The sequence below is a fragment of the Equus caballus genome, chromosome 5, assembly GCF_041296265.1.
Source record: "Equus caballus isolate H_3958 breed thoroughbred chromosome 5, TB-T2T, whole genome shotgun sequence".
Classification (NCBI taxonomy): domain Eukaryota; kingdom Metazoa; phylum Chordata; class Mammalia; order Perissodactyla; family Equidae; genus Equus; species Equus caballus.
In genome coordinates, this window is record NC_091688.1 from 19,346,198 (window position 1) to 19,490,376 (window position 144,179).

General features: G+C 39.8%; 2 long non-coding RNA genes across 5 annotated transcripts; both read left to right on the plus strand.

Moving 5' to 3' along the window:
* Positions 1 to 4,863: 4,863 nt before the first annotated feature.
* Positions 4,864 to 44,517, plus strand: LOC102149797 (uncharacterized). Of its 3 annotated transcripts, XR_011439053.1 has the most exons (7): positions 4,864 to 4,944; positions 15,786 to 16,036; positions 16,958 to 17,217; positions 19,244 to 19,370; positions 19,563 to 19,828; positions 41,775 to 41,908; positions 44,444 to 44,517. It is a non-coding gene; the product is annotated as an uncharacterized lncRNA (long non-coding RNA). The 3 variants fall into 3 exon arrangements; XR_011439051.1 differs by lacking the exon at positions 4,864 to 4,944 and having other exon boundaries at positions 13,212 to 16,036; XR_011439052.1 differs by lacking the exon at positions 4,864 to 4,944 and having other exon boundaries at positions 14,972 to 16,036; positions 16,958 to 17,819.
* Positions 44,518 to 59,521: 15,004 nt separating this feature from the next.
* On the plus strand, positions 59,522 to 84,705 carry LOC138924236 (uncharacterized). 2 transcript variants are annotated; one of them, XR_011439055.1, is made up of 6 exons: positions 62,030 to 63,890; positions 64,152 to 64,258; positions 64,610 to 64,783; positions 65,218 to 65,445; positions 78,047 to 80,135; positions 81,126 to 84,705. It is a non-coding gene; the product is annotated as an uncharacterized lncRNA (long non-coding RNA). The 2 variants fall into 2 exon arrangements; XR_011439054.1 differs by lacking the exon at positions 64,152 to 64,258 and having other exon boundaries at positions 59,522 to 63,890.
* The last annotated feature ends 59,474 nt before the right edge of the window (positions 84,706 to 144,179 follow it).

Genomic DNA, 144,179 nt, shown 5'->3' on the forward strand with positions numbered 1-144,179 from the left:
GTCTTATTCTTGGGCTATCATTTCCTTTGACTCCTCACGAACCACTACCCTTCAGTTAGTTAGTCCGGTTACATTTGCCATTAAAACAACCAAATACTGGCCTCATGGCTCTGTAAGGCAGTGTTTATGTCAGAAGATGTGAGGAGTCACTTGAAATCATTTATTTAAGAAAAAGAGATTAAAAGTTAATGAACAAGAAAGACCCCGAAAGGACATCCTTCATGTTCATGACTGTTTACCTTTTGTTCCTTCTTTAATTCTGCATATTTCTATTTTGAAATAAACTTCTAAGATTTTCTTAACATCGTCTTTTTTATTTTAACCCTTCTTCCCCCCTTTTTAACCTTTCTTCCCAATTCTAATCGACTGTTACTTTTATTTATGCCTTTGGATTGCAAAACTGAATTGGAATGTTTTCTTCTTTATTATTTGAATATTGCACTGTGCTTCTGTCTGTGTCTTATATTCTCCCTCTTATTTTTTATTATTTGTCTCAAATTCCTTGGATGCTTCAGGCCATTCAGTACTTTCACCCACCGTTCTTTCTTTTTGCTTTTTGAATTACCCCATGAGCCCTCACCACCCACTCCTTCTCCCTCCTCCATAGGCAGTTGTGTCAGGAGAGTGGAGTTTTTCATTACGGATTCAGCAGAATTCATAGGTGCTTGAGTGACAGCCTTCCTGCTGGGAGTCGGCCATCTTGTCCAGTTCTCATACTCCTAAGATGCGGGGTGAGGCCGTAATCTTTCTCATATTTTATTGATGGATACATTGAAGTGATAGAGATTAAACAACTTTCCCAGGAACAAACAATGAGTCAATGATACATGTTTTGCTGATTATCTATCCATTAGAAGTAGACCCATTGGCAACATTCTTCATCTATAAGAAACCTCAAACAAACATAACAAATACTCTTCTAAACACAAATGACAACTTTGTGAAGATCCCAATACGGGCTCTTGGGAGGGTCCCCTGTTTCTTTGCCCTCTAGTTCCCTGAAGCATCCTCTCTTTATCAACAGGCTCAGATGCTCAGCACAACGGCTCTCCATTTCATTCTCCCTTCTAAGCCGAGATCCTATGACCTACTTTCTCCTCCCCTTTCAAAAAGCAGATATTGCACATTAGAATTTCCCAAAGATTACTGAGCACTTAATTTGTTTCTACACACTTTGCTGAAGGTCTCTGTTATTATCTCTAGTTCACACATATTTAATAGCATACGTGTAAGGCCAGTCTCAAGAGATATAACCGTATCTCTTGGTTCTCCCTGTTCAACCTTTTAGAATCCATAGACTATGCCTTTCAGTCGATATGTTCCTAGTTTAGATGTCTTGACTTTCTGATGGTGAAATCAGTGACCCTGGTTATTTATGTGTGACAAGATGGGAGTGTTGTCCGAGGATTGGACAAGGCCTTCTCTCTTACCATCTCTGGATGGTTCATTGCAGGAAATTTTCTGTCCTTTAACCCCAGGAAGTGTCACAGACATTTCCCTTCTCTGTTCACAATGCTGGATCTATTTTTGCCCACATGGCAATGAAGTTGTTTTATAAGCTTAAAAATAGCCTCCTCCTTTTATTCCTATTCTTCTACTACTCCAGCCCTCTGCTTTTCTTAGTCTTTTAGCAAATTATTGTATTCACTGAAGGATATAGAAGTCCCACCATAGGGGGTGAGGAGGTAGGACTGCAAATTGGAAGCCCAGCTGCAAAATGGAGGGGATTGAGGATAATGCTTTACTCTAATTAAAAAAACACAATTTTTCAAGTTTTCGAAAGTAATTGGATGGCCACGCTTATTAATCATCATCATGTTACAAATAATAGTTAACAAAGTGCCCTGTGCTTTACATGTACTAAATCCTATAAGATATATTTAAGACGTCCTTGCATTTTTTTGCTACATTTCATAGGTGAGAAAACAGGTCAGAGAGTTTATACAGCTTGCCCAAGGCCACACAGCCAAAAAATGGTGCAGCAGTTTTCAAACCCAGGTCAGGATGAGACCCACGCTGGTGCTGAGCTGTTTCTCCACTGGAGTAACTCGGATGTGGTCTGAGATGTCCAGTGGGAAGAACTCGTTGCTATAAAATAAAACCATGTATAATAGGTACACAAAATCTGTGCAGTCTGATATCGTGTTGCACAATAAATGTAACTGGAAGCACACCAACAATGCTTGTTAGTATCACTTTTATGCAGTCAAATCAATATTGTTTTTAAAGATTTTACTTTTCCTTTTTCCCCACAAAGGTCCCCGGTACATAGTGGTGTATTTTTAGTTGTGGGTCCTTCTAGTTGTGGCATGTGGGATGCCACCTCAGCATGGCCTGATGAGCGGTGCCATCTGCGCCCAGGATTCGAACTGATGAAACCCTGGGCTGCCGAAGCAGAGTGTGCCAACCCAACCACTTGGCCATGGGGCCATCCCATCAAATCAATTTTTTACTGTTTCTTTCCTCATTTTGTTAGTTTTCAAATATCTCCAGTCACTGTTAGAGTGAACACTTTCTCTGGATGCCTAGAAGGCCATTTCTTGTCTCTCACACAATATGTGAGACAAAGTCAAAGGCTCTATGTTCGGGAGGTCCTGGCTGTTGCTAGCCAGTTCCTAGTTCATCCTTTCTAAGACCAAACTGTAAACAATCATCATCCCAATCCAAATATATTAGGTTTTTCATGCTACCAGATTTCCTGGCATTCCCTCTCTGGCATTTTCTAGTTCTGTGACCTTGGCTATATGCTTTCTAAACTTCAGTTTTCCCATCTATAAAATGGGTATAACAATAGCACTTAGTATGGTGATTAGGATTAAATGAGCTAAAGCTGAATATCCTTGATAAATTAAGTGCTCAGTAAATGTTAGCTGTTACTGTTAAGAATAGGATGCGAATCTCATATTCTTCTCTATTATACAGTGAAAGAATGCAAGAAATGACAATGAATTCTCTGAATTATGTAATATTAATTTAGATATTTTTCAGGGACAACATTTTTTCTATAAATCTTAATATAATAGAAAGTATCTATTCTGAATGGATCCTTCTGAATTAGGAGACTGAAAATATCAGCAAATGGCTTTCAGATAGATTCAATTCATTTTTTTCCCTTATTTTATTTTATTTTTATTTTTCCCAGTTTTATTGATGTACAATTGACAAATAAAATAGTATATATTTAAAGTATACAATATGATGATTTTTTATCTGTGTATTCACTTTATTGTGTTTTTTACAGCTTTATTGAGGTATAATTGACAAATAAAATTGTAAGATATTTAAAGTATACATGGCGATGATTTGATATACATATACATTGTGAAATGATTACCACAATCAGGTTAGTTAACGTACCGTCACCTTACATAGTTACTATTTTTTTGTGTGTGGTAAGAACATTTAAGAGTTACTCTCTCAGTAAATTTCATGTGTACATACAGTATGGTTAACTGTAGTCACCATGATGTCCATTAGATCCCCAGAATTCATTGATGTTGTAAGTGAAGGCTTATACCCTTTCATCAGCGTCTCCCCATTTCCTCCACCTCCCTGGGAACTAGCATTATACTCTCTGTTTCTATGAGTTCAACTTTTTAATTTTTTTAGATTTCACATATAAGTGAGATCACACAGTATTTGTCTTTCTCTGTCTGGCTTATTTCATTTAGCATAATGTCCTCTAGGTTCATCCATGTTGTCACAAATGGCAGGATTTCCTACCTTCTAATGGCTAAATAATATTGCATTGATAAATATGTATACGTATATCACATTTTCTTTAGCCATTCCTCTGTTAATGAACCCTTAGGTTATTTCCATATGTTGGCTGTTGTGAATGATGTTGCAATGAATATGAGAGTGCAGCTATCTTTTTGAGATCCTGATATCATTCCTTTGGATATACACCCAGAAGTGGGGTTGCTGGGTCATACGATAGTTCTATTTCAAATTTTTTGAGGAACCTCCATACTGTTTTCCACAATAGCTGTACCAATTTACATTCCCACCAAGAGTGTATCATTTGTGTGTGCACTAAGTATTTTCATGTAGATATAAGCGTATTTCAAACTCAATTTTTAAATCTGGTTAAGCACTGCTCTTTCTTCCCAGAGTTTAGGGTTAACATGAGGAGAAACCGTATTCTCTATTCTGGATAGTTTCTTTGGAAGTGTTTCCATGACCTGTTTTTGTGTCTCAGAAGCAGCCACGAAAGTTGTTGTCTACCCTCACAAACCAGCAGACGTCATCTCTCAGACTGTCTGTAAACAGGGACCTGGCGGACAATCTTGATGAACAGCTCAGCTCAAGTTATTTATGAGAAACATACAGGATGCTGTAGGAGGAACTTAAAACACAAGCCTTGGATGTCTAATGCAATCAGAAGGCTGTGTCATAAGCGGAAAGGGGAAATCTCTCTTCTAAACGGCACCAATTGTTTTAGTGTTCTTTTAATTTTACCATCTCAGAGACATCAAATCTATAAGTTCCACCAGTCTGATACCTGAAAACAGTTGCTATAGGGATATTTGTGTCTGGTTAAAAAAAAGAGTCCTTGAGATTAATCGGCAAGAGGACATAATTTATGATAAATTGTTGTTGAGATGTTTACTCAGAGTTGAATTGATTATCTAAAAGTTGTTTTTTTAAGAGAACATGGACAAAAGTATTCCATAAACTGTTTATTGTGCTTTTACAATAAACATATGAGGGACTTAGCCTTAAAGAAACAATTAAACTTATTCTGAATGGTCTTAAGGAGAGTGTGTAAGACTAACGGGAGAACAAAGCTAGCAGGGCAGAGGAAGGAACTGTCTAGTCATCAGAGATGTTTTAGGGGAACAGAGGGCTTTCTTGGGAACTAGTCAGTTTCCAGTCACTGGTGACGTTCAAGAGTGACTTGTGTGTCTACTTGTCATAGGAGTCATAGAGAACCTTGATGAGGTTAGTGATTTCTCACTCTTACTTTCTTATAAGTGTGTGGTGGAGTTTTCCAGAAGCTACATGATAAATAATTTCATAAGTGATTAAGTGCAGAAGTAGATATAAGAATCTAGCTATCTTCCATTAAAAAGATTTGTAGAAATGTAGAATGATGCTGTCCTTCTAACTAAATAATTTTTGTTTAGGAAAGTTGTTACTTTTCATAAAAGTTACTTATGTTAACTCATGCTGTATTTGTTAGTGTTATTTTTAGTGAATAATGCATAAATATTTTTATCACTTCCCAGTTTTAATTTCTAATAGGGTAAATATAAACAGTTATAATTCATATAAACACTAACTGAGATCCTCATATTTGTTATCTGTTCCAGAGTAACGAAACATCCCAAAACTTAGTGGCTTAAAAAGAACAAATATCTACTACCTCAGTTTCTGTTAGTCTGGAGTTCAGGAGCAGCTAAACTGGGGGATTCTGGGTCTCGTGAGGTTGCAGTCAAGGTCTTGACCACAGGTGCCATTACCTGAAGGCTTGACTGGGACTACAGAATGTGCTTCCAAGAGGGCTCACTCACTGGTTATGAGCAAGAAGCCTCCTTGTGTCCTTACAACATGACAGCTGGCTTCCTCCAGAATGAGTGACCCGAGAGAGAGAATAAAATGGAAGCCACAATGTCTTTTATGACCTCTCCTCAAAAGTCGCATTCTATCATTTTGCCACATTCTGTTCATTTCAAGTAATGTGAGTCGCTAAGTACAGCCCACCCTCAAGGGCAGGGGCATCAGGCGCCACCAAAAGGGTGGGAATACAAGAATTTGTGGGCATATTTTAAAAGCACAACAGTCCTCTTTAAGAACCATGAGACTGGATGATCTTAAAGGGTATTTTTACCCCCAAGTTTCCATGAAGAAGGGAAATGAGGTCAATGTTTGTGTCAGAAAAATATCCAAGGGACCCTCTTGAAAGGATTTCCCTCATTACCTACCTGGCAAATTTCCACCAATTCTTTAAAACTAAGTCCAGAAATCACTTCCTTTAGAAAATATCTAGGCCTCTTCCTCTGTACTACCTCTGTACCTGTGTATTCATCTTTTATGATGCTTTTCACACTGTATGGCAATTATTGTGTTTCTTATCCTCTCATCTTATTAGATGATGAGCTTTGGGTGTCAGGGATGTTATCTTCTTTCTCTGTTTCTCCAGTACCTAGCACTGTGTCATATGTACTCACCTTCAGGATCACATTTACTGCATCCATTTATTCTTTCACATTGTTCCGCCGTTAGTGTCATATACTGTGTTAAGCACTGGGACAAGATTCTTGCTCTCACGGTATATTGTAGTAGGAAGACAGACAATAAATAAGCAAACAACCAAGATCATTTCAGAAAGGGATCCATGCTATGGAGGAAATAAATGCAAATTGAATGATCTGGGTCGTACTGTGGAGTGGTAGCTGCTGTAGCTGGGTGGTCAAGGAACGCTCCTCTGAGGAGGTGACAATTGACTTAGACTTGATTGTTTTCAGGGACCTTTACTAAGCACTGTAAGTCTACCTGTCTAGCCCTCGCTGGCCCAGCCTGGTGTCTGGAAACTGAGACTGCACCTCCCCCCAAAGCACCAGCACGGGACAGAAGTAACAGAATTCTGGGTATAAAATCCAAGGTGCCATGTAAAAGCAAGAATCGGATCTGAGGTGAAGAATCTGTAGGGTCAGTGTGGCCAGAAAGAGCTCATCTGTCGCTTGCCTGTGGCCATGTCAACAGACAGAGAGTGAGACAGTAAGGTTGCTTGGGAAGAAACGTGAGCACAATTGAGGCTGGGAATTACCCAGTGTCACCTAGAGCCCACAGGAAGTAGTGGAGTTGGGCCTCCAACCCAGGCCGTGGGTTCAATACAATTACGTTATTGCTCCTCCACTAAACTCCAGGAACTTATTGGAGGGAGATGAAACATGCCTATTTTAAAGAATCAGAGAGCACAGGCAATGGGTGTCACTGCCCTGCATGTGGGACAAGGAAATGCAAAGCAAGGTGCCGATGAGTGTGGGAGTGGCAGAGCTCGTTTGGGCCTTTCATGCTTGCACTTGTCCTGGCTTCTTTCTCATCCCATCCCTTCAGGCCTAGTGTCCTTGTGCTCTTTTTTCCCTATCCAAACATGTTCTCAGGGAAAATCCCCCAATCCAGGAAACCTTCAGTTGGTGCATAACAAAGGCATGGTCCAGCTGTCTCTTAACAGCCGAGGTACTCTGTTCGGGAATCTAGTTGGGGAAAGATTCTGGAAGATTTTTCCTGACTTTGAAAATATTTTCACAATTGAATCTTAATACCCTAAAAACAAGCAATTACCAAACAAAAAAAAGCTCCCAAATCCTCAGATGTCGACTCCCCCGTGAAACCTTCTCTCCCTTTTGTTGCCTTAGAAATTTTGTATATACCTTCATGCAAGCCCTTATATTTTATGCAATTAATTGTTTATAGGTCTCTCTCTTTGGAGGACAGGGACTGCCCTTTATTCACTTTCGGTATATTTTACTTGGTTAGATGCTCAACAAAAGAAAAAGGAAAAAAGGAATCTAAAATGATGCACACTGAGATGCAAGGAGCGGGTGTCTCTTTGAGATATTGCCCCTTCCCCAGACAATATCAATGTACAAGAATAGGAGAGTGGTTAGGTGAACGATGGCATGGTGTATCTTTCTTACAAAGAATTTCTAATAAGGGAAATGCTGATGTTACAATATTAAGTAATAATATAACTGATTGAATTTAATGCAATATAGAATAATGCATAGGAGAAAGGTCTGGAAGGAAATGAACCAAAATGTTGAAATCATAATCTTTAATTGGTAGCATTATTGATGATTTTTATTTTCACCTCTCTAGTTTTCTGTATTGTCTGGAGTTTCTAGAATAAGCACGTATTAATATATTTCGGAGAAGTAAATTTGGTTTTCCCCAAAACATATCTCTCAGAAAAGAGGAAGTTGCCTTTCATTCTAGTCCTTCCAGAGTCCTTTGCATTATGGGATGCTCTCTCTGACTTTTTTTTTTTTAAGATTTAATTTTTCCTTTTTCTCCCCAAAGCCCCCCAGTACACAGTTGTGTATTTTTAGTTGTGGGTCCTTCTAGTTGTGGCACGTGGGATGCCGCCTCAGCGTGGCCTGATGAGTGGTGCCATGTCTGTGCCCAGGGTCTGAACTGGTGAAACCCTGGGCTGCTGAAGTGGAGCGCACGAACTCAACCACTCCGCCACGGGGCTGGCCCCTCTCTGACTATTTTTTGAACCACAAAGTACTATTTGGGAAGACACATTAGCTTGAAATGACCTCAAGAAATAATAAACTTTTAGGTGATTATGGAACTCTTCTAATTAAAAAAAAAAAGAGCAAGGAAATTTAACACAAATTTAATGAATTCTTTCCTTTGGATAAGATCCCCAAATTGTAGGCCTTAGATGTAACTGTAAGCCAGCTTTCTGAAGGCCCCTTTACAAAGCAATACTGTAAGCGGTTACACTGTGAAGGTTATGAATATGTACTTATAGGATGAATGAAACAAGCAGTTGTCTTAGTGTTTTCTGAATTGGTACTCGTGACTTGGGATAAAAGTTCGAATAGCAGCATCATAGTCAAAACAACAACAACAACAAGTCAGATGGAAGAGAAGATGATGTCTGGAAAACAGTCAGATGACTCAAAAGTGCCTCTAGTGACATGGAGGACATGCCACCAAAGACATACGGCAACTTTGAATCAAATAACTTCATGGATTGAAGAGTGGGAGAAATAAATATTTCTAAATTGAATGCTATTTTATGTAATGTGATTTTAAATATATATGCTTAGATTAATAAATTAAACATTGAAATTAGATACATAGCTATTTCATCTATATCCCTGAAGGCTTATATTCAAGTTGTTCGAAATCATTAAAATAAATTTTTTTTTCTCTTTGGGAACGTGACCTTATGTTAGGGTCACTTTCTATTCCTGAATACGTCTATAATAAGAGCAAAATCAAAATCACAAACTTCTTGTCCCTTCCAGGGATTCTTAAAATTTAATAGGCATTTAAGCTTTTATGTGAGTAATTGAACTTTAATGGTGAGATCCCAGGCATCAGCTGGTGGATGGGGAAGGTATTCAGGGAGGCAGCTGGGTCTCTGTGCCCTTAGAACCACACTGGGCAGGGCATCAACTTAGATCTGAGTGAGGCTGGCTTTGCAGGGGAGGTTTCCATCGGGGAAAATTTGGAGGCATGACTTTGGAGCTTAACATGGTGGACACGTTAAGAAGAAGAGAATAAAAAGGTATGTGTTCACTATCTCCTGCTGCATTACAAACCCCCCAAAACTGAAGGGCTTAAAACACCATCCATTTATTTGTTACTAGTCTTTGCCTTGGCAGTCGGGGCAGAGCTCAGCTAGGATAGCTAATCTCAACTCTGCATTTGTTTGCAGTTGCTGGTGGGCCCGCTGGTCATGGACAGCCTCGCTCACAGCTCACAGTTGGGGGCCTTGGTGAAGGATCCTGTGATGACTGGACTGCTGGGGCTCTTTCTCCACGTGGTCTCTCTCACCCTCACAGATGGGCTTGTTCACACGGCAGCAGTGTTCAAGAGGGTGACAGTGGAAGCTTCAGGGCTTCTGGAAGCCAAGGCTTGGAAGGCATAGGATGTCACTCCTGCCACATCTTATTGGTCAAAGCATGTCACAAAATCAGCCCATATTCAAGGCAGTGGGGAAATAGATTCCACTTTTTGATGGGAGTTGCGGTAAAGAATTTGTGGCCGTATTTAACTTGTCGTAGGGCGCTTCAAATGGGGAGAACAGGTTCTGGAAGGGAATAGAGAGAAGAAAATGTAAACTGTGCAGCAGGAATTTTGAGTTCAGCCTGATCACAATAGAGGAGGCCTGTTGGTGAGCAGCTCGAAATGACACAAGGCAGGCAGCGTGAGAGGCCCAAAGACTGTAAGCTTAGGACCAGGACTTTAATGTGAGGGTTGGCAAAGCTGAGTGCACGTGCCCCATCCACTGCCTCAAACGATTCCTTTTAATTCATCTTCATTATTGTTTTCACTTTTTAAAGAATTTTCACTTTGAGATCTTAGAAGTCTGAATTGTTAAAGTGTCATCTCCACAGATGGACTTTACCAAAGCCTTATGGACTTTCAGAAGACAAGAGAGCACAGAGACCATATAGGACAGTGGCTAAGCATCTAAGCTCCAGAGCCAGACAGACCTTCGTTCAAATCCTGTCTTCGTCACCTGGAAGCCATGTGACATTTGATTAGTCACTTAACCATTTTGAGCCTCAGTTTCCTCCAGTATCATCTGGAGTTAAATGGTACCTTCCTCACAGGATGGCCGTGAGGATTAGACACTGCACTTATGGATTTACCTTAGAGTCTTAAGCATTAAATCTATAAGTGCTCAATTAACGTCAGCTGTAATTATAGCCTTTGGATTTTCATTCTTCATCTGTAAAATGAGGTACTACTGTAGAAATTCTAGGGTCTTATTCTTAAAATAGCTAATAAAATTGGGCATCAAGAAAGTTGCAAATAGAAAGGGCTGTGCCTATTCCCAAGGATACTATTCTTTCTTGTGATCTGCATCCAAAGCCCTGTTTCAAAGCTAATTGCTTCTCTTCCCTGAAAGAAAACAGACCTCATGGCAAGCATATCTTTTTTTTTTTAAGATTTTATTTTTTTCCTTTTTCTCCCCAAAGCCCCCTAGTACATAGTTGCATATTCTTAGTTGTGAGTCCTTCCAGTTGTGGCATGTGGGATGCCGCCTCAGCGTGGCCTGATGAGCGGTACCATGTCTGCGCCCAGGATTCCAAATGGCGAAACCCCAGGCCCTGGCAGCAGAGTGCACAAACTTAACCACTCGGCCACGGGGCTGGCCCTGGCAAACGTATGTTACACAGAGGTGATGCTCTGAAGAATAAATGCATTTATTCTCTATTTGAATATATTATACAAGATGAATCAGACTGCTGGAGCCTGTTCACTTTTAACCACATATCTTTTCCTTGTTTAACAAATGTTTTAAATCTCCTACTGTGTTATAGACCTTACGCTAGATATTGAAGATATAATGACAAGCGAAATCAACATAGTTGCCCTCAGCAACTGCTTTTTATATGCTGCATTAAATAAAGCCTAATTAAAAAGAACATTATATATATATATATATATATATATATATGTTTTTTTCCTCCAGGGAATATTGACAAATAGATTGCTTAATTTTTTTGTCCTCAATCCTGGGTGACTATTCAAAATAACGTAGCAAAAGTAATTTAATCTGTTTTGAAAAAACAATTATTTTGATAGAAAACTCTAGAGCCAACCCTAAATCAGATGGTCCATCTGTCTGGCAAGTGGAGTGGAAACCACATTGGCTAATAGTGTAGGGCTTCCCTGAGTCCCTCACCCAGGGCAAGAGAAATTTTCCCAAGACTGGTTGGACCCCTCGTAGTTTTGGTGCCATAAGAACATCAGGTAAGAGAGACCTTTAACCACAGGTATAGTCTACAGAGACATTACTCTGTAGTAATCTGAGTAGAATTAATGACTCCCAGACGGTGTTATTTGAAACTGACTTATCCTAGGTTTGTTTTCATGTTTTTCATATCTCTACAAAAGACCCTATTGACTCAATAAATAGAAAGCATCATAGTCACATATAAGGAGACCCAGTTTAGGTTTTAGGGGACTTCAAACTCAAGCCAAGTGTCAATGAAACATAAAACATTTGGTAGATTATGGAACTAGGTTCAGCAGAAAAATATACCATGTTCAGGTTCAGTTCTGTGCCAGGAAAGTGGGTGATACCTAAATTAGGATGCCTCTTGACCCCAAACTGGAGGTCACAACCAGAGAAAAGTGCTCCACATCTTCCTGATTATTCCATTCAGAGCATCCAGATAAGGCACAAGAATGATCCTGCCCTCCCCGCCGTAGCCCACTATTGCTTAATCTTCTACAGCCCTACTTGGAAGCTTACATTCCCCACTCTTCATCTCTTTCTCTCACTCCCGATTCACCCCTGTAATTCTCCCTTCCACCATTTCGCAGGAGATGGTTGAATCGGTCTTTTTGCTTTATCTCATATGCTTTAATTATAATCCCCAAAGTAGGAAATGGAAAATATTGGCACACAACTCACCATCAGACCAAAAAAGCAGTGTTTCTTCAAATGCAGTGAATAGAGTAGCATGTAATCTATTGTCAATTAACTATGAATGTGCTCGTCCTGGCACTTTTAAAAAAGAATCCCTCAAGAAAACTGAGAAATACATTTTTAATGAAGCCACCTGTTCCTTCAGGCCTTGAGAACTTTAACAAGCATCGGTCCATGAAAATAGTTACTGTAAGCATGTATAATAAATTAAATATGAATTTTAAATTATTCATTGAATCTTCCTAAGGATTGAGATGCCACAGGGAAAATGAAAATGCAATGTTAATAAGCAATCAGTAGTGATTTTAGAAAGGAAGGGAAAAAAGAAGGGTCCCTCTAAATTTTGCCTTTGCTGAAGAAAGAGCTAAAGAGATAGCTTCAAATTAGTAGTACCAATTAACGTAAACTTGTAATGCAAGGCTATACTTCATTTTATGTATTGGTGCAATTTTATTGGTTTATATTGTTACATGTTTAATCGTGGACTGGACCTGGGGGAGGAAATAATAATACAAATGAGAGATGTTGTGTATCAGTTGCTTTGATTGGACTTTTTCATAAATTATCCCCAGTTGTAAAGGAAGCAACTGAAGACAGAGAGAGTAAATAACTTGGCCGTGGTCGTTGAGCTGGGATTTGAACACTGGCTTATGTGAGGCTAAAGCTTGTGTTTCCCCACCACGCTGTTCTAGCCAAACTTCATTGTCTCCTGAAGGCGGACTAATGAAGGGAAGTAGCGGAGGGCTCTGGAGTCAGAGTTCTTGGTTCAAATACCAGCTCTTCCTCCTATGAGCTCTGTGACCTTGGATAGTTTCTGCCTATATAAAATAGAGATAATAATGTGAGGGTTCAGTGGGATATGTATACAAAGCAATGAACCCAATGCCTGCTGTGCAGAAAGAGTTTGCTATGTGGTATAGTTATTGTTGTTGCTGTTATCATTATTGTTACTGAAAGTTAAAAAAAAAAGGAAAAGGAAATGATGGAGCTGCCTTAGATGGCAAATAGCTCTGAAGTAGTGTCATAGGTTCTTACTGGATCTGGGAGAACAGCAGATTACTCACTCTTTTGAGTTGTCAAGCCTGGGTGATCCCAGCCTGTTTCACTCATGGCCTGCTGACCAAAGTCCCTAATGCATCCGACTAAATGATAACCCCCATCCTGCACCTTCTGGTGACAATGCAGGAGATCTCTCAGCTTTCTTTGGGTAGTGTCACAGTAGGTTCACAGTCAATACATTTTTTTTCCTTGAGCTAAACTCAGTAGGGAAATCTCTGATAGCTTTCTTCTTCTTCTTCTTCTTTTTTTTTGCTGAGGAAGATTAGCCCTGAGTTAACATCTGTGCCAATCTTCCTCCACTTTACATGTGGGTCACCACCACAGCATGGCTTACAAGTGGTGTAGGTCCATGTCTGGGATCCAAACCCATGAACCTGGGCCACCAAAGTGGAGTATGCCAAACTTAACCACTATGCCACTGGGCTGGCCCCATGGTTTCTTCTTTTTGAAACATCTCTTTCACACTTTAGATTCTAGGACCTTTTCTCTTCCAAGAAAGCCAGGTTTGATGTTCCTAGCTACAACTGAAGAACAACAGCTTTACCCTTCTCTGGCTTTTGAAATTCCTTTCTGATGGGAGGATAGTGTGATGGGTTGAATTGCGTCCCTCTAAAATTCCTATGTTAAAGTCCTAACCCTCAGTACCTCAGAATGTGACTGTATTTGGGGACGGAGCCTTTAAAGAGATAATTAAGGTAAAATGAGGTGGTATGAGTGAACCCTAATGCAATATGACTGATGTCCTTATAAGAAGAGGAGATTAGGACAGAGGGACAAACATGTGAGGACATAGCAAGAAGAAGAGAGGTCTCAGAAGCAAACAAATCTACTGACACCTTGGTCTTGGACTTCCAGCCTCCAGAACTGTGAGAAAACTAATTTCTGTTGTTTAAGCACCCAGTCTGTGGAGTTTTGTAATGGCAGCCCTAGCAGACTCCTACATGTAGAATGGTCCTCAGATGGTCTTGAAACAGGAGATACTGTGCTCAAGGTGCTCTCTGGAGAAGGCTGAGTCAGAGAAAGAGCCCTCATTACTAAACCACTTAGGTTCTCAGGTTTGTAAGGGTCAGTAGAGGGACAAGAGCACTGGCAACTTTGAAGTCACCCTCTCTAGAGAGTCTTCCGTCTTAAATATCTTTCTCCAGAGGTCTGAAATGATGTCATCAGCAGTTCATATGGAGGTCTTGAAGCCTTTTTTTAGTGTTCAACATCTCATGGTAAAATAAGAATATACCAGATGACTGGGATGCCGTTGATAGACTGTGGATGCCGGACGTGGGTTTTGGGAAGGATTCCAGCAAAGGAGCAGTGAAGGAGAGGATGGAAAGGCAGAGATCATCAGGTCCTTCCCTCTCAGCTCTGCCCAGGGCCAGCCTCGAAACGCCTTGCACCGGGCTTACAGGAAGAAGGGTGGAGTTTTGCTTCTTCCTTGGTGGTGCCTCCTTCCCAAACGTGAGGCTCTCCATGGGCACAGGGCTGTGGTGATTGCTTCATGGTGCAATGGTTGAGACAGCTGTCCTTCAAGACCCTTCTTTTGGCCTTTTAGTTGCTGCAACATTTTGATCAGAAATTTCTGCTTTAAGTGTAAAGGATGTGGTGCAATTGGGGAAGGAAGTGTGGAGAACAATCAAAACAAAACACCCCGGCCATAGTTCAGTAAAATAGAACACATTCCTGCCCCCTGCCCTCCACCAGAGTGTTTAACTTTTCCTCTTTTTTTCTTAGCTCTGACGCTAGTGTGGTGTAGATTATAACTCTGGTATTTTTGTTGGTCATCATTTTCCTTGAACATGAATACAAAGAAGACTTCAACAGCAGTAGAGTAAACTGAGTAGCCTGTAGCAATGCTTTTGTATTTGAAGTCAGATTAAATTTGTCCTCCAAAAAGGTTTCTGCTCCTTCTCCCTCTCCCTCTGCTTCCTTCCCTGGACTGCTGCCCCCAGCACTGCAGCCTGTCCCCACACCTCCAGGATGTTAGCAGTTTTTAGGGAACAAGATTTGCTCCCTTCTTTTCATGAGATTGTTGAAGACTGAAAAAAACCCTTAAGACTCCTCAAAATGAATTTCTGACCAGTGGGGCAGATTTTATGAGGCAGGAGACCCTCCCACAGTTTCCAGTAGGTCAGTCTCTATAATGAATGAGAGTTCTGCATGTGAATGAAGTAGAGGATGCTGAGGGAAGAATCAGGATGATTCCATATGGACAAATGGAAATAGAGATAGACTCCTGGAAAAATAAGAAATAGGCATCACACTTTATTCTGGGTCAAATAGAATATTACATATTCTAGGAAAGAAATGATCTAGCTAATTATTTTTAAACCATTTCACTTACAAAGTTCCATTTTATCTGAGTGATAGTCATTTCTTTTTTTCTCTTTCTAAGTGTGGAAGCGGAATGTATATCAATGTATGGCCCCTAGCAGGAGAGTGGTCACATGGGAGGGTGTGAAAAATGCCTATTCTGGCTGCAGTGTGTGTGCTCGTGGGTGGGAGAGAAATAACCATTAACGATGTGGAGGAAAACAAATACCTTGACTAAATTTCGTGTCATTCTTTGTGATGTTGCAATTCTCTTTAAATAAATAACTAGAACACTTCCCAAAAGAAACCGAATGTACGTTGTGAAGGATAATTAAGACTGTAGATCAAACGCAAAAACGACACTTTGGAAGAAAATATTTTTAGAATCTGCACCACGCTCCTTTCAATCTCTGGCCCAAATGACAAAGATGATTTTGTAAATGCGTTCATGTGGGCCTAACAACTTGTTGGAAAGCCTGCCTGAGTTGGATGGATATAATAACAGAACTGCAAATTATACCCTTACACAAGAATACAAAGGTAAGTCTATCTTCAGGGGGATCTGGCCAAGGTGAGTCCATTGCATATTCTTATTTAGATAGTTTCCTCTGTAGCATGTCCTGGACACTATCATAAAGTAGATCAATACAGAGTAGATTGTGTTTTCTCGATAGAAACAACGTTAGAATTGAAATTTGAAACAAATAAGCTATTGATGTGGTCAATAGTATGTTATAAAAGCAAACACAAAGTATTCAAATAAGTAAGCATATTTTCTAAATCTTAATAAAATAGATGTAAATATAGCATACATATTGATTGCAGAAGAGATTATCATATAAAGATATACTTTTATTGTATCAAAAACTTACCTGCTAATGAGAATTAAACATTTTATTAAGAGCTGAATTTGTTACATAGAAATTGAGAAAGTCCCTTTTGGATGCCTTAGATCTCTTCAAAAATAACTACAAGCAATCTTCTGCAGAAAATGACTTTTTCCCTCTGCTTATTATACGCTCTATAGCAAGCAATAGCATTTAAATCATTCCAGTGACCTTAGCATGACCCTTCAGTGATACTCAAAACACACGTTGTCGGAAAGGTAGGCAGTTTCTTGTCTACCAAAAGGTTTTTCTTTTAAAAGTAAATGACAAAACTAATACATGCTCATGCATACAATTTAAAATATGCAAATAAGCGGAAAAAAGAAAAGTAACACCTCATAATTTTATATCTCAGCGATAATCATTGTTTCCTAATGTGTATCTTCACACTAAACATTGTAGCAACCAAATTTTTCCTATACCCATCAGCGAAAAAAAAAAGTCTCACTGAGTATTCATAGCATCATTTAAAATAGATGTATATTATTTTGTTCTATACAGCATACTTTATTTAACGAACCCCCATTTCTAGACATTTCAGTTGCTTTCATTGTTTTTTCCATTGTGCTTGTAGCAGCCACACCTGTGGCTTCATGGAGTATTTGCTTCGTTCGGGAAAGGGGGAGGAAGCTTGAGTCTGGTTTACAGATGTCTCTGCTGACACCAGTTGGACATGGACCACTGAGGTCCCAGCAGAGCCATATTCCCTGTGGTTGGAGGATAAGGGAGATCCTCCCAGTGGACAGCACTTTGAACAGTCCACCTTGTGGTCCATTTTGCCTGGAAGGAGAGAAGACCTGAGGACTGACAGCAAGGAGGTTTGGGAAGAGTCAGGTGGGTGATACTCTTGAACTAGGCTTCAGAATGTGTCCCTCATGAGTGCTGCCCAAGGAGCATCTACTCCAGAGGCGAGTCTCTGTAAAACAGTGGATATGGTGAGCTGCTCTGTGGATGTCCCTCAGCCTTCTCCCCAGCTACGCCAGTGCTTGCCTGATGTTTTGTGAACAAAGTAGGATTCAGGGCTGGAGGCTGTACATGCATTCAACAACAAAATGTCTTCTTACAAAGACTGGCTTGGTCATTGGCCCCTTTGAGTGCCAAGTTTTCTAAGCAATGCCCAATCCTGAACATTTCATATGGTACCACACCTCAAGTGAGGTGTGGACGGATTAGCCACCTGTTTGGACCCCTTCTGACCCAGCAGCACCAACTGTGGAATACTGAACTACCAGGACCTGGGTCACTTTTTGGAAACAATAGCAGGGCTCAGCGAATGGGGCAGCTTGGCTTTCTAGAAGGAGTTATTTGTTGTCCCGACTGATTCTGCTCCAGAGAACCATCCACAAAGCACTTGAGACTGTGAAGAATCCACGATAGGTTCCTCCACCATTCTCTAGGTCTTTTGAACTACGTGAACTGGTGATAACCTTTGACCGGTAGGACTAAGAGATGAGTGTTCACCATCATCTCCTATGGGTTTCTATTCATTCTCATCCGGGTCTACCTATGTGGGAACGACCATGTCTTGCTATAGAGCATTGAGTGGTGAATTGTAAAGGTGTTTTAGGCTATACATATGCTCTTCCTCAAAGAAGAGGCTTGGAGGGCAGAGAATCCAGTTGGTTCTATGGAAGACTTTGCTTATCTTTAATACGCCCTACACAATGCTGGTTCTTTTGCATAATATTAACTTGTTAATCCGGGGAATGATTACATAGTCTGTGCCTTAAAATTTTTTTTATTTATTAAATTTTTATTAAAATAGGTATGTCATAAAGTTTACCATTTTAACAATTTTTAAGTGTACAGTTCTGTGGCAGTAAGTCTGTGGCTTTTTGCCTCTAAACTTGAATCCACCTCTGTTTTCTATGGATACTCCATTCTCTCCAATGCCATGACCATATTTCCTGACTGCCAAGAGGCTATTAACTGTAAAACAAACCACTATATTAGTAGCAATATTTTATTAAAAAGGATATTTCTGGCATTTCCTTGGATGTCAGTTATAAACCATATTAATATTTCAGAAATATCAGGTAGAAAATGTGCATCAGAGAATTGAGGGAACATTTAGCTTCTCTGTGTCCTGTGGCAGTGTCAGGAATTAACAAAAACTAGTTCTGAAGGGAGAGTCACTTTCTGTATGATGTCCATGACGATCAAGCTGGAAACCTATAGCTTATTGGGCAGTCCCAGGAGCACCATGACACTGCCTGGACAGGAGACCTCTGAAATAAAATGTATGTTTAGGATTGTAGAGAATAACAGGGTGTCATGAGAACCTCAGAAAATAATTTTATTAAAGACTAAATCACCACCACCAAGGAAAAGGTTTTAATATTTACTGAGCATCTGCTATCTGCTGAGAAATTTACATACATTTCTCATTTTTACCTCAGTGCAATCTTGGGAGGTAGATACAGAGGAAAGTAGGTAGATTTTCAGAGGCAGATAAGCAGACTCAGAGTGTTTAAGTAATTGCCAAGATCGGATGCCTGGCAAGTAGTGAAGCTGGGGTTTGACACTTGGTCTGTGGACTCTACTGCCTGTGTCCTTCTCCATCACACCAGTTACCTACTGTGCTTCGGCCACGCCACACCATGATGGAAACAACTGAACTCCCTAGTCTCCTTCTAGCCTTGAAGTTTCAGTATGCTCTCCTTCTTCATGACACCCTCCTGGTCCCCATTGCCTATGGAATCTTGTGTTGGCTGATCACATACTACTTTGTGATGCGTTTCTATTTTTTAATCCATATTTAAAACTTTGTTATTTAGTATTTTAAATATTTATGTCCTTTCTCTTTAGTAGATGCTAAGTCCCGAGAGGGAACTGACTTTGATTGTTGTATCTCCCACAGCATTTTACAAATTGTTGATGCTCAATTACTATCTATTGACTCGATTTTAATGAGTGTTATGGAGATGTTTTCTGCTATAGTTGATCTGAAATAAAAGTCATAGTCAAGATCATTTGAAGGCTTTCAGGTATGGTTCATGGGACAATTCTTATGCCCACAATGTTGGAGATTCGGGGAGAGGGATGAGGGAATTAATGGGATTTTAAAATTTGAGAATAGTTTTTTCATTAAGAATTTCTCTAAAATATTTTCACTTCTTTGAATCTTTACTGTAAAAGTCCCCTTAGATTTCTGCTCTTTATATTTTGTTCTCAATCAGATTACAGCCCACCTCCATCAAGGAAACTTCGCTTACCATACAGACGACCTTACTGTTTATACGTCAGAGTCTTAACGTTTTTAACATTTCAGAAGACTAATACTGACCAATTTCCATGCGGAAATATCCAGCAAGATCAAACGGGGGTAGGAAAACAAAAGCTAATTTCATTCAGAAGATTCTGTCTTCTCTCAGCCTTGGTGGTTATTTCCTGCTTGAGTCACTTCCCCTGAGAGGGTGACACTGGACAGCAGCCTCGAGAGCCGGTGAGAATCGTCTCAATGAACAACAGAAGATATAAACAAACTTTCTTTCAGTTCATGGTAGTACTTATTTTGCACTGGAAACTCTGTGTAATTCAAACTACTATAATTCCCATTCTCATGCCAAATGTAATCCTGGAGGAGGCTATTGCTGGCATGAGGTCTGGAGTTTGTATTGCACCAAAGCCAGTAGCTTGTTTTTCCATCTGGGCTAGGAACAGAGCTTGCAAGATTTTTTTTTCTGAGTTACTCATTCTCTGGTAAATTCCAGTCTTGGGCTACTGTAGGACATAGGCAACGCATTGCCCCAAGAGTTGGAAGTGTAATACGGCCCTTGTTTAAAGGTGTTTTGCTACTGGAAGTACAATTAGTTCTACTGAGGTTTGTGTTGGCCACCTCAGGCTTGTGGGTTTGGTTCAAAGTTTTGATTTAGTTCTACAAGGTTTTATGGCTTGGCTACCTGAGGGACTGGCCCTCACACAACTCCTTCCTCCCAGCTGGGAGGATGTGCAGGAGTACTCGGCTAAAGATTTCCAGATTTTACTTTGGAATAGTCCTGATGGTGGCTTAAGTGTTCTTGGAGGGTGATCACATTTGGAACTCCTCTATCTGGTCTGACATGGCTCCAGTTGTTGGCTTCCCTGATGGGGAGATGTTTAAGTACTCCGTCTTAAGAATGCACTGAGTTTTTATTGCACTGAATTGGTATATGGGGTTTCTCTAAGTTTGGAGCCTGTATCAGTTTCCTATTGCTGCTGCAACAAATTCTACAAATGCAAAACAAGGCAAACTGATTTTCTTGCAGTTCTGGAAGTCAGAAGTCCAAAAGAAGTCTTAAAGAGCTAAAATCTAGGTATCGGTAGGGCTGGTTCCTTCTGAAGGCTGCAGGGGAGAATCCATTCCTCACCTCTTCCAATTTTGAGCACCCCGGCAGGCCTTGGAGGCCTCACTCCAATCTCTGCTTTCATGGTCACGCTACCTTCTCCTCTACTGTAGTCAAATTCACTCTGCCTCCCTCCTACAAGGACTCTCTGATTACATTTAGGGCCCACCTAGATAATCCAGGATAATCTCCCCATCTCAAGGTCCTTGATCACATGCACAAAGTGGCTTTTGCCTATAAGGTGATATTCACAAGTTCTGGAGATTAGAACATGGACATCTTGGAGGTCCATTATTCAGCCTACCACAGAACGTGATGTATCTGAATTTGAATCCATATTTATGTTTTCTACTTTCTTAGCCTTAGATTGCTCATGTCTAAATGATGATAATAATGCTTATCTCGCACAAGGTTGATGGAAGATTTTGAGGAGTAAAGTATGTAAAGCATCAAGGACCCAATAGGCATTCAATTAATGTTAGGTTCTTTTCCTGTCTCCTATCTGAAAACTTAAAGATTTCAGTTTGAAGGCAAGTGAGTCTTTGAGCTTTATAAATAGTGCAGTACAAATACAAACTACTAAAAATACTTCTGCCAAAGTGGTCATCACACAGACAAAATACTGGTTAATGTCAGTTAGGGGTCCAAGTCAGTAAGAAACTATAATGTAATGCAGCAGAGAATGTATTTTTGTGTTTAGAGATGTAGGTATTGTGATATGAGTGGAATTAGAAGTTTCCTAACTTAAATACGATATTGAGGATTTTCTGCTTTCAATATCTACTCTGATTTGTTTCAACAAATAAGACCACTGTGTGTTTGGGAGAAAGGGAGGGAGAGAGGGAGACATATCATTCTTCAAATGTAGAACGGTTTTTATTTAGTATGAAATAAATTAAAGCAATGATAATTTGTTTAACAAATACTAATTGAGCATCTCTGATGTATCAGACAGTGGCCAAGATGTTGACAACATAAAGATGAAAAGCCATGGTTCCTGCCTTTACATGGTTTATAATCTAATGGAGAGGCAGAAGATAAATATATAATTCCCCAAAATTAGAATAAGAGTTGTAATGGGTATAACGGAAACACTGGGGAAGAAGTACTTAAGTCTGCTGGGAGAATCGGGTAAGGTCGTGTTTAGGAGCGGTGGGCATTCTTGAGCCAACTCTTGAGGGAGGAGAAGGTGTTTTCCAGATGAGTATGGGGATAGGGCAATCTAGAAAGAGGAAGCTGTATCTGGAACTGTACGAAGGACCACAATATTGCATGCTCACAGAACCATGACTAGCTTAATGTGGTAGGAGCAGATAGGCATAGAAATTTATCTTGAGGAACAAATATCCCTGACATTGAATTCAAGGATGAATTCAGGTTGGTTTTGTATAAGGACCCCTCGATAACATAATGCCAAGTTCACTTATTCAACAAATGGGCAGCTACCATGCGCAGGAGAGAGTGCAAGGCTCTGGGCAGACGGAGTTCAGCGGACATTCTTGCCCTCCAAGCACTTCGAGTCTAGTGTAAGAGCTTATGTTGAATGTGTTCAAACTCTAGAAATGTGAAGAGTTTGCAGTTAAATGCAGTGGATATTTCTTGTGCTGAACCTTTATAAAAGTTGAGGGTCATGAAAATTGGAGTTAAAACAGAACTTAAAGCCCCCTTATTTTATTATCCAGCTGCAGTAGTGATGATTGGCTTTTCACCAAAGATTTGCACTCCCCTTCCATGGTGAAGGGTAATTACTGGGCAGCAGCTTCTTGGCAGTGGTCAAGGACGGCATTTCTCAATTCCCCTTACATTTCAGTGGGGACATATGACTAGCTCTCACTAATGGAATCTGGCACACATAACTTGTTGGCTGAGATGGTTAAGAAGTAGGAATCTTTTCCATCTTCTCCCTCTTCTCTCATCTTCTGGCTGGATTAAAAAAAGTGAGATATCACCTTACACCTGTCAGAAAGGCTATAATTAACAAGACAAAAAATAGCAAATGTTGGAGAGGATGTGGAGAAAAGGGAACCCTTAGATGCTGCTGGTGGGAATGCAAACTGGTGCAACCTCTATGGCTGTTTTCAGTATGGAGATTTTTCAAAAAACTAAAAATAGAAATACCATATGATCCAGCTATTCCACTACTGGGTATTTATCCAGAGAACATGATATCAACAATTCAAAGAGATTTATGCACCCCTGTGTTCACTGCAGCATTATTCACAATAGCCAAGATGTGGAAGCAACCCAGGTGCCCACCAACTGATGAATGGAGAAAGAAGATGTGGTATATATATACAATGGAATACTACTCAGAGAAGACAAAGTCACCCCATTTGCAACATAATGAATGGAACTTGAGGGCCTTATATTAAGCAAAATAAACCAGACCAAGAAAGACAAACACCATATGATTTCACTCATATGTGGAAGATAAACAGTGGGGTTGGATCTTCATCTTATTATGAATGACCAACGCTTTTATTTGACAAATCTAATTGTTAGACATATCTCCTTTTTATTGTGGTAGAATCTGATTAAAATCTTTTAGTTTTAGCTATTGATCTCTGGAGCAAGGCCAGGTAAGATAATATGTGTGGTTGTGGTGTGGAGAAGCTTCCTTATTATGGCATCGCAGAGGGAAGAGGCAAGTTCTGGAGGCCCAGTCAAGCTGGTAGGCATGTTACCTGGAAAGGAATGTAAGAAAACATCATGCAGAAGACAGTGTGATCAGAGGCAGAGACGGTGTTGGGAGAGGCTATCTAGAAGCTCAAGGTGAGCCTATAATGGTCAAGAAGACCCTCGTGTGATAAAGACCTTGAAGACTGAGAGTTCAACATGTAAGTCTAATAATGGAGATGAGGGGCCAGATATATCTTTTCAAGAGAGGTGATGGGGCGCTTCTTCAGAGTAGATGAGACAGGAGCAAGAGAAAATCATTTACCCCTCTCTTTATGTCCTTCATGAGTTTTATCTTCTCCAACCTAAGCAAACCTTTCTTTCCCTTGTTTTTCTTAGTCTACGGGCTTTATGCAATTCTTTTTACTTTCCTCTGGGTTCTTTTTAAGTTGTGTAGAATTAACTATAGTACTTCACATGTGGCCAGTTTATTGCAGAGCTCATACATGGGGTAGAGCGTTAGAAGGCTGGTCTTTGAAATGAAATAGATTGTGTTTGACTTCCTAGTTTGACTTACAAACTGGGTGATTTTGGGTAAAGTACTTCTCTGAGCTTCAATTTCTACATTTATAAAAGAAAATATCATGCTGTATCCTATGGTTATTGCTGTGTTAACAAACTACCCCAAAACTTAGTGATTTAAAACAATAACCATGTATTATTTCTCAGGAGACTAAGGGAGGGTTGGCTGATCTTGGCTGGACTCTGTTATGTATCTGGAGTCAGTAGGTTGGCTGGGAGCTGGTCCGATTTAGGAGGACGTCAGCTGTGATGACTTAAATGGTCTCTCATCTTCTAGCAGGCTGGTCTACAAGTGTTCATATGGGGACTAGCAGTGTACCAAGAGAGGGAGAGTGGAAGTACACAGGCCTGTGAGACCTGGATTCAGAACTCAAGCAAAGTTACTTCTGTTGCATTCTTTTGACCAAAGCAAATCCAGGCGCAATTCAAAGGGTAAAGATTCCGTCTCTTGATGGGGGAAGTAGGGGAGTTACAAGGTCACATTGCAATGGGAAGCCATTGAAGCCAATAATGCAGCCAATCTACCACAAATACCTACCTCCAAGAGGTGTGATCAAGAGTAAGTAAGAGATTATATAAAGTACTTAGCACCCCGTAGGCAATCAAAAAATTCTAGTTCTTTTTCCTTTCATTTTTCTCCCTTATTTTTTTCCTATTAATGAAAGCTGGAAGTGTATTCGTTTTCTTAGCTTCTACATTATTATTCTTGGACTTGAAAGAAATCCCAAACTAACTTTTTTATATGAATCTGTCTGTTCCATTCTATAATTATATAACATGTTATATTTTCTGGTCCTAACCGTAGAATTTAAAATATATCTTTAAATAAATTAAAATTTATTATGTGTATAATAATGGTCCATATGTTGTGCATAATAGAGAGGTGGTTAGGGACACCCACTCTGGAAACAGATTTCCCGGGCTTGAATCCCTGGGGCAAGTTACCTAATCTGTCCTTTGTAGAGAGAGAAAAATAATAGTACCTTGTATCATATGATTGTTATGAGAATCAAATGATTTAATGTTTTTGAAGCCCTTAGAATGACGCTTAGCACATAGGAAACTCTATATGAGTAGTTGGTAAACAAATGAGTCAATAAATAAACAAATCTCTTCCATCACCTTCAGGTTATCAGTTTACTGTATGATCACAACTTTACAACTCCAGACATTGTGGACTGATTTCAGCACTCTTTCCCCCCAAGCACATAGGAAACCTGTATAAATTGTTACTAAATAAATCAATGAATAAATAAATCCCTAACTTCAAGATATCGCAGCCATACACTGTGCCGTATGGAGGTAACCACTAGATGTTGTTGACTGATTTCAACACTCTTCTCCCAGAGCCTCGTGTGTCTTTAGAATTCCTCTCAACGCAGTACTCCACAGCTTTTACAAATCGTTCCAAGCAGATACTCAAGAAGCACACTATTTTTCCTACCCAGTCTCCTGGGCTGGTTCTGACCCTGCATTCCAACTTGGCGAGATACTTTTGGGTCTTGAATCTTTCGTTTTTTCTTCTACCCTTCAGCTTGAGGCCTCCATAAACTTGAAAATTGTGTCATCATCTTATTTTTGAGTAAAAATATTTAAGACAGACCACTAACCACACTCTGTTGCACTCCATGAGGAAACTCCTTCCATGGTGGCACAATTGTGTCTTAAATATCTTGAGCATTTGAATTGTCAACAAATTTATAATCCACACAGGTTTACTTTCACCATCTTATCCACCAAATGCTTTGCAGAAATCTACTTACACAGTGTCTATAGCATTTTTTAGAATCACCAACTGAGCAGTTCTATCTATAAAAGCAGTGAAGTTAGTTTGAAATCACTTTACTCATAGTAAAATATTTGCTACTAATTATTATTATATTACAGTCCAATTTTTTCACAAAACATGTTTACAGTTTTCCTGTAGACATTTATCAGTGAGTGGTCTATCTTTTATAGACTCTAACCAGTTATTCTTTTTCTCCGTGATTTTTTAATTGTTTGGAATATTTGGACAATATATATGTTTCCTTTAAAAATAGTTTCAAAATTGTATAGTTATATATATACATTGTAATAAATACAGATATATTAAAAAGCAAAACAAAATAAAAAATAATTACCTTATATATGCCTGTACACAATGGAATATTATTGAGCCGTAAAAAAGAAGGAAATCCTGCCCTTTGTGACAACATGGGTGGACCTTGAGGACATTATGCTAAGTGAAATAAATACGGCAGAGAAAGACAAATACCGTATGATCTCACTTACATATGGAATCTAAAAAAGTTGAACTCGTAGAAACTGCAGATTGGTGGTTGCTGGGGGCTGGAGGGTGGGGTAAATGAGGACATGTTGGTCAAAGGGTACAAACTTTCAGGTATAAATGAATAAGTTCTGGGGATCTAATGTGCAGCATGGTGACTATAGTTAATAATGTGGTCTTGTATCCTTGAAAGTAGCTAAGAGAGTGAATCTTAACTGTTCCCATCACACACACACAGAAGGGTAACTATGTGAGGTGATGGATGTGTTAACTAACCTTTTTGTGGTAATCATTTCACAATATATATGTGTATCAAATCATCACATTGTACACCTTAAACTTACACAGTGTTATCTATCAGTCATATTTCAATAAAGCTGGAAAAAAAATTACCCAAATTTCGCCTAACCAGAGTAAGCTAGTATTAATATATTGGTGTTTTTCTTTCCTTCCTCTCTTCCTTCTTCCCTGTCCCCCACTTCCCCTCCCTCCCTCCCTTCCTTCTTTCCTTCCTTTAATGCTATCCATACTGTTTCCTAGCTTTTCTAAAGCTTAATAATCAATTATTAACATACTGCTATGTTATGAAATAATCTTCCACAATACCACTTTTGATGGTTGCATACAGTTTTGGTGTATGAATGTAACATAGAAATCTTCGATTCTGGGGCACTTGTTTCCCAGTTTTTACATTGCAAATATTGTCATTTTCAACATTATTTTTTAAAGGAAGGTTAGCGTTGATCTAACATCTGCTGCCAATCCTCCTCTTTTTGCTGAGGGAGACTGGTCTTAAGCTAACATCCGTGCCCATCTTCCTCTACTTTATATGTGGGACGCCTACCACAGCATGGCTTGCCAAGCAGTGCCATGTCCGCACCTGGGATCCAAACTGGCGAACCCCTGGCCGCCAAAGCAGAACATGTGCACTTAACCACTGCACCACCGGGCCGGCCCATTTTCAACATTTTTACGGATAAAATTTTGTGCACAACCATAATTATTTCATTAGAATATATTACTAAAAGCAGATTTGTTGAGTCAGAACATGCAGCGTTTTTAACCTTTTAATAAATTTGTCAACTCCCTGCCTCTCAGAAATATTGTTGCCTTTATATTTACCATTGTCTGCTCTGGTTATTAATATTTTAAAAAAATTCTTTTTCTTAAGTGAATTTGATAGATACAATGTTATCTAATTGCTTTAATTTGCGTTTATTTGGGTAGCAGTAGGTTTAACTTTTAAAAAATAAATACTAGCCCTTTTAATTTTCTCTTTTGTGAATTTCCTATTTATTTCCTTTTTCTTCTATTACTATGATCATTTTTTCTTATTTATTTATAAGAGCACTTTATATTTTAGTGTCAATGTTTCATTGTCTGTCATATATGTTATGAAAACTTTTTTCAGTTTGCCATTTGTCTTTAATTTGGATTTTGTTGATGTGTATACAATTTATTATTTTTTTAATATTTATCTTTTGTTTTTTAAAGATTGGCCCTGAGCTGACATCTGTTGCCAATCTTTTTCTTCTTTTTCTCCCCAAAGTCCCCCAGTACATAGTTGTATATTCTATTTGTAGGTCCTTCTAGTTCTGCTACGTGGTACACTGCCTCAGCATGGCTTGATGAGTTGTCCTAGGTCTGTGCCCAGGATCCAAACTGGTGAAACCCTGGGCTGCAGAAGTAGAGTGTGTGAACTTAACCACTCAGCCACCGGGCCAGCCCCTATATATACAATTTAAAATTGTGTGTAGCCAATCTATCTATGACTTGAAAAAATAAAATTATTGTCTTTCAGTAATTTTGCATAATCAAATATTTAAACCCCCTAGAATTGACTTTTTTCATATTACTCAAGTCAGAATCTTCCTTGACTGGTTTCTATTTCCATCCTTTCTCATTCATGTCAGTGAGAACAGTCATGCTCAGGGCAGGAGCCTGAGTTAGAAGTCCCACTGTTTTGACTAGTGTGGCATTTACCGTGTGCTTATCAGAGAAGCCAGAGGAAAGTTTTGTTGGAATTTGTGTTTGTTCTGACCTCATCGATAAACAAACGACAAGCAGTAGGATATATTGGAGTATATGAGGAAGCCATTTGGTGTAAACCTAATTCGGCCTGACCTTGTTTTTCCAAAAGGGTCTGATGTGGCCATGGAGTATGCATTGTATATCTGCTTCAAGCATTTGCCCTGTCCCAAAGACAAGAACAAATGGCCTTAAGATAAAGATGCAACTTCCCCCACATTGGCATTTCCTTAAGGATTAGCCTCTCTCCCTAGGCTAAGAATTGATTGCTGCGCTCACCCTGTGACCACCCAGCTGGAGACAATAGACCTGCTACCTGCTGTGTCCATCAATTGCTGTGCACACAGAGCAATCTTGTGACTATTGTAAAAAGGACATTTCAATCATATGTGATACACGCTCTTTGGTGGTATATAACCACTCTGTACACTCCCACGCCTTTGGTGCCCTTTCTTCCCTGGGGAAGAAAGGCCCTGTGCTAAGCTAGTCCTCAGATCTGGTTCATAATAAACTCACCCCAATTTTTGTTTATAGATTGGTTATGGATTATTTTCGTCGACACATCTTATTTTCTTCTGCATTCGCATCATCATTGTTTTTTTTCTCAGTTGAGACAACCACTTCCTTCCCTTTGCTCGGGAGCACATTCTTTAGTGAACTCAGTGGGTGTTACAAAATGACTAAATCGAGTTTAAAAAATCAAGCTGAGCCCTCAGGCATCACTTTCTTTTATAAAACCTTTAGTATTTTTATTATTTTAGCTCAACAGCATTTGTAAGCTGTGAGTTTCATCCATGAAATGGGTCACCAGATAGAGATAGCTTTATCATTGAGTGCCAAAGCCCAAGACATCTTTTTGTCTCTAAAGAGGCAACATATAGGCGAATACTCTTGTGAATACCTAAGCGAACCAGCAAGCAATTGTGATAGGATGGACTCTGCTGCTGATTCCCTATGTAAAATTGTTCAAGAGAAAGGAACAAACATTTATTAGGAACATGTACTGTATACACATTTATATCATTAAATCCAAACTACAGTTTTGCTGAGATTACGTATAGGCATTCTGATTTTCAGAGGAAGAAATTGAAGCTAAGACATTAATCAGCTTGCCCAAAGTCATACAACTATTACAAGCTTGAGCTGAGATTGAAATACAGGTGTGCCTGGCCCCAAAACATTTGGGCCATTCAGGGTCATTCCTGCCCTTACAATTGTTTACACATCAGTTGAATTCTTGGCTGAAGAATATACCTTAAATGAAAGATCAAGTAGCAAATGGGTGTGGTATTGGCTAGTCTGTGTCTATGTCCTCTGAGCCCTTAAGGCACCCAAAGTTGGAACACAGTTGTTTTGTGGTCTCTTCCCATGTACCTCGTTTAATGATGGTCGGTAAGACACAGGAATCTGACCTTTTCGGTACTTCTTTCTTACGTAGTCTCAGAATTTCTAAGAAAAATGAATTAATACTTACTAGCCACAGATTTATAGTCCTAGAACCACTGACCCGAATAGATCATCTAATAATCTCATTTTTAATTTTTAACACACATACCACACTAATGGGGAAAAAAAATAGACTTCACTAGAATTCATTGCAAGGCATACTTCTTGACGAGATGGTAATGAGACAATGTCTGATTCTTATTAAAGGTCGTAAATAAATGATTCATAACCCAAACAAAAGTATAGACTCTTTGATAAACATCATTACTATCCCATGCGTTGTCAGTGGAACATGCTTAGAGAAACATGAAATGAGAGCTTTCTTCATACCTATTTTAGTTTAGTTGTCACTTATCTTTCCTGACAGTTTAGAATTTAACCTAGAGAATGAGAAACATTACTCAAATTTGGAAAGAGTTGCAGAAGAAGTTTATCCAAAGCTTGCACCAGGAAGGGACCACGTGATGTTTGTTTTGTTTATAGGTATACAGCTTTGCCTCCCTAAAGGACTGAATTTCATGCTCAGGATTAAAAGTAGTAAAGTGCCAGTAAACATCAGTCTCTTTGGAAAAGCTACATAGGATTTTAAATCTAAACCTTGTGAACATTACTCCTTTCTTCATTGTTTGACTAAATCTGTTTTCTCTTCCTATGGAAACTAGCTTTTGTTTTGAAATCTGACATAGTAATAGGTTGTTGCAAGGGAAAACAAGAGGAAAGCAATATAGGGTTTTTTTTTTGGTGTTGTTTATATGCACGAGTATAAAGTGTTTATTATTTTTAAGCCAAGCTTTTTGTTTTACTTGTTTGGAAAAATAAACCTCTCTGTGTCATAATGCATTGCCTGCTAGTTTATTATGGAGCCATATATGGATTGTCAATTATTTTTTTGGGGGGGATGGGTGGAGAATAAGAATCTCATGCAAAACACATAAACAGAGTAGGATAAAATGAAACTTATCTATAAGTAAGGGTCTAAGCGGGCAGCTTGACATAGTGGAAAAAGTCCTGGATGCAGAGTCAGGAGATCTGTGTAAATGAGAGGTACTTGTGGGTGATTTCACTCTGAAATGTTCTGTGACAGGAAGTGGACTTGGGAGAAGAAGGAAGAGGGGCTTCAAGAGCACTGTAGTGGTACCATGAAGGTTAAACAAAAAGCATGGTTCTGGAAAAAGACTGTGTGTGCCTTCTTTTGGGGAAAGACCACCACCCGGGGAGAGGTGGGTATGTCAGTGAACCTCAGGATGTGACTTTGGAATGATGTCTGGTTTTGGTGGGATTATGCTTGGTTGAATGGAAGGAATTTCTGCCTAGAATCATCCTGTCTTGTTTCTTTAAAGACTATGAGGCCTAATCAGGGATCTGTACTTTGCTGGTAGAAGCGAGTGGAGCTAAAGACTCAGATGAGATCTCCTGGAAAATAAATATAAGTAGAGAAAAAGGAGAGAATCTCAGAAACCTCCAAAGTACAGAGGTTGGGTAGAGAAAGAGGAGCTTAAGAGTGAAAAAGAAAAGGCCTGTGAGGTAAGAGGAAAATTAGGAGATTGGTTGACAGTAAGGCCAAGAGAAGAAAGTGTTTCAGGAAATAGAGCATGGCCAATAATGCTAAATGTTGATAAGAGGTTCAATAAGATGAAGGCACATATGTGTCTAACAGATTTAGCAACAACAGGTTGTTGGTGACCTTGACAAGAAAGTAGAAGAGTCAGAAGCTTGATTGAAGTGGTTGAGATGAGATTGAGAGGTAAGAAAGTGACGATAGGAGATGTAGTTACTTTTTTGAGGTTTTTGCTGTAAAGAGAAGGAAAGAAATGGAGTGAAAACTTGAGGGTACTTTGGGTGAAGGGAAAGCGATTCTTAAGATCAGAGAAACTAGATCAGATGAGACGGATTCTTAAGAGTGGGAGAGACAGATGATATAGGAGAGGGAGGGCGTAATTGCAAGGTAATGAAGACATGGATCAGGAGATCCCAGCGGAAGGGGTGGGTTTTTTTTAATAAGGGACACATCTACCTTAGTAACTGCAGAAAGAAAGTAGAAAGAATAGGTACAGAAGAAAGTAGACATATAGAAAGATAAGGGAACTCCATTTAAATTGTTTCTAATTTCTCCGGAAAATATGAGGTAAGGTCATGGGCGAGAGTGAGACAGGGATGTTTGATGTGAGAGGAGCAAGTATGAAATAATTGTCTATGAGAGTTGGAAAACAGATATACTGGAGAAGAGTAAGTAGGTTGTTGGCAAGTGTCAGGTATCCATTTACGGCTTTGAGCCGTGAATTTATGGTGGAACTATTCAGCAGCATGAAATTTTTCTTTATCAAACTTCGGTTACTAGAATATGGTCAGAGTCGAGTTTAATTAGGTTTGGAGATTTTCCAGGAAAGTAGGAAGGAGAAAGGCAGGGGGAAAGTAATTAAAGTGGTTTGCATGTGAGTGACTTTTTCTGGGTAGGGAGGATAGTGAGGACATTAAGGGTGACGGACTGGGAAAAAGTCGTCAGTAAGTTGAGGAGTGATCAGGAAGTTGAATATGTGACCTACAAGGAGGCAGAAGTGAGTGAATTGTACTCTGATAGTATGGGCTTCAAATTAGCCGGATATTTTAAAGAAGGAAAGGCAAATGAAAGCTTGATAGTAGCACTGGGAGGTGTGGGGACATCAGCCAGGCTTTGAGGTTCATGGGCTATGAAGGAAAAAGCAACCTTTGTTTGTGTCCTTAAGAAGAACAAAGTTTCCATTAGGGAAAGAAGGTGAAAGAACCATTCAGAGAAGGTGAAGACAGCCTGGATGTTCCATATGGCCCAGAAAGGAGAGGATAGAGAAGGAGGGAAAGGATGCACGTAGGACTATGGGATCCACTCTGGAGGGAGATAGAAGGATGAATGATGGGGTCTTAGAGTTCTGAGAGTGGTTGAGCAAAAAGGGATAGAAGGCATGAGAGGTTGGTCTCCGTGGCCTCTTAATAGAAGGCTCAGCAGTTCAGACCTCAGCCTTCTAACTAGAAGGAACAGGGAACTGCAGACTAAAGATGCTGTGTGGGCTTCACTGGGTTTCTGGACTCTCTTGGAGTCTCATTGCTGCTAACTAGCTGCATGCCCTTGGGCAACTTCTTGTCTGCTTTCACTTTCCTCACGTATAAAGTGAGTCACTGCCGTGCTCATGTGCTGCTTTGATTCTCTAACATGGCCCCTACCTCCTGCCCAGTCTGTTGCAATCCTAGCCATTCTTTAAGAGTCTCCTCAGAAGCCACCTTTACCATTAGGCTTTTCTCAGTTTAATTACCCATTCCAACCAAATGTGATCTTTTTGTTCTCATAAACACCGTAACTGTCAGAACCACCCTGATGGCAATCACTTCTCCAAGTGATACAGTTACTTTTTATCTATTATCTTTGTCAAAAACTCCTTGAGAATAGGCAATGTGATGCCTTTTTGCTCAAGTAGATGCTCAGTAAGACTTTCGAATGAACCACCAAAGTCAGCTTCTGGAGGACAAAATGGTAATGAAGTAATAGAGACCATTAGAAAGAAAAAGTGAAAATAACCTGTGTTATACTTCAAATATGCATGGGACATTTAGCTAAGCAGAAAATGTGATTTCATTAGGTCTAAGAGTCGTTTGTATGGCTCTTGCTACAAACTTGAAGCAGGCATAGATATAATAAAGCTATTAGCAGAGGCTGAAGGAATCCTGTCGTGTTAAATGGAAAATGGCAGAGGAAGAAAGGAAGCGGTGGAAATTCACGTTTGACAAAGTATTGAAAATACAGGTAAAGCAAACTGAAAGGAAGAATTCTTAGGGTTAAAAAAATGCAAATGTAGAATTTGTACTAAATACTCAGGGGGTGAAGAATTTCTCTAGATTAATCGTTGCCTAAAAAATGTATCTCTGTTGGGAGGTGTATTAGTTACTGAGCTGTGAAATCTGCGTGACATGATTTGGAACATGACGTTGCTTTCTCTGTTAAGTGGAGTATTTTAGTAGCTACACTTTTTGAATCAAGCATTGAGTCACATTATCTGACAAGAGAGAATGTACTTCTTGGGATCAATGGGACAGAATATTGGAAACTGGAATACTGTTGGAAAATTCCAGAAGTTCATGTTACGTAACAATAGCACCACCACCACTACCATCAATAACAACAACAATAACAACAAAAACAGTAACAAAAACTTTCTGTGCCCTAACTGTGTGTCAGTCTCTATTCCATAGCTTTACGTGTTATATCAGTTAGCGTTCAACCAGAGACACAAAACCAGTAGGAGATCTGTACTAAGAGATTTATTGCTAGAAATTGGCATGCGTGATTGTGGGGGTCCATAGCTGGGTTGATAGGAAGGACAAGCTGGAATTCTTGGGCGCGAGGTGAAACTTCAGTCCACAAACAGAATTTCTTCTTCCTCTGGGAAGCCACAACTCTGCTCTGAAGGCCTTTCAACAAATTGAATCAGGTCCATCCAAATTATCAAGGATAATCTGATTTTCTTAAAATCACTCGATTATGGACTTTAATCACATCTACAAAATACATTCAAAGCAACACGTAGATTACCGTTTGCTTGAATAACTGGGGACTGCAGCCTAGCCAATCCCTGTGAGGCAATTCACACAAGTGATAAATCTCGGAGCACAGGTTTGAACCCAGGTGGTCTGACAAGGGACCTGGGGATTATGCACCACGCAGGAGTGCTTGTAGGAGAGGAACCAAAGCCTTACATAGGTTCTCCTCGGAAACAGCTCCGGGGATAGGCCCCTCATATTTCCTGGAGAGAATTAGTCCTTTATAACCAGATTGTTGGCTCCTCTCGGGCTGTCACATGGAGGAATATTATCCAGTAGCCAAGTTATAGTGGTAAAAAGAATTCAAAATCATTAGCCCTCTGGAAAATTGCTTAGTCTCGTTAGTTTCATTGAAAGGGTGTAAGAGAAACAAGGCAGTGCATCTTTGTCATCCTGTTCACCCCTCAATATTGTAGCCCCCCTTTATCTGTTGATTCACTTTCTGAGATTTCAGCTATCTGAGCTCAACTGTGGTCTGAAAATGTTAAGTGAAAAATTCTAGAAATAATTCATAAGTTTTAAATTGCGTGCCATTCTGAGTAGTGTGATGAAATCCCCCGCTATCCTGCTCCATCCACCCTGGGATGGGGATGATCCTTTTGTTGCACGTGTCCATGCTGTATACACTACCTGCTCGTTAGTCCGTTAGTAGCCCTCTGGGTTATCAGATCCACTGTCTTGGTATCCCAGTGCTTGCATTTAAGTAACCCTTATTTTACTTGATAATGGCCCCAAAGCGCAAAAGTAGTGATGCTGGCAATTCAGATTCACCAGAGAAACCCTAAAGTGCTTTCTTTAAGTGACAAGGTGAAAGTTCTCAGCTTAATAAGAAAAAACATTGTAGTCTGAGGTTGCTAGGATCTACGGTAAGAACGAATCTTCTACCCGTGAAATTGTGAAGAAGGGAAGAAAAAACTGTGCTAGTTTTGCTGCCAAACCTCAAATTTGCATGTATAGAAAAAAACATAGTACATACAGTATTCAGTACTATCCGCGGTTTCAGGCATCCACTGGGGGTCTTGGAACGTACCCCACCTTTTACTGAGACCACAAATGTAAAAATTGGTATTGAGACAAGGGTTAAGCTTAAGTTAAAACTCAGGTGATGGCTATAGAGGGCTTATTTTAATCTAAATCCTTCTTAGCTATAAGAAGAGAGAGCAGACCATCTGGTGGAAAGAGTAAAATGAGATGAAAATGCTAACAGAGTCGTGAACAGAAAGGGCAATCCAGTCACTGTAATTGCCAGGGGGTGGTGTGGGGATGGGTGTGTTGTCGTGACTGTCTTTGCCTGAGTCTCTGACTATGTGTGAGTCCTGGGGGTCCTGGTGGGGAGGCTAAGATCAGCTGGTGTCAGGGTGGATCCGACAAAAGCTGTAAGGAGGTGACAGTATGTTGGTTCCCAGCCCAGAGTGCTGCTGAGCCTGGGAGCTGTCATCCCTTGGTGACCCCTTGCTTTCCTTGCTGCCCACACCGGTTTCTCTTCCAGATCCCCGGCCGAGTGTATTTTACCTCTCAATAAGTGCATTTTCCTTCAGGGTCTCAGTTAGATACTCTGATAAACAACAAGGATGAGAAAAACACACACTCGTTGTTCCTGCATCTGTGCCAGACTCTGCATCCCTTACTTTGATTGCGAGCTTTCTTGAACAGTGCTTTCTACAAAAGGGAAGAACTGAGGGAATAGGCTGGATATTGGCCCCCAAAGATAGAAGATCCTAATCTCTGGAACCTGTGAATTTACCATAGATGAAAAAAGGGTCGTTGCAGATGTGATTAAGTCTATGGGAGATTATGCTGGATTATCCGGGTGGGCCGTAAATCCAATCAGAAGTGTCGGTAGAAAAGAGAGGGAGATTTATCACAGACAGGAAAGGAGAAGACAAATGGAACACAGAGATAGATGGGGGTGATGTGGCCCCAAGCCCAGGAATGCCAGCAGCCACGAGAAGCTGGAAGAGGTGAGAACAGGTTCTCCTCTGGATCCTGTGGAGGAGTCTAGGGGAGATTTGGGGAAGTGATACTAATTTTGGACTTTTGGCCTCCAGAACCGTAAGAGAATAAATTTGTGTTGTTTTAGCCTGCCAGTTTGTGGTGCTTTGTAACAGCAGTCATAGGAAACTAAGACAGCTTCCGAAGTTTTCATTCAGATGACTCCTAACACCTCGTCATCTACGGTAAGTCTTCCCAGAAAAGATAAAGGACCCCTAACAGTGCTTCTTCACCTCATCCAGTGCTCTATTTACTTGATATGCAGGAGAAAAACCAAATGTTTGTTGGTTCGTTGTATTATATTTACTCTTGGTTTGTTATAAGCTAAAAACTGGAAGGGAATTGTTCATTTGTTTTGTGAAATATGCAACATAATGGTCTCTAGGTGCTGTTTTAATGGTAGAGAACACCTATAGAAGACGTTGAAAGAGACAGAATTATGAGAATAATGAGGTTTGTTCTTCAAACCAATGCCTGGTTTCGTTTCTAGGACTCAAAGGCCATCTGTCTCCTTTTCTTGTTGTGGCTGCTGATTCCTGGCTCTGTTATTTAGGCAATGGACAAGGCTTCTATTGTCTTCAATTATTATAGCTCTTTTAGGTTAATGCTCATTTAGTATTACAATTCTCTATATTTAAGGCCTTGAATCAGCTTTTAGGCCAATGATCCAATGACAATAACAACAATAACAACAATAACGTAAAGTGGGCTTTATATTATTTTATGCCATTTATCCTCACAAGAACTCTATAAAGGAAATACTCCTGTAGATGAAGAAACCGAGGTTCAAAGCATTTAAGTAACTTATCCAAGGTTGGAGCTAGTGAAGGGCAGAGCTGTGTGCTTAACTATGACATGATGCAGTCTCTTAATCTTAAATCATTCAATCGCCCTGAATGATCACAAGTCAGTATCTCAGAAACAGCCCAGACATGTCCACTCTCTCCACCTTGGAGCATGGCCCCTGGCTCACTTTCCATCTCCACCTTCCAGAAAGGCTGAGGCAGCCTTCTTTGCCTCTCTGAGTCCTACAAAGAAAGAAGGAAAGAAAAAGGAATATACAGAAGACTTTAAAAGAGAAAGAATTATGAGAATAGGATAAAAAAAAAAACCTCTCCTCTTTCATTAGGCATGGATCGGGATGAGGATGGCTTGCTTGTCCACTTGCCAAAGCAGTTTAAGGCAAATGCAAAGTAAGCAAGGTTATGGGAGGGAGGAAGAGGGAAGAGGAGACAGATAGTGTATTATATCAATTCTCATTCTATGATGTGAGAGTTTTCTGATTATCAATACAATCTTTCTTACACATAAATGCATTTTTTAGCATTTTATTACAACATTTAGAGTTTACTTATAGCCTTTCAATTACCAAGTTTATCTTAAACTCTCGTGCATGCTTTAGCATACAGATCTTTGGAACAACTGATTTGTACACCAAAGATTTGGTTAGAGTCTTAATTCCTAGAGAAGATAGGTTCATTTGAATTTCTAATTTAGGATGTATTTTCATGTTTTTTTTTGTTAAAATGTTTTAATTGGTAAAATTTACAATAATTTGGCTCTTTTGTCCTCCCAAATCAAAGAATTTAGAAGAGAAGGAAAGTCAAAGAGTATGTGCTCAATATACAAGACAATGTTAAAAATCAGTTCATTTTAGCAGCAACATTGGGAATTTATAGTATTAGCAAACAGGATGTATTTTCCTCAAATCTGGGCTTGATAAATGACTTGGCCACATCTGTTACTCTGCATGAACAGCCCCCTAGCATGAATTCTAAGTCTTACCAGGAGACACTGGTTTATTGTACATTTAGAGTGGCTTTACCGTGTGTACGAAAAGTCTTATGTAAAAGAATGTTAGCCACAAACGCTGGGAAACAGCCCAAGTGTTCAGTAATAAGAAACTGGTTAAATATACTATAAACCCATAAGACGGAGATTTCACATCCGTTAAAAATGCAGTATCTATACTTATATGGAATAATCCTCACGACATTTATGTATATATTTTTAACTTTATTGAGGTCATATTGGCTTATAATATTGTGTACATTTCAGATATACATTATTATATTTCAATTTCTGTGTAAACTGCATCGTGTTCACCCCAATAGTCTAGTTTTTATCCATCACCATACTTATGTGACCCCTTAGCCCTTTTGCCCTCCCCTCACTCCCTTCCCTTGTGTTAAGCACCAATCTGTTCTCCTTATCCATGTGTTTGTTTATCATTCATATATGAGCGAAATCATATGGTGCTTGTCTTTCTCTGTCTGACTTATTTCACTTAGCATAATACCCTCAAGGTCCATCCAGGTTGCTGCAAATGGCACAATTTTGTCTTTTGTATGACAGAGTAGTATTCCATTGTATACATATACCGCATCTTCTTTATCTATTCATCCGTTGACAGGCACTTGGGTTGCTTCCATGCTCAAGACATATTTTTAAATGAGAAATGAAAGATAGAGAATAGTAGGTACAGAAGACTACAGTTTATTTTTACTTTAAAAAAATTTTACTTTTCATTTTGAAATAATTTTGCATTTACAGTTACAAAAATGGTACAAAGAATTCCTGTTTATCCTTCACCCAGTTTCTCCAAAAGTTAACCCCTCACATAACAGCAGTGCAACAATCTAAACTAGGAAATCAACATTGATGCAATTCCATGAACTATTCTACAAACTTTTTTCAAATTTCTTTCAGTTGTCCCACTAATGTCCTTTAGTGTACTTTAATCTTGGGCAACATCTCCAATTCATCAGTCTTTTCCTTTTATGACTTTGACACTTTTTAAGAGTATTCACCAGAAATTTTGTAAAATGTCCCTCAACTGGGTCTTCCCAATGTTTCCTTATGATTAGATTCAGGTTAAAATATTTTTTTTTGGCAGGAATATCATAAAAGTGGTGCTGTGCCCTTCACAGTGCATATCAGGAGATGCATGATGTTGACATATCTCATTGCTGGAGCTGTCAACGTGATCACTTGGTTAAGGTGGTGTCTGCCAGGGTTCTCCATGGTCAAGTTATTATATTTTCCTTTTTTAGTTAATAAGTATCTTGTGGGGAGTTAATTTGAGACTATGTGAATTTTCTGTTACTCATCGTACTTTCTTGTCTACTAATTTGAGCATCCATAGATGAATTTGCCTGAAACAATTATTACTGTGATGTTTCCACTTGTGTTTTAAACAATGACGTACATACTTATGCCTGTATCCATGCAGAATATCTCAGCAATGATACATCAGAAACGGCAAAAAACAGTTAGCTCTGGGGAAGAGAACTCGGGCAGAGGGTGGCTAGACAGCCAAATCAAGGTGCTGTTTCACCATGTAACTTTTCCGCAGTGTGAATTTACCAGGTTCATATCTTATCATTTGGTGAGGGATAGGGTGGGAACAAATCTGTTGATTTAAAAAGTAAAATAATCTTTTCAAATGACGAAAGAAAATCTTTTGCTATCAAATTGATAAATTTGTGATAAAAATTACTGGAAGAGAAGAGAAGCTAAATTCTACTTAACAAAAAGCATTTTACTGTTTCTTTAAATAAAAATCAAGGACCATTCCTTATGTTCTCTGAAAGCATGGCTACTACCACTGGGGTTAGTGATCCAGAACTGTAGCTAGCTGGTTGGTTCATTTTACCTTTAAAATATAAACAGGATTAAAATCTTACTTGTTGCAACTTGTGATAGATTTTTAAACAAGTTCTTCATAATCTGTCTTTTGGCATAAATATTAATTCTATAATATTTATATTCTATAATTCTATAATATGATAAACAGAAACATCAGTTCAGCAACAGAATATGGCACACCTACTATTGAAAGCAGCCATGTTGAGCAAGTGTATTAGAATTTTATTTGAAACATCGTATTCCTTTTCCCAACTAAGAGAAAATATTTGCTTTAAAAATTCCAGGTCATATGCAACTGTGATTTCTTATCACAAACATATTCTTATGACAAAACAGAGAAGTTTTAGAACCATTCAGAATGTTCTGGAAGCACTGACTCTTCTTAAGCTCTACTTGTCAAATGTGACATCTCTGTGTTGCTTCTCTGGCTGGTGGGGTGCCAGTCTTCCCAGCTCGCGAGCACAATGGGTCGTATGTATATTTGTAACGTGGCTGTCTATCCTTTCCTTCATTAGAAGGTCCCCCCTTTAACATGTGAAATTAAGTAGAAGACTTGATCTTACAGATCTCTTGAGTTGTCCACACAGAAGTCTCTTCAACGTTGTGCGGGATTTCCCATTGCTCCCATTTCCACCGTGCCCCCCGGTGGTGATATTTTTGACTCTTGTTCTGTTTCAATCCTGTCATCTGTGGATGAAATAATGCTCCCCTCGCTAGAACCACAGGAGAGATGGTGAGGGGAAAATGTGTGTGTATTTTTAAACTGGCTTATTTCTTTAACCTTCCTGAGACTTGTGTAGTGGTTAAAATAGCACTGTCAACTAAAACTTTCGGCAGCGATGGAAATGTACTATAATTGGCACCATCTGATACAGCAGTCACTAGCCACATGTGGCTATTGGACACTTGAAATGTGGCCAGTGCACCTGGAAAACGGAATTTTTGGCTTTATTTACTTTTAATTAAAATTTAAATGGTCACATGTGGTTCGTGGTTACTGTTTGGGACAGTACAAGTTGAAAGTGCTTTCTGGAATGTGCTTCTTGCTAGCTGTGTGATCTTAGGTAAGTCCCTTAATTTCTCCAAGCCTAATTTTTCTCATCTGTTGGATAGAGATAATTATGTTCCTACTTCATAGGCTTGGTTTGAGGATTAAATGATATATGCAGAACACAATGCTTGCTTTATGAAAAGAGCTCAATAACTCTTAGCTGCTATTTATTATGCAAGTTATAATGGCCCCAATCCACTTTATTGGCAGGAGAGTCTCATCTTTTTTGGCGATTACCGCCTCTAAATGTTTCTAAGTTTCCTTTGATGCACACTGTGGCTATGGATTAATGCTTTTTGATGTTTCTTTGCAACCACCTCACTGGTGGGCGTGGGACAGGAAGTTAGTGAAGGTTTCTTAGTGAACTGGCCCACCTGCAGTCTTTTTTTATTTTTTTGAGGAAGATTAGCCCTGTGCTAATATCTGCTGTCAATCCTCCTTTTTTTTTTTTTGCTGAGGAAGACTGGCCCTTAGCTAACATCCGTGCCCATCTTCCTCTACTTTACATGTGGGACGCCTGCCACAGCATGGCTTGCCAAGCAGTGCCATGTCCGCACCCAGGATCCAAACCGGCGAACCCTGGGCCGCCAAACTAGAACGAGTGAACTTAACTACTGTGCCACCGGGCGGGCCCCCACCTGCAGTCTTGAAACCTCATTGGCTTCCATGGTTCCCCCAGACTCCAGTGTGAACTCTGCCTAGGTGCATGCGGTGGGGGTCATATTCCTCCTTGACATTATGCTCAGTCAGAGGAATCCCCAAACAATGGGAGGGGGCCCCAAATGAGCACTTTAATAGAACAGCTCTTTCAGTTTGTACACACAGGCACTTTCCCCAAGGCTCTCATAGACAGGGTGTCTTTTGACAGGTTCTGGCGTCTGCTGCATACTGTGTCCATTCCTGTGCTGCCCGCAGACTATGAAACCCTCAATCACCATGGTGAATTTCCACTTGGAAGATCTGTTGTCCTGTCTTCACTGTGATGTCTTGGCATCACTCGAGGTAAACCCTGTGACTCTGGGTCCTGGGCTATTTACTCCCTTGAGACTTCTCATCTCTAAATAATTTAGAGCAAAATGGACAAGTGGGAGGAGGGACTCCATCTAACTCTACCTGGTAGCATCTGAGACCCAAATGCAAACAGCTCTCCTGGGGAAAGATGGGGAGCCTTAGGCCCTTCACGTCCTCTAACTTTTGACCTTTCCTAACTTAGTCCCTAAAAATTCAAGCCCCATTCTTTTGTGATTCCTTCCACAAGCAGTGGACTTTCCTAACAATCACCAAAATATGAGGGCATTGATCTCATAGTAAATTCTTCTTAATTTAAGAGTTTATTGCTATCTAAAGAGATTTCAAGGCAGTCCTAGAGAGAATATTTGTTTTACAGGACAATTGTGGAATATTACGTATGAACTTACTGTGCTAGTGATAAGAATTATGTCTATTCAGAAGAGAGAGGTAAATATGTTTCAATCAATTTTTTAAAAAGTGGTGGCATGTGTATTTCCACCTATTTCTTTTTGAGCCTCTTCACTACAAATGTTTATTTAAACGAAGAAATAATCAGTAGCTCTTATTTTGTATAGAAGGATTAACAAAATTCAATCCTTTGTGATATGCCATGGGGAGAAGCATTCTGAAATTCATATTCATTTTAAGACAATGAATATATAATAAGAATGAATCATTGAATTTAAACCTGTGGGTTATGTGTACATGCTTTAAACATTACTTCAACAATAAAGCAAGAAAATCAGGAAAATTTTTCTTGCAAAAGATCCATAATACAAAAGTGAAGTATACCAAAGGAATAATAATATAAAACATCCTTTCACACTCATGTACTTTGTAATTATTAGTTAATGATCCTGTAATTTTTGGCATGACCTCCTTTTGAAATTTCCTTTATGTATTCTGATGTTTGGATTTCATGTGTAGTATTCACAGTTCTTGTGTACATGAAAAGGAGGAAGATTTTATGAATAAAAGTTAATATTACTGTTTTAAATGAGAAGAAATGTTTTTAAATTTTAAAAATATTGCTTAACCAAAGAGTGCCTTTAATTATAGAGGAATATGTGGTCAAAGCCAGAATATTTTCCAATATAAGCCTACTGAAGCCTGGGGATTATTAATTAATTGTGATTAGTTGATATAACTTCAGAAAATTTTAGCCTCTGATGTGTGACAACACTGTATTGCAAAGACACTGATCTTCGTTGCAATAGTCATCAAGCTCAAAAACAAAATTAGCAATATCAATTTTGTCTATTATTTTAAAAGAATATATTGTTCCACGTGAGCAAATTTTCTAGATAAGTGAAGTTCCCCACCTCAAGCACTGATATTTTCTTTAGTAAGATTGTAAGTTCCCTGAGGACAGGGACCAAAAGTTGCTTATTTAAAATATATTTGCTAGTGCAAGAACTACGGCATTTGGCGCAGGCACTTAAAATACAGCTTTGGACTTTTACATTATTTATTTTTCACAGTCTCATTAAAAGCAGCAGGGTGGGGTAGAAGGAATCTTACCTGCACAGTCGGGTACAATTATCTGTTTATGTGTTTTCATCCTCTTGTAGACACTTAGCTTTCTGTTTATGTTGTCTCTGTATCCTGAGCAACCATCATGGTACCAGCTCAGTGGCCCTCACTAAGTGTCAAATGGCTTGACCTGAAGTGCTTTGGAATTAGAATGTCTGAGTGTGTATTCACCTTGCCAATTACTAGCTGAGTGACTTTTTGCCAATTATTTTCCCTGAGTCTCAGTTTCCTCATCTGTAAACCTGGGAAATGAAAGCCAAGTTTTCTGAGACTTGTGTAAGGTGGTTCCTGTGTGCGCACCTAACCCAGTGTCTGGCATATAATAAGCACCCAATAAATGTCTTCCCTTCTCTTCGTTTGTTTATTTTCAGGGCAGATATTCTTTTCCTTCGTTTTATAGATGAAGTCATCGAGGTGTAGAAAAGTTACGTGACGTACCAAAGTTCAGTTTTACATTTAGAAAAAACACCAGAATTAGACTCAATCTCCTGACCTCCTGCTCATGTTTCTGCTCTTAGATCATGCCACCTCATGTGTGTTTAACACAGTCCACCAATAGTTATTGGATTTGGGGGCTCCAGCTCAAACGAAGAAATAGATAAGGGAACAAATTTCAGACTAAAGGGCCATGAGAATTGTATTAATTTATGCAACAAATGGTCCTTCATTGTAGGTTTAATAAAAATTGCTGTTTGGTCTTATGGAAGATTAAAGTTGAATGTGGCAAAGTTATCGCCTTAAAGACTCTACAAGTGGTAGAAATAAAAACCTGAATCCGAAGGATGACGATGCAGTGCAGTGCGTAATAGGATCCTCACCAGTGGTGTAAAGGGCCAAGGGAATGTGGAGAGGTGGGAGGGGTCACTTCTAGAAGGTAGCATGTTTGGGCAGGTGCAATGAACCCCACTCCGTCACGGTGGTGTAGGGCTAAGGGGACTTGAGTACTGCTCATTCTCAAGTTCTTCAGTCAATGTTACTTATTCTTTGTTTTAGGTACTGTCATCATAGGAAGACACCTGGATTTGGATTCAAAGACAAAGCTGTTTATAAAACCAGTTGTGCAATTACTTCTGTTGCCTTGTCCCTATCTATAACAGCTGTTCTGGAAAGTACTGCATTTGCTTCCCACATTTAATTAGTCACTAATGACCAACACGGGCTATAAATGAGTTCTTTGCCCATTGTTGATGATTCAGGTCAAGCACGGCAGATGGTCCCTTATGCTGAATTCTCCAACAAGCATTTATTACGAGAAGATGGTCGAATCAAGTTCAATAGAACAGCCAAGAGCAAACAGTTTGCAGATGGCCAGGTTCCTAGCACGGGGATATGGTTCCTAGCCTTCCTTTTGAAGCAGACTTTCCTTTCTGCTTCCTTCTTACTCCTTCCTTCTTTTCTTTTCTTTCTTTCTTTCTTTCTTTTTTTTTTTTTTGCTCTTTTTATTTCCTATGTTCCTACCCAAGGGGAGTATGCCAAAAAAAAAAAAAGAAACTATGATTTCTTTCACCTTCCCAGGTGAAATTGACAATAAATTTAGGGAGATAAAACCTGAAACATAAAATGATATGTGAATACAGATAAGTGCAGAGTGAGGCAACCAAACCTATATGCCTAATGGTGAAGTCAGTAAGTGATCCACTTGAGGTGGGGTTTGCCAGGAAAGCTTCCTAAAGCCACTTTGCTTACTTTCTTTCCTGCTTGCTCCAAAGCAAGTTACTTCTGGTTCTAGTCGTTTAATTCCGTATACATTTTGTTCTTTATGCACATCATCTGGATGTCTGCATTTTTGGGGTTCTTTTTAATATCCAATCCAAGCTAACTGATGCCTAATTTTCTTGTTTCCCAGTGTTTATGTAGTATTCAAGCCTGAGGCTAATGTGTGATTGGTCTTTTTTTCTCCATATATCCTCACATTGGTGTGACTATAGCTTCCACACCGCAATTACAATGATCGTGTACAGGTGATGGTGATCATGAGAGGCCTTGTTTGGACCACCGTTTGATTCCATACTCCAAATGAAAACTTTGCATTGCTCAAATAAAGCAAGGGAAAGCCTTGGGAGTGTAAAGGCAAAGAACCAATATTTACAGAGCACATGCTATACTGGATACTGTGCTGCGTACTTTAGACAAGTCCACTCAGCTGTTGCTCACAATAAGTTCAGCTTGCAGATGAAGGAACTGAAGTTCACAGAGATAAGGCAACTTGCTTAAGATCATACAACTTGTATACGATGGAGCTACGATTCAAACCTAGGTCTCTCTCACTCCCAAATCTATAGCTTTTCTACTATGCTAAAAAGCTTGCCTTAATAGATGCCTTGGAAAGGATTCCCAGATGCTGGGACTGCAACAGAATCCCAGACAGGTCACTGCCACCAAAACCACTGCCACTGCCCACTGAGGGGAAGAACTGGAGTCAAGGGTTCCTGGTTGCTCCGGGAAATACTATGGAGACCGAGTGATGTGTGTTAGGAGAGGGGCAGGGAGGAGGGGAAGATAAGTGTGGAAAAAATGCTCCTCTATCATTAGGTTTAGATTCAGCCATGAACCTTCTGCACTAAAGAAGGTCTGTGTTCCCAAAGTCACAGCTCTATAGTGACATTGGTCTCTCAGCCTGGCTACTTGTTCACAACTACTTTGGGGAGAGTACAAGTGTTGTATCTATGAAGTCTAGATGGTGTCATTCACCTTGCGGATCCAGAACCAATGTCTCCTCTGACCATCTTAGGGCAGGGACCAGCCATCTGGTTAAGTCTCATTCAACTGTTGTGGTGTCTCTTTCCCTTAAGAGTCTCTTTGCCTTTTTTGGCATCTAGCCTTGGACAAAGCCAATGCAGTCCATCCTATCAGCTTTTATCATTTTTAATATCTGGGGAAATACACAGTGATCTTGGTTCCTTTCGCTTAGAAGCCTTTGGGCTCTTTATGTAAATTGCACACCTATTTCCAGAAATCTTCATGCTTACTTCTCAGTGACACGAGAGAGGGTTGGCTCGCCCTCATCTGCTAAATCCTGGAGCCTGGTCTCTAATTCACTCAAAATGTGCCCTCTGTTTAATCTCAGAAGCAGAGTAACCAAATCTGTGCTCCTTTCTGAACAAGATGACAGTCCTCTCTGTGGCCTGGTGCTTCTCAAGCTCAGCCCAGTCTTGCATCTCCTAATTTGCCCATCCTGCTGCCTTCCATGAAGCAAAGCCAAGTGGAGGACGAAGAAAGGCAATAGGAGGAAAGCCCACTTGGAACAAAATACAGACACACAGGAGCTGAAGGAGGGGGCGCAAGAGAAGGGGATGGAAGTGAGGGAGTGAGTTTTCATTACAGAAGAGGTTTGACTTTGAGGCACTTTTTTCCTGGTGACAGGGACGGTGACCAGTTGAAGCTAATGAAGCTTAATTAAGCTTCAGGTCTCTCACTTGCATGGGTCACTTCCAAGGCCCTGGGAGAGACTCTACAAATTTTCATCTATAATTTTACACTCTTTTTCTTAAAGAGAATTCCCCTCTCCCAAATTATGTAAACTTCAGGCTCCACGAAACCTGGATCCATTTCTGCCTTTTTAGAATGGTTCTTACCAACACAGAGACCAAGCCTAGCTTGGCCAGTCGAGAGTTAAGACTGATGTGGTAACTGAAAACTCCTACCTGAAGAGACTGGCTTCATAGAAAGAGGCAAGCGTTAGCTTCTAGCAGCCCACTTTGTTCCGGTCAGGGATGCTAAACAAGTTTCATCTCATGTGTTAACCTCAATTACAGCCATGGTGGTGGCTCTGTTGAGAAGGATTCTGAAGCCAGGTCCAGGTTCATGAGAGTCAAGAGCAATTAGTGATGGCTGCCATGGATACCTACCCAATATTAGCCCTCATTTGGCTTTAGACTCTATATCTCTGGCCCAAGTGGGAAGCTGTAGTATTACAAATGTGGCTAGAGAAAAATAAAGAGCAAAGGGATGTCTTTTCCTGTAGCAAATGTCTTTCAGAAAACACAAAGCAATCCTTTTTACCTGGCTTCATCAATTATGCAAAATGTTGAGATATCTGGCAAAGAAAGATTCTTCATAAGACACATACTGAGCTTGGCTAGTGGCTGTTCCCTGAATGCAGAGCTGGATGCTGAACAGAATGTTGGCTGGACCCTGGTGCCTCTGAGATTTTTTGTTTCTGCTGTCGGTTTGGTGGGTCATACCAAGACTTAGCGGTCATCCTCCATTTGTGGGGTAAGGATGTCAAATGCTATGTTCTGGGCTTAGCACATTCTAGGTGTTCAAAGAATCAAAAATCATAGTTCATGAAACAGTTAATAGATGACAACAGATTCATGCCATGTACTTTTCCTGAATTGTGTGTGTTATAGGCTGAATTGTGTCCCCCCAAATTCATTCAGTACCTCCGACTGTGACTGTATTTGGAGATATGGTCTTTAAAGAGGTAATTAAATATAAATGAGGTCCTTAGAGTGGGCCCTCATCCGTTGTGACTGGTGTCCTTATAGAAGAGGAGGTTAGGACAGAGATACATGTAGAGGGAGAATGCCATACGAACATGGAGATGGCTCTCTACCGGCCAAGAAGAGAGGCCTCAGAAGAAACCAAACCTGCTGACACCTTGATCTCAGATTTCTACTTTCCCTGGAACGATCAGAAATAAGTTTCTTTTTGTTTAAGTCACCCAGTCTGCCGTACTTGGCTGTGGCAGGCCCAGAAAATTAATACAGTGTCTTTACAACATTCCTCTGGAATTTTGTTGTTGTCCATATACTGTGAAGTTTCACATATTTTCTGGTTTCTGTTTTATTCATATTTATTGAAAAGTTCTGTCTTCATTTTTCTGGGGTTTTTTTCTTTTACTATTCAAGCTCTGGGCAGAACATTTAACAGTGGTGATGTTTGCCACAAGCCAGCCTGACTTGATGATATTTTTATTTAAACTGTCGGTAAGATTTATCGAGAAGCTGGTGAAAAAGGAGGGCAACCTAAATTAATTTCACTGAAATGTACTACAGGATGTAAATAAGCCTTGGTTTGAAAATCCGGTTAATAGTCCTGTCAGTCCAGAAAAATGCTGCTGGAGAGAGAATAGCAGGGAAGGCTATAAAAGTGCAGGCTTATCACACCAGGGGGGGTTTTGATCTGTATTTTGAATAACGTGGTTGAGGTTAGTAATTTGTTTATTTCAGAAACAAGGTGATGAATTTCAGTGATTATTTGGTGTGTATCATAATCAGCTATAGAGTCAGCAAATGATGTGCACTGTAGCCCTCAGAGGCTGGGATCGTAGAAAAAAAACACATCTTGATTAGCCATCATTCATTAACCAGAGTTCATTTGCAATCTGCTCTGAGGAGAAAAATGTGTGATAGCAAGAAACAAACATGTAAGGCATTAAAAAGAAATAATCAGATTTCTAGAGTATATCCTAGGATTTAGTATCAATTCAGGCCAATCTCACGTATCATGTACGTCTGTATCCGAATGTCTGTTTAATATGAATTATTGGCAAGAATTAGGATACTGAAGTAATGCAAATCTTCAACCTTTGAAAAGTGAGTTAATTTAATTTTGTTTACTATATAGCATTTGCTAAGGCAGGGAAGTGAGCTGATCGTATTAAGGCATTTTTCCATAGCAAGAGTAGAAACAAATGAGAATTCTTACTCAGTTGTCATTTAAGCAGAAACTTCAGGGGGCCGGCCCTGGGGCTGAGTGGTTACGTTCGTGTGCTCCACTTTGGCGGCCCGGGGTTTCGCTGGTTTGGATCCTGGGCACAGACACAGCACCACTCATCAGGCCGTGCTGAGGCGGTGTCCCACATAGCTCAACTAGAAGGATCCACAACTAGAATATACAACTATGTGCTGGGGGGGCTTTGGGAGAAGGAGAAGAAAAAAAAAAAGAAGATTGGCAACAGATGTTAGCTCAGGTGTCAACCTTAAAAAAAAAAAGAAACTTTAATAAATAAATTTCAGCCCTTAAAAATAGAGGTGTTGGGGCCGGCCCTGTGGCTGAGTGCTTAAGTTCATGCGCTCCGCTGCAGGCAGCCCGGGGTTTCATCAGTTTGAATTCTGGGCACGGACATGGCACCATTCATCGAGCCATGCTGAGGCGGCATCCCACATACCACAACTAGAAGGACCCACAACTATGAATATACAACTATGTACCTGGGGGCTTTGGGGAGAAAAAGGAAAAAAATAAAATCTTAAAAAAAAAATAGAGGTCTTGTCTCTTCTGGTGTCACTAGCAAGAGCCCTTCATACCAACCTTCCACGTGTAAATGTGGACTTACTGGCTTTCAAAACTTTCCGATACTTTTACTAAAGATAATAAATATTAAAAAAAAATGCTTTTTCCAAGAAAATGTGACCACCAACTCCTGGCACCTAAGCCAGAACTGCTGAGTGGGTAGCCATCTGCAGGGAGTCTTTTCCCAATGGATGTTGCAACCCGCTGGTCTCATCCTCCATCCTATCTTGCCTGGACCACTGCAATAGCTTCCTATAGGGTCTGTTTCTCCCCCTGATTCTCTGTAGTCTGTGCTCAACACAACAGCCGGTGTGATAATTTAAAACATATGTGTCATTTCATGGTTCTCCTTAGTTCAAACGCCCCACGACTTCTGATCCGTCTCTGAGTAAAAACCAAAGTCTTACCAATGGTCTCCAAGGCGCTCCATGATCTGCCCCTGCCCGGTCCCTCCCGTCTCTGGCCCCCCTCCTCCAGCTCAGCTCTTCTATTCTAGCTGCACTGGCCTCTTTGTTATTTCTCAATCCTGCCAGGCCCCTTCTCTCTGTCTGGAATGCTCATTCTATCGCTGTTTATACAGCCCCTTCCCTCACACCTTTTGACTTTTTGCTCCAATGTCACTCTCTCAGAGAGACTTCTCTCTCTAACCCGCCCTCCCCTGCCCAGCAACACTTCCTATTCCTGCTGCTCCCTGAGGTGTTTTTCTCCACCACTCTTATCACCATATGACTCAGTCTCTACCGATTTGTTTTATTGTCCTTCTTCCTTCACTGGGATGTAAAACTCCATGAAGGCAGGGATTTGAGTCTATTTCGTTCACTGCCGAGAATCCTGTTTGGCTCATAGGAAGGCCAATAAATATTAGTTTCACAAATGGATGACTGATGACGACTTTCCCAGTAACTTATTTACCTATTTGTCAAAGGAGCCAGCAAGAGAACCCAGCAAGAAGCTAAACAAAATTCTACTGGTGGGGTTAGGGCTCTTAATGAAACAGAATGAATCAGAGAGAAATAGCAAAGCATCCTAACGCCATCTTGCATTCTGTGGGGTTTGACAATAACATATAAAAGCCAAAGAGATAGACTGACATTTCCATAGTAACATTTCTTTTTATATATTGAGACCATGAAAGAAGCAAGTAGGCTACAAAACATTGTCTTTCAAGGTAATTATATTTCTCTCTTTCTTTCTTTTCATATTTTATTTGTTTGCCTAATCATTTGTGTTATAAAAATTAATCACAGTCCGTTTAGAGACAGGCCATTTTCAAGAGGTTTGATAAGTAAAAATCCACTGATGTGTTGTTCCCTGTTGCTGTTGAACAGACTTTTAAATGAAGAAGAAGTTTAATTACTTGAGTTTTGTCGTTGCAGGCATCTGCTGATTACAGCTCTTCCTAGGAAGTGGATTAGAATACATTTTTTTTTCCTTTCTCCTCAAATCAAAACCTGACATAAAAATAGCCATCGCTAATTTGAAGATGATGATTTCAGCATTTCACCGTTTTATCTCCCAGTTATTTAGTTTTACAGAAGAGCACTTGCTTGCCTGCTCATTGGCAAAGAGAAGTGAAGCATTTAGCCAGTGTAAAATGATGGAGTAAAATTTACATATGATCTCAGAGGAATAACCTACTTCCTATGTGAGGATGACTTTCATAAAATTGTTGGGTACCAAAATATATGATTCCTCCTTCAGATAGTGATCTAGAATACCTGAGTTTCCTCATACTGTATATTCTTATTTCTCACCCCTCCCTGCCCCTGCCCTGCACCAGCTCTCGTGTCTTTCAAAAGCCTGGCTGGGAGAAGTAATATTGAAAGGTATCTAGGGGAAAAGAAGGCAATGAGTATTTGTCCATTAACAATTTTTTCTTGCTACCACAAAGCACAGTTTCTTACAAATTGTGTTTCCCTTTTTGCTATGGCTGCCAGGAAACACCAAGTCATGTTTATGAATAATTATAGTAACAAAATTAGCACTGGGGGCTAGCGTGTTTGCTTCTTCAAGATGTTCATGGTTTTCCCATTTACATTTTAATTGCATGCTTATGTATGTCTATGGTGAGCACCTTCACATCCTTTTGTAAAACATACACCTTATAAAAAAATAGAACCTTATTTTAGTCCTAATGGCTTCTTTGTCCCCTTTTCCCCTTTCTTCCTACCCTAATTCCAGCAGTCTGATAAAAATCAGACATAATGAAAAATAGTAAAGTTGCTTTGTTTAGAGTGTGTTATGGTCCAGGCCTATGTAACTAACAGTACTGACGATATTTACAGCCTTTTATTAATTGGATTATTGTAGTGAATTACTGAATTATGAAGATAATTGAAACAACCAAACTGAAGTTTTTACAGTCTGAAGGGAACTATTAAAACATAAATAAAACAATACCAGCAAATTGCAGAAATGCTGTGTTCTCATGTCTGTGAATTAGAAGATCAAATGCTGGAATATGAGCTCAATGGGCCTGTCTGTTTTGGTCAGTTTATCCCCAGTGTCTGAAAATAGTACAGGCTCAATGAATATTTGTTGAACAACTATTGAATGAATGCAAGTTACCATGTATGATGTGTATATAAATTGTACACATGGAATTAAGTCTCATCTCAATTGTATTTCTAAGTGGGCGTGGGCTGAGTGGTGAAAGGACAGAGGAAATAATGGAGTGGTTTCTCTCTGGAACCCACATAGTTACCATTTTTGGTCTTCTTCATGCTTTTGATAGATCTAGATTTCCATTTGGTATTATTTTTCATCTGCCTAAACGATTTCCCTTAACATTTCTTGTAGGGCAATTTTGGTGTTGACAAATTCTTTCCACTTTTGTATGTCTGAAAAAGTCTTTATTTCACCTTCGTTTTTGAAAGCTATTTTTAGTGTGTATAGAATTCTAGGTTGACAGAGTTTTGTCTTCAGTGCTTTAAAGATGTTGCTCCATTGTCCCTGGTTCTGTTGTTTAAAACCAGAAGTCTGCTGCCATTCTTATCTTTGTTCCTCTGTTCTTAGTGTAACTTTTTTCACTGGCTTCTTTTTTAAGATTTTCTCTTTATTGTTGGTTGTAAGTAATTTGATAATGATGTAACTTAGTGTAGTTTTATTTATATTTCTTGCATTTGGAGTTTGTTGAGATTCTTGGCTCTATAGTTTTAGTTTTCATCAAATTTGAAAAATTTTGGCTATTATTTCTTCAAATAATTTTTCGGTCCCTCACTCCCACTTTGCCACTCTACTTGCATGGATATTAGGCTGCTTGAAGTTGTCCCACAGCTCACTGATGCTCTGCTCATTTCTTTCCCAGTCTTTTTTTCCGAGTTTCATTTTTGATCATTTCTGTTGCTATGTTTTCAAGTTCACTAATTGTTACTTTTGCAGTGTTTAATCTGCTATTAATCCCTTCCAGTGTGTTTTTCATCTCACACATTGAATTTCTATAATTCTAGGAGTTTCGAGTCCTTTTATATCTTCCAAGTCTCTATATAAAATTAATCATACCACTTTTCTCTAACTTTTTGAACAAGTGGAATACAGTTTCTTTCCTTTTCTTTTTTTTTTTTGAGGAAGATCAGCCCTGAGCTAAAGTCTGCTGCCAATCCTCATCTTTTTTTTTTTTTTCTGAGGAGGACTGGCCCTGAGATAACATCTGTGCCTATCTTTCTCTGCTTTATATGTGGGACACCTGCCACAGCATGGCTTGATGAGCAGAGCCATGTCTGCATCCGGGATCTGAACCAGTGAACCCTGGGCTGCTGAAGCGGAACATATGAATTTAACCACTCTGCCACTGGGCCGGCCCCAAGTAGAATATGGTTTTAACAACTTTTCTAGTGTTTTTGTCAAATACAGATTCTATCATTCATATCATTTCTTGGTTTCAATTGATTGATTTTTCTCCATACGGGACATATTTTCCTCTTTTTCTGCATGCTTGGTGTTATGGGTTGAATTGGTCCCCTCCAAAACTCCTATGTTGAAGTCCTAATCCTCAGCACGTCAGAATGGGACCTTATTTGGAGACAGGGTTAGTACAGAGTTGATCGAGTTAAAGTGATCACTCGGGTGGGCCCTAATCCAGTGCAACTGGTGTCCTTATAAAAAGGGGAAATTTAGAGGCAGGCACACGCAGAGTTGGCCACGTGAAGAGACACATTGAGAAGATGGCCATTTACAAGCCAAGGGAAAAGGCCTGGAACAGATCTGTCCCTCACACCCCTCCATTCTTTAGATGGAGCCAACCCTTCCAATACCCTGATCTCAGACTTGTAGCCTCCAGAACTGGGAGACAATACAGTTTTGGTTTTTTTGGTCACCCAGTTTGTGGTGCTTTGTTACAGCAGCCCTAGCAAACTAATATTCTTGCTAAGTTTTGGTTGGATGCAAAAACGGTGAATTTTTTCTTTTTGGGAGCTGGATACTTTTGTATTTCTATAAATAAACTTGCGATTTTTCTCAGATCCAGCTACGTTACTTGAAGACAGTTTGATCCTTTCAGTCTTGCTTTTAAGTTTTGCTAAGTGGGGGCTGAGCAATATTTTGTCTAGGGCAGATTTTACCCCCTACATAGCACAAATCCTTCTCATCGTTCATTCTGATGCCTCATTAATTATGAGTTTTTCCACTCTAGCTGGTGGGAACAGGAACTATTTCTGGCTCTGTCTGAGCTCTGGGAATTGTTCTTTCTAATCCTTTTGGGTGGGTGTTTCTCAGACCTTGGGTAATTTCCTCTCACACGTGCTGATCATTACTTAGCTGAAGACTCAAGGGTGACCCTTTGCAGATCTCCAGAACTCTCTTGTCGCTGGTATTTTGTCCTGCCAATTCTAGCTGCTTTAGCCTTCCTGTTTTAGCTCCTTAACTCAGGGAAACTGCCGGTCCCAGCTGGAAAGACTTTGTTCTCCTCCATGCATCTCGTACATCCGCCCATCAGGCCAACCTGGGCATGTTCTTGTGCTTATGGCAAAGGGGCATGACTGGAAAGAGAGCAAGCTAATTGGTCAAAACAAAGTACATGGGGGAGCCCAGAATCAAGAGATGGAAAAACGAAGTTAGGACTATTACTATAATTAATTTGCACAACCAGTTTTTTGGTCCTTTATACAAAGCAAATTATTCTTTAGAAAGAGTATACAATGATACCAGCAATGTATGTGCACACCTATTTTTTTTTTTTTGAGGAAGATCAGCCCTGAGCTAACATCCACTGCCAATCCTCCTCTTTTTGCTGAGGAAGACTGGCCCTCAGCTAACATCCATGCCCATCTTCCTCTATTTTATATGTGGGATGCCTGCCACAGCATGGCTTGATGAGAGGTGCATAGGTCCGTGCCTGGGATCTGAACCGGCAAACCCTGGGTTGCCAAATCGGAGAGTGTGAACTTAACCACTATGCCACTGGGCTGGCCCCTGTATACCTATTTTTTGCATTGTCTATTCAGCTTTGAGTTTTACATTTCTATTTAAATTTTCAGCAGTTGGTTGTATACTTGGTTTTTCTTCTTGAGAAAACTGGTTCTGAGCCATTTATTCACATTACTGTTTTCTGACTCTTGTAAATGTATATAGTATAATTTCTTTATTGATTATCTTTGCAAAAATCATCTAAACTCCAGAAATATTGATTACTGTGCAGTTTTTTTCTCTCCAGTTAATGTAATGATATTAATACATTAGGAGATATAACCAGTACTGGCCTTTATTTTAATGGGAACTTTCCATATGACAGAGTCAGTTTACTCAGAGACAAATGTAATTGAGAAGCAATGTAGAGGTTAAAATTGGCCTTAGAAGCAAAGACATTTAGAACTACAAAGGACTAGAGATTATCTAGTACAATGCCCTCTTTATAGAGCTAGGCAAAAATAAGAAAACTGGGGCATAGAGCAATTTAGTTACGTGTTCAAAGTGAAAAACCTAGCAGTCATTGCAGTGTCTGGAACATAATAGGTACGTAATAAGCATTTTCTGAGTGAATAAACAAATACAGGGCTGGAATTCAGGTCTCCTATGTTTGGCACTCTTAATTATATCATCATAGAGGTATAATGTCTCTAGGATTGAAAATTAATCCAAGCTACATGACAGAAAGAAGTAAATTGGACCAATTTAGGGAAGCACAAACTTTCAGAATATTTTAAAAAAAATCTTCAATAAGAGATTGTGATGGTTTTCTGCAAACATACAAGTAGAAGAGATCATGCCATTCTCCAGAGGCGTGTGGACCAATGAGTGAAGATGGGAGTGAGGGGGAGCATCACCCCCTAATTAATGTTAGCAAGGTGATACCAATGAGGCAGCTCCCCAAAGCCTTGGGATTGTGAGTTAGAGAAAAATAGTCTAAGACAATAGGGGAGTTCAGGCCCTATGAATTCATCTGTGTGAATAACGAACAGATTCAATGCAACGAAAGTATGTGAAGATGTAATTTTCACTAACATGCAAAATGGTCTATTTTTAGCTTTCCCTTAACCTTATGATGCTTTTTAAACCTAGGGTATAGGCAGGAATGCCTACTAAAGCATATCTTTTTGTAAATTATCTCTTTATCCAGTTAAGTCTTAGAACTTTTACTAAATGACGTATATGGTACCAGGTACAAGCCTGAGGATCTTATCAGTATTTCAACACAAAGCAACAAGAAAGACAATCCTCGGTTGTTAACTACTGACTTCCCTCAGATTGAGAAAGGTTATCACTCAGCACAGCTGTCAGGCTCCTGGGGACAGGGCGAGCTGGAGCGAGGGACTGGGCAAGGCGGTGCATGTGCAGGAATGAATGGCTCGGCTCCCCATCTGCGCTAAATCTCCCTTAGCCTTCTTTAGTAAGAATTTTATGGCTGACCGACTTGCAAAATCTGTTTTTCGCTGTCTCTTGGTGTTAATCATCAACAGGTATTACTGTGTGACTGCAACCGGCACTGAGGGGAGTAGTCCAGAGAGAATGGAGACACAACAGTCCTGAGAATTTGGCGACTGAATGATAAGAGGGATAGAAACTCAACTTCTAGATATCGTTTGCATTCTTTAGTCCACAACAAGTAAGGTTGTCAGGATTGATGTATAAAGTTTATAAAGTTGTAAAGAAGCATACGCAATGGTGAGCTCTCCAGGGGCTGGGGTTCCTTGGTCTTGTTCCTACCTGAAGACTTGCTTGCTTCCTGATATTGGGGTCTTACCTAGACGTCACCCCCTCAGAGAGGCCTTCCTTGATAACCCAGCCTAAACTCATTTCCCCTCTACCCACTTCACTTGCTCTCTCATCATCCTGTCTGATTTTCTTCACAGCTTTCATTATTAACTGCAATTAAGGGCTTATTTGTTTATTATCTATGTCCCATGCTGGCATTTAAGTGCCATGAAGGAAGGAATATTGTCTATCTTGCTCACTGTGGTATCCCAGAGCTCCGTAAATGTCTATCGAATGATCAAATGGAGCAAACATGGCTTATTCGGTGAGTCATAGAATCGCGTCAGGAGTAGAGGACACAACCTGACACTAAAAGTTAGTGTCTTTAGGGATATAGAAAATCTGTAGACATTGCTTCCTTGATAGTGTTAATTGGTACACAAGGGCATGAAATATTCGTGAGATCCATTAAAATTCTTTAAAAAGCGTTAAAGATTGTCCATGCAGCTGTAGATGTCTTTTACAAAATGACATTTGTTTTTTCCTGTCAGAAAGCAGAGTTGTTTGGGGTCCAATCCAGAATAACGTTTTTAATTTTTCTCCAGCACATCTTTCTTGGTGACCTCAGCAGGAAGGCGCATCTCTCAGCTGGATGTGGGACAAGGCGGGGGGAGACTTTGGGATGTGACATGGAGGCCTTTCTCTTCTCTCTGGGAATCTACGCAGTGGTGGTGATACCTTGGGGCTCTGATCAAGCAACATTTATTTGCCATCAGACAGTGTAAAGAAGAAGGGGGAGGAGGGGGAGAGGGGGAGAGAAATAAACAGGCAGTGATTTCACAGGATTTATTTCACCCGAAAACACACTTCATACAAAACCAAAAATAGACTCGCTATGTGGCCTGAGGTTTCAGTTTGAGCAAAGAAAAGAGGAAATTTAGCAAGTTTTGGCTGCTGGAACCACACGCCACCCAAGTTCGAGTCCTTACTTAGACAGCCTCAATTTCCTCACCCGTAAAATGGGGAGTAATAGTCACTACTTCCTGATTTTGTTGTGAATGTTAAATGAGTTAATACATTTGGAGTGCTTAGAATGGAATGGGGCCTGGCACATAAATGTAAGTTTTTCGTTTTTAAAATAGAAGTAGCCAATTGTCTAGGGACTGGAGGGGGAGGAGTCAAGTGTTCAATGGCATGGAAAATGGTATTAGGAAAGAGAGTGAAGGGCAAAGCACAACAGGACTAGAGTTATTGTTCGTGAAGCCTGAGCAAGCTAATAGAGGAGGCTGAAGAAAGGTTGATTTTCAGACTGTGGAACTAGGGGCGTGGGTGGTTGGGGCTTAAGAAGCCTTTGGGCATGAGGTTATCGTGGACCCAGGGAAGCCACATGGGCCTACGTCCTGCGAAGTGGGACTGTAGAATGCCTACTTGGCAATACACGCTGGTGTGTTAGGGTTAGCTAAATCTTTGTTCCTCTCAGACACCCATGTGCTTCCCTGTTTTGGAGACCATGTTGGAACTTGAGATGTAGGAGTCGACAGTGTTGAGCCATAGGGTCAGATAGGCATCGAGCACCTGATGCAGGTTAAGCACACCTTCTGGCAGTATGTGGATTATTTGCCTCAGAGCCAAATGAAGTTATAAGTAGCTTTAGAAATTACAGGACGTGAAATTCTTTAGGAGTGTTCTAATGAGCATGGAGTGGTAAATGGAAAATACTACTATAGTAGTTGTAATTGCTAACTTAAGAGGTCTAAATGTCATTGACACTGTTTGTAGCTAGCAAGTTGGGCTCTAGTTTTATTTTACTGAAATTAAAACACTTCGGATTTAACGATGCCCTCAGTTCCCTAATCCTGTTTGCTCCATAGAGTCTAAAGTTTCTCAACTACAGATTTCCCTCCCATCAAGGCATTCAGAGACTGGGGAAGGGCTCCCAGGCTATGGTAGAGACAGGTCCTAAGCAGGAAAGCGGAGAGGCTCCTCAGGAAAGCAGGGATTTGAGCTGGGTCTTAAGAAAGGACGAAAACTGGCATTTATTGTACACTGACTGGGTGCCTGACACCAAAGCATCCGGGGAACTTTATCCAAGTCTCAGCTTTCCCTCACAATGACACTCTATATTAGGGGATGCCATTCTCATTTTACAAAAGGAGAAACTGGAGGTCATAGATGTTAAGTGACTTAATTAGATGATATTGGCAGGGTTCGAGTCAGAGATGTCTAATTCCAGAATCCTTGATCTTCCTTCTGCCCAACCTCGTCTCAAATATCACTTTAACAGATGGATATGATGAGAGAGGTGGGCAGAGATTTGTGGTGGGAGAGGAAGGAAAGGGAGACAGGGAAACAGCATTTGACATAGAGGGAACAACTTGATAAAATGAATAGAAGTAGAAAACAGCATGACTTGATGAGCAGTGTGTAGGTCCGTGCCCACGATTCGAACCGGCCACCCCTGGGCCCCCGAAATGGAGAGCTCGAACTTAACCACTCGGCCATGGGGCCGGCCCCTGGTTAATATTCTTTGTTTCTCTTGAACCCACCGTACTTTCCTCCTCCTTTCATTATAGCCCTCTTCACAGTTTAGCAAAATTTCTGTTTTACTTGTTTGTCTCCACCACTTGATTGTTAGTTCCTGGATGGCGAGGTGAGCTTAATCACCCCTGTGCCCTGGCTCAGTGCTTGCAACAGAGTAGGTGCCTAATAAGTGCTTGTTGAGTTAATAGAAAATAATTACAAATCTCTCAGAGACAGTTTATTCATAATAGTGAGTTGCGCAGGGCCGCCTACGCCTCTCCTGTAACTAAGTCTACCTTACATCCCAAGTGGCAAAACATACATCTTGTTTTATCAGGCAAACACTAATTCTCACCTGCAGCACCCTGCTCCTGCTAGATAGTCCCCAAGTATGGAAATGCATTCGAGGCTTATCACTTAATCAGCACTAGTATGTGCTGGTACGATACTATCAGTTTTACTGATAGTGGAATTTTCCATTTAATGAAAGGACACCTATGAGTCTTGGAATGAGTGTTTTTGCCACTGGGCATCTCACGCAGGGCACTAGAACCTGTTCTGAACTGCTATATGCATCCACAACTTTGTAAACCAGTCAATGGAATCAACGCACAAAGTGCTCTGCTGCTGCCTCTAGGAAAAGAATCTCAAAGTTCAAACTTTTTTTTTTTTTGGTTTCAAAGATCTCATCTAAGGGAGTCAGTTACATGTATCCTTTTATTATGACTGGAAATTTTGCTTCCAATTTCTGACCACCCATCTTTTGGAAATTTACTGCCACAGGCCCCCGTATGTCTCTTTCCAAGTGGCAATCGAAGAGAATCCTCCTTTGCTCTGGAAATGTCAGTGATTCTGGAGATTTAGGTGTCAGCAGCATTTCCACAAACAGGATAAATATTTGACCTACGGTCTGAATTATTCTTGATGTAAAAATGGTTTTAGTGTCATGCTAACCCAACTATTTGAACCTCTAAGTCCAAATTTGTGACGTTTATAGAGCAGAAACCACCTGCGTAATTTCTCATCAGAGTGGATGGATCCCTACATAGATCCATTGGAAGTGACACTGAGAAAATTTAGTCTTTTCCATTTCTCCCTTGAGAATAATCGAGAACCTTAATGACTAGGTAGTTTTGGGTGATAATTTTGCTCTTTTTTGCTTACTTAAACCATGTTCCTAAACATTAATAAACAGCAAGCATTTGCTCTGGCAAAGCACTGTGCTAGGAAGGAGACACGGACAATCGGACGCCGCTCTTAGGGAACTACTTACAATCTAGTTGAGGAGAAGGGACATTTGAAACAGCACAGACATCACAAGCATTGACAAGGCACATATGTGACAACTGTTTGAAGAATAAAAAGAGCTATATGAGTGTAAGATTTTAAGGCAAGATATAATGAATTACCAAGTTGTGACTTGAAGAAAGAGGAGGAAAAGGGGACAACGTAGGAAGGATATTCTCACGTAGGCTCTGGTGAGGAGACAGGAAAGCACCATGTGACTATGCTTAGAAAAGCGGTCAGTCTGCCTGTCTTGTATAAAACAAAGGTCCTGTCTGGAAAGGTGTCCGAAACATTAACGCATCAGCTCAGGACCTTCACACATGCGACTGCCTCTGCTTTTTGAAACATCCCCTCGCCTTTCCCCTAAATTTCCATCTGGCTGAGCTTTCTCACATTCAGGTTCCATCTTACACCTTACTTTCTCTCACCTGTATTCCTCAAACCGCTTACATGAAGCGGTTCTCTTGAACTGTCAACCAAGACTAACTTCCTTTAAATTTCAAACGTCCTTTCTCCTCAATTAGATTGTATGTACATTAATCTAGTTTTCTTCTTTTCACTACTTTTGAAACTAACCATCTAATGGCCAAATAAAATGGCCTCTTTGTGTTCTCATCCTCTTTGACCCCTTGCTGGTAGTCCTTGGTTTCAAGTTGACCCTCCTATCTAATCTGCTTTCCTGGTTCTCTTATTAACTCTAACAACACTTTTTGTTTGTTTCTTTCCTTCATTGACCCTGTTCTTCTAGCCACCCTCTGAATGTGGTATCAGCTAGGATTGTGTTTGGCTGTACATATTGGAAACCTTACAACAGTACTTAATGGATTGAAATTTGTTTGTATTAAGTGACAAGAAGTCCTGGGGCAGTTCTTTTCCACCTAGCAGGATATGTCTCAATTTTTTAAACTCTTTCCCCTCAAAATATAACACATGTAGAGATACGTGCATAAAATGTAATTATGCCAGTTATTGAATTATAGTATGAACACTTGTGTAACTATCATCGAAGTCAAGAAATAAAATATGGTTAACATTCCCCAGAGACATTCCATGTACTCCATTCCAATCCCCAACCCCTGTCTCCACCCCCAAGATCAACACTCTCCTAATTTTTATGGTAGTTTCTTCCTTACATTTCCCTAAGGTTCTACCACCTCTATATTATTCCAAAGTATACTAACTACAGTTGATTTTTTCCCATTTCTGACCCTTTTATATATAGAATCATATAAAAATGTGTTTTTATGAGTTTTGTTTCTTTTGTTCAACATCGATTTATAAAGTTCATCCATATTGTTACATAAGGTATTCATTGCTATATGAATTCTATTGCATGAATATGCCAAAATTTATTAATCTATTCTACTCTTGATGAACATGTGGGTAGCTTGAGTTTTTGGATATTATGAATAAAGCTGATATGAACATTGTCATCTGTCTCCTAAGGCACATGTGCATGCATTTCTGTGGATATGTACATAGGGGTGGAATTGTTGTGCTTCATTTTTTTATTTGAAAAGAAAAGTCCTTTCCAGTGATGTGACAGAACCAAGTGGAGCACACCCAGTAGGACCCACAGAGTCACATCCCAAACAGATTCTGTGTCAGAGAAGGAGAGTCAAAGTGAGGCTGACCCACATGTGGGTGAGTCACAGTTGTCTGGCTCATTTGTTTGTTGAGAAAAGCAGCTGATCAGAAAGTGAGGAGGGGGTCAGTTAGATGCTAGTGGAGGAATTCCTCTACCCCTTGGGGATGCTGAGGGTGGAAGGAGAGGCTCAGGCTTGGCTCTATTTGGAGACCTCTTAGCTGTTTACCAAGTAAGCATCAGTGGTAATTTAGAGTCAGAAATTTGGGTGGGTGGTCATGGAACACTTCTCTCAGAGGGTGACGTTTGAAGAGAAACCTGAATCACGACAAAGATCCCATTATTTTGGGAAGAATATTCCAGTGAGGGAGGAGCACGTACAAAGGCCCTGAAATAAGGACACAAGACGGCCAGTGAGGCTGGAGTGCAGTGGGCAGGAGGGAAGTGGAGCATGATGCAAGATGGCGGAGGGGGACCAGAGACAGTGCTCCGAGGGCTTGTGGCTCATGGTAGGGAGTTAGTGGACATCAGCATAATGGAAGGGGCATTAAGTTGGACAGTGAGCTGATTTGGTTCATGTTTCAAAGAGATTGCTCTGGCTGGATTGTAGCTACAGCAAGAGTGGCGGTAGGAAGACCAGTGTGCCTTGGGGAGACACGGTGGTGGCTTGGACCAGGTGAAGTGAAGGGATAGGTTAGAGCTGAAGCGACTGAATGTGGAAGAGAAGTTGACTATGTTTTTGTGGTTTCCACATCAAGTGGACGGCAGTAGCATTGGCTGAGACAGGGAGGACAAAGGTAGGAATGATTTGGGGCAAGGGGAGGGGGAGTCAGTGGTAGAAAAAGAAATCCTGTTTTAGCCATGTCAACTTTGAGAAGTCTATTCGATATTCCCAGGAAGCATCCAGATACACGAATGTGGAGCTGAGAAGAAAGTTCTTTACAGACTGTGAGCAAATCTTTATATGTCTGGGCCCTATCACGTGACCTGGTACATGGTGGGCACTCAATACAAGTCTGACGAATGAATTTATTCAACAAATATTTGTGGAGCTATTACCCTGTGCCAGGCACTGTTCTAGGAGTTGGGGATACAGCAGCGAGCAAAACAGACAAAAATTCCTGCCTTCCTAAAACTTAAAATGAATGAATACATGCATGAATGGAATGCGTATCCAGAACTAGATATTTAATAAAGCATATTTTTTCTCTATGTCTTAAAAAAATCTTTGAAATCTGTCTCTATTTTATTTTTTCTCTCTGTCTTAAAAAATCTTTGAAAATATTAATTAAAAATTAATTCTCCAGCAGGATTAATTATAAGGATAACGTCTAGAGAGGCTTCATTATAATAACCCATTTTGCTTTCTTTTTCCCTTATTAACTCGATTTTCATTATCTTGACGTGCCTGAGACCTGTGTATCAGTTGGTGGTACTGTAATCGTGGTAGATGGGTGTTATTTACAGTTGCTTTGGAGTTGATTTCTAATTTTTCCCCTTGAAAAATGTTATTTACAAGTATGTTTTTGCTAGCAGGTGTGAAATGGCTCTGCGCCACATGGAGAAAGAGCAAAATGTCACTTCCGAGGTTTGTGACAAAATTTCGTGATAGATTCTTCGGGTGGAGTGAGAGGCCTTTCTCACTGCTGTGACACTGCTGCTGAGGTGGAAAAGCTGAAGGTAAAGTTCATGTGGTTTGGAGGAGGTGCCTGTAGTCCCATCTCTGTGCTGAATATTGTCCCCAGCAGTTTTGCATTATTTAATATTCTGTAAATGGAATAAGTGTCTTTTGAGCTTTCAGAGAGTTTGTACTTTAGAACAATCTGCATTGATTCCTTTTGCCCAGTGAGGTATCTATTAAATGATACAAATAATTAGTTTCAATGAATCATCTTTATGTATTTGGCTTCTTATATATTAAATATCAATGTTAATTTCCAGAGCAGATTATTCAGTTTCTACTCTGAGCCCTGCTCGACATGAAGCTAAAACATGGTGTTTTTTGGACCCAGGTTTTCACTGATAACAAAGAGGAAGGTCAGTAGCAGGTGGGTCGTCTTTTGCCTCATCAACAAGGTGGATGTTCTCAGAAAGTTCATTTTCAACCAGGATTTTCCTTTTTGATTGTCTTAATGAGGGAAAAGACAGCCTTTCTAAATGAAATACCCCCAATCTCACCAGAATTAGGAAAGGCAGATACCTAAAATTAAATTTTAAAAAGCCCGAACTTAAAAAGAAGATAGTTAACATGTTTGCATATTAAACGATGTGTTCCTTAATCTGCTACACATGCCTGCAAGAGACTTTATACATACTGACTTGGGAGAGCTTGAGGAAACTTTCACGAATGCACGTTTTGTGATTTAATACATGCTCTCTCCTTTTTCTCCCCCGTCCAGTGCACCTCCATTTGAATCTTTGGACTCCCTGCACCAACTTTCTCTCTAGATTAAGACCAGGAAGCTGGTTTACAGCCATCATAATCTGCAAAGAGGTCTCTGCCAGGGCAGCGAGCATCCATTTCTTTCTTCCAGTACATCAGACAGTGGACGGGAAAAGATGAGCTTTCAAAGGTAGGTAGGTTATAAAGGGCATTCTAGTCCATGCTAAAAATTTGGACTCATTTCCTGTAGATGATGGCAAATATTTGGAGGATTTTGGCGGAGGAGGAAGAGAATCAGATTCGTCTTTTAGAAATCTGACTGGAGCTAGTGGGGAGGAGGATGGTGGATGGGCATGAATCTGGGAGCTGGGGACCAGTCAGGAAGCTGCTGCAGGAGTTGACTATTTTCCACTCCCATCCCAGCTTTGTGTTGAGTGTTCTCTGGATACAGACTTAAATCTCTGCACTAGCGAACAGTTTGGAGTACAAAGAAGTTGCAGCAGTTGGCAGAAATAAAGCTAATTCATCATCTTCACTCTTTCCTGCCGTCCTGGTCCCATTTCTCCTCAAGATTGGTAGGGAGAAAACCTTCACTAATATTGCCTTTTTCTGTATTCTTTCCAGGGTCAGTTTTCTTCTACCATTACAAAGTTTAGTGCCTTAAAAAAAAAAAAATCAACAGAACTGGGAAATCTCACTTTGGGAGACAGCCTGGCCCTTCTTCATAACCCGTTCCTCCAAGCAAACTTGATTTGCTTATTAAAATAGGCATGAAGAAGCTCTTCCGTGAAGCTTCCTTTTCCACCTGATGTGTACGAAGGTTTCAAGAACTTGGCTGCACTCCCCCAGCAGGTAAACTCTGCTCCCCACCCCAGACCCTACCCCTGCATAGCTGTTGGTGGCATCATAGGCTCCCTGGGGAGGACCCTGTGGGGCTTGGCCAGATGCCTGGGGTGTTGAGTCTTCCCTGAGGTCTGCTGGCTCCTTTCTTGGGATGGAAAAAAAATGGAATCCTTGGTGTAAGCAATTCTTAAGCATGTCTGTATCACTGGGAATTTGTCTTCTTATTTTAGGATTAAGTCTAATTTCAAGGTAAGTGTGAGGTAAGGAGAGAATACTTCAAGCCAGATTTCCTCACTAATCGATGCTTCAAGGAGGAAGAAAATTTGCCTAGGAGTCTAGTGAGCTGAGTTTTAAATGCACTCCATAACTAATTTAAATAAAAATTAAACAAAATTTTATAGAATATAATTTTTTTTAAGGATTTTAGTTTTCCTTTTTCCCTCCCAAGCCCCCTGGTACATAGTTGTATATTTTAGTTGTGGGTCCTTCTAGTTGTGGCATGTGGGATGCCCCCTCAGCATGGCTTGATGAGCAGTGCCGCGTCCGTGCCCAGGATCCAAACCAGCGAGACCCTGAGCCACCGAAGCAGAACGTGTGAACTTAACCACTCGGCCATGGGGCTGGCCCCTAGAATATAATTTTTATATTGATTTTGTAGCTGATTTCATTTATTTGATTTCTCCTTTGGTTTTTATATAGAGACATATCTCAGAAAATCTTCTCATCAACCTATCCACATCCATTACTTTTCTCTCCTCACAACGTCTCTAGCTTGAATGTCCTCAAGCTTTCTTTGACCACTCTTTTTAAAAAACGGCTTGAGATCTCATCTCATACACTGGAGTTCTTACCCCAGAACTGCCTCATATCTCTGAGGAGATGGACGGTGGGTGTATCAGTGAGCCCACCTTGCAGCCGGTAGTCTACATTAACAATGGAACATAGACTGCTCCTGACTTTGGAGCCAGACTGCCTAGGATTGAATCCTGATTCTGCCACTTCCTGTGTGACCTTGGTCAAGTTACTTAGCTTCTCTGTTCCTCAGTTTCCTCATCTTCAAAATAGAATAATTATTGCATCTGCCTCATAGGCTTGTTTTGAGGATTAAATGAGTCAATAACTTAAAGGGTTGTTAAGACAATTGAGTAAATTAATATGCATAAAAGCCTTAGCACAGTGCCTGGCATATAGTGAACATTATATAGGTGTTTATTATTCTTTGCACAGCTCATTTTTCCGTTGCTCACTGGCTCCTACCCTGTACAGTCTATCCTCTTGTTGCCGCCATGCCTTTTTCTGCACAATTTTGCCTCATGCCAAACACTAGCCTTCCTCCTTCATTCTCCTGAAGGCATTGCACACATAAGGCTGTTGTGAGTAATAATAACATTTAATAATAACAGCTAACATTTACTGAGTGCTAACCGTGTGCCAGCACAGTCATTAGTACTTAACGTCTATTAGCTCATTTAATTCTCATACCACTTCTATGAGACAAGTATGATCATCCTCCTCTGTGTACAGATGAAGAAGCTGAGGCACAAATAGGTTAAATAACTTGTCCAAGATTAACCAGCTCGTAAAGAGTGAAGCTAGGTTTTCAAACATCGTTTCCTTACCATTCTTCTGGCCCTTCTACATACAGGGAAGTATCTTTTTTCTCTTCCTGTGATTGATGTCATTATACCATTCTTCTCATTTAGCAGGTCAAATTCCTTATCTATGCTAAAGGCGGTGGGCTGTAGAGGAAAGAGAGCAATTCTCTGTATGTAATGATGAGCTGAAGGAAATGTCTGGAATAGACTGAGCACCCCTGCATGCTGCGTAGTGTGAGGGCCTCCGCATATGTTCTCTCAGGGGATTCTTGTGACCACATTCTCTTATTATTATCGTCATTTTATAGGCGAGGGAGCTGAGCTTCAGGAAGCTAAAGTCTTGCCCTCACGTTACAGTGCTCATGAGCTGTGAAGATGAATTTGAGCCCGGGTCCCTCTGGCCCCAGAGTATTGCAGAGCATGCTCTTTTCACCATACCGTCTGTCTTCCTCAGAGCCAGCCCCGAGCCTTTATCTGTGCCATGAATTGGTTCAATCCACTGACTTTTCTTTTGGTAATCCTCTTCCTCTCTTTTAACCTCTGACTTAGCTCTTCTTTTAAACTGCTCCAATCATATGAACAAACATTTGGGTGTCTATGATGTTAACGTTAGGTAGGAGTAGCTAAATGGATTAAGGACGCTTGTTGAAACATTTAACCATATCGTTCCAAGTGGCAATAAATGTGACGCCAGTAAGCATCACTAAACTTTGTTCATCTCAATAACAGTCGATATTATAGTATTACAAGAGGTTAAAGTGCCGCGTCTCCCCCAGAGATGGTCGCCCTGGGTGGGAGGTGTGTGTGTTGCGTGTAGATATCATTTCTCATAAGGTTCTCCATGGAGTTTGACTATCAGGACCCTCTTTAGCTCAACTCAAAGCAGCCACCTTGTTGAGCTGTTTTGCCTGCTGCTCCAGGTTATTCTGTGTTTTAAGGGTTTGTACTACACTGTTTAAGACAATCTAGAGGCTTGAATTTTTTTACATAGCTGATCAGCTTAATTGCAAGGCCTTTACTGGATACGTGTTCATAATGTTGGTGATGGGGTGTTACTGGAGAACTCTGGATTGTCTACCTTTAAGCCACATATACTCACCTGTTGGGTTTCCAGAACCCACTGGTTGGCAATAGTCAGCTTCCAGAAACTGATGGATTGTAGTCATTATTTTTATGTTAATGTGCTCGAAAGGTGACTCTCTTTAAGCTTTTTGATTACTATGTGGAAAAAAGTGTCGAGACAAACTACTGTGCAATAAATTACCACAAATTTTCTATCTTAAAACAACACCCATTCATTATCTCACAATTCTGCGGATCAGAAGTCTGAGCAGGCTTGACTGGATTCTGTGCTCAGGGTCTCACAAGCCTGAAATCAAGGGTCATGAGAGATTGCACATGAGAAATATTTTCACCTCTCTTAGCGGTAGATTATATGACCATTTTAAGGACAATCCCATGACTTGATACTCATATCAGACAATTTAGCTACAGAGATTCGAGAGGATGAACATTTTGGGATTCCATTTAATTTGATACAACTGGGTTTCAGTATTTACTCAAGCAACATAATTTCTTCTCTTAATCAACCAGTGGACCATATTTTCCCTGATATTTATACATAGTGTGGGTATATTTTAGTCCAAGTTAAAGCACTGTATTGAGAGTCAGCATATCCAAATTGGGCTTTCAGCTCTGCCACTTGAGCACATTATTTTTCTTTGTCTCCATTTCTCCCTCTAAAGATGATATTGATGCTACTTTTTACTCCTTAAGTATATTTCATTTTGCAAAACGCATGCTCGGCAGAGGCCAAGCGGGTGGTACAGAACTTCTTAATCTCACTTTCTTTCTTCCGAAGCCAATGTTCGTCTTAGACCTTCACGCTGGGAGGAGTAACCTCTTTGCAGGGTGGTTGTGCATGCCTCACCCCTTCCTTCCATCAGCCCCTTGGTTACCTGGTACAATAACGTGTACAGTTGTACTATACCTTACAGTTCACAGAGGTCGTGTGACCCATTCAGTGTCTGCAATGGACTGGTTTATGTCCCCCCCACCCCAATTTATGTATTGAAATCCTAACCCCCAAGGTGATGGCATTAGGAGCGAGGGCCTTTGGGGGGTGATTAGGTGATTAGAAATTAGCACCCTTATAAAAGAGGCCCCAGAGAGAGCTCTCGCCTTGCTGCCATGTGAGGTTACAGTGAGAAGACTGCCATCAATGAGGAAGCGGGTTCTCACCAGACACAGAATCTGCAGGAGCTGTGATCTTGGACATCCCAGCCTCCAGAACTGTGAGAAATAAATTTCTGTTGTTTATAAGCCGCCCAGACTGTGGTATTCTCTTATACGAGTCCAAACAGACTAGGACAGTATTTTATTTGATTCTTTCCAAAATTCTGTGAGCTGGATATTGTTATTACTTTTATTTTACAGATGGGATGAGTAAGATTCATAAAATTAAGTGACTTGTTCAAGTTCACATAAGACACAGAGCCAGGACTGGCGCTCAGATTTCTGAGTTCATATCCAGTGTTGTTTCTTCCTCACCTCAGCTAAGCAATAAGAGGACAGGGAAGCATAGAAAGACCCAGTTGCATGTGAAAAACATTTCAGATAGGAGGAATGACTTCAACTTCTGGTCATTCTTTTTTCTTCTACTGTTTCAGCCCTAATTTTTGGCCTTTTTGGTTTTTCTTCTCATACATGTTTTCCCAGAATCCAAATCAGCATGTTGGCATTGTCCTGCATGACGGTCAATATCCACCCTGGGGCACAGCCATGTTTGGCATGGAAGAAAGTGACTGAGGGCAAAGGGCTATATATAATGTTGTCTCAATGTCAAAAGGAGTTGACCATTTCCGTACTGGCCTCAAATGTTTATAATTCACGTGCCTTAACTGAAGTCGAAAAAGGAAGGGAATTTTATTGTAGGATTTTTCAAGTACATGGAGTTCTTAAGGATTTGTGTCTGTAAGACTTCATGAATCTCCTTCACAGAACAATTAGCATAAGAAATTATGCACAAACTACAAATCAAGGAATTTACTCATCCTTAGCGCTCTTAGTTCCATACCTAATGCAATTATTCACATATCCATTAATTCCAGAAATAGTAAATTGAGTAGCAGTGCAGAATAGTAGATATGAGGTTGAAGCCAGGCTGCCTGAGTTAAAGTCCAGACGCTGATACTCACTCGCTCAGTGACCTTGGCAAATAACTCAATCTTTCTGTGCCTCATCTATATCAGAAGGACGATAACAGAACCTATCTCTTAGGGTTGTTGTGAAGATTGATGAATTATTAAATGTAAAACACTTGGAACAATGTCTCCCCGTGGTAGGTAGGATTTTTCAAATGGCCCTCAAAGATGTCCTGCCCTAAACCCAGAACCTGTGCTTGTGCTGAGACGTCACTCCCGTGATCATGTTATGTAGGCACAGTTGACCTTAGATAGGAAGATTATCTCATGCACCTAATCTAAAAACACTGGCCCCTTCCAAAGCAGAGAGATTTCCCCAGCAAATGGAGGAAGAGGAAGTCAGAGACATTCCAAGTGTGACAAGGGCTTGCTGTGCCATTGGTAGCTTTGACGATGGAGCGGGCCAAGTGAGAAGGAATGTGAGAGGCCTTAAGGAGCCAATAGAGCCCCCTGGCTGATGGCCAGCAGGGAAATGGGGACCTCAGTCCTACACCTGCAGGGAACTAAATTCGGCCAATAACGTGAATGAGCTTAGAAGTGGGATTCTTCCAAGAACCCGTCAATGACAGCTCAGCTGGCTGATATCTTGACTTCAGCCTTGGGAGACCCTGTGCAAAGAATCCGGTCAAGCATGCCTGGACTTCTGAGCTACAGAATTGTGAGATAGTGAATGGATATTGTTTTTAACCACTCAGCTTGTGGTAGTCAGTTACGTAGCAATAGGAAACGAATACAATTACATAGAAGTGCTTAGTAAATATTAGCTAATATTATTACATTTATTATTAAACATCTTCAGTGAATGATGTACTGTATGAGGCACTGGGGAAAAAACGTTGAACAAGATACAGTGCTGGCCCTCAGGGAGCTTAAAGTCAAGAGAATAAGCCGTTTCATTTTTTTCTGACATCCAGGCTCTATGAAGATCAACCGTTGTGCATCCTCTACACATTTCTTCTTTCCTTCCTTGCTTTGCTTCACTTCTTTTATCATAAATATTTATTTTTTAGTTTCTTTCATTTTTAGCCAGTGGCTAGACTGTGTTTAGCCACCAGCAGCAACTGTTTGCCATGAGAGAGTTGGGGCTGGGATTTATTGGTTGTCTCCTGTGCATAGCCGTTAGGAGGTCTGGGAAGCTCCTAGCGTTTGTGCTCGAATATTGTAAGTCATACAATGTGGATGTCTGTTTCTAACAAAGGATCTATATACTCCTTTATCTCTAGAATCCACCACCTGGTGTTCTCAACAGCCCTGAGCACAGAACAATTCCCAGTTTAATCAAACTGGAACACAAAAGGAGCAATGGGGGCCGCAGTGTGCTAGCCCCTTGAAGTTGTTCCAAGGGAAAGGGACCTTTTGTTACAGAGACAGCTCATTTTAGAGTTCAGTGGCCTGTGACACTTCCCCAGCTGGCAGCTCAGCGGGGCCCTTCTGCTGCTTTCCTACACTCAAAAGCCATTTTTGGTGGGCAGAACAGTGAAACTGTCATTAAGGGCTACTTGTTGGGAGGGTGGTGGGGGCAGAAGAAGAACCATAAGGAAACAGTGGTATTAATGAATGTGCTGGCAGTGGTTGTATGCTTTTTATTCAAATATGAGCTGTCTTCATTTTCTGAGTTTTTGCTTTATGATAAGGTTGATGGGTGTTTGTGTATATTTCCTGGAGGGAGTGGTGACAATATCATGGATTTTTTTTTTGACATTCATTTTAAAGCTCCTTGGACTGGAGCTGCGGTAGGGATGAAGAAGCTGTTCGTTGCCCATAATAATTTTGAAGCACCGAATCCCCTTCCTGAACTGGACACTAGTTCTTTCCTACTGAGATTTTCCAGAGGAAAGACGTGAAAAATTCCAAAAGCCATTCCAATATCAAAATAAATTTTACAGAAACTTAGGGCCGTAACTCTAGGAAGTGTCTCAGAGTCATCTGCTCTCACTCAGCCGAACTGCCCATGTGGCTGGAGTCTGCAGGAGCACAGCCCTGGGGGAGATCACCCAGCGTGTGAACAGCAGGAGCCTGGCGGCAGACAGAGTTGTGTTTACGTCATGATTCTGTCACTTCATGGCTATGTGATCTTGAGCAGATTATTTAGCTTCCCTAAGTCTCAGTTTCCTTACCTGATAATGGGGATAATAGTGTCTAATCTTCAGCGTAACTGTGAGGATTAAAGTAAATAACCAATGTCAAGTGACTCCTAGTAATTTCCATCCAGTAATACTTTAAAAGTGTTCATGGTATAAGTTGTTATAAGAAATGACTTGGGTGGATCCAGGTCTAGTGTGGAGAGGCTGAAGGATAGGAAGGAGGGAGGCCCTACGTCCAGCTGTTTACTTGATATCTGCTTTTGGGTGTCTAATAGGCATTTCAGACTTTACACGTTAAAAACCAAGGTCCTGACATTTCTCCTCAAACCTGCCCCCACTCTTTCCATCTCATTTATTGGCAACGCTTTCCAGTTACCTCCTTCCAGTCGTAATGGCCAAAACCTTTTCAATGGCATGCTTGATTCCTCTCTTTCTCTTACCTGTCAGGAAAATTCTTTTCACTCTACCTTCAAAATACGTCTAGAATCCAACCACTTCAGACCATCTCTGCTGTTTCTGACTTTGGTCCAAGTCATCAGCATTTTTCAATGCAGGAGTCAGATGATTCTGTTAAATATGTCTGACCAGACCACAGTTTGGCTCAAAACTCTGCAATGGGCTCCTTATGTCACTAAGAGTCAAAGACCTTATAATGGCCTATGACAGTGCTGCTGAAGTATGGTACATGGACGTGTGTCTGTTGGCAAACTGTTTGTCACTTGTCCATGAGGCGATTGTGCCAGATGTAAATCAACGATGTCGCTAAACACACTGTTTAATTTGCCTGACATTGTGCTTTTACAAGACTTTCTCAGTGCAGGAAGCAGTGCATTGATTTACATTCTGCTGCAAGCTCCTCATCTGCTGGTCTGATGCTTTTTCTGACTTCATCTCCCTGTAGCGGAGTCCCCCTGTCTTGCTCTGTTCTTAGTCATGCTGGCCTACTTATTATCCTTCAAACTCACCAGCTATGCTCCTGCCTCTGCACAAGCTACTCTCTCTGCCTGGGATGCTTCCCTCCACATGGCCAAGGCTTGTTTCCTCACCACCTTCAGGTCTTCACTCAGTTACCACTTCTTCAGTGATATCTTCCCTGACTACCCTCACATTCACCATCCCACCTTTCTGCTTTGTTTTTCTCTGCAGCCCTTATCACCTTTCAAAATGTAATGTAGTATAATTTACTTATTCATTTTTAAATGATCATCCTTGCTCCACTGGGGTGTAGACTACAGGAAATGAGGGACTTTTTAATATATTTTGTTTTCTGTTTTACCGCTGGCATCTAGAAAAGTGCTGGTAAGTAGTAAACACTAGAAAAATGTTTAGAGAATAAATGCGTGCATTTTACTTATTTACTTATTTATGAGGAAGCTTGGCCCTGAGCTAATAACTGTTGCCAATCTTCCTCTTTTTGCTTGAAGAAGATTGTCGCTGAGCTAACATCTGTGCCCGTCTTCCTCTATTTCATGTGGGATGTTGCCGCAGCATGGCTTGACGAGCGGTGCTAGGTCTGTGCCCGGGATCTGAACCTGCGAACCCTGGGCCACTGAAGTGAAGTGCACGAGCTTAACCACTATGCCACTGGGCCAGTCCCTGAATGCATTTTAAATTAAATAATTAGATGGTTTGCTAGAAGCTACATTTTTGTTTGTTTTATGGGACCATATTTTTAAAGCTTTACAAAAAATCGCCCAGATGTAGTAGGGTTTGAACCACGGGTCTGGCCTAAGTCAGGCTAGGATGGCACTTGGGATGTCCAGGAAGGCAGTTAAAAGACTCATGCAAATCAAAGTTTTGGTCAAACAGGCAGTATTGTCACTGAAATTTATGAGTACCGGTTTTTTTCTAGGTGCTCATTGTTATTGGTGTTATTATTACTGCCATTTTGCTAACTGTTAGGTGAAAATGATACCATCTAATTGCTTTAATTTGCTTTTCTTTAATCACAAATAAGGACGAAAATATTTTTGCTCCTTTTAATTTTGTTTAGTGGAGTGTCAGTATTCATTTGTCTTTTATTTAATGATTGGTTTTTAATTTTAACAATGCGTGTAAAAATTATTTATGTAAAGATACTAAACAACCCTACACTTTTGCTGCACGTATTTTTCTGTCAGATATTTATATTGTTTTATCTTTAAGGTTTTTATATTCAAAATTTTCAAATTTTATTTAGTTGAATACATTGGTTTTACATTTTTAATATCTCTTGCCACTTTTGGTTTAGAATTCAACCTTCCTTCAGACATTTAATTTCTACTTTATGACTTTTTATTTTGAAACAGTTTTTGATTTACACAAAAGTTGTGAATATAGTGTACAGAGTTCCTGTATACTCTTCATCCAGCTTCTACAAGTGTGAACATCCTGCACCACCATAGTAAAATTGCCAAAATGAAAAAATTAACCTTGGTAAAACACTATTAACTAAAGTAATGACTCTATTTGTATTTCACCAGCTTTCCACTAGTGTTCTGTTTCTGTTCCAGAATCTAATTCAGGATCCCACATCTCATCTCATTTAGTTGTCATGTCTCCTTAGTCCCATCTGTTCTGGAACAGTTCCTCAGTCTTTCCTGACATTGACACTTTTGAAAAGAACACCCCAGTTATTTTGTAGAATGTCCCTCTATTTGGGTTGTCTGAAGTTTCCTCGTGAGCAGTTTGCGGTTAGGTGTTTTTGGCAAGAATACACCAGAAGTAATATCAGTGCCCTTCGCAGTGAATCATAACATGGGAATCATGATGTCAGTGTGTCTTATTACTGGTGATGTTAACCTGGATCACTTGGTTAAGGTGTTATCTGCTGGGTTTCGCTTCTGCAAAGTTACTATTTTCCCCTTTGTAATTAGTAAATATCTTGAGGGAGATATTTTGAGACCTTGCAAATGTTTTATTTCTCCTCAAACTTCTGCCTGCTAATTTTAGCATCCATCTGTGGATCTCGTCTGCAGTAATCATTACTGTGGCGTTCTAATCGTGATTTCCTATTTCTCTTGTTTCTTCCACTTTCACTAATTGGAATTCTTCTGTGAGGAAGAGCTATCTCTTCTCCTCTATTTATTTATTCATTTCAGTGTGGACTCATGGATATTTATCTTATTCTATGGGTTATAATCCAACACAATTATGATTTGTTTTGCTGCTCAAATGGCTCTAGCTCAGTACCATTGGCTTATTTCTACACACCTTCATCCTTTAAAAAACAATTTATTTAATTTTTTTTTTCCTCCCTCTAATTGTACTCTAAAAGCATGTCTGTTTCTGTTGGGTAGGTAGGGGGAGGTGGATGTAGGGTTGGAAAGAGTCTAAAGTGGAAAGAGGCTGAAGTGTCCTGTTGGGTCTTGCGGCCTTCCAGGACTTCCTTGGGGTGGAAGGAACCTTGGACACAGGGCAGCTGAGTGCCCTGAGTCATGTGGTTGTTGCTGTTTAAATTATTTGCTGTGAGCAGGGTCCTGAGTGTTGCCTTGATTCCAGCTGTGGACAACAACAGGCCTAACACGTCATCTCAATGTCTCTGGAATTAATACCTGATAGAAGAGAGAGGAATCCCAGCTTCTCATTTCCAGTCCAGAACTATTTCTGTGTTCTCGAAAAAGCTTAAGGCTGACTGTGGCACTTCTGAGGATATACCATCTGGTTGTCTCTCAGCTCTGTGGATTTTGAAACACGAGGAAAGACGGAAAGAGTGGTAGCTCCTTGGGCGTGTGTAAACTTTATGAAAGTGATAATTTCATTCCTATTTTCATTGGGGAAGGCAGTGATGCTGCCAAGTAATGAGTGCTTGATGCCTCAGATAAAATGGGTGTCTGTGTTAAGAATCTCGGTGTTGAATTGCCCTCTTGGCATCCCAGCCCTCAGCTGCTTTCTTCTAGTGGTCACCTGATACATCTGGCTGAACAACTTCTAATCCCTGTGCTCTCGTCCGTGACTAACCAGTGCTTCTCTTGCTGGCTTAGTCTTCAGGGATCACAGGACAGCTTGGCTTCTTCCTTCCTCAGGCAATGTACTGTTGATGCCAGCCATGGGGGACTTCATGTAACGCAATACAGACACTTGGAATCGCTGAGTCACTTCATAGTGATGTCCGTGCCCGTGAATGTGAGAGAGCAGTGTGGAAGTCAAACAGACTATAAGGACATTACCAGACTTTTAAGACACTCTAGGTTTTCCCACATTTCTGTTAAATGTTTTTCCATGTAATGGATTCAGGTTAAGTCAAGAAGAATTTTCTCATACTAACAATTGAGATACGTACATGAGATATTCCTTATGCGATTATATTTGTGAAAGTAGCTTAGATCAAATGAATAGCCCTTCAATTCTTTCTTGCTATATAGATTCTTTTCTCTATTATTTTCTCTTTTGGCAGTCTATCCATAATTTGAAAGATAAATTTAATTGTACAGTAGTTTTAGATGGATATGCCATCAGTTTGAACTGGTGACAAATAGTCCCAATCTGACAGTTTAGACTCTCTCTCAAGACTAAATGTGCAAGGCTAAGAGAAGCTCTGATGCCCCTGGCAGGCAGAGAGCATGGAGTGCTGGACAGGTGAGCTGTTAAACTCTCTTATCTCTAGTTGTTTATCTTTGAGTCCTCGTTTTCTAAAAAGAAGAATTCTAAACTTGAATCCCGATTGTCTAAAAAAGTTTATTCTTTCAAAATATATTTACTAAGCCAGATTTTACTAAATCTTCAAAATTTGCTATGTATTTTATACTTACAGCACATCTCAATTGAACTAGCTACATGTTAAATATTGAACAGCCTCTATGATTAGTGGCTACTGGACTGGGCAATGCAGGTTTACCAACACCCTGTACGTCATCACACAAGTAAATATTTAGATTATAATGGTAACAAGCACTTGGGGAGACTTTGGGAATGCTGAAGGTGAGAAGTGAGGCATGAGTTGGAGTTAGCCAGAAAGAAGGGAGAATATTCCAGGCAAAGGAACAGTCTGTGTCATGACTTTGAGTTGAAAGGAGTGAAAAGGAGGCCAGTAGGCTCAAATTTGTGAGTGACAGAAAAATGATGGAACTAAGAACAGAGAGAGAGAAATCTAGTTTTAGAGGAAGATAAATTTGGTTTTAAGATGTTGACTTTCAGGTGCAAAAGATAGCGATATGGGATAGGAAAATGGGAGGGAGGAAGAACTGGAGATTTAGCCTGCAGAGTTGATGGAGCTGGCAAGTTACATCTTTTGTTGAAGTCCTAACGTCTAGACTTCTTTTCAGGGGCCACTCGTTAGGTGGGCTGGAGACCACAATGGGGAGGAAGGGGGGCAAGTTAGTTAAATAGATCAGGAGGGGGAAGAGGTAGAGAGTGAGTACAGACTCTGTCCTAGAGAGGGCCAAAGGTCATGAAGGAGAGACTAAACTCAATGGTGAATTCTTGGGGCCAAGAGGAAAAGGAATGGAAGATTAAGTCAAAGAGGTAGAAGCCTGGAGAGGTGGAATGAAGTCAGGAAGCAGGAATAAGAAGGGGAGGCATCAAAGTCAGCAGGTCAAAGGTGAGTGATGAACAGTAGCTTTCTTTAGTTGTCTGCCAGCAGCATGGTGGATGATGGGTAGGCCAGGTTTAAAGTAAAGGGTCCAATAGACACTTTATTAGTATTATTTTTTTAAAGATTGGCACCTGAGCTAACAACTGTTGCCAATCTTTTTTTTTTTTTTTTCTGCTTTATCTTCCCCAACCCCCCTTACATAGTTATTTATCTTAGTTGCAGGTCCTTCTAGTTGTGGGATGTGGGACGCCGCCTCAATGTGGCCTAACTAGTGGTGCCATGTCCGCGCCCAGGATCCGAACCCGGGGCCGCCGCAGCAGAATGTATGAACTTAACCACTCGGCCATGGAGCCAGCCCCCCAATAGGCACTTTAAACAACTATCACGTTACCAACACGTCTACCCACTGACGGTTTCAGAGGACATGAGCCAGAGACTGAAGAGGCCCTCTAAGCACCACAGTATGCTTCTAAGCCTGCAGAGAAACCTTCCCTGTTTGGTCACTGTGGGAAACCTGCTCCAACTGTTACCTCCCATGCTCTGACAATCTGGCAAGCAAGGTGTCTGCTGCTCTCAGCAAATCTTAAAGAGATGGTGGTGACGAAAACTGATATTTATCTTTCAGATGGTGAAGTCTCTCCTCTACCTGTCACCAGGAGAAGGCAGGGCATTCCTAGGTCACCAGGCCTTTGGTCAACAACCACTAATTTTAAAGCTTGAATTCTATCATGATTCACTTACAGCTTGCTGTGTCCATGCTGAGATCCCATGAAGAAGCCTGGTCCATAAGCTCCCGGAATTTGTGTTTTCCACCCTCTCACCTGGAATGCTGAAACAGCAAAGTCTTCTCTTGGCGGCCGTGAGAGAATGCGGCAGTTGGTGAGATGGGCACTGAGCCTATTTGAAGACCCAGTTGCAAGCTGGGCACTGACTGCAAATGCTGCAATTAAAAGCAAAACAAAACAAAACCATCCTACAGACCAAATGCCTTTTAGCAGGGAAAAAGCTGTGCTGTGTTAAAATAATGGGATGGTGTTTTTCTGCGGGGGTGATCCTGGTTTCCAAGAACGGGTGATATTTGTGAAGATCGTAATGTCTATTCTCCAGGTCTTAGCTCTGATAGTACTCTCTCCTCCTCCTCACTGAAAGTTAAGAATGAAGGGGGCATGAATAATCAGGGGTAACAATGTACGGGATAGAGTAATCATAAACGAAGACTGGAAGAGTAATTTTTAATCTAGGCTTGTCAAAATAACTGTGTCTACATTTACTGATTATGTTGATTAAACAATGATTAAGGGTTGTGCTAAATCATGCTGGAACAATGCAGACTTAAAAAAATTTTTAGTAAATTAAGAGAAACTGTGATTAGGTCTTTGATTGTAAGCCATCCTCTTGGATGACAGTGCATTCAGGACTTCTGTGAATGGGAAAGGAGAGAGAAGGGAGAGGTGGTGGAGGAGGTGGGAAGCTGCACAGGACCAGATCATTCAGGGCCTGAAGGTCATTACTAGGAGGTGGGATTGTATTCTAAGTGTAATAAGAAGTTGGGGGTGTGTTTTACACTGGGGAGTGTTCACAAGATCTGATTTGTGCTTTTAGAAGCTTACTCTGGCTGCCCTGGGGTACAGCCATATTGGATCCAGAGGGAGAATGAAGATCCCATTCTCATTCTGGTCAGGTAGCTGGCGAAAGGCCTGATTCCCAAGTGACGCTGGCAACAAATGGAAACAACTCAGGCATGAAAGCAGCAGGACAGCACTGTGGCAAGAGGTTTCCACCGTGCTCATTTCTTCCCGACTTGCTAATGCAGCCAGAATCAAAGGAAATCTAACATGTAAAAAGACTATTTTGAAGTTTTATTTAAAGACAAGCCATGCTTAGGAACAGGTTTGAAAAACTTAAAAATGTGATGATAAATGTCAGGCTTGCCATGCTTAGGCGGCTGGCACGCAACTATGCTGAACAGACTCCCAACCGAAGGTTCCCTTGCAGGCTTCTCAATACTGCTTCTCAAGGCTAAGCCCACCCTGAAGAGGAGTCAAAAGGGACTTGGCTCCAGAAGGACCATCTGGGGTTTGAAGTCCACCCCTCTCCCTCCCCATTGAGGCAGACTTCCTCCACTTGTGGGCCACGCCCCTTTCATCCAGGGGGTCGGCATCTCTTCCCCTGTAGCCCCGCCTCTTCGAGGCGTGGATGCACTGTGCCCTTTTGCAGTTCACTGTGCAGATGGCAGACAGGCAGCTCATCTCTGTCAGCTGATTTTCAGTGTGAACTTTCTTTATTATGGAGAGGAGATTTCAAGGTACAGATTACATGCAATCCTTCTTATCCTCCTTTGTTTGGAGTCAGTTAGTGATTAAGAAGTCCCTCATTTTGCCCCTCTGCCTTAGCTGAAGGAAGCCAGGGTGCACGCTGGTAACCCCTCTGCATGTGTCTGCCTAACTGACCTCTTCCTTTCTGTTCCATCCTGGGTTCCGCCCTCCAGAGCTGGACTGGAGCAGTTCTGCTGACCTGTTTGTGCTTCTGAGCTTTCTGGAGAAGCAAAGTCCATTTAGGTGTGGCCATAGGCTTATCTCTTTAGCTGCAGGCTGGGGTGACTTTTCTTGAAGCTGTGTGAACCTCTAGGCTGTTAGCAGGCTCTTGATTTTGCCCTCAGGCCTGGCCAGGCTCACATTTTCTTTGCCACAGTCTCCCTGGCCTGTCCTGCTCGCTTGTGTCTCCTGTCTCAATGCGCACAATCTCTTCTCTAGCAAGGCCTTAGCTTTCTAGTCTGGCTTTCTCTGTTGAACCTCATCTCTCTTTACAAGACTCATCATGTAACCTTCTAGACACAGGTTAGCATGCCCTTTCCTGTCATTTTTTACCTCTTGAGCCCTGGGACTTGATAAATGTGAAACAAACTTCCTCTCATGTCATATCCCAGGGCCTCTATGCAATAAATTTTATAACTTTAATAGATTTTGGAAATTCAACTCAGTTATTTTAAAGGTCATCTCTGTGGAGTTTTATTAATTAAATTTCTTTTAAAGTTTTTTGAAAAGTTAATATTTCTGTTTCAAAATTTCTCCCTCTATATGCAACTTTCTAAGTATCGGGACCCCCTGAATTTATTAACCTATCTCTCTAAAAATCTATTGCTTTTCTTAAAGAGTATTGTGCTATGTATATCTAAAGTGAAATGGTTTTTATAAAAAGCACTCAGAATATTTTTAAATGTACATTTTGGACTTTAAGCTGGGATGCGTCAAATCTTTTTGCACTTAAAAGTAATTATAGTTCTAATTTTTAAAAGAGGTAAACTCTAGGGCTGGCCCCGTGGCCGAGTGGTTAAGTTCGCGTGCTCCGCTGCAGGCGGCCCAGTGTTTCGTCGGTTCAAATCCTGGGCGCGGACATGGCACTGCTCGTCAGACCACGCTGAGGCAGCATCCCACATGCCACAACTAGAGGAACCCACAACGAAGAATACACAACTATGTACCGGGGGGCTTTGGGGAGAAAAAGGAAAAAATAAAATCTTTAAAAAAAAAAAAAAAGAGGTAAACTCTAATAATTATGTCCCTGTGTGCATTAGTAAAAATGGGTATTTCTATTCTTATGGAGCAAAGGTTCACTGGAATTGCCTCTTCGCCCAGCATTCTGGCTTGGTTGGAGGGCGTGAGGAAGGATTAGGGTCCCGGGGAAGAGTCTAGCCTTCACTGTTTCACAAATGCAGGCTTAATGGGCCGGTTAGAGGAAGAATCAGCGTTTGCCTTGAATCCGGCTTAGGTCAAGTTTTGGGACTTACAGTGACTTCTTGGAACTTAGGGCAACTCACTGACCATTCTTGGACCTTTTTTCCCCAGTTGTAAATTCCCTTGTGGCTTAATTATATATGAAAATGTAAACATACAAGAGTCACTAAGCAGCCTATGACGAGATCAAATTGCCTGTGAATTCTCGACTGGCCTTTTGTTAGATTACACATTAGTATTTCCTGGTAGTGGACGATGAAGTAGGTGTTCATAACCTTTTGAGACTCGAACAGAAAAGCGTTGGCATAAAATCCAGTATTCATTGGCTTTGAAGGGGACCCACGTGGACAGCCTCTTCCTTCTCGTCCCTACTCCTGACTTAGAAAAGCAGGTGCCTTCACAGTGATCTTCGAGTCTTTGTGGAATCCCATAGCTGCACTCTTTGCTTCACCTTAATCTATGGCTTTTAATGATTTATGCATCACCGGAGCCTATTATGAGAGTCTTTTCTTCTTAAAAAATTAAGAACAAAAGGGAATACAGTTCAGAGGTATCATCTTTTTTCTTTCTCTCTATTTGTATTCCTCCCACTATTTCCATTAAGATGATTTTTAAAAATTTATACAAGCACTCCATGTTCACTGTGGAAAAATTAGAAAATATAGAATAGCAAAAGAAAAAAAATTTACCCCCAATTCCACCATGTGGAGGTGACGAATTGAGTTTACAGCAATGTTCTGTTGGGATGCACACCAGCCTCTGTGAACACTTCCCGGGGCTGCTGTCTACGTGGGTCGCTGTATAAAACTTACTCTCACCAGAACCAGGGAGACAAACTGTTCCTGAGACTAAGTATAGAAGGAGAATGCGAAAGTGGTAACACCACAGTGTGATGCGCAACTGGTGCCAAGGAAAGATGGCACTGGATGCGTGTTTGCCATCCTGTGGACCCACTCGGCTTTGTGAGGACAGAGGAGGTCCCCGCAGGGCAGTAGACAGTTTGGCTCAAACAGATTCGAACTGCAGAAGGACAAACTGAAGAGTATGGGATTACGGTGGGGTGGCTTAGTGCTTTTTTCTTTAAAAAGTCTTTGAATTCTTTTAAGTGTCTGGCCTCATGATGAAAGGAACATTTTTTGAAATAACTCTGAGCTCTACTACTACTTGTTAAATTAGCAAAAAGTTAGTTACAATGGCAAAATCCAACGCGAATGGAGGTGTGGGAAAATAGATATATTCATATGTTGCTAGGTGATATTTAAATGGTTCCAGTGATTCTGGAGTGTACTTTGTCTGATTATGATAAGAGCAATAAAACTAATTTTGTGCCCTTTTACTCAGTTATCACTGATATTATGGGATATAGCTTGAGAAAATAATCAAAAAAAAGAAAGCAATTTATATAAAGACAGTTATAGTTTGTTGACCTTTTTAGGTTTTTTTGGAAGGTTAGCTCTGAGCTAACATCTGCCACCAATCCTCCTCTTTTTTGCTGAGGAAGACTGGCCCGGGCTAACATCCATGCCCATTGTCTTCTGCTTTATATGTAGGATGCCTGCCACAGCATGGCTTGACGAGCAGTGTGTAGGTCCGCACCTGGGATCCGAACCGGTGAATCCCAGGCCACCAAAGAGGAATGTGCCACTGGGCTGTCCCACGGGGCCTGCCCCGAAACAAGACAGTTATAGTTTAAATTATAGGTAATCATGAAAAGCATAGTCAAGAGACTCACCTTCTATTTTATCATCATCAGAAATGTGTTGTATCCACTCAGGAGAGCTCTTCTAAGTATCGAAGTTGTTGACTGGTGGCTGAGCCTACAGCTGTAGGAGAGAAGTCCCTTCTGTTGGAGTGGAAGCCTCTTTTGTGAAGTGGATTGTATGGGTAGACCATACAATCAGTGACTTTCTGTACAGAATAAGCTGCTTGTGGATTTCCTTTATTCCAGCCAAATTTCCTAATATATACAGTAATGTTGGTTGGGAAGATAATGGAATACAAAATTACAGGAATCTAAGAGGACATCTTGTTAAGCTCACTAGCTGAGACAGGTACATGCTCTAAGTACATAGGTGGACGCCTGGTCATCGCTTGATCAATTAATTACCTCTTGGGGCAATTTGTTAGAAGCTCCATTATTTAGAAAGTTCTTCCTATGTTAAAACAAAGTCAACCTACTTGCTATTTCTGCCTGTTAATTCCATTTCAGCCTTCTGAGGACTTATAGAATAAACCTGGTTTCCCTCTAAGTCCTCTTTTTCTCCCCAGGCTGAAAAGCCTTAGCTCTTTCAGACTCTCCTCAGATGTTCAACACATGGTTATTTTTCTTTGGAAGTGTTCCAGGTTGTTGATGTTCTCCTTAAAGCACTGCGGAAGAAATGACAATACCCTGGGTGCAGTAACATCGCAATGGAGGCCTACAGGATAGTTCATTCTTGACAACCTACTTTTGTGAATATTAAGACCTCATTAGCTTTTATCCGTGCCATTTACCCATATTGCATGTGTATACAACTAAAACTCCTTAGTATTTTCATTTCTGTGGCTGTTCGAGTTCTTCTCCTCTATCCGACAGAATTGCTTATTTGAATCTGAGTACAGTTCTTCATTTATTTGTATATGTATAATCTTTTTGATGAAGAGTAATTTAGATACAGTAACAAGCATTAATCTGAATTTTTGCATATATAAGTGTCCATCTAATTACCATCTAGATCAACATAGAATTTTCCCAGCAACCCAGAAGGTTCTCTCACGCCCCCTCATAGTCAGCAGCTCCCCAAATGCAACCACCATTCTGACCTCTCTTACCATAGATTAATTGTGCCTGTTTGAACTTTGTATAATTGAAATCATGCAATTCCAATTCTCACATTGGTGTCCATGAGATTTATTTATATTGTTGACAGAGGCAGAAGCTCATTTTTTTTTTTTTTTTGCTATGTAGCATTCCATGGTATGAATTATACCACAATTTATTTGTCTATGTAATGGTTTGGCTATTTTGAATAAAGCTACCATAACAATTCTGGTACATGTCTTTTGGAAGATATAAGTACTCATATTTGTTGGTGACATACTCAGGAGTAGAATTATTGGGTCATGGGGTATATACATGTTTTGCTTAGTACATACTGCTGATTTTCCAAAGTTGTTGTTTCAGTTTATATTCTCACCAGTGATGTATAGAGTTCCAGTTCTCCATATCTTCTCCAGTACCAGTTATCATTGTCTTTCTAATTTTAGTCATTTTAAAGAGATATATGGTGTTAACTCATTGTTGTTTTAATTTGTGTTTTCCTGATTATCTACATAATTTTCAAGTAGAATTAATTGCATGATTTGGCTGTATTAATTCATCTTGGATAGCCACTTTGTTATCCCATGAATTCACAATTCCACCTAGCTTCTTGTGACCTACTCATTTTATTAATATCCCCCATGGGGATGTAGACAGAATGTAGTATCAAGCCCCTCTAAGTTGATATCAATGTTTTGATTGGCATCCTTGGGTAGGTCATTCAACCAGTTATGAAATCAGCCTAACTGTATGACTATCACCTTTCACCATGCTCTCAATAAAGTTATCTAGGAATGTTGAAATTCAGATCCTCCCTTGCCTATAGTATTCTGATCTATCAATTTAGTTGGTACTCCTATCAAAAAATGAAGTTTAAGTTGGTATTCTTTGTAAATCCAGAATGCCTCCTATTAGTCATTTACTCCCTCTTATGAGCTCACCAATTATCCTTTTGATAACCTGTTCTAACGTTTTTCCTAAAGATACATCTTCCATTTTATAAATGTATGACAGCATTTGCAACTTCTTACTTGAAACAAAAGTATGGTTTAGAATGGTCTCCTTGTTTCATTCAATTGCTGTGCTTAAATTGATTTTCAGTTTTATAAATCAAATCCTTTTTTTTTCAAAGATTGGCACCTGAGCTAACATCTGTTGCCAATCTTCTTTTTTTTCTCTTCTCCGTCTCCCCAAAGCCCCCCAGTACATAGTTGTATATTCTAGTTGTAGGTCCTTCTGGTTGTGCTATGTGGGATGTCACCTCAGCATGGCTTGATGAGCGGTGCCATGTCTGTGCCCAGGATCCGAACCGGCGAAATCCTGGGCCACCGAAGCAGCGCTCACGAACTTAGCCACTTGGCCACGGGGCCTGCCCCGAAACTTTCTTTAAAGATTTTAAGATAGTTCATTAGTTGACAATTATATAAGAAGTGCTTTTTTGTTTTTTGAGGAAGGGAATTAACAAGTCTTTTAAGAGGCAAATAATCATTCACTAATTTATCTCTAAACTTGAATTTCTAATTATCTGATTTTCCTAATCACACATATATTAAAGTAATGTTTTACTGTTGCAAATGGGCAGAATGATATAAAAGATCAATAGTGGGAAAAATTAAAACAAGAAAAAGAAGATAACTCAAAAACTACAAATCACTGTAGATCATTTAATAAAATTATCTTGGTCTATTAAATAGGATCTCAATGGGCTTGAAGAGACAGTCAACTTTTAAAGTATCTTGTGCATTAAGAGAATCTGCTTCAGCCTTGAGAAATCTAGATGCAACAATAGAAACAACTAACCTATATTATAGGGCTAGAGTTGCCGTTTATATTTCTTTGTCATTTAAGCAGGAAAAGTAAGGATTTCATGGAATATATCCAATTAGCTAGAGCAGCTTCCCGAATTGGTTAAAGATTTTTGGCCACCTCAAACCCCAATTAGCCTTCTCTTTTATGCTTCTCATGATATTGCGTAAATAATAAAATATTTGATTCAAAGAGAAATGGAGAGGTTATCTAGTTCAATGTTTAAAATTTATCCACGAGGAAACTAAGACCCAATCAAGCTAAGTGACTTGCTTAAGTTTCAGCCCCCAACTAGTGGTTGAAGAAGCAGACGGACAACATTTTTGCTCTCGTGGAGGCACGTTTTAGTTGGGAGGGGACAGGGAAGAAGCAAAACACAAATACTGGGAGAACAAAAGTATTGGAGAGTGAATAGGTATTAGACAGAGGCTGGGGTACATTATATTGAGTGGCCAGATTCGTCCCAATTTAGTTCTCTTTCTGCTTTACCAAAATGCTTCCTAACTGACTGTTTCAAAGAAATAGAGGAGTTAAGTGACACAGTACTTTGTGAGCATATTGAAGTTCAAAAATATAAATTTATTCTCTTTCAACCAATTTATCCCCATTTGTTTTTTCTTTTTTTAAAGATCGGCACATGAGCTAACACCTGTTGCCGATCTTCTTCTTCTTCTCCCCAGAGCCCCTCAGTACATAGTAGTACACTCTAGTTGTAGGTCCTTCTGGTTGTGCTATGTGGGATGCTGCCTCAGCGTGGCCTGACAAGTGGTGCCATGTCTGCGCCCGGGATCGGAACCCGCGAAACCCTGGGCTGCTGAAGTGGAGCACAGGAACTTAACCACTCAGCCACGGGGCTGGCCCCCCAAATTTGTTTTTTAAGGAATGAAAGTTTAGACAAAATTTCCAGAATGAAGATATATGTAAATGAAAAATATATCAAAAAGATGAAAAAGTCTAGCAGTGTTGCTTAGGGCAAATGAATCATATATTTTCATCTTTGAAACTACTTTTTTCAGATGTATTTATTAAAGAGAATCTTTTCTTCTCAGGGGTTTGATGAAATGATATGAGTATATGACTAATCTAAAGAACAGTTCTACAGCTTTTCTAAGGAAGATTGGAAAGATGTTCTTGGAGCTCCCCTGCAATCCTGGTTTTGTCACTGAAGCTCTTTCAGTGTATATATCACCCAATTTGGCTGACCTTTAGCTTTCCTGCCACCAAACAGGGAAAACAGTTAGCATCAATCACTGTGTTTGACCTGAGGGAGATAAAAAAAAATGTCTGAGATAGGACCCCAACTCTCAGGGTCCCATACTCTAGATAAAGAGAAAGGATAACAGTAGCGGGAGGTAGGAGTTTTGAGCAAGTGGTACAGACGAGGCCTGATGGCTATCCAGAGGAGGGAGAAATGCCTTTGTGCAGGGTCAGGAGGGTTCTTTGGAGGGTGTATGAGTTGGGTTGGACTCTGGAGGATGCATGCTTTGGAAAAAGGAGTGCTGTAATTATAGCAGTACTTGTGGGAGATTTTCCAAATAAAGCTTCTGCAGGGACCAGGGGCAGAGGTTATTACAGTTCCCCAGTGACACAGATCTGAAGTCTGTTGGTGACTGACAAACCTGGGTGACTGGATGATGTGAAGGAGGTATGGTGGAGCAGAGGAGGAGGTGAAAGCTGATCTTGCAGTCTGGGTGAGAGATGGCTTCATTCATAGGACTGAGGAAGTCTGCAGGGTAAGGCGATATTTGATTGTAGGCGTATCAAGATGTTGGCACCAAATCTGACTCAAAATGTCCATCAGATGGTAGGAGTGAAGGACTGCGGGGCTAAGAGTGAGGTAATAATAGAGTTGAGGAATTACTCTGTGAGCCCTGGTCAGTGAGAGGGGAGGATGTGGGAACTCCAAAGTGAAAGAGCCACTGACTTTTTCCACTGGGGAATTTCTAATTGATCTCCCAGAGTGAAATGATTGCTTGGCAGCTGAAGGGAGCTAACAGTTCCTGACCCAGTATTCATCTCACTCAGTATTTGATGCTAATGACAGTGAATGAGATGAGCTACATTAGTACCCGCATAGCCCCATCCTGCTTATTGGTTGGATAAAATATATATGTTATATGGTATTGATATATACATTTATCTCTCTCTCTCTCTCTCTCTCTCTCTCTCTCTCTCTATCTATTATCTATCTCATATACTTTGTGATCCAGACCAGGGCATATCTAAAGGTAAAAGGTGGGCATAATTAAATCACACCAGGACAACATCTGTAAACTAGGAGTGCCCATGTAAAGAGGTAAATATGGGCATCCTACTTATTGAGGAAGTATAACATAATGGTAAAGAGCATAAGGCATAAAAAAAGAGCGACTTTTCATGTTTTATTAGCTGTGTGACCCAGAATAAATCACTCAACCTTCATAAGCCTCGGTTTTCTCATCTGCAAAATTTAAGATAGTACCCTTGTCCCTCTACAGTTCTTTTCAACACAGCAGCCAGAGGGATCTGTCCAAAATGCACACTAGTTCTGAGGGCGTGGGTGATTCTGGAGGAAGTTTACGGGATTCATTTTTGTGAATGTTAAGTTCGTGATGTCTATTAAACATCCAAATAGAGGTGTTGAGCAGGAGATTGAAGTCTGTAGTTTAGGAGAGAATTTGAGCTGGAGATAAAAATTTGGCAGTCATCAGATGAGAGGTGTGAGGCTAGATGATATCACCAAGAGAGTGATGGTGGATAGAGAAGAGGAGAGGCGCAGGGACTGAGCCCTGGTCATTCCGGCTAAAAGAGAAGGTGAAAGGGAAGGAAGGAAGCAGCAAAGGATTTTGAGAAGCAGCAGTGGAGTGGTAGGAGAAAACCCAACCAAAGTGTCTTGGGAGAAAACCAAGGAACACTTGTTAATAGGAAGGGAATGTCATATACTGCCAATAGATCAAGTCAGACCAGGGCTGAGAATTGATCCTTGGATTGAGCAATATAGAGGTCACTGGGGGTTGGTGGGGGCAAAAGCCTGGAGTGGAAGTGTTTAAGAGGATGGGAGGGGAGACATTGGAGGCAGCAAACTCTTCAGAGAAGATTTTCTCTAATAGGGAGGTGAGAAATGAAGGGATAGGTGGAAGGGAGAGTGGAGTCAAAAGCATTTATTTATTTTTTTACTTTGTATTTTTTCTCCCAAGATGGGCAATGATCAAGTAGAAAAGAAAAAATCGAAAATATAGCAGCAAGAAATGAGATTTATGGAGTAATGTCAGAAAGGGCTAGAGCTAGTGCACAAATTGGAGGGGGTGGTCTTTGCTTGTAACTGGAGCAGTGCATTGATGGTAACAAGAGCACACGTCGGAGGGCAGATGTGAGGGTTGAACAAAGAGCGGTCAGTCCCTGGTTTGTTTTGAGGGTGAGCCTGGTCCTTCTTCAAGTGAGCTCGTGTCTCCCCAGTGGCCTGGTGACAGAGCTGCAGGTCCACTGCAGACCTTTGTTAATGAGCCTCACTAAAGTCTAGGAGATTAATGTGAATTTGGTATTTTCAGCGTGTGAGACATTGGAAGTCTGAGATTTTATCTCGGTTCCATGTGAATTTTCCAAAGTCAAGTTACTTCTCTGAACTTCAGTTTCTTCATCTGTTGAGACAGAGGGAGAGAGAGAGAGAGAGGGAGAGTGGGAGAGAATAATATTAACTTTTCTTATTTCCTTTTTATTGTGGAGGGGGAGAAGTTTCTACTTCCCAATTCCATACTTCCATCATTCTACTTCAGTAAATTTTTCCAATCCCTCACTTTTTAAATTGCCCTTGTTCAGAAGGCAAAGTTAAACAAGTTTTGAAAAATTTCTTTTCTGCTCTCTGGCAGTGTACTTTTATTACCACCCAATGACACTTTGCATTGGAGGAGCATTTTATGGCTCACAAGTACTTTCTTATAAATTAGATCATGGTGATGGGCAAGAAAGTATCAATTTAATATTTTACATATGACAGTTTTGGGACACAGAGAGGTTAAGTGACTAGGCCAAGGTCACACAGCTAATAAGTGGTAGACATGGGCCAGAAATCAAGGTATTTTTCTAACAGTAAGGTGACTGCCTTTCACAATATTAAATTGCAATGTTAGAATGGAGGTTTTCACTTGAATACAAAATGCGAAGAAACTAAAAAAAGAAAATATCCAAAATATATTCCACCATTTCTCTCTTGTTAAAAAAATATTTTCATTATACAAGTGATAGAAGAATATATTCTTGTTTTAAAGAATTCTGACAGTACAGGAAGAGCAAATTCCCGTTACTCACCCTAGTCTCACTGTCCTTCATAGAGATGACTACTATTATCAATTTGGTGTGTATCTCTCTCTTAAAAAGTGAACTCTGGTGTTGTTTTTATCTGGTTAGAAAAGTGATTTGTTGTCATTATAGGAGAAAAAAGAAGAAAAAAATCAATCACTCATTATTTTACTAGACAGAGTTAACGATTTTAGTGTATTTCCTGTTAGTCCCTTATCTGTGCATATATTTATATTCATACACATTTTGCATAATTGTAATTTATGCAAAATACAGTTGCCTGTCTTTTAAAAAGTTTTAACATTATATCATGGACATTTTCCCATGTCAATAACAATTTTTTGGAAATGTCATTATTTTTTACTGAGCACTTTTTTTTTAATTGAGGCAACATTGGTGTATAACATTATATAAATTTCAGGCGTACGTTATTATATTTCAGTTCCTGTGTAGACTGCATCATGTTCACCACCCAAAGCCTAATTACAGTCCATCACCACACGCATGCGCCTAATCACCCCTTTTATCCTCCTCCCTCCCTGCTTCCCCTCTGTTAGCCACCAATCCTGTCTCTGTTTCTGTGTGTTTGTTGTTTTTATCTTCTACTTATGAGTGAAATCACATGGCATTTGACTTTCTCCCTCTGACTTATTTCATTTAGCATAATACCCTCGAGGTCCACCCATGTTGTTGCAAACGGCAAGATTTCATCTTTTTTTTTTTATGCCTGAGTAGTATTCCATTGTGTATATATACCACATCTTTATCCGTTCGTCCCTTGATGGACAGCCAGGTTGCTTCCAAGTCTTGGTTATTGAGAATAATGCTGCGATGAACATAGGGGTGCATGTATCTTTATGCATTCTTGTTTTCATGTTCTTTGGATAAATACCCAGCAGTGGAATAGCTGGATCATATGGTAGTTCTATTCTTAATTTTTTGAGGAATCTCCATACTGTTTTCCACAGTGGCTGCACTAGTTTACATTCCCACCAGCAGTGTATGAGGGTTCCCTTTTCGCCACATCCTCTCCAACACTTGTTATTTCTCATCTTGTTACTTATAGCCATTCTGATGGACATGAGGTGATATCTCATTGTAGTTTTATTTGCATTTCCCTAATAATTAGTGATGTTGAACATCTTTTCATGTGCCTGTTTGCCATCTGTATATCTTCTTTGGAAAAATGCCTCTTCAAGTCTTTTGCCCATTTTTAAATTGGGTTGTTAGTCTTTTTGTTGTTGAGATGTATGAGTTCTTTATATATTTTGGATATTACCCCTTATCATACATATGGTTTGCAAATATCTTCTTCCAATTGTTAGGTTGTCTTTTCATTTTGTTGATGGTTACCTTTGCTGTGCAGAAGTTTTTTAGTTTGATATAGTCCCATTCATTTTTTCTGTTGTTTATTTTACCCAGCCAGACATGGTACTTGAAAATATGCTGCTAAGACTGATGTTAAAGAGCATATTGCCTCTGTTTTCTCCTAGAAGTTTTATGGTTTCAGGTCTTACATTCAAGTCTTTAATCCATTTTGAGTGAATTTTTGTGTATGGTGTAAGATAATAGTTTACTTTCATTCTTTAGAAACATCTTATTTTTAATGGCAATATATTTCTTTAGTTAGAGGTGGTCTCATAATTTAGTTAACCATTTTCTATGAAATTGGAAATTTTCAATGTTTTTGCAATTATAAATAATGTTAAAGTAAATTAGCTCTTTGATAAGGTAAGAATGTTCCTTTTTCTCTCAAGTACTGTGCGTCTTTCTTTATTGACCCCATTGAGTGTTTCTTCAGGCAGAGAGACCAGGTACCACATTAATTATTGAATGTCATCATCTGGGTAAGCACCTCACACCTACTGGGCCATTTATATCAAAGGAATATGGCGGGGACAGTAATAATGAACCCGCGTCTTTAGTTACTCGTTAATACCATCTGCTCCATAAAACAGTAATGAGCTTACACTTTTGATTTGTGAAAAGTGCTTTTAATTATAGTTCTTTTCTTTGTCTCTTTGCTGTTTGATTCTACCAGACTGCTGGATCCTTTGAACATACTGGCCATTGGAGTAGTAAATGATGCCTTGGTTTTGAGCTGACTTAAACATGACGGTAGAAAAACAATTGTTAAAAAAAAATATTCCTTTAAGCTTTGGATGTTGAACTAAATACAGAATGAAGGTTGCAGGGGTTAAAATTTCCCATAGTCTATTTGATTAATAGACAAATCACAAAAATTTTGAGTCATAATCACCCAAGGATTACACATGAAAACAAAAACATAAAAATGATCAACTTAATCAAACAAATTAAATAATTAGTAAAATAAGCTAACCTTTTAAACCTATAGAATTAGTAAAGATTTAAAAAATGGAATATCCAATTTTGTCAATGATATAGAGAAATAAACATTCATGAAAAGCTTATTGGCCAATGAGGTTGTAAATTGATTCCATTTGGTCAATTTAGCAAGAAATATTAATGCCTTAAAATCTACCTTCTCTTTGAACCAATATTTATACATAGAGAAATGTATCCTAAAGAAATAATTATTACTAAAGGATTCTAGTAAAGATTAGCAACAAAAATATTCATTCAGCATATTTTATGCTAAGAAATAAAGATACACAGTCTCAATATTAATTTATTCAGTCAATAAATATTAATTTATTGCTATATGCCAAATTCCATCATATTTCAGAAACTTTGGGTACAATGGTGGACAGGACATGTTTTCTCTAATCAAATACCTATGATCTAGATGGTACATCCATTTAATGGAATTCTAGGCACTCATTAAAAATGATGCTGCAGACTTCTGCTTCCAGACAAGAAGAAGCAAAAGGGTTTGGATTTACCATACTTCTTTAAACAATAAGATGTCAGAGAAATTACACAAAATAATGGTTTTCAGGCATTGGCCAACAGTCAGTGTAGGACGGTAATCTCTGAGAGAAAGGAAATAATAAGATGAGTACTAAAATTGCACTGTATTACCATCTGGAGGAGGTTTGCTTGTGGGGGTGTGTGTCTCTGCTGGTCTTGCTGAATTGAAGAGATGGAGATCAGAGTTTGGGGAAGTCAAGTCTGCTAGAATTTTCAGAGTGGAGTACTGGGGAGAAAGCAGTTCACAAAAACAGAATTCCAGAAGTCTCTACAGGGATCCCCTTGAGTCTTTGACTGAGTACTGATCTGTACACATGTGAGTGGAAACTATCTGGGCCCAGGGAAATAACTGCTAGAAGGGGTGGATAGAACAATATCTGGATCACACAGGATTGGAAAATATTCGTGTTTCCACTACGCAGAGTATACAGATTCCATGGAGTAGAATTCTTAGAAAGTTACCATTTTAATAATGGAGATAAATTGGCCTTAGACCAAAGGCTGCTCTAGACTTGCCCTAAAGAAGCTTAAAAACGATTCAAAAGGATGCAACTGATTGCAAATAACTCAACCAGAACAAAACCTAATGCTATTTAAAAAAATTTAACAAAATCTAACAACCGATGATGTAAAATTCACTCTTTCTGGCAATCAGTCAAAAATTACCAGTTGTTGGCTGGCCCAGTAGTGCAGCAGTTAAGTGCTCATGTTCTGCTTCGGCGGCCTGGGGTTTGCTGGTTTGGATCCTGGGTGCGGACATGGCACCACTCAGCATGCCATGCTGTGGTAGGCGTCCCACATAGAAGGTAGAGGAAGATGCGCATGGATGTTAGCTCAGGGCCAGTCTTCCTCAGCAAAAAGAGGAGGATTGGCAGCAGATGTTAGCTCAGGGCTAATCTTCCTCAAAAAGAAAAAAAATTACCAGTTGTACATGATATAGGAATATACAACTCATAGTCGGGAGAAAAATCAGTTAATAGTAAGAGATTCATAAATGACAGAGATGGTGAAACTAGCAGAAAGAGGACATCACCACAGCTATTATAAATATATTTGATAGGTTTAAAAAGGTAGAGGAAAACATGATGATGAGAGGAACTGAAGATATAAAAAACACCTAAATGGGACATTTAGAGATGAAAAATAAAATAAAAAATATCAGAAATAACAGAAATGACAAGATAAAATATCAGAAAAGACAATAAAATATCAGAAAATAAATATCAGAAATAAAATATTGGATGAGATTAAGAGCACATTAGACTCTAAAGAAGAGATCAGTCAATTTGATGATATAGCAGCAGAAACTATCCAAAATGAAGCAAAGATATAAAAAAATTTAAAAGGAACAAAGCGTTAGTGATGTGTGAGCTAATAAAAGGCAGTCTAGCATTTATGTTACTGGAGTCCTAGAAAAAAGTGGACGGAAGGAGAGAAAAAATTATTTTGGAAATAATGGGCAAAAGTTGGGGAACTGATTGCAAAAGGGGAGAATGTAACTTTTTGGATGATGGGAAATATTCTATATTCTGTGATAGTGGTTACAGAACTTTATTTATATGTCAAAACTCATCAAATTGTACTTAAAATTGGTAACTTTTATCTTATGTAAATTTTGTCTATGTAAAATTTATGATCACCTTCCAAAAAATGATGTAGAGAAGCGTGAAAAGATGTTTAAGAGGTACTAAGTTTAAAAAAGCTTATGAAATACATTTACATTAAGATTCTATTTTTGAAAAACGTAGAAAAAGATTGAAGAAATATATAAAAAATATTAGCAATGCTAATTGCAAAAAGTAAATTAATTTTTCTTCTTTTTAGTTCTCTTTATTTTAATTTTTAATTTTATTTTTTCCATCAAAGACATGTATTATTGATGCAAAAAATTGCCATTTTTTTTTACTTCAAGAAACCTCAGAGTTTGGGTGATGGCCAGCACAGGCACTTGTAATGCCTCATGAGAGAGAGGAAAACATCAATGCTGTCCTCCAGAAATGAAAAAGACAGCAGCATTTTTGTAGTACCTCTGTTCCATAAACCAGCTGAGTCTGATAATCCTGCATCATGGCTGTATAAAGTAGTACTTCTTGGTAATATGTTTTAGAAAAGCAATTCAACCAGTTAAGTCTGAAAAAGAATTGATTGGCTTCTATAACTGAAAAATCTGGACTTCAGGCATAGCTGGATCTAGGGATTCTAGCATCATGGCTTTTCTTCTATCCTCACAGCTTTCAGCTCTGTTTTCCTCTTTGATGACTTTGTTCACAGGCGAGTCCTCTTCATGTAGTAAGATATGTGAGCTCCCAGCAGCTCCAGACTTGTTTAGCCTTTGTGCTTGAACCAATCAAGATTCTTAGTTGTAATTAACAAAAGTTAACTCTTATTAAGTTAAACAGAGAGGAACTACTAAAAGATAACTGGATATCACATAATTTCGAAGATTTCTACAGAGTCAGCAGGAATAATACCCCAGATCTCTGAAGTCAAATGCCACAGCTCCCACTACCACCTACACTGGACACTGTAGGCTGCTGCTATTAGGAATGTGGCCACTTGTGCCTTGGAAATGCATGTCATGCTGCTGCTGCCATCAACCGTGACAGAATAGACTCTGTGTTGTCCCTGATTCTTGGCCTCAACTGCTTCCAATCAAAGTCTGGGGCGAACATGTCTGCTTGTCAGAGTCTGGGTCATGTGACTGCAAAGGAGGCAGAAAAAGCAAGTATCTGGCATTTTCAGTCTCAGAAAATATGGCTTCCAGGAGCTCCAGAATTTCATACTCCCTGTATCAGGCAGGAAATGATGTGTGTGACCTAGAGTGGGAGGTGACCTCCGTCTCTGAGGTAAGGGATAACACATGCAGCAGAGGAGAGTTCAGATTCAGGGAAGCCGCAAAGATGGCAAATGTCCATTGCAGTCTGCCTTTTTGGCTACCTGACATCAACACACCCCATTCTTTATATAGTTCCTAGCGTATCTGAAAATAGCCATTCCTACCTGACATAATGCAATGAGTCCTCATACAACATCAAACACTCATCATACGACTTAAAACGACCTCTTCTCCTTCCCACAAATAGTCATCCTACAGCCTCAAAAGTTATGGCAAATAGTCATCCTACAACTTCAATAGTTATGGCACCCTGTTCAAAGCCCAAGATCTCTGGCCGTGGCAACGTTAGGTGGCATCTCAGGCAATTTCCCGGGATTTTCTCTGTGGCAGCAATTCTCTTTCCTTTTGTTGTCAGGATTAATCATACTTCCTAACAAAATTGTCATCCTTTTTTGCTGTTGTTGCTGTCGCCCATCACTTGAGTGGCCTGAAATGTCAAAGTGGCGGTTGCAGCTTCTGACTTGGTGGAACAGTTGTTGTATTCCGTAGAGGAAGCATTCAGTCCTTGGATATTAAGATGGCTAAACCAGAAGAGTCCACAGCTGTAGAGACGGGAAGCAAAAAATTTGCAACGGGTCATTAAGTGTGATCTCAAGAGGTGCCCCTTTCATTTTACTACCTAGGCTTATGTATTCTAGTGACAGGAGAAATAATACCAAATATCTAGTCACTTTCAAACATAGATGAAAATCCTCTAGGACTGAATCCCAAATTTACAACGTATTTGCTGAGACCATAACTGAGTCCTGAGAAGGTCATACATCCATTCTTTTAAGGCCATATCTTTCTGGAGATAGGGTAAACGGTAAGACAGTAAATCTTGTGGTCATCTATTTTTTATTTGCTTTTGTTTTTCTGTGAAGTGAATTCCTTGATTAGAAGCAATGTTGTGAGGGTTACAGAAGTGGTGTCCAAGGCATTAGGTTAGACTACAAATTGGCAGAAGTGTGGTATGTAGGAAAAGAAAATTAAAATCTGGAGTAGATGATCTTTTCAGTGAGGGCATCACCACATCCTTTGTGAGGGAAGGGTCCAGCGCAGTCAGACTGCGACCAGGTGTCTGTGGTCCTCCAGCAGGCGTGCTGTCCTTTGCTACTAAGAGCTGTTTCTTGTTTCAGAAATTGGGCACTGGTTTGGGTAGTTGCCAGGTAGCCTTGATAAGTGTCAGTTCATGTTGTTGAGTCCACACATAGCTTTCATTTCTGCAAACATTGCTACATGGCTCATGAATGTAATTAGCAAACACTGTGGGTGGGGGCAGTGGGAGGATGTAGCCTGCCATCTTGTTCACTTCCTCTGGGGCATCTTTTGGTGAGCATTCCTGTGAGCCACAGGTATTCTCGTGATCTGAGTCCATTCAGAGAGTTACATACTTTTCTCCAAACCCCACCTTCAGTCCTCCACTCTCATTCCTTCCAAAGATCTGAACATCTTACCAAACCCGTCCACATTCCAATGAATCTGTATACATCCAACCTCAAGTCATCACTATAAACAGGCGAATTGGAAAAGGGATCTGAAGTTTCCATTCACAGGGCAGTTGTGCTTCTTCACTGTCCCTCAGGGACAACCCTATATGGGAGTGAAACATTTCAGCAAACCTTTCAGATGGGGCCAGAACATCACGCAGAGTCTTCTCTAAATCCAGTTCAAGATTTTTCCTTTGCAGTCAGTTATTCACAGCCTACTCTCCTGAAGTCCTGAGTGTGGACTGAGGAGGGCTGGCATTAGGCCAGAAGTAGGTGGGCATGCTGGAAGTATGAACCACTTGCTCACACAACTTATCCTTTCAGAAGGCGTTAGTGCTTTGAACCCTGTAGAAAAACACTTCCACTTGATAATGATATGCTACAGGGTGTACCCAATTTTTGGTGAGGCAGATAAGATAACCCACTCACAATGGTGAGCTGGTGTCCCATGATCTGACAATTATTCTCCATCAGGGTTCAGCAGCAAGGTGTTTCTCACAAGGGGAATAATGACTTGCTGAAAAGGGCATGGCCTGGATCCAAAACTCTAGGGGCCCCCACATGACTCTTGTATTGGGACTTGCCATTGGCTCTATCCAGCATCCTCATTTACCTCACTTGATATTTTAAGCACTATTAGATCTGATGGATCCTAAAGGCCAAGTGGCAGAGCTGCCTGAACCATGGTTCATACCAGACAGAAAGCCGTTTATTGATTTGTGCCCCACTCAAAGTGAGTAGCTTTATAGGTCATCCAGTAAATGGGTCAGAGAAGCACATTTATGGGTATGTTGTCTCCCAAATACAAAAGAGGGCCATCAAATCTTTCTCAGTGAGAGAAAGTGCAAAGTTAGCAACTTTCCTTCCACTTTGGGGGTGCTATCTCAACTTGTCCCAAATCAGTGGACCCCGGAAACTTTACTGAAGTTGCAGATGCTGATATTACCTTGGAATTTTTTCTTCTTCTTATATACTTTGGCTTCCCAGGGTTTCTAGTGTAACACACATCTTTTTGTCATAGAGGGAATCAGTGAGATATGAGATGATGTTATTAAGGGGTCCACTGACTAGATTTTAGCACAGAACCAAGGAGTCGACATACCTGAAGAAACACGATGAAGATAGGGATTTTGGTGTCTGCATACTAAAGAAAAGAAAAAAGAATTTTACTGATTAATAGCTATATACCAGGTACTAAAGACCATGTTGGTTTGCTTAAGCAAAGTGACTACCTGTAGCATAGCAGGTACAATTAAAGATGCTACTTGAGGGGCCAGCCTGGTGTTGTAGTGGTTAAGTTCACCCACTTTGCTTCAGTGGCCCCGGGTTCATGGGATCGGCTCCTGGGCGTGCACCTACACACCGCTCATCAAGCCATGCTGTGGTGGTGTCCCACATAGAAGAACTAGAAGCATATACAACTCTGTACTGGGGCTTTGGGGAGAAAAAAAAAAAACGAGGAAGGTTGGCAACAGATGTTAGTTCAGGGCCAATCTTTAAAAAAAAAAGTCAGCGTTAAGGTGCTTCCTTGTGGGTAATTAAAAAAAAATAATAATGCTACTTGATTAAGCTTATGATAATCCACTGTTACTCTGTAAGACCCCTCTTCCTGCTGCACTGATCAAAAGGTAAGGTAAATGGAGATGTGATAAGAATCACCATCCGTGCATCTTTCAAGCCTTTGATGGTGGAACTAGTCTTTGTGTTAGCAGTGGGAATTCAAAGAGTTTTACTCGTCCATTTCTATGATAATACTCCACAGCTCAGGGAACTAATGTGCGTATTCTGCCCAATTCTGGGTATACCTATTCCAGCTATGCACTCAAAACCTACGCATGATGGGTTTATGGTCGCCCTGGGCTTATGAGTAGGTGGACTTATCTGATATTATAATCCCTGACTATGAATGGTACACCACGGGATGTGTCTCCAGGAATTAACACATTTTAGAGCCAATGTCAATCAAGATTCAAAGGAGTGGCTATTTCCTTTTCTCCAATGCATAGTTATCTTGTCAAATGGCCATACTTCCCGTAGTTTCCATAGGAGAAGATAGGAGGACGTACAAAACCTGCTTTCACGTGATTGTAGGTTTCTTCCTCAAAAGGGTCTTTCCTTCCAGGTCTATGAAATGATTCAGACCAGATAATTGGATGAGGAGAGTGGCTTTCTATTATAGTGGCTCAAATCAGCCCTTTGTCTGCAGACCTAGAATTTTTTTGTTATATAAATCAAATAGGACCTTTAGTGGGCTAACCACTAGTTCAATCTGAGGGGCCCCCAAATTAATTAGCCCTCAAAAAGGATCGTTGAAAGTCAGATAATTCTGCCCGTTATGTAATCTTGCATTTGATCATTAAATACTAATACTCAGCCTCGAATGTGACCCTCGAATCCTGGTGCTTTCATTAAAATCAGTGGAGTCCCTTTCCACTGCAGCATCTCAGGCTTACAGAGAATAGCCAGGTGAAGTCTTCTGAGACCTTTCAGCAAGGTGGGAACAGTTTCATTAAAGGAGGATTTGAGGCTTTTCCCACTGGCAATAGACTCTCAGTGGTGGTGTAGAGCTCAGTGTAGTCAGTCATCTGAATCTTCCCATATGCCCTTATTCCAAAGCTTGGGGTTCTACTCTTTTATTATTGCTGCCCTTAGTTTCACCTGAGAGAGCTGCCTAAGCTGTAAATTTAACTGGCATTGGAAATTGGCAACATCAGACATCAATCTTTGACTTCGTTTTTGGGCTATTATAGGCCTGCAAGAGCAAGACATAGGAGATTAATATAGAGCTGTTATAGAAATCCCTGATTATTGGTCTGTATTTTTAGCAATAATTTTTAGCTCTGAGAATATCCTTCTCTTTCTTTAAGCTATCAAATGCCATCAACAACCACCATTCCATCCTCACTGTCCTTGCCTTTCTTCATTCCTTTTACACGGTAGTTATATGACATTGCCTCTTCCAAAGCCTTGCTTCGAATGAACTCTTCATTCCAGATGACCATAGGTAATGATATAATTACTCATTTGCCCCTGGCTGCTGTGGCCTACCAGAGTTTCATCCATTAACACCAAATGGATTTTTATTGCATTTAGCCACAATCAGGTCAGATGATAAGTTTCCAGATTGCCCCTGTTTCCCTAAGCATCTGTTGCTTGTAAGCATACTTGATACAGATATTAGCATCCTTTAGGTTCTGCGATAGGCAGAACGATGCCTCCAAAGATGTCCAACGTCCTTAATCCCTGGAAGCTTTGAATATGTTAAGTTACATGGCAAAGAAGAATGAAGGGTACAGATCAAATTAATGTTTGCTAATCAGCTGACCTTAAAAGAGGGAGATGATCCTGAATTATCCAGGTGGACTCATTGTAATCACAGGTGTCCTTAAAAGTGGAAGAGGAAAGTAGAAGAAGGGGGACTCAGAGGAAGATGTGACAAGGGAACACTGGTCAGAAAGATGCGACATCACTGGTTTTGAAGATGGAAGAAAGAAGCCTCCAAAAGCTGGGAAGAGCAAGGAAATGGGCTCTTCTCTGGAGCCTCCAGGAAGGAATGCAGCCCTCCTGACATCCTGACTTTAGGACTTCTGACTTCCAGAATTAGAGGAGAATAATTTTGTGTTGTCTTGAGCCACACAGTTTGTGGTAACTTATTATAGCAGTGATAGAAAACGAAAGCAGAGTCTTAGTTTCAAGCACAAGAAACTAAATGTCTATTTTTAAGTAGAAGAGATTGATTAAAAGATTTCTCAGGTAGCTCGCAGAACCTGGATCCAGGAAGACTGGAAGTGAAGTCCCGGAGGCTCCCTGTCAGAAACCATACTGCAATCTTCCTGCAGACATGATTCACTGACCTGCCACGGCCCCCTGGAAGGCACAGCCACTGATCTCGTGCTGTCAAGAGCAACCCTAGGCACTGGGCCTCAAACACTTTTGCTAGAACTGCAGCCTGTCTCTGGAAACTGGGTGTAGATGCTGCCGTGTTTCATCCTCTCTAGAAATAGATTTTGTGCAGCCTCCACTTCTCTGGGTCATTAACTTCTAATCAAAACCTGGCGTCTTTATTTCTGACTCTCCTTGCTTGACGTTTATGCTCGCACAACAGCCGCAAGGGAGGTTGAGAAAGCGAATATCTGGCATATTTGGCTTCTCTGCTCGACTCCCAAGGTGGTGAGTTCCTCACATAAGAAGGTGATTCAGATGCTGGTTACCAAAAAGAAGACTCATGTCTACTGCAACACCTACAATCTCCGAACAGGAGAGATTCCCTCTGTCTCCCAGGGTCTGTTTCAGTCTCTGAGGAGGATTCTGATTGGCCTTGCTTGGGTCCTTTGCTGGCCCCTGTAACCAATTATTGTTTAAGGTGAGGAGAGGTTCACGGGTTAGCTGGTTTTGCTGGGGATCCTTGACTTACAGGCCTTTACGGAAAGGTGCAGCTCCCCAAAGGAAAAGTGGTTCTGTTATCAGAAGAAGGGGAAGAGGAAAGAAGCCATAGTTTGGTGAAAAGAGCTTATGATTGTAGCTGGACCCACCTGAGTTAAATCTGAGCTGTACTGCTTGCTGATTTGCAAAGTCAAATTCCCTCAAGTGTACCTGCAGTTTGCCAGAGGAGTTAAGAGTCCTGATTCTGGTGCTGGGTTACCTGGTGTGTGTCCAGGCTCTCGTTTACTGGCGGTGTGATTCTGTGTTCCAATTTCCTCATTTGTAGAATGGGTATCAGAATAGTACCGACTTGAAAGAATAGTTGTGATTAATCCATGAGTTAATAACTGTAATGAGCTTAGAATAGTGCCTGGCACGTAATAATAGCCATCACTAATTATTACTATTATTTTAATATAACTCAGACACACAAAGAACGGAACTTAAAATTATTGTTATATAACTGATCTAATCAAGTTTTCAAATTCTTATTTCTGCTGATGGTGGTAGGGATGTGGGATGTGGGAAGGAAACTGAAAATTGCCAGTAAGAGATAATTTAAATAGTGTCTTTTAGATAAAAATGCAATCAGTTTACAATTCAAACTCCTTATGAAGCTTCTCCCTCTCCTCTCTCATGAGGTTTCACTCCCCTCCCCTTTCCTTCCTAATATGAACCGGATGCAGGGAGAAAGCGTGGATGCTGATGGTGCCAGGATGGAGCTTGGGCTGTCTTAGATCTCTGATTGGTGTGGCTGGTCAGATCTTGTCTCTGGGCGTCTTGAGCTGGTGGTCATTGAAATATGGCTGTCCTGCCTAGTTTTTAGCATCAAACTGTTATCTTCCCCTGAAGAATTTGGGTCCTGCCACAGCCTCTAGACACAAAGTCCCTGTTCACTGTGGCCTTTTACCCTGATTTCAGGCTGCTTGGCTTTGTTTTTCCTGGAAGGCCTAGGATGTCGATCTGTTTTCTCTTTACATATTATGGTGAGAGGTACAACGTTCCATGCTTCCTATGCGATTATCTGGTACCATGCTGAAAATGGCATGTGAAATGCTAGTCTTCTTGAAAGAGTTTGCATTTTTAGAAGGCTGTTCTTTTGAGAAATAAGTCCCTCTGTACTTGGATTCCTCTTGGCTTACTTGGGGGTTTCTGGTCCCACTTGCATCCCCATCTAAGCGTTTTGACCCATAGAGGACAGTCAGGAGACCTGAGTCTGAACTCCTTCTTTGTTCTCACCCTCCTCTCATCTCCAGCTCCCCTGGTAACTGGAAAGTGTGTTTTTCTCCTTCCTTTGAGTTGAGAGTTATATCCTGAGTTCTTTCTGGTTTCATTTCCCTGCTTTCTTTCAGCCTCTTGTTCTTAGTATTTTGAGGAAAGCCTTTTGAGTTTGCAAAATCCATTCCTTCTCCATAAAACCTGGTGATCAAAACTAAAAATGGAACTAATAAATATAATTTGCAAGTTAAAGCTGAACAATAACTTCTTTGTTCTTTATCCCCCCTCCAAAACTGTTAAATGCTCTTGATCCTACTGGGTAGTGAGCAGCAAGGCAAGTATACAAGTTTAATGTTTTCAAAATATTATCCCTGTTCCACCAGCTATGCAGCAGATCCGTGAAAACAAGCTACTCTTGTTATTTTAGGTAAATATACTTGTTCAAATGAAACCAATAAATAAAGTGTAATTTTATGCGTGAGTATTGGAGTTGCTCAGCAATATGCGAGAGCCCTACACAGTTCATTCATTCACTCAACAAATATATATTGATAGCCTGCTATATGCTAGGACCTGCTCTAAGTGCTCCATACTTCTTTTTAGAGTTTTGGCCAAAGAGGTGGCATTGCTTTTAGCAGTGGAATTTTCTGCAAAGCATCTCCAGTTTCTTTAGTGACTAAGTTGGATATAGCCCAAGATGGACTAGGTATGTACCAAATCCACCTGGTAACAAATAATAATTTTTCAATGTAGCGTCCCACTTCAATGAGATTAAATTGCTTTCCTGGTCCCCCACTCAGTATTAGCTAAGTATGGAATGAATTATCAAGTTGTTTTTGGGAGTGGCACTGCAGATCCTGCTGCCTGACCAAACCCAGCCAAGCACTGTTGGCAGGTTCATGGATCTCCTTTTTTGCTCAACCCTGGCCATAATCTCTGACTTTGGTCATGGCAGCACAGGGAGGGTTAATGGCAGTGATGAGTTATGCTGAATTCAAGGAGAGGTGGCCCTTAGCTTACTGGTTTTTTGGAATGGGAGGCCATTGGCGGGATTGGCGTCTGTCTGTTTCTTTCTGAGGAGAAAAGAGATTGTTCCACATAACAGAGTCCTGACTACATCTTTTTGACTCTTTTCTATTTTTATGTAAGTCATGGTATGATTAAACTTTAAATAGTGAGATGGTCATTAAGAAAGCAGGTAATCAGAACCATCTTGCTTATACTGTTTATCCTTCGTTATACTTATCACGTGTAGGTTATATTTACCATAGTTAGTTAAGATAAAATGTAGGGCTCAAATAAACTTATGTAACTTAATTTTACCCATTCTCAGTAATGATAAAAATAGAACCAATTTTCCAGAGGCCACTTGACTTTTTTTGCATATTCGAGGGAGATTTTTAAGTCTTTTGCGATATGTAAAATGGCAATTTTTTGTGTGCAAAAGCAGCTTTTAAAAAAATAGCAGTAGATATGTCAAGATAAAACTGAAGATACTTGCCCATCCAGGAAAATGTCACATGTAGGCAGATTGGCTTGTAAATGCAAAAGCTGCTTCTTATAGCTCTTGATCCTCTGGAACATTTTTTTCCCCCGTGTGCTACGAAAACTCGCATAGGTAGCTCACAGTTGTGACATGCCTACTAGGAGGCCTGTTTCCTTGCAAAATGGTCTAAAGTTAGCTCTACTCCTGGGACTATTAAGTCAAATGCCTGATAGATTCTTTGGAGCCGAGATGACTGAGACATTTTCCAATTTTTGAGCTGATTCTATGTAGCATATATGTTCCTAAAAAGCTATTTTAAACTATATATTTGTAAATCTAGTCATTTTCAGTACACTGAGGGAGCTTGTCATTTAGAACTTTCAAGCAAGTATCCAGAGAAAAAATTATCTTGCATTCTGACTAATCACAGCCTAATTTAGCTATTTTATAATTTTTTTCTTAAAAGCAAAGCATATTTGAAAATAAGGTATTTGAAAATGTTAGATTTTTATTTATTAATATACACAGAGCACAGATCTTAACTGTACATTTTGATGGATTTTGACAAACGTATATACCTATGTGACCGAGATCCCAATAAAAATGCAGAACATTTCCGCAACTTGTAAAATTTCCCTGTACGCCTTTACAGTCAATTCCTCCCTTCCTCCCAACCATTGTTCTGACTTCTATTACCATAGCTTAGTTTAGCCTATTCTTGAACTTTCTATAAATGGAATCCTCTTTTACAACCAGATTCTTTAGCTCAGCAACAAAGCGATTTTGAGATTTTTGAGATTCATTCGTGTTGTTATGGGTGTCATTAGTTCATTCTTTTTTATTGCTGTGTAGCATTCCATTTTATGATTATGCCACAATTTGTTTAATCATTCTCCTATTGATGGATGTCTTAGTTTCCAGTTTTTGGCAATTATGAATAAAGCTTCTATGAACATTCTTACAAAAGTCTTTGTGTGGACATATTTTCATTTGTCCTGGGTAAATTCCTAGAAGTGGAATTATTGGGCCATAGAGTACGGATATATATAATTTATAAAGAACCAACGCATGGTTTTCCAAAGTGGTTGCTGCATTTTTCTGTCCCACCAGTAACATGAGAATTCCAATTGTTTCACATTCTTGCCAATATTTATATTGTCAGTTTTCAAATTTTAGCCATTTGAGTGGTGTGTAGTAGTATCTCATTGTGGTTCTAATTTGAATTTCCCTGAGGACTAATGATGCTGAGCACCTTTTCATGTGCTTCTTGGCCACTTTTATGTCTTGTACCTCCTCTTTTTTAAATTATATTTTCAAGTTTTGCCTATTTAAAAATTGGATTGTCTTTATTGTAACTTGTGGTAATTGTATGTTCTGGATTCAAATTCTTTGTCAGATATATGTGCCACAAATATTTTTTCAGTTTCTGGATTGTTTATTCATTTTCTTAATGTGCTTTTAATGAGTAAAAGTTTTAATTTTGATGAAATCCACTTGATTATTTTTCATTTATGATTAGAACATTTTTATCTTGTCTACAAAACTTTTGCCTATCCTAAGATCATAAAGATAGTCTCTTAAATCTTCTTCTAGAGGCTTTATATCTTAAGTTTTATGGTCAAACTCTAATTTTTTATATGGCATGAGATAGAAGTTCAGACTATATTCTTTTCCGTATGGATATACGTTTTTTCTAGCACCATTTGTTGAAAAGACATTTTTCTCCAACTCAATTGCATTGACACCTTCGTCAACAGTTTTCCATCTAGCATGGATCTATTTTTGGACTCTCTATTCTACTCCACTGATCTATTTGAAGATCTACGCATTAATATTATACCATCTTAGTTGCTATAGCTTATAACCAACCTTGAAATCAGGTAGTGTAAGTGCATTAATTTTGTTTTTCTTTTTAAAGATTGTTTTCACTATTTTCAATCCTTTTCACTTTTATATAAATTTTTAGAAATAGATCAATTTCTATTTTAAAAAACCTTAAGGAGTTTTGAATGTGATTTCACATAGATACATAGATTTCACATAGAACACGTAGATAAATTTGGGGAAAAATTGCCATATTAACAAAATTAAGTCTTCCAATCCATGAACATTCTACATCTCTCCATTTATTTAGGCTTTCAAGTTCTCTCAGCAATATTTTACAGTTGTTGCTATAGATGTCTTTCACACTTTGTTAAATTCCTAAATATTTTGTTTTTCATGATATTATAAATGATATTTAAATTTTTTAATTTTTCAGTCATTTGCTGCTAGTATATAGACATCTAACTGATTTTGTTATATGGACTTTGTAACCTGAAACCTTGTAGAAACATTTATTAATTATATTAGCTTCTTTATAGAGTTGTCAGAATTTTCTATGTACAAAATCACGTCATCTACAAAGAAATTAAAATTTTTCTTTTCTAATATTTATGCCTTTTATTTTTTCTTGCCTTGTTGCATTGGCTAAGACTTCCAGTTCAAAATTAAATAGAAGAGCCATTCTTAGGAGAAATTGTTCCTGATCTTAGGAGAAATATATTAGTCTTTCACCGCTAAGTATATTGTTGTTGTGTTGTTTTTACAGATGCCTTGCAAAAGAAGATATATATTATTAATTTATATCATCTGCCACTGATTCCTCACACATAGCTCTTAAAACCCTTGTAATCTCCTGAGTGATAGGAATCCTAGGAGCATCTTTTTTTCTAATATTTTGCCTTTGACCCCAGTTCCTGACACAGAGCTCCTAAATACCTTAAAGTATCCTGGATGATAGGAGCTTCTTTTGTTCTAATGAAGCAGCTCTTGGTGGGCTCATTGTCAACTGGATAATCATCCAAATGACTTGAAGGTGGAGACTGGTCACCAGAAAGACCAAGCCATGATTAGAAGCTTGGAAGTTTTAAGCTTCTCCTCCCATCTTCCAGGGAGGGGAGGGGGTGAGAGAATGAGTTAATAATCCGTTATGCCTACATGATAAAGCCTCCACAAAAATCTCTAAAGTACAGTGTTTGGAGAAATTCTGGTTTGGTGAGCAAATCCATCTGCTGGGAGGGTGGTGCATCCCAGCTCCTCAGGGACAGAAGCTGCTACGCTGAGGACACTTTCAGACCTCATCCTATGTACCTCTTCATCTGGATGTTCATCTGCATCCTTTATCATATCCTTTGTTACATAAACTGGTAAGTGTAAGTAGGAGTTTACCTGAGTTCTGTGAGTCATTCTAGAAAATTAGTGATCCTGAGGAGGGAGTTGTAGGGACCTTCAACTTATAGCTGGTCAGTTAGAAGTACAGGAGGCCTGGAGTTACATTTGGTATCTGAAGTTGGTGCAATCTGTGGGAGCCCTTAACTTGCGGGATCTAACCCTAACTCAAGGTAGATCGTATAAGTAGGACACTCAGCTGGTGTCAAAGAACAAGTTAGTGTGGGGAAAAAACCCACATACTTGGTGTCAGAAGAGTTGGTGAGAGCGGAGGAAAGAAAGCAGTAGTTTACTTTTATGCTTTTTATCAAATTCAAGGTGTTCCTTTTCTATTCCTAGTTTTCCAAATTAATGGATTTGAATATTGTCATATTTTTATGCTTTTATGAGATGCTGTTGTGATGAATTACACTGAATGACTAATCTTGCAGTCACAGGAAAGAGCTTATTAGTCATGACACATCATGCTCTTTATATATTACTAGATTTGATTTATTAATATTTTGTTAAGAAATTTTGCATTTATATTCAATAGAGTCCTTGGCTTGTAATGTTCTTGTCAGGTTTATTATCAGGTTTATCCTGGATTCAAAAAACACATTGGGAAATTTACTCCTCCTTTATTTTGAGTTTATATAAAATTGGTGTTAGTTCTTCCTTAAATGTTTGATAGAAATCATTGATGAAACCATCTAAGCCTTGAGATTTCTTGGTGGGAAAGTTAAAATGTTCCCAGAAAGTTAAGTATTTTTAACAGTTATAGGGCTGTTCAGATTTTTTTAAAAATACTTTTTGTGTCAATTTTCATAATTTGTGTTTATACTGGACTTTTCCCATTTCATCTAAGTAGGAAAATTTATTGACATAAAGTTTTTCATGATATTCTCTTATTGTTGAGGTCTATAAGGTCTGTAGTCATATCCTTATTCCATTCCTGATATTGGTAGTTGTGATTTTTTCTTTCTTCCTTTTTATTTCTTGATCAGTCTTGACAGAGTTCATCACCTTAAAAATATTTTCGAAGATCTAGCTCTTGGCTTTTTTATTTTATCTATTGTCTGTTTATCATTTCATTGTGTTCCATTCTTTTATGTTTTCTTGCTTCTAATTATTTTGAGTTTAATTAGCTTGTCTTTTTCCAGCTTCCTTATGTAGAAGCTTAGGTCGTTATTTTTAAACGTTTCTTGTTTTCTGTTATAATCATTCAAAGCTAGAAATTGCCCTCTAAGCACAATTTTAGCTACATTCCCACAAATTGTGACTTCATTAGCATTGTTTGAGATATTTTCTAATTTACATTTAAATTGTTTCTTTGACTTACCCGGATTGTGTAGATGTGTTGATTTCCAAATTCTGGATTTTTTCTGTATATTGTTAACTGATTTCTATTTAATTATGTTGTACTCAGAGAAATACTTTGTATGATTAAGTTCCTTGAAATTTTTGAGACTTGATTTGTGCCCCATCATATGGTCCTTCTAAACACTTGTTCAATGTGCATTTGAATAAAGGTATTTTATGCAGTTGTGGGCTGTTGTGTTTTGTAAATATCAAGTAGATGAAGTTGGTTGATAGCGTTGATCAAACCTTCTGTATTCTTATTGATTTTCTCTATTTGGCACATTAATATAATGACTGAAAGAAGAATGTATATTCCAACTCTGTCTGTAGATTTGTCTCCTTTTTCCTTGAGTTCTGTCAATTTTTGCTGCATGTATTTTGAAGCTTTGTTATTGGGTGCATACACATTTAAGATTGCCATGTGTTCTTAATGAATTGACCCTTTTGTCATATGGAGTGTCCCTGTAGTGGAGTCCACTTTGTCTGGTGTTAATATAACCCGTAAGAAAATGAAAGACTTTAAAGTGCTTTATGTTCGTCTCTTTCATCTGCCAACCTACTGTGTCTCCTGCTGTCCTTTGCCAGTCACTGTCAGTCCGTTGATGGGGTACAGATGGTATCAGGTACTGGTGGTCATTGCAATTTTCTTACAGTCGGGCCATATTGAGACCAATGCAGGGCAGCAGCACAAGTAGTTTCTTGGTCTCAGGCTGTAGGAATAGGATGACTTGGCTTTATCTGCCTTTGAAAACATTTTTTTTTTTTGAGGAAGATTAGCCCTGAGCTAACATCTACTGCCAATCCTCCTCTTTTTGCTGAGGAAGACTGGCCCTGAGCTAATATCTGTGCCCATCTTCCTCTACTTTATATGTGGAACACTTGCCACAGCGTGGCTTTTGCCAAGCGGTGCCTTGTCTGCACCCGGGATCCCAACCCTCGAACCCCAGGCCACCGAAGCAGAACGTGTGCACTTAACCACTGTGCCACCGGGCCGGCCCCTGAAAACATTTTTGATCTTTGCTTTCACCAAACTTGTAGAGGTATGATTTTGCCTGAGAAAGGTTAAAAGTAAAAAAGTACTTTCAGCTAGTGTCAGCTCGCTAAGAATTGTGGAGTTTTTCTTCAATTGTCTTTATTTTCAATATAGAGGAATTCTATGGCGTTTTGATTTGGAAAGTTTGAGATTCGTTGAATTGAAAGTTTCAGTCTGGGAGCCAGGAGAATGGTATTTGTTTTGTTTGTTTGAAATTCCAAATGTATGATTTAAGGCAAGTCCTTTAAAATCTATGCGGAAAACAACAAAGATGGTGATGTTTATCGTAACCTACAACACATGGAATTCTATAGTTGGATATTACCATAGAGAGTATCGCTACCTCTGGTAATTTTGTGTGCGAGGAGGCTCAGGCTTTGAGAAGCTGAATGATTTGCTGAAAGGCGTTCAGCTTGTTCATAGCAGGGCTGGAATTTGAACCCTGGACTCTAAGTCTAATGAGATTTTTTTACTCAAACATGGTGAATTTAGAGAGCATTTACAAAGACTCCAAGATTCCAAAATAATGAGCTTATACAGATCTTGACAAAGTGTTAAATGATTTAAAACACTTAAAAAAGTGCCATTACATGAGTTTCAAATAGCTGTGTTTATCTTCTGTAGCTGCGTTTAAATTCAAGTAAATACACCAGAAGAGCCCCATAAATCCTTGTCAAGTCCCAAATAATGTGATTTAAAGAGGATATAATTCTCCTTTTTATTATTGATGTAACATGATCAATTGTATAGCTTTCAAAGATTACAAATGTTTCATTTGATCCTCACAAATAGCTCTTTAGAAATAATAGCTAATATTTACTGAGTGTTTACTATGTTCCAGGAGCTCTTATAAGTGCTGTATATTTACCAATTTTATCCTTAAAACAGCCCTAGTTATTATTATTGTCCTCATTTTATAGATGAAGAAACCAAAGCACAGAGAGTTAAAGTAACCTGCTCAAGGTCACACAGCCTTGAGGCAGAGCTGAGAATGGCCCTAGAATAGATACCTTTAGCCACTTGCTATAGAGCTTCTTAGGTGGGCAGGGCAAAGGTACAGATTCTTCCTTATCTTTTTCCCATGAATTTTTTTTTCCAGTGCTGCTATTTATAGAACACTCTACCCATATACTCCTACCACTTGGCACTGGCCGTGTCTAAGGCATTAGGGTGAACATTTCTCAAGGCATTAAGAAAAATCATGATAATTTTTCTTAGAAGTAAAATGAAATAAAATGTTTCCTTTTTTGACTTTGCTATATTTGAGCCTTCAAATTACAGCAATTAAACACTTAGATGATACATCTTGTTTTCCACTTCACCTTTTTATTACAAACAGGTCTTTCCTCTGTTATACTATTCAATCTGCCAGAATTTATTTCGGAAAAAAAATATATAACTTCACATAATTCTTTTCCTATATGCTAAAAAAGAAGAAAATCAAGAGAATGAGAAGACAAGCCACAAACTGGGAGAATATATTTGCAAAAGAAGCATCTGATAAAGAATTATTATCCAAAATATACAAAGATCTCTTAAAACTCAGCAATAAGGACATAAACAACCCAATAAAAAATGAGCCAAAGACGTTAATTGACATTTCACCAAAGAAGATACACAGATGGCGAATAACCATATGAAAAGATGCTCCACGTCATATGTCATCATGGAAATGCACGTTAAGACAATAATGATATATCACTACATGCCTATTAAAATGGCCAAAGTCTGGAACACTGACAACACCCAATGCTAAGGAGGATGTGGAGCAACAGGAACTCTCATTCATTGCTGGTGAAAATGCAAAATGTTACAGCCACTTTGGAAGACAGTTTGGCAGTTTCTTAAAAAACTAAACAAACTCTTACCATACGATCCACCAGTCGCATTCTTTGGTATTTACCCAAAGGAGTTGAAAACGTGTCCACACAAAAACCTGCACATGGATGTTTATAGCACCTTTATTCAAAATTGCTAAAACTTGGAAGTAACCAAGTTGTCCTTCAGTAAATGGATAAATAAACTGAGGTACATCCAGACAATGGCCTATTGTTCAGTGCTAAAAAGAAATGAGCTATGAAGCCATGAAAATGCATGGAGGAAACTTAAATGTGTATCACTAAGTGAAAGAAGCCAATCTGAAAAGGCTACATGTGTATGATTCTAACTATATGACATTCTGGAAAAGGCAAAACTAGGGGTAAAGTAAAAAGATCAGTAGTTCCTAGGGGAAGAGGCGAAGAGATGAAGCATAGAGGATTTTTAGGGCGGTGAAAACACACTGCATGATACTATAATGGTGGATAAATGTCATTATACATTTGTCCAAACACATAGATTGTACAACAACAAGAGTGAACTGTAATGCAAACTGTGGACTTTGAGTGGTTATGGTTTGTCTGTGTCGATTCATCAATTGTAATAAACATACTACTCTAATGGGGGATGTTGCTAATGGGGGAGGCAATGCATGTGTCGGGACGGGTAGTGTATGGGAAATCTCTGTACCTTCCTCTGGATTTTGCTGTGAATCTAAAATTGCTCTCGAAAAATAAAGTCTTAAAAGAAGGTAGAACAGGGATGAACAGAACTAAGTGACCCATTGGATGTGATGGAGATGGAAAGGAATGAGTTTAGGAGGATGGGACTGGGTGAGAGACGCAGATTTGCAGGTAGAGATAATGAGTTCAGCTTTATAATGTTTATTATGGAGCACTTACCATGAGCTAGGTACTCTGTGGATTTTTTTTTGCTTTTTTTTGGCTGAGGAAGATTCGCCCTGAGCAAACATCTGTGCCAATCTTCCTCTATTTGATATGTGCGTTCCTGCCACAGCATGGCTACCAATGAGTGGTCTAGGTCCACGCCTGGGAAGTGAACCACGGGTCGCCAAAGTGGAGTACATTGAACTTAACCACTAGCCCACAGAGCTGGCCCCCTGTTGTGAATATTTTTTTTTTAAAGATTTTATTTTTTTCCTTTTTCTCCCCAAAGCCCCCCAGTACATAGTTGTATATTCTTCATTGTGGGTCCTTCCAGTTGTGGCATGTGGGACGCTGCCTCAGCATGGTTTAATGAGCAGTGCCATGTCTGCGCCCAGGATTCGAACCAACGAAACACTGGGCTGCCTGCAGCTGAGTGCGCAAACTTAACCACTCGGCCGCGGGGCCAGCCCCTGTTGTGAATATTTTATAAGTTAATTATCACAACCACCTTATAAAGTAGATACCATATTATTCCCATCCTGTAGATGTGGAAACTGAAGCTTAGAGAAGAATCAGCAACCAAAAGAAGTCTCATTGCAAGCAGGAGACAGAGCTGGGACTTGAATCCAGATTTATCTAGCTCTAAGGGACGTGCTCCTACTCATCCTGCTATACTACCTGTGAGATGCTTGTGCAACCATCTTGTAGAGATGTCCACCAGGCAGCCTAAAATAAACGTCTGGAATCCAGGATTAGAAAAGAATGAGTAGGTAACTGTAGAATGGGCGTGGCCATTGACTTGGAGATCAACTGAAAAGAAGACAAGGGAGATGACTTGGCTCTCTGGATGAATTTAGGTGAGAGATGCACTTCATGATAGAGAAGGCAAGGACATACTGCAACATATTTTTGGTGGACAGACCCAGGAATGTGTTAGCCATCTGCTATGGGGGAGTTTATTGGAGGCATGTCTGGAGTTAGAGGATAAGCTAGTATTGATTAGGTTCACAATTCAGGCCTTTTAGGAATAAATGTAAGGCAAATCATCAGCATCAGTCATCAGTTAAGATTTATGACATGAAGTAGTAGCATTCAGAATACCCTTAACAAACTACTCCATTGAAGAAAGCCAATTTTGAAGGCTTATCTTATTCTAATAGGGTCTTTATGACAATTTAACAACTGAAGCAATGGCTCTATTTAGGAAGGCTTCATCATACCCAATAAACTTGGATGTACCTGCAGAGCTGTCCATCTCCAATCAGATGACCCACACTAAGCCAAGTGTAACAGATAGGATTCTTTTTCTTTTCTATTTACAGTTGTCCATACATTGCAGCTACCTTCTACACATTGAACCCTCAATGATCCTCCAAGCTATCTTCTCTCATTTGGGGATAATACTGTGGAAACATACTAGGGACCCTGTAGTTTGAATCTGGACAAGAACTCACTGTGCGCTGCTGGTGTATAGAAAATGCAGCATCATAGTCCGGGCCTGCTGGAAGCTCAGCCCCTATCCCCAGCTGGGATTAGGGCTCTTTAGCCTGGATCTTAAGATGGATAAAATGAAACGTGAAAATAAAGAATGTGTCTCTCAGCTGGTTATGTTCTGTTACTCTAAAACTGTTTAGTCTTGAATGTCAGTGAAGCCCCAAGTGGTTTTTCAGCCTCTCACCTCCCATTAAACTAATCTAGATAGTTTTCTTCACATCTCTATACCGTCATCTCCTTATAGAGATTCAAGACGTTAATTGAAGACAGCACCCAAATCATATCTTTTCATCTATCCTATTTTTTGCTCTCTTTAAGAAAATTTTTACATTCAAAAGTATGTGAATTTTCTGTTTCCGAGAAACAACCTGAAATGAGGACTTTGAACTTCTTTCTTTCCACTTTTCTTCTTGGGAAGTGCTGCCTTGGGTCAGCGAGTCCTAGGTTTCATTGTAGTTCCATCAGGGACTAGCAGTGTGACAACGGGCAAAGTACTCGGATACACCAATCCTCAGTTTCCTCATCTGTGATGTGGGGATAACAACTAACATGCTTAGATTATGAAGATGCAATGAGATATGTCTTCCATGTCTAGCATGTCTCCTGGTCTACAGTAGGCATTCATATATGTTTGTATCTCTCTTGTCCTCTCTCTTTCTCTTTACAACTTGCACTTCTCTTTCTTTTCCTCCTGTTGGAAAGGAGAGGACTGAGGACTAACATTTTGTGTTTAGGTAGGTCTTCAGTAGAGCATGGTAAAGATTTTCCTTGAGATGATTGTGGGCATAACCTTTACTCTACCCTTGTGTATAAAAAAAGTGAGTCATCCTCACTGCCTAGTACTTTTTATTACTAATAGTTTCCTGCCTCATCCTTCACAACTGGTTGTATCCTCGGTACTCAAACTGCCATTGGTTGCAAATTGCTGCTTTGGTAAGATCTATTAATTATCTATAAAGTAAAGTGGTTGGGTTTGGTGATTTCCGAGGTTGCTTTGAGCTTTAATATTCTATGTTTTCCTTACGCTGTGCCACACAAGGGTCCCAGATCCTCCTGCTAATGGTTGGCCAGGTCACTTCTGAAAGACTTGGTGTTGTGGGTTGAGTTGTATCCCCCTAAAAGATACGTTCAAGTCCTTACCCCCAGTACCTGTGAATGTAATCTTATTTAGAAATACGTGGTGTTTTTTCAGATGCAACCAAGTTAAAATGAGGTCCTATTGGATTAAGATGGAATATAACCCAATGACTGGTGTTCTTATAAGAAGAGAGAAATTTGGACAGAGACACACAGGGAGAGAACACCCTGTGACAGTGGAGGCAGAGAGGAAAGGGCTACGTCTACAATCCAAGGAACACCAGGCACAGCCAGCAACCCCCAGAAGCTGGGAAGGAGGCTCAGAACAGATTCTCCCCTAGAACCTCCGGAAGGAACCAACCCTGCAGACGCCTTGATTTCAGACTTCTAGTCTCCAGACCGTGAGACAGTAAATTTCTGCTGTTTCAAGCCACCCAGTTTGTGGTGATTTGTTTTGGCAGCTCTAGGAAACGAATATACCTGGCAAACTTCAGCTTTAGTTGGTCCTGACCTGTGCTTAAAGTTTTGTGCTCAGTTGTCCCTTTCACGTGCTCTGTGATGGCCCATGTCTTTCCAGCAGACATGCGCATGAGAAACTGGACTGTGGGGTTTCCTCTCCTGACCTCCCCACACAGGAAGCCTGCAGCCTTTCTGGTCTTTCTAAGGCACTTGCTTTTCAGTCTACCCGGCAGTTGCTTCCCACGGATTCTCTTGGCCAGCCTCTACTGTGGTCCTTCTGTGGGAGCGACTTCAAACCTAGACTGGAACTGAGAAGAGATTTTTTAGAAAACAATTCTTGGCTTCCTTTAAGTGAAGTAATTTTAATTTGTAATTTGCATGTCAGGGTGATCACCAGGAAATTGCTTAAAAAGAAAAAAGAAATTATCCAACAATCTCATGACAGTGTCATTTTATGCTGATGGAGTAATTTGTCCCATTAAAAAGAGCTATTTCTTGAGTAATTGTTTTGGGTACTAAGTGACAGGCTTAGCCTATTTTAGGACTCTGTGGCCTCGTCTCATGACTTGCATTTACCTTGAGAATAATGCATGTGGCAGGTATTGCCCGTGACTCATTCCTCTTCCAGCAGTTCGCTGTGCTGTTCACATCTTTAGCAGATAGCAGCATGCGACAAGGATGGCTTGGACTATTTGCTGCCAATGCGATCCTTATGTAAGAGTGGCATAAAAGATTGTCCTTGTTCCTTACTAAGCATCTTTTCACTCAGACTAGACTTTTTGGTGACAGCCCAAGAAATTCTCTAGACATGAGGACATATGTGATAGCCAAGTGTTACATTTGCTAGTTTTATGTAAGTCTTCCAATTTGAAGCTGCCTCACTTAAACTTAATATGGGTTTATAGAAAGTTATCTTTAATTATGTGTCCTAAAATGCAGACCTAAGAAACTACATATTAATTTGTAGTAAAAGGGAAAAAGAGACACAGACTATTGAAATTTATTTTAAAATGCTTAGAAAAGCTCTTCCAAAATTTACGAATCGCAAGACATTTTCAGGGTGATAACAAATGCAATAAAATAATATTCATATCTTCCAACTTGTCCCACCTTTGCTTAAAGTGACCAACATTAAGAGTCTGTTTGTGTATTCCACCTCATCTTTTTGTGGCCTGGTTATAATTATAGATTTTCCGCAGATGCTCTATTTCAAACCTATAGCTAATCTCTGAGTGTCAAAGTTTTTCTATGCTTGAGAGATGGAAATGCTGTTTTAGTAACATTGCCTTTTGAATATGCAAAGCTCTATGAAGACGAGGGTGAAATGTCTGTTGTCTAAGTGCCCAAAAAGGATGCGAATCTTCACATTTACAAGATAATTCATATTGTCTCTATTTTATATATGAATAAATTGAGATTCAGGTAAATTCAATTACTTTCTCCAAAATATATAAAGCAGCAACAAAATAGGAACGTTGCTCTGTTCCAAAGATCTACTGATTTCATATCGAGAGTTTGAGAATCTGTTCTTACAAAAATATTTGGACAAAGTCATAGAATGTAATGCAGTCCTACTAATTAATGGATTTTATTTATTTTGGCCTCTACACAATTTAATTACTTTAGTAGTTGTTAGCTACTAACTTTTTAGCTCCTTAGTGGAATTTTAAAATGTAAAGAAAACCTCAAGCCAAGGACTCAAAGCAAAACACAGTTTTTTCCTGATAATGACATTTTCCAGAAGTGGTTTTTCCTGCTGTCAGAGTGTGATAAAAGGCTTGGGTTTGTAACTTGACCTAAGCTTTACCTGGGTCTTGCCTGGCAGAAATATGTATTTCACTAAATTAACAACAGATCCCAAAGCAGAAAGAAAAATGAAGCTAATCCTCAGTCAGTATTTTGTCCCTATAACTTGAAGGTGTATGAGGACCACAGAAATCAGCTTAACATATTTTTTCCATTTTTTTTCTGTTCAACTTCTGAGATGGGAACTCCTGGTTTCCATTTGTCTGGAGATTTCTCGTTGCAGAGCTGTCAAGAATTTTAGCGGCTCCAAGGAGAACCCTGAAGATAAAGTTTATTGATTCATGACTGCATTCATATAAAGCACTAATGGAATTTTGAATGGCAGGAAACATAAGAATGATGTTTCTTACATTCAAAAAATGAGAATTTGTGCATAATGAAAATAATAGTACCTAATATTAGTATGGTACTTCTCAATTCATAAAGTGCTTTCATTTAGTTCCTACAATAATCCTACAAGGTAGCTGAGTTGTTGAGTTACAATGGCACCCAACATACACACACACACACACGCAAACATAGACACACACAGACATACACATATATGCTCAGTTTTCTCTGATACAAAAAATACCCCAACAGTACCATCTGCTCAAACTGTTAGCACTATCTCACACTTCTTAATTTCTAAAGGTCTTGAAAAGGTGAAATTGTTCCAATAACTGTTTTCAACTCCTTATTACCTCTCCATGAAATCTGGTTTACTCATTAGCATTATAGAAAAGCTCTTAGTTATTCATGACTTTTTTTTTTTGCCAGATCTACTGGACTTTTGTCCATATTTATCATCCAAAGCTCTTGGCAGTTTTGGCTTCTGTTGATCAACTCCCATCTTTTCCCCCCTTTAGTCTTTTACGTGTTTCTTACCACGGCTTCTATGGCAATGCAGTTTTCTTCCCACTTCTATAGCCATTCTCTCTCAAATGTCTCTGCTGGTTCCTCTTTCCTTTCTTCTGGAAAATGTGTACCTTCCCTAAGACTGTGCCTGTGATCCCTTTCTCTTTTCTTTCTGGCTCTCCCCTCTCAGTCAGTGCCTTAAGGGAGCCCGCCTGGAGCAATAATTTTACCTGTTTCTGTTCCTCCTCCTCTCCCACTTTCTACAGCAGCCATCCATGTTCCACCCTGACTCCTTTCCTCTCAGCTGATGGTTGTGCCTCTCCTGTGATGAAGGAGCAGGTTTATAGAGTGTGAATCCCCTTGGCTTTTTGTCCACAACAAGTTGAGCTTCAAACGCACTCACTCTTATCTCCTCTCCTCCAGTTTATGAGGAAGAGGTGTGCTTTTTCCTGTTCAAGACCAATCCTTGTTCATGATCCTATCTCCTTCTGTCCTTTCTGGGCAATGAACCTTGTTCTATTGGTTATTTCCTCTCTATCTGATATTTTCAGCCTATCCCTCTTTATTGCTTGGAACCCATACACACACGCAGGGCTCTCTAATCCTTAAAAATGCCTACCTTTACTCAGTGTCCTCTCTAACTACCATCCTATCTTTTTCTTTCCCAGCAAGGCCAGGCGTCAGTAAGGAAGAGTCCACAGAAGTTCTTTGTTTCCTCTCCTCTAACTCTTTCTTCAATTCAGGCTTTAAGATCAGCATTCTGCCCTTACTGAGGTTTCTAGGGACATTTAATTGCTTCACGTCCCCAATGTTACTTGATTTCTCAGCAGCAATTGACCCTACCCACCACACCGTGTTTTTTGAGATTTTGCTCCCTTTGTTTGCGTTGTGCCACTCTCTTCTGTTTTCTGATTGTTCATTCTTTGGTTCCTTTGGGCTCACCTCTTCCTTTCTCATTCCTCAAAATTGTCGTTGTTTTTTTCCTCTTCCTCCACCATTTCCCTTGGTCCTTCTCCATCTTTCCCTCCTCCTCCTCTTTTCTTCTCTTTCCCCATTGACTCTCTCCTTTTGGCTACAAGTTTGAACCCCATTTTTACACCACGGTGCAAACGACAGATATTGTTCACATACCAGACACCTCTTATGGGAGTGTCCATGTCACTGGCCTTAACATCATCTTTCTTGCTCATTCAGTAACAGGCATTAGCAGGCAGTATTAGAAGGCGGGGGGGGGGGGGGGGGGGGTTTAATATAGCCACCACCTTGAATCAGTTTTAATTTCCGAAAAGTAAATAATTTGCAAACTTCAGGACTTCAAGCTTTATTAGTGACAGATTATTGGAGACATCTCACAATTGATTGGAACACACTTGTATTATGAAAATGTAATTAAGAAAGGCTGATATGTTAGGTGTTCAAATGATTGTTGAATTGATTTGCATTTCATGCTAGTAATCTTATAGTTACTTCCTGAAGAATTTTGAAACAAAAACATTAAATTTTTTAATCTTTCAAAAGACCTATTAACTTACCTATTTATCTCACAAATAGATAAAATTCTTATTCTGTAAACATACTGGGTTGGAGAGCCCCTGTCCTCAAATTCTTAGAACTGAGCAATGAGAAAAGTCATTTGCCTGGGTCTTCATGGTTTTAGGAATCCAAGAGTCCCGTATTACAAAGGACAGCTTCTAAGGAAACTGAGATATTATCATTCAGATATTAAAGAGACCCTTCAAGGGTAAGGTCCCTGGGAAAGTAAGTTTCTGGGAGCAGGAAAGAATAAACAGAATGGAACGCCACACATTGTCTTGAGTTGCTCTGTTACAATATCTTGAAACTTGGATAGGAAAACATGCGAGATTTATGTGAATCAGGACAGCTTAAGTCCGGAAATACTACATATCTTCTCACAGTGGCTTTTAGGATAACTTTGAATTTTATGATCTTGGTGAATATAAAATCTGAATGAAGGGATAATATAGTATTCTCTAAAGATTTATAGCAAGCATATTCTTTTTTTCTTATTTTTATAATAATATGATGTAAATATTTCAGTCATGATGAACTATTAAATCTGCTTTTCCTTTAATATTTAAAGCTCCAAAGGCCAGAATTTAACCTAAAAGTCACATTGACCCATCTCATATTTACTAATACATACTTTTTTTATGTCTAGATTTCCCTATCTACTTCTGTTTTTAATTTACTTTAGTAAAAGTATGCAACAGTGCTCCTATAGCAAGCACACCAATTTACCTCAGCAATGTAGATTAGAAGCTTTTTTTTTTTTTTTTTTGAGGAAGATTGACCCTGAGCTAGCATCCATGCCCATCTTCCTCTACTTTACATGTGGGACGCTGCCACAGCATGGCTTGACAAGTGGGGTGTAGGTCCGCCCCTGGGGTCCAAACTGGCGAACCCCGGGCCACGGAAGTGGAACGTGAAAACTTAACTGCTGCACCACTGGGCCAGCCCCAGATTAGAAGCTTTTTAAAAGGCAGCAACCATGTCTTATTCTTCTATGTCTCAAGTGCTTTGTACACAATTGATGTGTGATAAATAATTTTAAAAAGTCTTCATCCCAACAGTAAGTAAAACATTTATAGGAAATATAGATTTTTTTTAAAGAAAAATAACATTATTCTATTAACCACAGATAATTACTATCAATAGTTTCGTATAAACCAGAGGTCGGCAAACTTTTTCTGTAAACAGACAAATAGCACGCATTGGAGGCTTCTCCAGTCTTGCAGTCTCTGTCATGGTCACTCAACCCTGCTATTGTGGTGCAAAAGCAGCCACAGGCATTAGGAGACAGACAACCTGTAGACAGTGTGTGTAGCTGTGTTCCAAAAAACTTTATTGACAGAGACAGGCAGGTTGCATTTGACGTCCAGGCTACAGTTTCCTGACTCCCATATAAGCTATACTTTAAACCCATATATACATATATATATGTAATATACATGTGGTTTTAAATAATGATATCATAGTGAGATTACTAGATGGCCTTTCAGTGGAATATTAGAGCCTCTGGGGACTGTCTGTCTTATAGGGCATGCAATCTCAATTGCCACAAAGGGGGCAAAAATTGGTTCTTTAGGGGTGGAAAAAAATCTTAGCTATTGCAATGGTTTGTGGCTCTCCAAAGTTCAACTCTACCCAACAAAATCTTGTTCATTAGTATTTAATTTGGGCAGGGGAGGGTTAGGAAAAATGTCTAAAAAGCATCCTTAGGAAGGTAATAATGAAAAAAGAGATTGAGAAACACTGCTATAGGGATGTGAAGCTTTGTCTTTGATTAGGCTATTTTTCACTGCTATAATTTGTAGATAACTGACAAATTATTGCAAATGCAAATAATTCTTGTCTGTAGACTTGCAAATGACTCCTGTACAGTAGAGAGACACCCTCCACTGACCCTTACCAGAAAAAGGCCAGTTTCACGTACATTTGTAAATTTATTTCAATATTCATTTACCCTATGTACATTTGTGGTTCTTTAATTCCCCTTTTAACTGGTTGAAACACTTGTCTGGTTTCCTCATTTAGCAATTAATCATAAGTTAAGTAAAACTCTTTGACAAGTGATTATTTTATATCATGAGAGTCATGGTTTTACCTTTTCAAAAACTATAATTTAACACTTTCCATTGGCTTGTAACAGTTCTTTTTTACTTAACAGTATATCAAAAATCTTTCATATCATTACATATTTTAAAGATCATAAATAATCTATTAAATTAATATATCATTTTTTAAAGACAACTTTTATTACTGGAAAACTGAATAATTTTTTATGAACAAGCATAGACTCTTCTCTTAAAAACACGCAGAATGTGGAAAGTCATAAAGCGTGTCAAAAGCCTGTTACTTAATTTTTTTGGCATAGTGCCTGTTTGCTTTTGGTTCCACATTGAGTTCTTCGAGGACATAGGCCAGTGGACATAAAGGCCAATGCTATTTTCATGGCTCTATTTGTGGACAGAAGGTTGCATGTGTTGCTACTGTGAACCTCAGATCATTTTGGGGGAAGCACTGTCCCCTGGCCTCATCAGAGGTGCACATGAGGTGTAGGACACTGAGTACACTTTGACACTTTACTTGGCTCAAGGGACCTGGTCAAGATTCTGGTTTGGCTTGCAGTTTATTTCAGGAACATGGAACGGCCACTGTTTGTCTGAGTTTTACATTTACGTTGCCAACTCCTCCAAACCTTCTCTTTACCCTCTTAGTGCACTGACCCTGACTTCTGGCCCCTACGTAAATGTTGCATTCTTTAAAAAGTTTAAAATTTAAGCCAAAATTTTAGAAATGCACTTTCTCAAGATTTTATCTATCCTGAAAATTATGTTTAACGCTATTGTTAAAGCTGCCTCCCTCCATTCCTTCCTTTCTCCCCCGCCCTCCCTCTCTTCTCTCTCTCCACTTGCCAAGTGAATGACTTTGGGCAGCAGGGGCCAATTCTCAGAATCATGTTTTTAATTTCCTTTCAGGAAACCAAATAAATAAATAATTCATACACAGAGGGGAAGGCAAAAGATAAAGTGAATTTTTCAAAGTGAATACTAGTTATCAGATGCGAGTGACGAGACGGCAGTCACCTCCCTCAATATCCTCTAAGACAAGCCCACTGTTAGAAATCTGCAATGCTGGCGTATCCACGCGGCTAATGCTTTTTCATCATTCTCTCACAAAAACATACAAAATGCAACACTTTCAAGAACAACCAGTGCTTTATAAAATGATGCTAAATTACATCCAGAGACAAGAAAGATGATCTGGACCTCTGATCTTGAAATCGAAGAACATTCTAGGTGTTCACTTTTGGTAAAGTCTATTTAACATTTGGGGAAGGGATTCCTTGGTAAGCGTCTGCAATTTCTTTGGTAATCTCTCTGCTTAAAACAGCATCTGATTAAGCACTTGCTTTTCAAAAATATGATAATGGACTTTAGCATATACATGCATCTTGAAAATTAACAACAAAATGGCTATTCCAATTAAAAAATTAGCAAAGAAACTAACCTGGAAGTCAAAATGAATATTACAAACATACCCGATCTCACTAACAAACAATTACCATTTAAGGTGTGCATATATGTTTTAACATCTTAACCATTTTTAGGTGTACAGTTCAGTGGCATTAAATGCCTTCACATTGTTGTGCAACCATCACCAACATCCGTATTCGGAATTCTTTTCATCCTCTCCATAGCCAGCGGTAACCAACATTCTACTTTCTGTCTCATGAATTTGACTACTCTAGGTACCTCATATAAGTGAAACTATACAATATTTGTCCTTTTGTGACTGGCTTATATCACTTAGCATAGTGTTCTCAAGGTTCACCCATGTGGTAGCGTGTGTCAGAATTTTCCTCCTTTTATGGCTGAATAAATATTCATTGTATGTATATACTACATTTTGCTTATCCATTTATCTGTTGATGGACACTTGAGGTGCTTCCACCTTTTGGCTATTGTGAATAATACTGCCGTGAACATGGGTGTACAAATACCTATTCAAGTCCTTGATTTCAATTATTTTCGGCATATAACCAAAAGTGGAATTGCTGGATCATATGGTAGTTGCTATTTTTAACTTTCTGAGGAAGTGCTATTCTGTTTTCTGTAGTGGCTGCACCGTTTTACATTCCCACTGCTAGGAACACGCAAGGGTTCCAATGTCTCCACATCCCCGCCAACAGTTATTATTTTCTATTTTCTTGATAGTAGCTATCCTAATGAGTGTAAGGTGGTATCCCAATGTAGTTTCAATTTGCATTTCCCTACTGATTAATGATATCGAGCATCTTTTCCATGCACTTATTGGCCATTTGTATTTCTTCTTTGGAGGAATATTTATTCAAGTCCTTTGCCCATTTTGTAATCAGATTGTTTGTTTTTTTTGTTGTTGAGTTTGAGCACTTACATTTGTATTCATATATGGAAGATTAAGTTCAATGAACTGATGGACATAGGAATTTTTTTCACACAATATCCAGATAAATCCTTAGACAGTTTAGAGAATCACCCAGCTGATGATGGGGAGAACCCCTTCGAAAATATAAAAATAACACATGCTTTTTATTTGAAGTAAGATTCCTTTATTTCCAATAAGGTCACCTATCCACAAAATTCATCTGGCATCAACCAAAAGAACATCAGGTACTTAAAAATATATAGGCTAATTTATAACTAACTTTTGTGAATATGACTAGGTGATAGTTGACTGAAATAATTCTGTAACTCATCACGTAATTATTACCAGGTGTTAAATGAAAGGCAAGTCCTTAGATGGTAAAGAGGTGAGAACTCTCTTTCAGTTGAGGTTTCAGCAAAGGGTCCTCCTGAGGATGGTTGATTAGAGTCCCAGTGAAGAATGCCAAAAGTGCTAGCTTGTCCTTAAGCTGTAGAAAGGAAGGTTGACGAGTGGCTACTAGAAACCTGAACAGAATTCAAGGTGACCTTAGAGGCCAGATCGCCTTGGCTTTAAGGAACTCAACTCACTGCTTTAAACCTAAGCAGCTCTCTGTCATGGCAAAGTCCACCATATTCTGGTCTCATCTTGCTTACCCATTCTAATTGCTCATTCTCTTTCCAACGTATTCTCCCCAACCATGTCAGCCTCCTCTTCAACCCAAACACACATTATATTCCTGTAGTAGGTGTGCATCTCAGGGCATGAGACGTGCAATTAATGTGACTCTTTATTTTTCTAACAACTTGACTTCTATTTCAAGCCGTTATTCTGAGGGGTTATGAAAATTCAATTTCAGTAAAATCATGGTTTTCGTGTATGCAGGTCCCTGGAGCTTAAGGTGAGCCAAGGCTCATGTCCCCTTGGAGGCCTCTGTCTAGTACGTCCTTACCTCCCTCCTTCCCTTGAGCCTGGAGAAAGATTTTCTAGCTCTAGAATGGAGAATATTTGCTCTCACTCAGCGCAGCTCTTTCTCTAGAGCATGAGTTCTTTCCCTTCTACAAGAGTCTAAATTTTTGAAAATTGAAAAACCGGAAGGAAACTACTTTTTCCTTTTTCTCTCAGCCGATACATACTTTTCCCCAGACAAAGCACATACACCAGCCTGGCTGACTGAATGAGAGAAATGGTGAAGGTGGGTGGGGATGAAACTCTGGGGGGAAAAAGAATCAGTTAATATTCAAAAATTTATCTCATTATACTAATTTCAATTCTTTTACATTTGATCAGATTGTTCCTACTAGAACATTCTTCTTCCTACTTTTTACCTATTCTATTCTACTTTCCCTTCAAGCTTTGGCTTACTTAAATCTTCCCTCCTCAATGTACTTACTCATTTTCCCTTACTACAGCTCTTATAATTTACATCAAGTACTTTAATGTTGAATGTGTTATAGAAACTGCTATAGGACTGAAAGATAAGTCACCCAATCCAAACTCTCATTCCAGACTAGAATGTCTAAGTCGTCTCCTCCAAGTGTTTGTTTAACCCAGTAATTCTCACAGTGATTCCCCGGACCAGCATTATCAGCATCAACTGGGAACTTGTTAAAAATGCAGATTCTCATGTCTCTCTCTAGATCTACTGAATCAGAAACTCTGAGGTTGGGTCCAGAATTTGTGCTTAAACAAGCCATCCAGGGGATTCTGATATGTATTCTAGTTTGAGAACTATTGGTTTAAGCTACGTTGGCTGATGGAAGGAGAAGCTAGCTAACAGAAGTTATTTCAACATTTGAATGCCTGTTGTCTGTGCTTGAATACCGCTAAGTGATGCGGCACTCATAACGTTATATGAAGCATCCCAGATATCTTTGGAAAACTTTGACTTATATTGGTTTGAACTCTGACTGATTTCTTCTAACCATTGCTCATATTTAGCTTCCTGGAGCCATAGGGAAGAAGTCAAATCTCCTTTCCACATGACAATGTTTGAAGTATCTGAATATTATGATCATTTGCCTCTCCCTGCTCTTGTCTTATCCAGGCTAAAAGTGGTATGACTTTTGAGTCCCTTCACTGTCTTGCTTGCACACTGCTCAGCCCATTTGTTTATAATTCTCTTTAACAAGCCCTGCACAGAACTGAATGCTGTAGGTCAGGGTCTGACAAGCTAGAGCAGAGTAGCTTATCAATTCCTTGCTTCTAGATACTGTACTCCCATTAATATAGGCTAATGTGGTCTTAGTTGTTTTTTTGGCGGCCATATTGTTAATTTATGCAAATCATATTGTCAATTGAAATTCTTTTCTGGTTTGCACTTCCATCTTGGTCTTTTTCACAGATACTAGTGCCATATCATGTCTCCTCTATTCTATACCTGTAGGGGGCGGTTCTTTGGAACTTGGGACACGTGTGTAATTATGTCTATTATTTTATGTTTTCTGCTTAGTTCCTTGACTATCTGAGAATTAAGTGACATAATTCACTTTTTTTGGGGGGGGGGTATATATATCTCTTGTCCCTTGAAGTGTGTCCCAGATGACATAGTAAGTACTTGATAAATACTTTAGAAATTTTTTAATGACGCATTAATAGAAATTTTCAGTGCAACAAAAGGTCATCTTTTTCTTGAGTTCTATAAAAGGTATTCAATGCCACTAGATTTGTTGCATCAGAACTTCCAAGTACTGGGTAAATATAAAGTAAAAACACTACTTGTTTTCAGTAGCAAACATCCAGAATCTATATACATTGTTCTTCAAAGTTGTCCCATTGAGTGATTATATTCTCAATTAGTCTGTAATCTGTCAAAATAATTTCGTAGTTTCTTTTTTAGGATTACTTCCAGCAGCTACGTTATGAATCACACAAAAGAATCTCATTTTATAGTGGTGGCAACTCTTTTTTTAAAATCCAAATTGGAATTTTTCATATTGATACCTATCTGAGACCCTAGGATCATATTTTAAATGGCTTTTGGTTATACAAATATACTCTCATTGAAGGTAGGGCCTGGCAGAAATTCCAATGAAGGCTTTTTGAAAAGGTTTCCAACACTGGCAATGTCCTTGACAGGTGTGGGTAACACGCAGTTGGGCATATAAATTTGTGAGTTTTCTTTTTATGGTGACTTTGCCTCACATATTTGTTGCATCAAATATCTCCACCCAAATAGAACAAACCACAAAAATAGATTTGACCACACAAAACAGAATACAAATGTTTGTGGATCAAAGTAACCATACTCTCTAAAATATTAGAAAGTAAAAATAAATTCAGTAAATATTATAAAATGTACTCATATTGGAGCCGGCCCAGTGGCACAGCGGTTAAGTGCGCATGTTCTGCTTCTCAGTGGCCTGGAGTTCTCCGGTTTGGATCCCGTGTGTGGACGTGGCACCGCTTGGCACGCCATGCTGTGGTGGGCATCCCACATTAAAGTAGAGGAAGATGGGCATGGATGTTAGCGCAGGGCCAGGCTTCCTCAGCAAAAAGAGAGGAGGACTGGCAGTAGTTAGCTCAGGGCTGATCTCCAACCCCCCCTCCCCCCCGCAAAAAAAAAAGGTACTATGTACTCATATTGAGAAGACTAAAACTAAATCATTAAATGAGAAAAGGTATGAGTTTGTTTATTCAACAAAAAGTATAGAGTTCCTTATATATAATGTGTGGGAAGAGAATATTTATTTAGTTCCTGGAATATGCCAGTCATTTTGCATAGACTCCCCAGGCAGTAGAACTGATATCCCATTTTACAGTAGAGAAAACTGAGGCTCCCAGAGGATAAGTTGCCCAAGATCACAAATCAAATAAGTAGCAAAGTAATTACTTGAACCAGAGCCTTTCAGGCTCCAAATCCTATTCTCTTTCTAGTCTTATATGTGAGGAATATTAAGAAGCAAAAGAATACAGCTTTTGACCCCCCAAGAAGTTCAGTGTACTTCATAGAAAAATAAATAAAAATATGGATTTTTTCATTCTCTGTGTAAACCAAAGAAAGATAAGGGAAAATAAAGAGTGAGTTAACTGAATAAAAAAATAATTTTGAAATAGCAGCATTTAACAAAAGTTAACAAGAGTTGAGTAAAATCAGACCTTTTCCTATAAATTGGTTAAAATTTATTTGGAAACAAATTTAGCAATATAGATCAAGAATCATAAAAGTATTTATATCCTTTCTTATGCTCTTTATTCTTAATCCATTTCTGGAAACTTAGCCTAAGACAATATTCTAAGTGTTGAAAAACCACATAAAGGTATTACTAGCTGAATTGGAAAAACACTCCAGTGTTTCCCCTTTACTCTCACACTATTACCTCACTTCATTTCTGACACCAGATGTGTGGGTTTTCCACACACCAAGCAATTCTGTGTGACACAAGCTGGGGGTCATAGGATTCAACTCAATTCTAACTCTATCTGCCTGGAGTTAGCGTCAGATCCCACAAGCTAAGGACTTAGTCCCATAACACTGCCCCCACTTCAGAAGCCAATCTCAAATTCCAGATTGTCACCTATACTTCTGACTGGTCAGCTATGAATCAAGGTTCCCATGACCACCTCCTGGGATTTGATAATTTGCTACAATGGCTCACAGAAACTCAGGGAAACACATTTACTGGTTTATTATAAAGGATATAATAAAGGGTATGAACGCACAGCCAGATGAAGAGATACATGGGGCAAGGTTTGGAAGGGTCCCAAGACTGGGAGCTTCTGTCTGCATGGAGTTGGTATGTGCCACCCTCCCAGCATCTAGACGTGTTCACCATCCCAGAAGCTCTCTGAACCCCTATTTTTGGGATTTTTATGGAGGCTTCATCATGTAGGTGTGATAGATCATTAACTCAGTCTCCAGTCCCTCACACATTCCATGGAGAGGGGGGTGGGGCTGAGAGTTCCAGGCTTCTCATCATGGCTTGGTCTTTCTGGTGACCAGCCTCCATCCAGGAGCCCAGGAAGAGTTGTCTCTTCTATCACTCAAGAAATTCCAAGGGATTTAGGAGCTGTCTTCAGGAATCAGGGCCAAAGACTAAACCTTAGGACATCTAGATTCTTCCAGTGCTCTTATCGCTAAGGAAATTATAAAAGTTTTAGGAGCTTTGTGTCAGGAACTCGGGGCAGAGACCAGTATATATATTTTTTCTATTATTTCACATTAGCAGTATTAAGTAAAAAATGGAGAAGAATTAGAAACAACCTATATATTCAATTTACTGCCTAAATGGTTAGGTAAAACAGTTTGGTCAGTCTGTGGAATATTACACAACCATTAAAATAATAATTATAAAGACTATGTAGCATTATAAAAATGCTTACATTGTAATAAACAAAAAATCCACATCTGAGTATACAATAAATCAAATACTTGTGATTTGTGTTACAAGAAAGATATAGCATAAAGATGAACAAAATACATGAAATTCTGATGTATTATGGTGGTGGGATAGTTTCGAAAATTGCTTCTGGTTTTTTTTTTCAAATTTTCAATTAATCTGCATTTATTAATTTTATAATAAAGGAAAAAAATCTCCAAACTTTCCTAGTATTCTTTGCTGTTGCAAGACATGTCACACTTTTTGTTTTAAATTTATACTTTAGTTTCAGTAGAACTAAGTTTTTGGAAACCAATGTTGTTTGTGGGATAAATTTTAATCAAATATTTCTAGCTCAATCTTCAATAATTCTCAGTAAGGGAAATACAACACATTTGACGTTTAGCTATATTATAACTGTCACAACCTCCCCGTTCACTGTGAATCTGTACAATTAAAAATTTGAAGACATCATGGCTCCCGGGACTAGTAGGTGAGATTGGGGCTGCAAGGTCAGTCTCCTAGTTTCAAGGAAATACTTCCTTTCATTGTGCCCTGGATGTGTCTACACTGTGGGATGGAGAACAGGGATTCAGGGAGCTTGCTGTTGAGATGTGGATTTTCTTTGCTTCGGGCGAAGGCTGTCAGGACTTCCTTATGTATTTTTGAAATAAATATTTTGAAAGAATGTTTCCTTTGCTCTGCTGGGGCCTCAGCTTGGGACTTGGTGGCTCTCTGGCTGTCATATAGCAAGGTGGGGAGCTGAGCCAGCATGGATGGCTGGACAGAAGCAAGGAGCTCACGTCAGATGTGAGCAGGCATGAGCCCAAGGCTTGGAGGAAGAATAAGTGGGATGTGGGGTTGGTGGAGGCGGGTGGGTTGGGGAAGGTTGGGTGCTAGGGATGGGACAAGAAGGAGCTAGGAACAAAGGCAAGGCTAGGTGAGAGCTCCATGCAGGGACGGAACTGGCTCAAAACGAGAGTCACTGGTCACGGCACCAAAGGGTGGACAAAGCCTTGAGCATTAAGCCTCATCAAAGAAAGCAAAAGCAAGAATCAGGAGCCCAGGAGGAAGCCGGGCTGAAGCCCAGGGGAAGTCTGGTGTTGTAAATTGGAGCAAGAGAAGGGCAGTGCCTAGGTGGAATCTGGGGGAGACTCTTTCCAACTTTAGCTGCCTGTTATTACTGTTCACTCTCTCCAGGTGCAGAGGATCCAGTGACCAGAGTGCCCTAAAGGAACTCGATAGCTTCTGACCAAATGCCAGATGGGTTTCTGGATAAGAGATCTCAACCAGTATCCTCCTTAAGACACCACAACTTCTCCAGCGTCTGTAGCCTGGACTGAAAAGTCCTCCTGACTGCTGGGAAGCCCTTTCTCTGAAGAAGTATGGCTTACTGAGAAAACATAGTCTCTGCCGTAACTGTCCAGATAAGCGGTACAGAGTGCAAGTAGCTCTGATGCTATAATTGGTGAAACATTTGTCATTTTAGACCATCAGCGATAGATTCTCTGATCTTTACAGATCATTTTTTAATCTTGGACAATATATGTCCATACACACACACACATCTCATTCCTCAGGTAATATGTATATTTATATCTATATAAATACATACATATATATTTATATATATAGTATACAAATAGATACACACATATACATATATATTGCCTATCTTTTTTTGGTTTGAAAATTTTTATTCAAATACATTTGACATACAACATTGCACACATTTAAGGTATACAACATGTTGATATGATACATTTATTATATGTATTAAATACATATGTATTTATGTATTAAATATATGTTTTTAATACATATATAGGTGTTTATATACTAAATACATATTTAATATATTTATGTATTATTTATATACTGCATACATAAGTTAAATGTGATCGTCATTGTAGCAATGTTAACTCCTCTATCATGTCACATAATTATCAGTTCTTTTTTGTGGTGGGAATAATTAAGATCTCGTCTCTTAGCAAGGTTATATGATTGTAATAGAATAATGTTGTCTGTATTCACTATCCCGTGCATTAGATTTCTGGGACATATTTACCTACTAGTTGCAAGATTGTACCCCTTAAACAATACATCCTTTATTTCCCCACCCCCAGTTCCTGGTAACCGCCATTTTACTCTCTGTTTCTATAAATTTGGCTTTTTTAGATCCCAGACATAAGCAATATCATATGGTATTTTTCTTTCTTTGTCTGATTTATCTCACTTAGCATAATGTCCTCAAGATATATCCATGTTGTTGCAAATGGTAGGATTTTGTGTGTGTGTGCGTGTGTGTGCCTACATACACCACATCTTTTTTTATCCATTTGCCTATCTTTTAAACTTTTCTTATAAAATATTAGAGCTCTTAGGTAAGGTCATTTTGACAACTTTTGCGTTTTATATGTATCTTTCAGCTTGTCACTGGATTTAACATAGACTAGAACATGGAATGTCTCATGGAAAGTTTTCATGGGCTCCGCCATTCTGTGGTCTCAGCGAACGCTGGACCGAATAGTCAGTGAGAGCACAAAGCCAGGTCTCTGATCATGCAGGCAGCCAAATGGCTCTATTGCTCCTGCAGCCCATCCATGCTGTCAGGTGTGGCCTACTGCACATAACTTCCTTGGGAGTTCACTCTAGCTCCTCTCTGCCAGGACGCAGTTTTTGAGCTTCAGTCGCTGCCTGTGTCTCGACAAAAACTCTCCTTGACTAAACTCCAGTCAGCCTCCTTCAAGCCCTCTAGGCTTTGAATCTGGTGTCTGTCCTTGTTGGACCTGTATCTCCCAGTTGTAGCAAGAATGTCGCTAAGTCGGTTAAGGGAGAACTCCCTACCCTTGATATCTGATCATCCTCAATACCTGAGAAGATTCCTCATCCCCCCGCATCCCTGAGGTGCTATCTGATCACCCTGGCCTGCCTGCAGCAAGAACTCTGTCGAGTCAGTTTAGACAGAAATCCCCACCCTACCTCTGTGAAAAATGTAAGTAATCCTTTAGTACTTTCCCATCCACTGGTCCTACTCTTGCCTGTCCATGCTGTTTTTGGAATTGAGCCCAGTTCTATACTGAGATCTTTTTTTGTTTATTGCAATCGTTTCTGAATAAAATCTACTTTTATAGCTTTAACTACTGTCCAGCTCTGGTTTTCTTTAACAGTCTTAGGTTTAAAACTTTCTGCCACAACTGCTTTTTAAGCCATTTGGCTTTTATTTCGTTGGTGCAGAATTCTGTATGTTAAGATGATGTAGGCATCAATTACAGAATCATATACACCTGTTATGAATCCAGGCTCTGTCGTCTGCTAGCTGAGTGACATTTTGCGGAATATTTTACCCCATTGCACCTCAATTTCCTTGTCTGAAAAATGGGCATAACACTTACAAAAATGTTTAGAACAGAATAGCAACACAATAAATGATATTATCATTTTGGTAGAGTTGCCCAATGAGAAAAAATGTTGGAATATTTTATAGCAAAGTTAACGGCTATTTAAAGGTGTCTTTCGGGTGTTGGAGATATAAGGTCAGCTTGGCCAGACCTTCCTTTTCTAGGAAGAATCACTTATTGGCTCTTTTCAGATATGTGAATGTATAGTAACAAGCACATCTGTTTTTGTAGCAATATGAAAATTCTTACATTGTAATCAACAAAAAGAATACACAACTGAGTCTACAATAGAACCAAATACTTATGATCCATGTTATAAGAAGATATAATATAAAGATGAAGAAAATACATAAAATACAGATGTATACGGTGGTGGGGTAGGATTTTATTTGGCCAGACAATCACAGCCCCTCTCTGTGCTCTTGGTATATGGCAGTTGCTGGTTGGTGTACGTGCGATGGGGAGCACGAAAGCACATTTCCACAAGGTGTCAAGAAACTTTTAGGAATAAAAGGGATTGAGATCTTCATCTCTTCCCTTTTGAGGGTCAGTATTGTTAGAGCATCTCTGACCTGAAGGACTGAGGCAGTTCCAGTTGAAGTCATTGATTAGGAAAGGAGACTTGATTTCTCCCACCCAGGAGGTCGCTGTGAAAAAGGGGCAAGTCTAGACTTGTGACACATGTCCCAAACAAGGGTCTAGATAGTGATAGAGGAAAGTGGGTTTGGAGCTGCTCATCCAACCCTCACAAAAACTCTGCAAAGTAGGTGTTTTTCCCATTACAAAACTTAGACTTAGAGACCTTAAGAAATTTGCCCACAGGAAGAGTGTTGGGAGGTGACCGAGAGCTGAGACTTGAACCCCATCTGTCTCTAGGACACTTGCATCTCCACCGCTACCCTCCACCTGCTATCTGAGACCTTTATATGGCGTTTCTCTTCCTCAGTTGACAAAATAAAGAAATGCAAGTCAGGGTTAAGGATTAGGACAAATACTTCAGTGAGAAAGGTACTGGTAATTAGAGGAAGAGAACCTAAACGGGCTTGAGGTTTCCTGGAGTCCTGCAGGAGGGTGGTGATTACGTGATGTAATCTGCATTCTTGCCTGACTTCTGGAAATGAAAAACAAGAATTTTCAAGATGATTGCCTAAGACTAAAGGTCATTCTGTGGCCATGTATAGTTGTTTGTTTCTGAGCAGACTTGATCTTTCCGGACCTTAATGATCTCATCTGTAAAATAAGAGGGTGGTGCTAAGTCATTGTTAAGGTTCTTTTTATGCTCTAATGTTTTTAAGCCCAGAGATTTATAAGCTTTTTTTGGTATTTAATCTTTGACCTTAGCCTCTTTGGCCCTATGATCGAAACTAATCGACTCAATTTAAATTTTATGGGACAGGTAAGGAAGCCAGGACAAAAGACTTAAGGATGTGTACAAAGTAGGGAGTATGGCAGCAAAAGGCTTTTCAGCTATCTATGAAATGCAGTTGAAAGGAAGGTATTCAGGATCTCAGAAACCAGTGGATAAAGCACAAAAGACTAAAACTCAGAAAATACCTTTGGAGGGATTACAGAGAGAAATGGAGAAGATTTGGTTGTGCCCCAGGTGTTAGCAGGCTGTAAAGAGATTGTCCAGTGTGAATTACAGGAAGGGATTAGGTGCAGGGATACGTTTAATGGGATGGCTGTCCGGCTCCCCTATCTCACAGCTCCAGCCCCAATCTCTCTGGAGCTGGTGTAGCTGCTGGTGCCCTCACCAATAACTCTACTCTCAACTACACAAAGCTTTCTTGGTCTTAGTACAGGTGAACCAAAGAACTGATGCTAAGTAAACAAAGCGAAACAAAACAAAACACAAACAGTAGATGTGAGCAAACTTTACAGAATATAAATTTCTGATTCTTATTTGAGAGAGTAACCAGTTTCTGTCCTCTTCTTCCTTCTTTCCTTCTTCTCGTCATCCTTCTTTTTGCTCATCTGGCCCCTTCTTTCTTCTGCCTTTCTCTCCAGTTCCTTTTCCTCATCTCTTCATTCCTTCCTCCCTCTCCCCCAGCACTTACTGAACAGCATGTTTATAAGTCAGTGCTGGGCACTGTGGGCAGCACAAGATAAAGGAGAAAGTTCCAGCTTCTCAAGTTGCTCTCAGGCTAGTAAGGGAGACAGACCCGGACAAGGCAATGTGACAAACCAAATTTATAACACAAAGTTCTCTCAGGTTCCTTTTCCTTGCCTCCATCCTGTCTGTGCAGCCCCATCCCCAAATCCACGGATGTTCCCTCCTCCTCCTCCCTTCTCATCCCTGCTCTAAGGATTAGATGCCTAATGCCTAATGATCTTCCCTACACTGGGAAAACATCTCTTGAGGTTCACTGTGTCATATCAAGCAAATTTCAAATATGTGATTACTTGCCAGCTGGGGCTTTCTTCTCTCTCTCTCTCTCTTTTTATTTTTGCTGAGGAAGTTTTCCCTGAGCTAATATCTGTGCCAGTCTTCCTCTATTTTGAATGTGGGTCACCACCATAGCCTGGCTGCTGCCAAGAGATGTAGGTCCATGCCCAGGAACCGAACCTGGGCCGTCGAAGTGGAGTGTGGTGAACTTAACCACTAGGCCACAGGGCTGGCTCCCATTCTCTTTTTATTAAGACAGATTCACAGAGGATTTCTAAAAAATGAGTTTTGGCATTTGCTCTTTTTATTGGGTAATGATGGTATTTCCAGGACTTTATTGAGTGCTTACCAGGTACTGGGTACATATATGTTATCTTTAATCCTGTATTATCACTCCGCCACCATCAATTCAGATGAGATAACTCAGAGAGGTTAAGTGACTAATCTAAGGTAAGACAGCTAGAGGTGCAATTTGAACACAAGTCTATCAAACTCAAAACCCCAAGCTCTTTATACCCTCTCTGTGCTTTAATGATGAAGGGCAGTTTCCACATGGTCTTTTTATTCCTCTCCGGAGGAGTTCTATTTCCAACTGTTGTTTTTGTTTTATTTCCTAAACTTACTCAAGATGTAATGCATATGTTAAAACTAAGCAACCAGCTTTGAGATACAATCGGACCCCTTCTAGGTTATACAATGAGTATCTGATCTGTTTTTATCAATTACAAACTTTGCTATGATACTCAATTAAAATTTTAATAATTATAAAAAGTCCCTGAGTGGCATAATTTTTTAAAGTTAAGACTATTTCCTCCTAAAAGCTAATTAGTACTTATTTGTAAAAACACATGTAGTCTTATAGGCATTAGTGTTCATTATGCAAAATACATGTGGACTTATAGGCATTAACAAAAGCAAAAGGCAATGCTAAGTGTTCTCACTGGTTGATATCATATACAAATTTAATGTCTATTTGCTAGATTTGTAGAAGCTCCCAGAGAAAAATCTCACTTTAATATTGTAAAGCTTAAAAATAGCATTGTGAATTTTATTGCTAATTTAGTTCAAAAGACTCTAGGAGAAACCTAATGGATTGTTAATTTTTTGTAGCTCAACATTGATTATATCATTCTTGCAGCATTAATATTAATTTGCTATGAGAATATTATGCCAACATGCTTCTGTCGTTACAACATAATAATCAATAGAGGGAAATTTAGCATTAAACTGAAATGAAGTTTAATAGATTGCGACATTAATTTGTGTTCATCCTATCATAATGGAATTTGTACTGAATTGTTGAACTGATACAGGTCATGGCTATGTTACAATAGTACATCATGCCACATCTATATGGTGCCTGGATATTAGTGGCAGTGTTTAAACGGTGGTTCCTTTAACGTTACTCTTTTGCTGTCAACTCTTTCATCTGTAGGTAGAGATTATATTGCATCAAAAGAGTACCTGGCATGTAGCTAACACTTAGCCTGGATTTGCTGTTATCATTTATGGACCCTATTTTAAGAGCAGATGAATTATTAGTAATGTTGCCTGTAGCAACTGGGATTGAGGCTAAACTCACCAGTGATCAGAGATATTAAACCAATTTAAATGTGGATGTCCAGTCCCTTGCCTAATACAGCTTACAATCCGTGAGGGAGGTTTGGAGAGGAGGACTTTGACACATTTGAGGGGTGGAATCTTCCAGTAGCTGGGAACAGCACGCAGATGTCGGCCATCAGGTAAGCTCGTAATTTTCAGGTTTTTCCCAACCGTGATTCCAGGGCATGCTCACGGAGAAACATCGGTCCTTCGTTCAAATAGGCTTTAAAAACACTGCATAACATACTGTTTCTTGGAGATTCACAGCACTCATTTATGAGCAAAGGCTTAGAGATGTCATGCCCAAAAGAAGCCTGTTTTAACTTAATCTCACCAAGTTTTTCTCAAACTTATTTGATAATGGAACCCTTTTAAAACATACCACCTCTAAATAGCCTGTATAATTAGATTTCCATGGAATATATCTAAAGAAATACTGATTTAGAGAAAACTCAAAACTCAGCTACTTTTCCCTTTTTAAAATTTGTGAGTTTAGTGGCCGGCTGCGTGGCCAAGAGGTTAAGTTGGCACGCTCTGCTTCGGCGGCCCGGGGTTTCACTGGTTTGGATCCTGGGCACAGACATGGCACTGCTCATCAAGCCATGCTGAGGTGGCATCCCACAGGCCACAGCTAGAAGGACCCGCAACTACAATATACAACTATGTACTGTGGAGCTTGGGGAGAAGAAGAAGGAAAAAAAGAAAAAGATTGGCAACAGATGTTAGCTCAGGTGCCAATCTCTGAAAAAAAACAATTCGTGAGTTTAAAACAAATTGTGCTGACAAGTAGCCTCCCAAATTCACCTTTTCATACAGATTTAGGTGTAACAGAAACTTATCAACCATGTGGTAGGAATTCATAAAGCTTAGGTGAGGAGATGAGAAGCCATGTACGTGGCAGATATGTCTCTACTTAATAGAGTTTTTAAAAAAACATTTTAAGACTCTGTAACTATGTTTATATTTGCATTCTAGTTTCTTGAGGACAACACAGATGAATCTGGGAAAATCAGCATAGAGGAAGAATCACATGTTATACCAGAATCACATGTTATTTCCATCCGGTAATCTAGGCTTTGGTCTTACTAAGTCTCGTTCAGTGCTTTGGGCTAACAGTGCTAGGTGCGCTCTAGAAACACCTGTCATACACTTTATAATTTCTGTTTTAAAGCTAATTCTTTTTCCACATTATGTTAGGTATCTATTACTGCATAACAAATTACCCCCAAAATTAGAAACTTCAACAGCAACTATTTATTATTTAAGATCCTGGGGGGCCAGGCTGCAACCAAGGTGTTGACTGGGGCTGTAGTTATCTCGAGGCTGCTTCCAAGCTCATACAAGTGGTCATTGGCAGGATTTAGTTCCTTGTGAGCTGCTGGATGGAGGGCCTCCATTGCTCCTGGCTGCTGGCTGGAGGTCTCCCTCAGTTCCTTACCACGTGCGCCCTTCCCTAGGGCAGCGTACAGCATGGCAGCTGGCTCTCATCAGATCAGCAAGTGAGAGAACAAGAGAGGATGAGCAAGACAGAAGCCAGTCTTTTTGTAACTTCATCTCAGAAGTGACATCTCATCACTTTTGTCACATTCTGTTTATTAGAAGCAAGTCACTAGGTGCAGCCCACCCTCAAGGGGAGGGGATTATATAGGGGCATGAACACCAGGAAGTGGGGATCATTGAGAAGCATTTTAGAAGCTGCCTATCACACACAATAAAAATCAGTGCTGTGGGGTTTTGTTCCACTAAATGGGTCTGGTACTTTAGGGTATGTTGATATTAGTCTGATTCAGAGATTATACATCCATGCATTGAGATCCGATAAAATATTGAATGATAAGATGGGGAAAGTTGTACTTACCTCAATTCCTACTAAAGAGAACGCTGCATTTATTTGGACAGAGTGCCTTGATAATCCCTGGTCAGGTGAAAGCAGAGGTCTGGAAGGCGAGGGTCAGTACTTTGTGTCCAGGATGATGCCACAGAGTGGAGTTCCGAATTCACAGCTCTGGAACTGACTGGGCTCTGAGGGGAGTCAATTAGATCTAGATGTCTGAAAGAAGTTGCTGCCACTGATATCTGGGTTACACTTATTTGCAATATGAAAAGTGAAAAATAACCTTGGAACTTCAGGTTTTTATTTAGACCCTGATGGTCAAAGTACACTCTTGGTTTAGTTACCTATTGCTGAGAAGCAAATTACCCCTAAACTTAGCAGCTTAAAACAAACACTTTTAGCCCGTAATATCTATGGGTCTGATTTGGGGAGTGGCTTAGCTAGATGGTTCTGGCTCGGGATGTCTTATGAGGTTTGACTTAAGATGTCAGCAAAGGGCTGGAGTCATCTGAAGACATGACTGGGACTGGAGGATCGTCTTCCAAGATGGCTTGCTCACGAGGCTGTTGGCAGGAGATCCTCACTAGGTGGGCCTCTCCACAGGACTGCTTGAGTATCCTCGTGACCTGTCATTGGCGTCCTCCCAGAGTGAGTGATCCAACACAAAGAAGCGAGGAGGAAGCCACAATGTCTCTTATGAGCTAGTCTAGGAAGATGCACGCCATCACTTTTGCCACATGCTATTCATTAAATGCAAGTCATTAAGTCCAGCCCACACTCAAGGAGAGGGGAAGTAAGCTTCACTTCTTAAAGAGAAGAATATCAAAGAACATGCGGACATTTTAAAACCATCACACATTCTAGATGCTTTTCTTTGCAAAATAACCTATCAAAAATAAGGTAAAACCAAACAAAAAAAAAACACAAATGGACTTCCAAAATATAAACAGTCCTTGTTATTCATTAAAAGAATACATTTGAGAACAAATTTATCTACATCTCCCTTCACGGGCAAAATATTCACGAATATTCAAAATGAATACATGCCTGAGAGTTTAAGGATATTATACTTGAGGGTCAATTATCAAAAGAGCCAACTTTAGCTTACCAGCTCTGGAAAAATTGAGGACAGGACACTTAAGATAGAATTTCTAATTCAGCAATGTTTATAATAAATAGTTAGCTCTTAAGATCTAAACGAATCAGGGGCCGGCCCCGTGGCCAAGTGGTTAAGTTCACACACTCTGTTTTGGCGGCCCAGGGTTTCGCCGGTTCGGATCCTGGGTGTGGACCTAGCCCTGCTCATCAAGCCACGCTGAGGAGGCATCCCACCTAGCAGAACTAGAAGGACATACAACTATGTGCTGGGGGGCTTTGGGGAGAAGAAGAAGAAGAAGAAGGAAGAAAAAGATTGGCAACAGATGTTAGTTCAGATGCCAATCTTAAAAAAAAAAGAATTAAATGAATCAAAGTGATTTACAGTATAGTAATTTAAAGATCTAGAACCTAAAACTTTTTCTTTAACTCCAAAGCATCATTCTGTTACATTGTTTTGCCATAGAGCTTGTAAGAATTGCTACAAATCAACAGAGGCAGCAAAAAAGCAAATATGAATCTCAAGCGGAATTTACACTAACCCGACATGTCACTACCTTTTAGGAGTTCCTAGCCAGGAGGCTCGGTTTTTTTTTTTTTCCTTTTTGCTCTTTCTCTCAATTCCTGAGATGGAGCACAAAGGCAGAATGAATAATAAATGATAAGAAATACTGAATAACTTTAGTATTAAAACCCTTCCTTTCTTTTAGGGTCAACTCTTAAGACTGCTTCTGAATCCTTCGGTAGTGATGAATGTGGGACACCTTTCGAGATGGGGGAGTTCAGATCTTGCACAGAAAGCTTCTTTGTCCCTCCAAGGACTTTGAAGACATCACCCACCCCTACAGTGGTTTGGAATGTGGAGAGAGGATTTTGGTTCTCACCATTGACCAGGAGTTGTTCTTGGCTTTTGGTGGTAATGTGCAGGATGTTCCCACACCACGAGTAATTGTCCGGCCTCAAATCCCAACGGTCCCTTCACGTAGGAAACGTTCCCCACTCCTCTCCCGGGTCCTGCCTCTGGTTTAGGTTGTAGACTCTGGGAGAGAAGGGGTGTGGTGGGCTCTCTTCACTGCCCTGACGGAAGGGCACCTAGAAGAGCGCCTTCCATGCAGTGAGTGCTCAGTAAACATTTGTTGAGGAAATGCCGCTTATAAAGACAGTGATTGATTGGTGGACAATAAGATACATAAAATAAAAACCTACTGACCCCAGTTCAATTTCCCTGGGCCTTCAATTGAATTGCCTGGCATTGGGATCCTGGGGAGACTTGCTTTTCAAGTCAAGTCTCTGTTCAATCTTTGTGCATGTCAGCTTTGGGGTATCATTTTTGGGAGTAGTTGCCCTGTGTGCTCCAGTTTACTGTGATTATAGGATGCGAACATAATCTCAGAGGGTTCTGAGGAATCCTGGGTTTAATTTTATTTGCATATTTGTTTTTAGAGGAAGTTAAAAGACATACTTTTCTGGTAACATTTTAACACCAAATTTATAAAGATACTTACTGGAAAATATGGTTCCCTAGATTTCCTGGAAACGTTTGGAAATCTTATAATTAAGCTCTTGAGTCGTGTAGTCTGTTTTCTCTGTAAAGTGTGATATTCAACGTTAAAAGGGGTAAAAACAGGTTGTGAGGCTCTGGGTGGATGTAACTGTCTCTTACAGGAACTTTCCAAAAAGCAAATTGGCTGTACAAATGGGACTGTGTTTCCTAAAATACACCAAATTTATCAAATATCAGAAATATCGTTTAAATGTAATTTGTATTTTATAGAAACTGCATTGACTTTCTCCTCAATATTTCAAAGAAAAATTTTCATATTTACTTCGTTTGCCCTTTCTCCTTTTTCTTCTCAATGTTAGTTTTCACATTATATGAAAATTGCTCTTGATTAGTATTTTAAAAGCTGACATCCTGTGGGGATGTCTTTGTTTTGCATTTCTAGTTATTTATACCATCAAGGAACAACTTTTTAAAAAAACACTAGCTTTATCACAAAACAAATATTTGCGAATTACTTTTCTGATGGCACCTAGCGTTCATTTCGCCTTCTCGCCTCCTCTGGATTCATAGTATATCAACACAGTGAGTATTTAACATTCCTTCGTGATTCCACAACAGAACTTTCCCCCCTTGGACATCTAGTTAGTGTTTTCTGTCACAACAGTATGTTTTTTTGTGGCATAAAATTGCGCACTTTTTTGTACTGAAAGGAGTGTTTTAACAGAGGAAATTGACTGCCTCTGTGGACCTATCTTCAAGTCTGGGTTCAGAGCAGCCATCTCCATAATGGTCCCTGATCAATTCTAGCTTCTAATTTATTTTTTAAATATAATACTAAGTCTCTTGGAAAATAATGGAAGCCAAATAAAGAAAACCATTCCTCCTACAGAATTGCCACTGGCCTGGGAGTAACTGCCATTATTTGTGGGCTGGTGTTTGTCTGGTTAAGTTGTTTTTGCCAGTGCACACAGCGGCAAATCTCGTCAGAATCTGTTCTCCTAGGCATTTCTTCTACTTGATATGTAGAATCATTTCCTTTTGGTAAATATTTGGATGTTCCGCAGTGAGCTCATTCAACGGTGCTTTATTTTTGAGTTGGGAAATGTGGAGGAGTGTTGTGTATATGTGTGGTTCGGTGTTCTGCTTTCTCCTTTCCTCTGAAACCAACTTTTTGAAATAAACCTTCAATAGGGAGAGGATTTGGAGGAGGAAGATGTATTCACCAGAAAAAATTTTTACCCCCTAAAATTTTTCAAGGCAGAACCTGAGGTGGGAAAACAGAAGATGATTCTGAGAAAGGGCCAGAGGGGAGCTTTGAGTTGGAAGATGTTCTAGCTGAGAAGGTCATTAGTGTATCTGTGCACTTTTTCACAAAGGATTTTTCTGGTTTTATAGGAAAGAAACAACATTGACGAAAATTAAACATCTAGACTCCTATCCCTTCACATCACGGAGTCCTGGGAAATGGGAAATATGAGATTCATTTAAAATTTTTTTCTCAGCTAGAGTTATCTCAGAAACAAAGACTAGAGTGGAAGCCCTCCTTCCTGCTGTCTAACTGAGGGGCTGTGGATAAGCCCGTGGGGGTGGGAGGAGTTGCTGCCCTGTCCGCTGTTCCTCCTCTATCTGAATCGCTTCTTCATCCCCTCTGCACCCAACTATTGCCCTGCCTTCTGGTCTTCATCGCTTCAGGGCCAGAGTGCTTCTTCATCAGGGGTTGAGGAGTGTTCATGGCAGGAGAAACAGGAACCTCCAGGCCTCAATGATTGGTCCAAGGAGCAAATCTTCTTCATTAGACCAGTCAGAATAAAAGCTTCTTGGCTCTAATCTACCAGCCTGGGGGTGAAGGAAAGAAGTCAAGGGGCAAAGAATAAATTGATAAAACATGGGAGCAGTAAGACATAAAAGGTCCTTTATCTGACCTCTGCTTACGTGTTCAGTTGGGTTTCTTGACACGCCAGCAACACTGAGATGTGAAGTTCCTGCAGCCATCATGCTGTCTTTCACCTCTGTGCCTTTGTCGGTGCTGTTCCAGGGCACTTCCTCCAGGGAGCCTTTGCTGAATCCCCTTCATTCAATGTCTCCAAATTTCCTCCTTTTTATTTCCATGAGTATCCAGAGCATATCTCTATCACTGTGCTGTTACAATGTCTTATTATCTTTTATGGCTGCCTCTCACTCATACATCCTTGATATACATCCATCATTCCACCCCTAACTCACCATGCTCTACAATGATTCCATGCCTTTGCATTTTAATTTTCTGCTAAGAAGGGTCATCCTTTCTTCTTTTTCCTGACTCCTTCTTCTATTTTTCTCATGAC